A 125,966-nucleotide genomic window follows, 5' to 3' on the forward strand; every position below is an offset into this window, starting at 1 on the left:
CCATATGACTCCTCCTAGGTGTTTATCTTAGAGAAATAAAAATGTATGTTCATGTAAAAACCTGTACACAAATGTTCACAGCAGCTTTATTTGTAATAGCCCGCACTGGAGTCAACCCATTCCAAACTGTGGAATACTACTTGGTAATAAAAATCCACAATAATAAAAAGGAATGAACCTCTGATATATGCAGCAACCTGGGTGGGTCTGAAGGTATTATGTTGAATGAAAAAGCCAGCCTCCAAGGTCACATACAGTACGATTCTAATTATGTAATGATCTTAACGTGATAACAGATGAATGGTTGCTCGAGGCTGGGGGTGGGACAGAGGGTGTGACTCTGAAGGAATCATGAGGGAGTTCCTTTGGGTGACGGAATTATTGTGTATCCTGCTTGGGGTGGTAGATACACCAATCCATGTGTGTGATAACATTTAGAGAACCAGACACCAAAAAAAAAATCAGAGTGAGTGCTTGTGAAAACTGATGAAATCTGAATGAGGTCCATAGTTTTGTTGTACCAGTGTCAATTTCCTGGTTCTCACTGTTCTCTGGTTATGTAAGATGTTACCATTGGGGGAAGCTGGGCAAAGGGGACACAAAAACTTTCCATACTTTTCCTTTTTTTTTTTTTTAAAGATTTTTTAAATTTATTTGACAGAGACACAGCGAGAGAGGGAACACAAGCAGGGGGAGTGGGAGAAGGAGAAGCAGGCTTCCCGCGGAGCAGGCAGCCCAATGTGAGGCTCGATCCCAGGACCCTGGGATCATGACCTAAGCCGAAGGCAGACGCTTAATGACTGAGCCACCCAGGTGCCCCCCCCTTTTTTTAAAGAGAGGCATGGGGGTGGGGGAGGGGCAGAGGAAGAGGGAGAGAGATTCCTAAGCAGGCTCCATGCTCAGCGCAGAGCCCGATGCAGGGCTTGATCTCATGACCCTGAGATCATGACCAGAGCCAAAAAATCAAGAGTTGGACGCTTAACCGACTGAGCCACCCAGGTGCCCCTCCATACTTTTTAAGCAACATCTGTGTGAGTCTAAATTCTTTCAAAATAAAAAATGAAAATATTCTCTCCAATGTGGAGTGTGGAAGCCCAAGGCTGGCACTGAAGGGAATGCGCCTGAAGCCCACCCACAGGCTTTTTTGTACCCACTTACTGAGGGGGAGAGGCTGAAAACACAGTTGGTCTAGGGAATTCATTCATTCATTCATTCGTTCGTTCATTCTGAACACCTTCTCTATGTCAGGCTCTGTCGGGAAACAGCACTAGACCCAGCCAGCCAGGTTCCCTGGCTTAGGTTTCAACGTGGGGCCTGGGCCAGACAGCCAGGTTGAAATGTGGTCCTCCACTCACTAGCTCCACTCACTAGCTTCGTGGCTGGCAGTGAGTTACTTAACCTCCCAGAGACTACCCAAACTCTGCAGTTTAGTTGTAGTTCTCATTTGTAAAACAAGGCTACTAACAATATCCACTTCGTAGGGTGGTCGTGAGGAACACGTGAGCTGATTCAATTACAGGCTCTTTAGTGACATGTTTGGGGGGCTTGCTATGGAGACTGTGGGGGTCACAGCTTCCTTTCTAGGGGAGGCCGACAACAAATACCCAAGGGGAAACACAGATCTCCACCACCTCCACACACACACACACACAAGCAGGGTGGCCTGATGAGACTGGGTAGTCGGAGAGGCTCAGCAGCCTCAGGGATCATGGGAGGTCGCCCCAAAGAGAGGACTCAGACCAGAGAGACTAAGAAACTAAGAGATTCAGAGACACTCATAGAGACTCAGAAACCCAGAGATTCTAAGGCACCCAGAGACCAAGAGATGTCCAGAGACCCAGAGTGACCAAGAGATCCAGAGATGCATAGAGACCCAGAGACTGAGAGAGATCCAGAGAGACAAAGACAGCCAGAGAGAGACAAAAAGACCTAGAACATCAAAGAGACCCACAGACCCAGAGAGGCCAAAAGACTCAGAGATATCAGAGACCCAGAGAGATCCAGAGAGACCTGGAGAGATCCAGAGACACCAAAAAACTCTGAGACACAGAGACACCAAGAGACCCCAAAACACCCAGATACCCAGAAATGCAAAGAGATTGGGCACCTGGGTGGCTCAGTTGGTTAAGCGACTGCCTTCGGCTCAGGTCATGATCCTGGAGTCCCAGGATCGAGTCCCACATCGGGGGCTCCCTGCTCAGCAGGGAGTCTGCTTCTCCCTCTGACCCTCCTCCCCTCTCATGTACTCTCTCTCTCTCATTCTCACTCTCTCAAATAAATAAATAAATCTTTAAAAAAAAAAAGAAATGCAAAGAGATTGAGAGACAGAGAGATCAAGAGATTAAGGGACTCAGAAACCAACAGAGATGGAGGGACACAAAACAGGAGGGGCAGTTCCCAGGAATGAAAATTCACACTGGCACCCAGGGTCAAAGCCTGAGACTGGGAGCAAAGCAGAGACGGCTGCTGGGTGTCCAACCAGTGAAGAGCAGCCAGGTCAGAGGAAGGTCTTCTGAGGTCTGCGGACCTGGGCTCCAAACCTGGCCCTGTGCTCACCACCCACCTGGTCCAGCCACATTAAAATGTCAGCAGGCTGAGGCCCTGAGCCTCAGTTTCCCATCTGAAAAATGTCAGTGAGAACCACAAAACTGACCTTCCAGGGGCAGATGTGTTGGTCACGTAACTTGAGCCCCCTTATGTGGTTACTTTGAGCATAAATGATTCAACTTCTTTCTGGCCTCCATTTCTATTAAATATGTATTTTATTTTATTTTATTTTTATTTTTTATTTATTTTTAACATTTCATTTATTTATTTGACAGAGAAGACACAGCAAGAGAGGGAACACAAGCAGGGGGAATGGGAGAGGGAGAAGCAGGCTTCCCGCTGAGCAGGGAGCCCAAAGCGGGGCTCGATCCCAGGACCCTGGGATCATGACCTGAGCTGAAGGCAGAAGCTTAACAGCTGAGACACCCAGGCGCCCCTTATTTTATTTTTAAAAAAGATTTTATCTATTTATTTGAGAGAGAGCGAGAGCAAGAGATCACAGAGGGAGAGGGAGAAGCAGACTCCCCTCTCAATCTGATGGGTGTTTTGGTGTTTTGATTTTATTTCTTTTAAGTGAGTTTGAACATTTTTTCATATATTTGGAAAAGATTTTCATGTCTTTTATTTGGTGAATTTTCTGTTCAGATCTTTTTCTCATTTTTTATTTTTTTTATTTTTATTATTTTTTTAAAGATTTTATTTATTTATTCATGAGAGACAGGAAGAGAGAGAGAGAGAGAGAAGCAGAGGGAGAAGCAGGCTCCCAAGGAGCGGGGAGCCTGATGCGGGACTCGATCCCAGGACTCCAGGATCATGACCTGAGCTGAAGGCAGACGCTTAACCATCTGAGCCACCCAGGCGCCCTCATTTTTTATTTTTTTAAGATTTTATTTATTTATTTGACAGAGAGAGGCACAGAGAGAGAGGGAACACAAGTGGGGGGAGTGGGAGAGGGAGAAGCAGGCTTCCCGCAGAGCAGGGAGCCCGATGCGGGGCTTGATCCCAGGACCCTGGAACCATGACCTGAGCAAAAGGCAGACACTCAACCAACTGAGCCACCCAGGCGCCCCTAAATACATATTTTAAAAGTCACGCGTCACCACCTCACACTCATTAGGATGGCTACTATCAACAAAACACAAAATAACAAGTGTTGGCAACAATGTGGAGAAGTTAGAACCCTTGTCGGCCGATTGTGGGACTGCAAAATGGTGCCGTCGCTGTGCACGCCTCTCAAAGGAAACAATTTGATGCTTCCTCAAAATTTTTTTTTTAAAGATTTTATTTATTTATTTGAGAGACAGAGAATGAGAGAGAGCATGAGAGGGAAGAGGGTCAGAGGGAGAAGCAGACTCCCCGCCAAGCAGGGAGCCCGATGCGGGACTCGATCCCGGGACTCCAGGATCATGACCTGAGCCGAAGGCAGTCGCTTAACCAACTGAGCCACCCAGGCGTCCCCCTCAAAATATTTTTTTAAAGATTTTATTTATTTATTTATTTGAGAGAGAGAGAGAATGAGAGACAGAGAGCACGAGAGGGAAGAGGGTCAGAGGGAGAAGCAGACTCCCTGCTGAGCAGGGAGCCCGATGTGGGACTCGATCCCGGGACTCCAGGATCATGACCGGAGCTGAAGGCAGTCGCTTAACCAACTGAGCCACCCAGGCGCCCGCTTCCTCAAAATATTAAACATAGAGTTATCTCCTGATCCAGCAATTCCACTTCTCAGTGTATACCTCAAAGCAAGGTCTCGAGATATTTGTACACCTATGTTCATGGCTTACTTATTCACCAGAGCCAGGATAGGGAAATAGCCTAAGTGTCCAAGGATGGATGAATGGATAAGCAAACTGTGGTCTATACGTGGAATGGGATATTATTCAGCCTTAAAAAGGAAGGGAATCCTGACATATGCCAGGGCATGGATGAACCCTGAGGACATGCTAAGCGAAATAAGCCGGTCACAAAGAGACAACTCCTGTGTAATTCCACTTGTAGGAGGTGAATTCACACACAGAAAGCAGCTTGGTGGTTGCCCTGGACTGGGGGAGGGGAAATGGGGGGGTGACTGTTTAATAGGCATAGACACCCAGTTTTGCAAGATGAAGAGTTTCGGAGATGGGTGGTGGTGATGGTTGCACAACAATATGAATGTACTTAAATCTACCCAACGTAAAAATGGCTAAGGTAGTAAATTGTATGGTATGTGTATTTTATCACGATAAAAAAGGGGGGGAAACCCAAGTGTCACCTATTAAAAGTAGAAGGTAATGCAGATGGTGACTGTCCCATAGGACTGTAGAGAGAGTAAATGAACCAGTGAGCACAGCAAGGCTTAAGGTCTGCACCCAGCTAGAGGGGTGGGGAGGTGAGGGGGAGGGGCTTGCTGGTCTTTAGCAAAGGCCTCCTCTCCCACCTTGGAGCCACTGGCTAGGCTCCCCCTGCCACTAAAGGATCTTGGGAGGGGGATGCGGACTCTGGGAAATCTTATGCCAAGACATTCTCCTCTCTGGCTCCTAGGTTTTGAGGTTCCTGGATCTGAAACAGAGACCCAACCAGCGACCCTGTCCCACCAAGACACAATCAGTTTATCGTGCCCAGGCCTCCTTTCCGGCCTGCACCTTGGCTTCACCTTTAAGAAAGAGGTGGGGAGGGGAGCGTGTTGCCATTCCGGCCCTGGGGTCCCGCTGGCCTGCCTTTACTCCTCTTGCAGGTGGTGAAATGTTGGAGAAGCTCTTACCTTGGGGGGCCGCAGCTGGGAGGCGAATGTGGAGACCAAGTTCACTCCAGGTAGAGGTGGGTGGTGATGGCCCAAAGCCCCACCCCCTCCCCAGGAAGGGGCCTGATTGGTGGAGGGCTGCGGGGGCGGAGCAGCGCTAGGGCTTTATAAACGTAGTCCCTGGGCGCGAGGAGTCATAGCTGTAGGTAATCCCCTAGCTCAGGTGAGGCGTTTTGGAGGAGGAGGAGGGTGGGCTGCTTGTGGGAGCCTAGATGGAGGACCCCAGGTTGGCCACAGGGTGGTGGGCGGCAACTTCTGAGCCCCGTGGGTGGCGTCTCTCCCCGTAGCTTGAAAATTTTGAGGTCGCCCCACCTCAGGTACATGTCTAATAACATCTCCCCTCTGGGCCTCAGTTTCCTCTCCGTGAAGAAAGGGGTTGGTGGTCCTTCCAAATATGCCGCTTTGGTGTGGAGTGAGGGGGTATTTGGGAGTTGGGGGGGGCAGAGGAGCAATTAAACTCTTTGGCTTTGGGGGTCAGGCCGGCCCCACCTTTTAAGTAGCTGTGACAAGACTTCCACGCTTCAGCTTCCGTGTTTGCAAAATGGGTATTGGCCTAGACCCACTCCCGGGATGAAGTGAAATAATGCCCTTAAAGAATTTAGCACAGCCCCAGGCACTTAGGAGGCCTTCAGTGGGCCTGTTGATGCTCTGCTTCCTCCCTGGCCAGGCCTGGGGTGCCAGGATGCGGGGGCGGGGGGGGGGCTCATCCTCCAGGAACTCTGCTGCTTTTCTGGCCTCACCCCACACATAAGCCAGTTTCTGTCTGCTCCCAGCACCGCCCCGCCCCCCACCCCAAGTCTCCACCTTCTGGAGGTCCTGTGTCAGGCCAGCCTCATCAACCCCCTCGATTTGGGGGGGGCGAGGGGGTAGGTCCTAAATCCTGAGGCTGCTTTCTCTACAGGCCGTCCCCCCCCCCCCTCCCGCTGTGAGATGAGTGACACTCAAGACTTGGCCACTGTTCCCGTGGTTGCCACCCAGGTGAAGCTGGGGGGCTGGAGCCGTCAAGGTGGGGGGAGTGGGTCTGTCCATCAGCGCCGGCACCAGGAGCTCCAGGCCTTTCTCAGCCTGCTGGGTGAGTTCACTTGGGGGCTGGCATTGAAGCCCCTGCGTGAAGTCGACGGGAGAGGTGGGGTCTCACCTGCCCAGCCGTGTACGCCTCTCAAACCTCTGTCCTTTCCCTTCTCAGGTGACCCCAGTTTGGCAAGGGGAAGGGAGGGGTCCTGGCAGAATGTGGGATCGGTGGAGGCTTGGGCTTTGGAACTCTGATGCCACTCTTGTCTTGTGGGGGCTGGTGGTAACCCCAGTCCACCATCTCCTCTATACTGCAGAGCACAGTTTCCTCCAGGAATTCCTTTCCAAAGATCCCTGTTTCCAGATTTCGGATAAGGTGAGGTGACACGGGGAGTAGAGGCCGGGAGTCACTTGGGGCAGTCTGAATTCGTGGGGCTTGAAGGCTATTTCACTGGGCCTCCCGGTCTGGTGGAGGGAGCACCTCCCTTTTAAATCTTTGCGCCCTGCCCCCCCGCCCCGCCCCGCCCCGCCCCAGGCAATTCTCCTGGGTTTTCTGATTCACACCCCCGCTTCCTTGGGAGCGAGTGGGCCTGGTGCAATTGCCTCTCCCCCGTGCCTCACTGTAATTCTCCCCCTTTCTGTATTTGCAGTATCTTCTGGCCATGGTGCTGGTCTACTTCCGGCGTGCCAACCTGAAGCTCAGCGAGTACACCCACAGCAACTTGTTTCTGGCTCTGTGAGTGGCCAGGGCAGGTGGTAGAGACGCTAGCTGGGAGTTGTGGAATGGGGCAGGCCAGATGCTTATGGCCTCTGCTCTCTGCCCCCCGCCTCCACGGCCAGGTTTCTCGCCAATGACATGGAGGAGGATGTAGAGGACCCCAAATGTGTGATTTTTCTGTGGGCCCTGGGAAAAGATTGGCATCTCCGGGTGTCAGACTTCCTGCATCAAAGGGATAATCTGTGGGCCCGGATGGGCTTCCGGGCCATGGTGAGCCGCGAGTGCTGTGAGGAGGTGAGGCCCCACCATCATCCTGGGGTGGGGGGCACAAGGCTGGACCTCCCGCCCCCATTTACTATGCACTCTACTCACGCCAGGTCATGGCCAAGGAGCGGTCCCACTGGGCCTGGACTCGAGAGCGGCGCCCCCAGCATGGTGGGGCTCAGAGGGGTCCAAAGGCCCGGGTCCCCCTCCCCGGGCCCCCCAGCCTCTCGCCACCTCACTGTTCCCTCTGTGGCTGGCCCCCTTCCCACAGCCACTGCCACCACCAGCCCCGCCCCTTGCCTGTCTTAACCAAGTGCCCTTCCCCAACCCCTGACTGGCATTGCCCTCCCCTCCAAGCTTGTCTCTCAGTGGCTGAAGACTCCTTGGTGGGGGGCTTCCTTATCATCCCGCCCCCTCAACTGCAACTGGAGCCAGGCACCTACAGTCTCCACAGTGAGTTGAGGACAGCAGCTGGGGCTGGGCTTGGGAGGCTAGGAGGCAGGTGTGGGGCCTGACAGAATGAGAAGGAGGGGCACAGGACCTGGGGTCCAGCAGGCCTGGGTACCTGTCCCAGCTCTGCCACCTCCTAGCTGTGTGCACTTGGTAAGATTCCTCTCTGAGCCTCTCTTTGTTCTTTATCCCCAGTCTTCCCGAAGCCCCCACCATGCTCTGGGCACTGACACTTGCAGGGTGAAGAGTAGCCCACCTGCTCACCTGCTGACCCAAGCCCCACTGGCTGCGCCCCCCCCGCCCCCGGCCTTCTGCATTATTGCCATCAGGCTGGCAGAGCTGCCCAGGCCCCCTGTCACCTCCTCCCAAATGTACCCACTCTGACCCTGGCCCCTCTAATAAACTCGTGTCTATAGGACACCGACTATGCTTAGGCCCTGGCCTGGCTCCTTGACCCAGGGTAGGGTTAGGGAGGGAATGGGAGGAGAGGGGGGTCTGCCAAGTTAGGTACCAGTGATGGAGACTCATGAGCACAGGCTCTGTAATAACAATTCCCCTTTCCAATGATGACCAGTCATCCCGAGCCTCAGTTTCCCCTCTATGACTTCACTTATGAATGATGAAATCTACATAGTGTCGATGAGGTTGAATGAGAAGAGGTATTTTTTTTTTTTTAAAGATTTTATTCAAAGACAGCACGAGCAGGGGGAGCAGCAGAGGGAGAGGGAGAACCAGACTCCCCGTAGAGCAAGGAGCCCGAGGTGGGACTCAATCCCAGGACCCTGGGATCATGACCTCAGCTGAAGGCAGATGCTTAACCAACTGAGCCACTCAGGCACCCCTGTTCTGAGGTTTGAGTGCGTTAATCCTAGATGTGTTTAGAACTTTCTCAAGAATGGAGCTCAGATGCAAGCCCTGGGTGTTACCAGTAGAGGGAATGGCTGGCTGGGGAAAGTCTGGAGGGGAGGGTGTGTTTGGGAAGTGGCTGGAACTGAAGCTGGTGAAGTCCATGGAGGGGGGGGGTGGTGTCCGACAAGTGGATCTGCACACCATTCCCCTGCACACTCTCTGAATGGCTCCCAGGAAGCATGGAAGTGAGAAAGCCGGGAGATTGAGGGCATTGGAAGCCAAGACAAGGGCTACAAAGTACTTTTAATTTGTTTTTCAAAGAGATAATATATTCACATGTATGTTTTAAATTTTGAACCAAGGGTCACCTCCTACCCCCAGTTCCCCTCCCTGGAAGCAATAAAACTAATAGCTTATGTCCTTCCAGAGAAAGAATATAAGCATACACAGCCAAATGTGGTGTGATTAAAAAAAAAAAATGTATGGATTTGGTCTTTGTCCCCGTTCCTGGCACAGAGTTACTAAAACCCTTACAATGTTCTGAGTCACAGGAGTGAATTTTGTTATTCACAATGAGCCCCTTTGAGCCACACCTGAGTTCAGGCTAATGAAGTGACTCAGGGTGGAGCCCCTACTTACCCCAGAAAGACCAATCAAGAGCAGAAACTTTCAGCTTCCCCACCACCTCCAGGGAGGAGAGGAGGTCTGGAAATTGGAGCCGTTCTGGATTGGGGGACACAGGTGCTGGGAGGGTGGGCTGCCTAGAGAGGGCACAGAAGCTCTGCACCCCTCCCAGCCCGTCCTTGCCCTAGGCACATCTTTTATTTGGCTGCTTCAGTGTTGTATCTTTTAAAATAAAACTCATAAGTAAAGTACTTTCCCAAGTTCTGTGAGTCATTCTACTAAAGGAGCAAACCTGAGGAAGGGGTTTTGGGCACCCCAGGTCTGAAGATGGTTCCTTAGCCATATATTCCTTTAGACGGCTGTATGGTATTCCTCTTCGTAGATGTACCAAAATGTAGCTTGTTCCTTATCCATTGACATTTAAATTGCTTCCAGAGTTCTGCTATTCCAAACAGTCCTACAGAGAGTCACCAAGACTTTGTAAGGACATCATTATTCAAATGTGAAAAGATATCTGTAGTAGGAATTCCTAGAAGAATTGCCCCAAGGCCACATCCAAATAGTCATTTTTACAATTTTTGCCAAATGTCCCTCTATAGAGGTCATGCCCATACTGAGCCCCACGTCCAGCAGTATATATGAAGGCTGTTTTCCAGAACAATCATCTATCAGTGACATACCAGAATTTTTATCTTTGCCAAACTGCTAAGTGGAAAATGGTCTCTTGGTGAAGTTCTAATTTTCATGTTTTCTTCTTTAGAGTGAGTTCAAGTTCATACAATTAAGAGCTGTTTGTCTTCTTTTCTGTGAACAACCCTATTTGCCTGTTTTCCCCATTTTTGGTTTCTGACTGACATATAAGGGTTTGCGAGAAAAATAGCCCTTCAAGATGTCAATTGTATTTTCTTCAGTTTCTTGCTGACTTTGCTGGGCAGATTTTTTAATGTAGGAAAATAAGCTTTTTTTGTGGCTTCTGGGTTTTGTGTCATAGTTAAAAAGACCTTTTCCACACTGAGATGACTAAAGAATCTTCTCCCTTAGCTCTTGGCTACATTTTTATTTTCATTTTTTACATTCAAATCTTGAGTTCATCTGGAACTTATCATCTGCAAAATTCCTTCCCATTTTTCCTAATGCCTTTTATTTAAAAACTCATCTTTTCTCAACAGATTTGAAATGCTATATTAAATACTAAAATTCCTATGTGCATTTGGATCTACTTCTAGATTTTTCTTTTTCCTTTTTCTTTTTTTTTTACGTAAGCTCCACTCCTAGCATGAAGCCCAATGTGGGGCTTGAACTCACGACTCTAAGATCAAGACCTGAGTTGAGATCAAGAGACGGACGCTTAACTGACTGAGCCACCTAGGTGCCCCCACTTCTAGATTTTTCTAACTTCCAATGATCTATATGTGTCAGTACCCCTCTTTAATTATTACATCTAATTATGGATTTATTATGTTTTAATATCTGGTAGAGTTAGTCTCCACTGATTTCCCTTTGTTTTCAGAAGTTTCCTGGCTACTCTTGCTTGTTTAACTTTCCATATGGACCTCAAATCAGCTTTTCTAGCCTCCCCTGATCAGTTAGAATATTAACTGTGATACATCTATAGATTGCTTTAAGTTGAACTGACATCTTTATAAAGTATCTTTGTATCCAGAGTAAAGTGCCTGTCTCCTGATCTCTGCATCTTTCACGTGGCACCAGTGGCCAGTGACTCCCAAATTTGTACCTCTATGTTCCCTCCTTGGGCCCCTCTGCTTGGAGGAAATGTTCCCAAAGGTCTTGCACTGTCCCCCTGGCTTGGTGAGTCCCCTCTGCCTCTTTAATCCACTCAGGTTGTCAAGCCAGATCAAGGGTTTAGAGTTGCCTTTGATCCCCTACTGTGTTCCAAGAGCCATCTCCAACCCTAATTAAGCCCTGTTCGTGTTGTTGGGCTTTTTTTAAGATTGATTTTTTTAAATAATCTCTATACCCCACACAGGGCTTGAACTTACAACCCCAAGATCAAGAGTCACATGCTCTACCAACTGAGCCAGCCAGGCGCTCCAAATCCTATTTGTTTTTAACAGGTTTATTGAGGTCTGGTTGACATTCAATAAACCACACACATTGAAAATATACATTTTGTTTTGACATGTATACACCCATGAAACCATTACCATAATCAAGATAATGAACATGTCCATCCCCCAAAAGTTTCTTCAAGCCCCTTGGTAATCCTTCCCTCCACGCTTTCCCACCTGCCAGCCCCCCCAACCTCACCCCTAGGTAACCACTGATCTGCTTTCTATCACTAAATTGGCATCCTTTTTCTAGACTTTTCAAATAAGTGGAATTATATAATATGAATTCTTGTCTGGCTTCTTACATTTGTTATAAGTATTCTGAGATTCATCTATTGTTCCTTTTTATTGCTGGATAATATTCTATTATATATGTAAACCATTGTTTGTTTATCCATCCACAATGCACGGACGAAGATTTGATTGGTTCTAGTTTGGGCTGCTATGACTAAAATTGCTATGAATAGCTTTCAGCTCTCTGCTCTGAGGAGGCCCTGGTGCAACTTCTTTGCTAGTCCCGAATCTGGCATCACCTGGCTCTAGCCATCTCCACCCTGCTGCCTAAGTTTGACCCCAAGGAAATAAAAATTGTATACCGGAGGTGCAGGGGTGGGGAGGTCAGTGCCACATCAGCCCTGGCCCCCAAGACTGGCCCCTGGGGTCTGTCTCCCCAGAAGACTGGAGATGACATTGCCAAAAGCAACTGGTGATTACAAGGGACTGAGGATGACAGTGAACAGACAGAACCCGATCGGGGTGGTACCTTCTTTTTTGGGGGGCATAAAATAAATTTTATTTAATTTAGTGAGATACATATAACTCATCAGGCTATGATATTCCTTTGTTCATTGGCTGGGGTGGTACCTTCTGCCTCTGCCCTGATCATCAAAACCCTCAAGGAACCACCAAGAGACAGAGCAGAAAAACATTAAGCACAGTGGAAACATCGCTTTTGGTAAGATTGTCAACACTGCCGGACAGATACCCCACCAATCTTTAACTAGAGCGCTTGGGAACCATTAAAGAGATCATGGGGATTGCCAGTCTGTGGGCTGTGGGGTTGACGGCTGCCTTCCTTGTGGCACCATAAATGACATCAGCAGTGGTGCAGTGGAATGCCCAGCTACAAAGGAAATTTCAAGAAAGGATCATTCGACGACCAAAAAAAAAGCTATGAACACAAGTCTTTGCGTGGACATATACTTTTATTTCTCTTGGGTAAATGCTTAGGAGTCGAATAATGGGTCCTATATGATAGGTTTATGTTTAATATGTAGGTATAAGTTTTTTCTTTTTTTAAGATAGACTTTTTTTTTAAGATTTTATTTATTTATTTGAAACAGAGACAGTGAGCAAGAGAGAGCATGAGCAGGGGGAGGGGGAAAAGCAAGACTTCCCCACTGAGCAGGGAGTCCTACATGGGGCTCGATCCCAGGTCCCTGGGATCATGGACCAAGCCAGAGGCAGTCACTTAACCGACTAAGCCACCCAGGCACCCCAAGATAGACTATTTTTTTAGAGCAGTTTTAGGTTTACAGAAAAATGACTGAGAAAATACAGAGAATTCGCATATACCCCCTCTTCGTCACATTGTTTCTCCTCGTATTAGTATCTTCCAAGAGTGTGGTATATTTGTTGCAGCTGATGAGCCAATATGGATACATTAGTATTATTAACTAGAGTCCATAGTTTACATTAGGATTTACTCTTAATGTTGTATGTTCTATGGGTTTGACAAATGCATAATATCATGTATCTACCATTATAATATCATACACAAATTTCACTGCCCTAGAAATGTCCTGTGTTCCATCTATTCGTCCCTCCCCTCCTCCCGCAAACCCCTGGCAACCACTGATCTTTTTTTTACTATCTCTAGTTTTGCCTTTTACAGAATGTCATATAGTTGGAATTGTATACTATATAGCTTTTTTCTGGCTTATTCTACTGAGCAATAGGTATTTGGGATTCCACCACCTTTCTGTAGCTTGATAGGTCACTTTTATTTATTGCTAAATATATGTTTAAGAAACTGACAAACTGTTTTCCAAAGTAGTGATGGCATTCTGAATTCCCACCAGCAGCGTTTGAGAGTTTCAGCCCTCCACATCCTTGCCAACATGGACAGTCTTTTTCATTTTAGCTATTTTAGTAAATGTGTAGTGATGGTCCTTTGGGTTGTTTTAATTTGCGTTTTCCCAGTGGATGATGAATGTGTTGAGCATTTTTTCATGTCTTATTGGCCATTTATATATCTTCTTGGGTGAGGTGTCTGTTCAAATCTTTCACCCATTTTTACTGGATTATTTTTTAAGTTGTTAAAATTCTTCATATATTCTAAATACACATCCCTCATCAGATATAATTTTTGCTAACTTCCTCCTAGTCTGTGGCTTGTCTTTTCATTTCCATAACAGTGCCTTTCAAAGAACAAAAGTGTTCTATTTTTATGAAGTTCAATTTAATTTTTTCTTTTATTGCTTGTGTTTTTCTGTGTGTGTCATGTTTAAGAAGTCTTTGCCAAACCCAAGATCATTAAGATCTGTCCTGTGCTTTCTTCTGGAAGTTTTATAGTTTTAGAGTTTATATTTAGGTGTCTCACCCAGTCTCAGATGTTGATATGATGTATCCGAAATAGTTATCAGATCAATCTACTTCTCTCTCCCACCTACCATTTCCCTTGTTTGAGCCACCACTCTCCCTGGTCTTTTATCTGCATCCCCTGCTTCCTCTCTTGCCCCCTCCAACCCACTCCCTTGCAGCCTCCTTCATTTGTACAAATCTGAGCAGTCTTGTACCCCAAGTAGAATAAAATGGAAACTCCCATGGGTCACCTAGTCCTGCCATAATTCTCTCTCTCTCTGCTCAAGCAACACTATGCATATTTCAGTTCCTCCACTGTGCCAATGCAGTTCCCCGACCTGGCATTTCCCCTACCGCCTCATGCCTCCCCGTGTCTGATTTATGCCTACTCTAACCCCTGGACTAGACAGGGCTTAGCACCAATTCTTCCCAATTAATTATGGGCGTCATAATTAAAGCGACGCGCACCTCCTTCAGAGGGGGTGAAGCCATGGGTCTTCGCCATCTTATGCTGAGGCCAGCACAGTGCTCTGCACATACAGGAGGTGGTCAGTGCCCATTTGGTGAACAATCGAAAGCACTGGGTAGGAGTGATAGGTTTGTGAAGATGATTCTGGGAACTGTGGGACACGTAGGTTGAGCCACATACTTTTCCGGAGCCTCTTTCTTCTTCCAGGCCCTTATTCCTGGTGACCGAGGTACACGGAACATGTTCTCCCAGTCTCTGGACCTTTGCACAAGCTGGTTGTTTTCTGCCGGGACACCCTCTCCAGCGATTCATTGCCTAGTTAACTTCTACTTGTCCATCAGGACTCAACTTCCTAATCACCAAAACCAAGGGACCAGGAGAGCCTGCTTCCCCAGCAGGGGCTGGTGAGTCTTAGTCATGGGTCTCTGGTGTGCAGAGCCTTTGGCAGAAGGGTTTAGTCAAGATTCGACACATAAATGCTGAATGGTGAAGAGCAAGAGCCCAGGCGTGGGTTCCAGCCCCTGGTGAGTGGGCTCGGCAAGTCACATCCTTAAGCCTCAGTTTTCCTCACCTGTAAAGTGAGATTGAATGAGGTCAGGTTAAATCAGGGGCTCCCACCCTTCTTGGCGTCGTGGGTCCTAAAATCCTAGGAAAGCTATGCACTGTTTCCCCAACAAAATGCCCGTGTATACATCCTAGGCGACCTGCAGCAGCTGCTGGGCCCGGGCCCCCCGGGGTCAGGGAAAAGCCCCGAGCTGGGGGAACGCCGCTGTCCTCCACCCTTGGGCTTCTGGGCTCCCTTGACTTCTTCCAGCGCAGCTCGGGAGGCTGGAGGCAGGATCCGTCGTACTGCAGCCTCTGCCGCCCCCTCCTGGGTCAGGCGGCACAAGGGCGCTCCCAGGTGGGCGGGCCGAGGGTTTGGGGGCGCGGGCAGGCAGGCCCCCCTCTCGCAGGTTCCGGGTTCAAGAAACCCCAGAGCGCAACAGAAAGATGGGTTCCCGCCGTCGCTCGTCTCCGTCCCATTCTCGGCGCACACACCCGGGAAACCGAGGCCGGGAGGGGCAGGGACTCGCCCAAGGTCACGCAGCGAGCCGGGGCCTGGGGGCAGGGGGGACGCGCAGAGCCGCTAAGGCGGGGAGGAGGCGCCCCGAGGCGCTGGGCGGGGGCTGGGGCGGGCGGCGGCGCGGAGCGGGGCTGCGGCGGGGCCCCGGCTGCCGAGTGCCCAGCGGCCGACAGGGGTGCGCCCTCCGCCAGCCCGGCCCCTCCTCCGAGCGGCTGCCGCAGCCTGAGGTAATCTCAGCCCCGCGCTGGGGGGCGCGCAGGGGCGGGGTGGGGGGCGGCGGGAGGCGAGGCGGGCCGAGCGGCCGGGAATACCCTCCGGGGGCGCCGCGTGGAGCGGGGCAGCTCGGCCAGACACGGGGAGCAGCTGTCCCGGGTTAAAAATACCCCCGGCCCGGCCCTCCCCCGCGCTCCCCGCCCCGCCCCCGCGGTGCCCTTCCGTCTGGGCCGCAGCGGCCCCTCCCGGGCCACCACTCTGCCTGTCACTAATTTGTCCTCTCGCCGAGTTGGCCGCGAAGGGAGGGGCGGGGAGACACCGTGAGAGAGATAGTGGGAGAAGGTGCCGCCGAGATAAAGGAGCGGAGAGGAAGCGGGGTAGGAGCCCAAGCCGGAGGAGGAGGAGGAGGAGGAGGAGGGAAGGGGAGAGGAGGGCGGAGGGGCCGCGGGAGGAGGGCGGGGAGGAGCGCTCTTCCTGGTTGGGCCCTGCCCTGAGCCGCCACCCGGGAAGGCAGCCGGCGGGACTGCAGCGATCCCCCAAACACTGCTCCCCCCAGGTAAGGAGCTGGGTGGCCAGGCCAGGATTCCCCGACCCCTGGCCACTGCTCTCGGGCTGAGGGGCTGCTCCTGCCCCGAGCCTTCTGAGTGCCCGGACAGGGGCGGGGGCTCGGCAAGCCGCGAAGCCCAGGCAGCCGGCCCAGCCTGTGTTCACCACAGTCTCTTGGGGCTGGGCTGGGGGAAGGCCGGAGGGGAAGGGACTGAGGCCCGGCAGCCCTGGATCACCCAGCCCGTGTCAGGGGTCTGGGGAGGGGGACCCTGGCTGCCTGGAGTTCTCGGCCTCCAAGCCGGGGAAAGGGGCCGGTGCCTGGGAGCTTGGCTGTTCGGGGAAGGGGTTACTGTGTTGTCTCCAGGCTCTGCCCTGCCCCACCTGCCTGGCCGGCTGAGCACAGGACTGCAGGCCCAGGACAATGGGAGTCTGGGAAGGGAGAGCGTTGCGTAGGGCTGGGGAGGTGGTGGTGGCCAGCACACCTAGGGGCAGAGCAGCCCCCCTCCTGGTTTCTGGGGGTATAGGGAGGTGGCGGAGAGTCTTGAGTTCTGTGAGGGGAACAGTGAGGTGGGGAAAACCCAGGTTTGGAAAGGAAGGGTGATGAGTGGCAGGCAGGAGCCCCAGTTCTAGCCCTGGGAAGGCCTGAATTCTGAGCGCGCTGGTCTGTCCTGCAGGATGGCTGAGGAGATCATCACCCCAGTGTACTGCACGGGGGTGTCTGCTCAAGTGCAGAAGCTGCGGGCCAAGGAGCTGGGCCTTGGCCGCCATGAAAACGCCATCAAGTACATGGGCCAGGACTATGAGCAGCTGCGGGCTCGTTGCCTGCAGAGTGGGGCCCTCTTCCGTGATGAGGCTTTCCCCCCCGTGCCCCAGAGCCTAGGCTACAAGGACCTGGGCCCCAACTCCTCCAAAACCTATGGCATCAAGTGGAAGCGTCCCACGGTGAGAGGGACCCCCCCCTGGGGGGAGGGGAGTCAGTTTACCCCTATCCTGGATGAGGAGTGGGAACAGGACTCCAGGTCCCTGGTGGGGAGTGGGGTCTGGGGTGTCTGGCTTCCAGTTTCTAGGAGGGCTGGCCCAGAGACAGGACTCTGGGTCTCTTGCAGGAGCTGCTCTCAAACCCCCAGTTCATTGTGGATGGAGCCACCCGCACAGACATCTGCCAGGGAGCACTGGGTAGGCCCTTGGTGGTAGTGGGGGAGGGGGTCTGTGTGTTTTTTCCAGAGTAGTTCCCCAGGCCTGTTCTTTCCCGCTCTGCCCTAACCCCTCCCTCCCTCCTGCAAGCTCAGGCAGGCTCTGGCTATCAGTGCTGGGCTGGTTTGCCTAGATTCCTAGGTCTTTTCTCTAAGCTGAGGGACATGACGCCCAGGGAATCCCAGGTTCTCCCCGGCATGGGCACTTGCTCATCCCTGGGAGCAGATTTGCAGAGCAGTCCTGATCTGGGTCCTTCCCATCCCAGGGGACTGTTGGCTCCTGGCTGCCATTGCCTCCCTCACCCTCAATGACACGCTTCTGCATCGAGTGGTTCCACACGGCCAAAGCTTCCAGAATGGCTATGCCGGCATCTTCCATTTCCAGGTGAGGAGCCCCGAATCCACCTAGGACCAGGGCATGGGGGAAAGGAGGGGTAGCAGGCACTGGAGGAGGTGAGGACCAGTGACCTACAGCAGTCTGAAGTTAGGGTGGCTTAAGTCCATACCCTGCGGGGATCAGTCCTTCCTCTAGAAAGAATCTGACCTCTTGATGCCATCTCAGATCTGTCATGTGTGAAACGGCTGGGCAGGCAGGTATTTTGGCTGGCAGTTTTCCTGTGTGGTTGTGCGTATCAGGGAAAAAGTGCTTGGAGGAATAGAAAGATCTCTATTATTTCCTGTGGGACAAGTCCTTTTCCTGCACGGGGTCTCAGTTTCCCGTCTGAAAAATAGATAGTGTTCCACTGGGGAAAACAGAGCAGCACCGGTGGCCATCTCCGCCCCTGGCGCAAGTCTCCCCACCCACGCACCCCCAGCTCCTCCTGTACTTTGGCATCCGCCAGCCTCTCACAGAGCCCTGCAGAAAAGGAAAGGATTAAAACTATTTAAACCGGCTATTCCCTTTTTGCACGTAAGGGCCCATTTCTCAAGTCACACTAAGGAATTTTCAGTGAGCTGATGTTGGGAGAGACACACCCCCAGCAACCCTGGATGAGACCCTCTGGCCCTAGTGGCCCCAGCCCTGCCCCGGGACTCCTGGGTGCTCTCTGCTTCCGCCTGCTCAGGGAGTCCCTTTCCCTGTTCCATCCTGCCCTGGGCCTGTGGGCGGTGCCAAGTGCTGCACCTGTCGGCGCCGGTTTGCAGGGGCGTGGCCTTGCTGCCCCTTCCCCCGCCCCCTTCCCTCACTCCTCTAATCCGTTTCTCCCTGGCCCCTCTTGATCGGCCCGTTTCACAAGCCCCCCCCCCCCACTACTTGGGCCCACCTCCTCCCCTTGCCCCAGTGTTCTGCCCTCCTTCCCACCTCCATTGCACTTGGTCACTTCTGGCCCCGGGCTCCTGACGCCTCTGGCCCTAGGAAACCTGTTTCTCCCTCCATCTCAAGCAAAGCCATGCATGTGAGAAGCACACCCATCTGGTGGTCTAGATGCCACATTTTTGATCCACACTTTATTTACAAATGTATCCCCCCACATCCCCCCTCCAGACACACATCCCGACCTAGAATGACCTAGATTGCGGAGGGGAGGGGGAGGGGTCTGTTTCCATGAAGGCCAAGCCCCCTGGGCTTTCCAACCTCTCCCTACCTGAGGAAGCACCTTGGTCCTTTTCAGAAATATCAATAATGCTGCCCTAAAATCTTTATCTTTGTGATCATGGTTAGTTTTCCCTTGAGGAAGGTCCTGCTGTTCCCTTTTATGGCTAGGGAAACTGCGGCTCCGAGAGGCGACCTCGCTCAGGCTCCTCGATCTAGAGGTCTGTGATCAGGCATCTAGCAAATGGCAGAGCTGAGGCTTGAGCTCGGGCCGGGGACATCCCACAGCAGGGGCTCACTGTGCTCTCGTCCCCTCCAGCTGTGGCAGTTTGGGGAATGGGTGGACGTGGTTGTGGATGACCTGCTGCCCATCAAGGACGGAAAGCTGGTGTTTGTGCACTCTGCCCAAGGCAATGAGTTCTGGAGTGCCCTGCTCGAGAAGGCCTATGCCAAGTGAGTCGGGGCCACGGACCACTGCAGGTGACCCTGGGGCCTGGGGTCTTGGCTTGCTGCCCGAGTGCTGACCCAGGGCTGCCTGCAGGGTGAATGGCAGCTACGAGGCTCTCTCTGGGGGCAGCACTTCAGAGGGTTTCGAGGACTTCACAGGCGGGGTCACCGAGTGGTATGAGCTGCGCAAGGCACCCAGCGACCTCTACCAAATCATCCTCAAGGCCCTGGATCGGGGGTCCCTCCTGGGCTGCTCCATTGACGTGAGTGCACCTGGCCTTGACCTTTCCGCCCCCACCTATAACCTGTCTTTTCCAGCCTAGCCTGGCCTCATCCTGGCCCCAGGCTTGGCTCCAGACCCATCACCTCACCCTACCTCTGGATTCTCACCCAGCCTTGTCCATCACTTCAGTCCCATCTGCCTCCTTCATGGCTGGTGTCATTCCTGTTCCCCAGACTTCAGATCTCAGCTTGGAGGTTGCCCTTCTTGCCCTTCTGCTACCCGGTCCTGTCATCGAATGCTCTGCCCACCCGCTGTCCAGCTCCCCAGCCTCCAGCCTCCAACTTCAGCTCTTCCCTAGCCTCAGCTCCTGCTGGCCCAGCCTCCTTCACCCCCCCTTTGCTGCTCTTCTGTTCTCACCACTTACCCTTGATCTCAGTCTCCTCCCCCTCTATCACTGCATCCTCCGCTCTAACCCCATCCCCACCCTCCACCTTCTTCCCCAGTCCTGGCTGGCTCCAGCCTGTCCTCACCCCCTTCTCCGCTTCACTGCGTCCCTCCACGCGAGGGCCTTGGGGCTCTGGGGGACCTATGTACCACTGTACGTGTGTGCACTTGTGTGTGTGTGCACGGGGTCTGGCCAGCCCCCTACCAGTGGTGGCACTGGTGGAGGGACCCCCCCCCTTCTAGGGGCAGTGTGTGTGGGGGCATCAGGTGGAGTCAGGGTCCCTGCCTCCCACTCCCAGTAGCTGTCGTATGTGCATGGGGAATGTCCGGGACCTACGATGGGGCTCATCTCCTGACTGGGGATGGGGATGCCTACGGTCCCTGGAACCTGGCCCCTCACCACGGCACGTGTGTCTCTGTGCAGATCTCCAGCATTCTGGACATGGAGGCCGTCACCTTCAAGAAGCTGGTGAAGGGCCACGCCTACTCCGTGACAGGAGCCAAGCAGGTACGAGCCCACATGGGGGCCTTCCCCGGAGGGTGGTTCCTGCCTCCTTGCTTGCCTTCGCCTGTCCGGCCTGTGACCAGAGCTGTGGGAGGGGCTGGCTCTTTGACCTCTTCCGGCATCTTATTTGTGTCTTGTGGCCACTAATGCTGAGATGTCTGTCTTCCTCTGCCCTGATTTTCTGTAGTTTGTGTACATAGCTGCCTCCCTCTGTGGTAAATTCCTAGAGAAAAGGCTGTATTTCCCCTGGTGCGGTGCTGGGTGCTGAGCAGGGCCCCTGAGGGGGAAGGGGAAGGAAGGGATGTTTGAAGTGCGTGCCAGAAGCAGGCACTCATGGGAGCTCTGGGGAACAGGTGAATTACCAGGGCCAGAGGGTGAGCCTGATCCGGATGCGGAATCCCTGGGGCGAGGTGGAGTGGACGGGAGCCTGGAGTGACGGGTGAGGGGCCGCGGACACTGGCCGGGGAGGCTGGGGGAGGCTGGTCAGTGCTCTGGTGTCTCTGCCAGGGCTCTGCTCAGGACTGAGCAGGGGGGGGCCCATCTCTACGTTACTGGGTCTGGGGGACTGTCCTGATAACAGCTCAGGCCGGGCATCCTTGGAGCTGGCCCTCGTATGACAGCCTCTGGAACTGGGACCTCGGGCTTGACCATGCGGAGGCCTTCTGACCTGGGCTCAGGAAGGACAGGCCCCAGGGCCTGAGGCCGGCTGGTCAGTTTCTGCCAGCGTCTGGCAGCGCCTTTTCGCCCCCCCTCCCCCCAGCTCCTCGGAGTGGAACAACGTGGACCCTTACGATCGGGAGCAGCTCCGGGTCAAGATGGAGGATGGAGAGTTCTGGTGATCACCGCCCCCCCTCCCCCCACCGTCTAGCCCCTTTTGGAGCTTGCGCCCCAGCTCCCGATCCCCACGAACCCCGCACATGCCCCTTCCCTCTGTGCCCTGGGTGGGGACTGTGGCTCACCCCTGTTCCGGGACCCCAGGATGTCCTTCCGAGACTTCCTGCGTGAGTTCACCCGGCTGGAGATCTGCAACCTGACGCCCGACGCACTCAAGAGTCGGTCCATCCGCAAATGGAACACCACACTCTATGAGGGCACCTGGCGGCGGGGGAGCACCGCAGGCGGCTGCCGAAACTACCCAGGTGACCTGACCTCGCGGCCCGCAGGGCACCCAGGGGTGGCTTCTGGGCCCAGCTGCCTCCTGGCTCTCGGGCCTCGCCCCCTGCGCGTCTCCTCCCTGAGCCTCGGTTTTTCTCATTTGTGAGCTAGCATGGTTGTACTGACCTCTGGGATTTGCTTTGAGGAGTAAAAGGTTGATTGACTGGTCTTTACTCCTCATTCTGGAACCTTCCCTCCTGGCTCGCTGTCTTTCTGCCTGCGCCTCTGCCACCTTTCCCTGGGCTTCTGAATCCATGTGGGTGACTTGGGCCACAGCCTGGGCTCTCGATTCCTCCCCATCCTCACCTGCAGCGACCTTTTCTTCCACCTTAGTTCAGCCACCCACCCTGAAGGCCAACCGGAGCCGGGCCAGACGTTGCAGCCTGACCTCTGCCTTGACGCTTTGGGCTCCCTCATCCTGCGGCCCTTAACCTTGTCTAACCATCTGGCCTGTTAAGCCAGAGTTTGTAGTTTGTAGTATCCTTCATCTCTCATCATGTCTTCTCTTCTCACGAGTTCGAGTCAGCATTGTAATCTTGTCACCGCAGACACTCTGGCTCCTGGCTCCCTCTTCCCCACCCCACCCCCGGCACCCGCAGAATCTGAACTGAACCCTCTCCATCAGCTCCAAAACCACCGAGTGGGGCTGGAGAGAAAAATCACACAGCGGGGGCAGCATTTCCCCTCTAAACTCACAGCCGCACGCCTCAGAGGACCACCTTGTGTGGTCCCCAGCATTTGCCCTGCCGATTAGGAACCATTAGGAACGTTCCCGGCTCCCTCAGACCTGCCTCCGTGCTTACTCCCACCTGTCGACCCGGCCTTGCTCTTCCTGGAGAGTCACGCAGGGCACCTCTTGTATTCGCCCCGCCTGTCTTGGCCGGTGGCCTTCGTCACTGCTTTCTCGACTGTGACAACGACAGAACTGTCCGCACTCACAGGGACCAGCCCCGCCCCTGCCCCGGCTCCTGTGCTCCCACGTGTCTGAAAGCCTTTGGCTCCGCCATCCATCACCTCCGGCTCCTGTGTCGTTGTGGAGACTCCCGTCTCAGAGCAACTCTCTCGTGACCCCACTTCCCCACCCATTGCTCCGCTCCCCTTCATAGCAAAATGTTTCAGCTTACCATACTCCCTGTTTCCTTTCCTGCTTCCAGTTCAGTTTTTTAACCCACCGTTGTCCAGCTTCCATCCTCACCGTGGGACTGGTCCTCTCCTTTTGAAGGCCGCCCGCATCTTTGGCTTTGCCAGATGCCCCCGCTACTCTGTTCTCACGTCCTGCATCCTCCGTGTTCCCAGCATGGCTCACAGCCCTGTTTTGAAGCATTCTTCCCCCTCGTGGGGATCCAGTTTCAGGTTTTGCTCCAATAGATAACAACTGTTTCCCGCATAATTTATTGAGAAATCTGTCCTCTCCTCGCTGCCCTGTGGTGACAGCTCCATCCTGTAGTTCCCATATATGTGTGGGTCTCCTTCCGGGCTCACCATTCCATCCCTTGGTCTTTCCCCATGCTGATAGCACATCAATTTCATTGCTAGAGATTTATAAGAAGGCCTGCTTTGGGGGCAGCGTGAACGCCTTCAAGAGTCTCTTTGCTCTTCTTGCCCTTTGTTTCCCTGTATGAATTTTAGAATCAGCTACTAAGTCCTACAAAGAATCATTTTGAGACTTTAATTTGGAATTGTCCTGAAACTATAGCTCGATTTGGGAAGAACTGACGTCTTTATAGTTTTGAGTCTTCTTGTCTAAGAATGTGGCATATCTATTTATTTTGGTCTTCTTAGTGTCTTTCAAGAAAATTTTATAATTTTCACCTAAAGGACTTATACATCTTTGAGATTAATTACTAGATACTGTATCATTTGTTGCTATTATAAATGGTATCTCTTTTAAAATTGTATCTCCCAAATAATAGTTGCTGATACAGTAACATGCAGGTGACCTTTTAAATTTATTTTGTATCCAGCAAACTTTTTTTTGTTGAGAGAGAGAGAGAGCATGGGGTGAGGGAGTAGAGTTGGAGGGGAAAGAGGGCAGAGGAAGAGAGATAATCTTAAGCAGGCTCCACGCCCAGCGTGGTGCCAGATGTAGGGCTCGATCTCATGACCCTGAGATATGACCTGAGCTGATAGCAAGAATCAGACACTTAACCGACGGAGCCACCCAGGCGCCCTCCAGCAAACTTTTTAAACTATAATTAATATTTTTTAAAGATTTTATTTATTTGAGAGAGACAGAGATAGTGACAGAGATAATGACAGAGATAGCAAGAGAGAGCACAATCTGGGAGGAGAGGGAGAAGCAGGCTCCCCACTGAGCAGGGCTCCATCCCAGAACCCTGAGATCCTGACCTGAGCTGGAGGAGATGCTTCACCAACTGAGCCACCAGACACCCCTGGGCTGGTTTTTCTATGTAAATACCTAAGGTGATACATTTCCCTCCAGGTGCATCTTTGAGTGACACAATTTTGATACATAATGTTTTGAAGACTTGTGATATGATTCACATGCTATAATGTGTACAGTTCGTCGTTTTTAGTATACCTGCAATGTTGGCCAGTCACTACCGCCATCTAATGCCAGAGCCTTTTTACTAGTCCCCAAAGAAACCTCGTATCTCTAAGGAGTCACTCCCTCTCCCCCTCTCTCCCCCTTAGCCCCTGGCAACCCCTAATCTACGTTTTGTCTCTACAGATTTCCCTCTTCTGGGCATTATTATAAATGGGATCATACAATATGTGGCCTTTGGTGCATCACTTCTTTCCCTTATTGTAACACTTTCAAAGTCTGTCCATGCTGTAACACGTACTGGTACTTGATTTCATTTTTGCGGCTGAATAATACTCCATGGTGTGGATAATACCACATTTGGCTTATTCATTCATCAGTTGATGGACATTTAGATTGTTTCTGGGTTTTGGCTATTACAAGTAATACTGCTATGAACATTCATATATCTGTATTTGTGTGAGCAGATGTTCTCTTGGGTCTGTTAGTAGGAGCGAAATTGTTGGGTTGCATGGTAATTCCATGTTTAACCTGTTTTTCAAGATGCCAGCACCCGTCCGTGGTACATTCCCGCCAGTGGTGTCTGAGTTCCAATTTCTCCACATGCTTGTCAACACTTGTTGCCCAGGTTTTTTTTTTTTTAAAAGATTTTATTTATTTATTTGAGAGACAGAATGAGCTAGAGAGAGAGCATGAGAGGGGGGAGGGTCCGAGGGAGAAGCCGACTCACTGCTGAGCAGGGAGCCCGATGCGGGACTCGATCCCGGGGACTCCAGGATCATGACCTGAGCCGAAGGTAGTCGCTTAACCGACTGAGCCACCCAGGCGCCGCCCAGGTTTTTTATTATAGCTGTCCTGGTGGGTATAAAATGGCATCTCACTGACAATTTGCATTTCCCTAATGACGAATGAGGTTGATAAAAGTGTCTTTTCATGTATCCATTGGCCATATATATATTTTTCAGAGTTTCTATGCAAATAGGTTTGACCGTTTTTGTGTATTTAAAGATTCTCTTTATTTATTTGACAGGGAGAGAGAGAGAAAGAGAGAGTGTGCAAAAGCAGGGGGAGCAGCAGAGGGAGAGGGAGAAGCGGGCTCCCCGCTGAGCAGGGAGCCCAACACGAGGCTGGATCCCAGGACCCTGGGATCGTGACCTGAGCCAAAGGCAGACGCTTAACGGACTGGAGCCACCCAGGCGCCCCAAGTTTGCCCATTTTTAGATTGGGTTGTCTGTTAATTGTTGGGTCATAAGTGTTCTTTATACATTCTGGGTATGATTTTATGAGAGTGATGATTTGCATATAACTTCTCCCATTCTGTGGGTTGTCTTCATTTTCTTGATAGTGTCCTTTGAAACACGGAAGTTTTTAATTGTGATGATGCCCAATTTTTCATTTTTTTCTTTTGTTGCTCATGCTTTTGGTGTCATATCTAAGAATCCATTGTCAAATCCAAGACCATGAAGTCTTATCCTTGTGTTTTCTTCAGAGAGTGTTATGGCATTAGCTCTTATATTGGGCAGTCACTACCACCATCTAATGCCAGAGCCTTTTCACTAGTCCCCAAAGAAACCTTGTATTTCTGTAGGTCGTTGATCTGTTTTGAGTTAATTTTTGTAGAGGCATACCTCAGAGTTAGATACTGTGGGCTCATTTCCAGACTACCACAGTAAAGCAAATCCTGCAATAAAGCAGGTCAGATGAATATCTTGGTTTCCTGGTGCATATAAACTTACGTTTACACGTTGCTGTATTTTAGTAAGTGTGCAGTAGCATTATGTCTAAAAAATGTACATACCTTAATTTAAAAATACTTTATTGTTGAAAATGCTAACTGCCATTTCAGCTTTCAGCAAGTTGTAATTTTTTTTTTTTAAGATTTTATTTATTTATTTATTTGACAGAGACATAGCGAGAGAGAGAACACAAGCGGGGGAGTGGGAGAGGGAGAAGCAGGCTTCCCGCGGAGCAGGGAGCCCGATGCGGGGCTCGATCCCAGGACCCTGGGATCATGACGTGAGCCAAAGGCAGACGCCTAACGACTGAGCCACCCAGGCGCCCCGCAAGTTGTAATCTTTTTACTGGTGGAGGGTCTTGCCTCGATGTGGATGCCTGCCGACTGATCAGGGTTGTGGGTTGCTGAAGGCTGGAGTGGCTGTGGGGATTTCTGAAAACAAGACAACAATGAAGTGTGCCTCTTCTTTTCACGAAAATCTTTCTTTGTAGCACGCGATACTGTTTGATGCATTTCACCCACTGCAGAACTTGTATGAACATTGGAGTCAGTCCTCTCAAACCCTGCCGCTGTTTTATCAATGAAGTTTATGTAATATTTTATTATTTTTTAAAAGATAACTCTCTTTTTAAATTTTTAAAAGATTTTTATTTACTTATTTGAGAGAGAGAATGAGAGAGAGAGAGAGCATGAGGGGGGAGGGTCAGAGGGAGAAGCAGACTCCCCGCTGAGCAGGGAGCCTGATGTGGGACTCGATCCCGGGACTCCAGGATCATGACCCGAGCTGAAGGCAGTCGCTTAACCAACTGAGCCACCCAGGTGCCCACTTTATGAATATTTTAAATCCCCTGTTGTCATTCCAACAGTCTTCACAGCATCTTCACCAGGAGTAGATTCCCTCTCAAGAAACCACTTTTCTTTGTGAAGCCATAAGAAGCAGCTCCTCATCCATTAAAGTTTTATCATGAGATTGCAGCAATTCAGTATCATCTGTAGGCCCCTCTTCAAATTCTAGTTCTCTTGCTGTTTCTGCCACATCTGCAGCCACTTCCCCCACGGAAGTCTAGAACCCCTCAAAGTCATCCTTGAGGGTTGCCATTAACTTTTTCCAAACTCCTGTTCATGTTGGTATTTTGACCTCTTCCCCTAAATCACAAGTGTTCTTTTTTTTTTTTTAAGATTTTATTTATTTATTTGACACACAGAGAGATCACAAGTAGGCAGACAGGCAGGCAGAGGGAGAGGGAGAAGCAGGCTCCCTGCTGAGCACGGAGCCCGATGTGGGGCTCGGTCCCACGATGCTGGGATCACGGCCTGAGCCAAAGGCAGACGCCTAACCGACTGAGCCACCCAGGCACACCTAAATCACAAGTGTTCTTAATGGCATCTAGAATGGTGAATCCTTTCTAGGTTTTCTTTTCTTAAAAAATTTTATTTATTTGGGAGAGAGAGCATAAGTTGGGGGGAGGGGCAGGGGAAGAAGCAGACTCCCTGCTGAGCATGGAGCCCGACTTGGGGATTGATCCCAGGACCTCGGGATCACGACCGGAGCTGAACGCAGACGCTTAACCAACTGAGCCACCCAGGCACCCCTCTAGAAGGTTTTCAATTAACTTTGCCAAGCTCCATCAGAGGAATCACTATCTTCCTTACAAAAATGTATTTCTTAGGTAGTAAGACGTGAAAGTTGAACTTACTCCTTGATCCAGGGACTACAGAATGGGTGCTATGTTAGCAGGCGTGAAAACAACATTAATCTCATTGTATGTCTCCAGAATTCTTGGGTGACCAGGTGCATTGTCAAAGAAAAGGCATAATTTGAAAGGAATCTTCTGAGCAGTAGGTCTCAACAGTGGTCTTAAAATGTTCAGTAAACCATGTTGTAAACAGATGTGCTGTCACACAGGCTTTGTTATTCATTTAAAGAGCACAGGGAGGGGGGCCCCTGGGTGGCTCAGTCGGTTAAGCATCTGCCTTCAGCTCGGGTCATGATCCCAGGGTCCTGGGATCGAGCCCCGCATCGGGCTCCCTGCTCGGCGGGAAGCCTGCTTCTCCCTCTGCCTCTGTCATTCCCCTGCTTGTGTTCCCTCTTGCTCTCTCTCTCTCTCTGACAAATAAATAAACAAAAATATTAAAAAAAAAACACAGGGAGGGGCACCTGGCTGGTTAAGTGGGAGGAGCATGTGACTTGATCTCCCTTGGGGTCATGAGTTTGAGCCCCAGGTTGGATGTAGAGATTATGTAAAAAATTTTAAAAATTTAGAGAGCACAGGCAGAGTAGGTTTGGCATAATTCCAAGGAGCCCTAGGATTTCTGGAATAGTAAATGAGCACTGCCTTCAACTTAAAGTTACTAACTGTGTTAGCCCCCTAATGAGAGAGTCAGCCTACCCTTTGACGCCTTGAGACCAGGCATTGACTTTTTCTCTCTAGCTATGAAAGTCCTGGATGGCATCTTCTTCCAAGAGAAGGCTGCTTTGTCTACATTGAAAATCTGTTGTTTAGTATAGCTGCCTGCATTAATGATCTCAGCTCCATCTTCTGGGAACTTGCTGCATCTCCTTCATGAGCACTTCCTGCTTCCCCTGGCACCTTCATGGTATGGAGTTGGCTTCTTTCCTTAAACTTTATGAACCAACCTCTGCTACCTTCAAACTTTTCTTCTGCAGCTTCCTCATCTCATTCAGTCTTCATGGAATTGGACAGAATTGGGATTTTTCTCTGGATTAGGTCTTTGCTTAGGGAATGTTGGGGCTGGTTTGATCTTCTGTCCAGAGCACTAAAACTTATCAGCTATCTCACTTTCTTATCGTGTGTGTTCACTGGAATAGTGCTTTTACTTTATTGTTTTTTAAGATTTTATTTATTTATTTGAGAGAGAGAAAGCGCACAAGCAAGGGGGAGGGACAGCCAGGCGCCCCTGGAATAACACTTTTAGTTATCTTAAAGAAGTTTTCTTTTGCATTCACAACTTGGCTGTTTGATGCGGGAGGCCTAGCCTTCTGCCCTCCTTGGCTTTTGACATGCCTTTCTCATTAAGCTTAATCATTTCTAGCTTTTGATTTAAAGTGAGAGACATGGGACTCTTTCATTTGAACATTCAGAGGCCATTGTAGGGTTATTCGTTGGTTTCATTTCAATATTGTTGTGTCTCCAGGAATAGGGAGCCCCAGAAGAGGGAGAAAGATGGGGGAACAGCCGGTGGGTGGAACGGAACACACAGCATTTATCTAAGTTTGCTGTCTTATGTGGGTGCAATTTGTGGTGCCCCCCAAACAAGCACAATAGTAACATAAAAGATCACTGATCACCGTAGCACCATATATGATATGAGATAGGTGCCCAACTTAATTCTTTTGCATGTGGAAATCAGTTGTTTCAGCATGATCGATTGAAAAAACTATTCTTATCCCCATTGAATTGTCTTGGTACCCGTGTCAAAAATCAATTGGCCATCGATGTGTGTGAGTTTATTTTTGGACCCAGTTCTTTTAGTTTATATATCCCGCTTTTTTTTTAAGATTTTATGTATTCATTCATTCATTCATTCATTCATTCATTCAGAAAGTGCGACGGAGGGGGAGAGGGAGAGAGAATCCCGAGCAGATTCCATGCTGAGTGTAGAGCCCAGTGCAGGGCTCGATCTCACAACCCTGAGGTCAGGACCTGAGCTGAAATCAAGAGTTGGACGCTTAACCGACTGAGCTGCCCATGTGCCCCTATATATATATATAATATATCTGTACCACACTGTTGTAATTAGTGTAGCTTTGTAGTAAGTTTCGAAATCCGGAAGTGCGAGTCTTATAACTTCTACGTTTTTTTCATAACCGTTTTGATTTCTGGGCCCCTTATAATTCCGTATGAGTCTGAGGATAATGCTTTTCCACCTCTGTGAAAAAGGATGTTGGAATTTTGATAAAGATCTCATTGAATCTGCAGATCACTTCTGGTAGTGTTGACATTTTAATAATACTGTTTTCTGATCCATGAACTTGGGGTATCTTTTCATTGTTTCATGTCTTTAATTTCTTTCAGCAATGCTTTGCCATTTTCAGTGTTCAAGTCTTTCAACTCCTTTGTTAAATTTATACCTAGATATTTTATTCTTTTGGATACTATTGTAAAGGAATTGTTTTCCTAATTTCCTTTTTCAATTGTTCATTGCTGGTGTATGGAAACACAACTGATTTTTGTGTCTTGAGCTTATAACCTACAGCTTTGCTGACTTTGATATTAGTTCTAGTAACTTTTTGTGGATTCTTCATGTTTCTCTATACACAGGATCATGTTATTTGCAAATATAGTTTTCTTCTTCCTTTTCAGTTTGAATACCTTTTTTTCCCCTTGACTAATTGCTCTAGCTAGAACTTCCCATACCATGGTTATATAGCAGTGGTGTAAGCAGGTATCTTGGTCCTGATCTTAGGGTGAAAGCTTCAGTCTCCACTACTGAGTGTGGTATTAACTGGCTTTTCCCATAAACACTCTTTGTCATGTTGAGGACATTCCATTTTATTCTTAGTGTTTGTTTGTTTGTTTTAAAGATTTCATTTATTTGACAGAGAAACAGCAAAAGAGGGGACACAGCAGGGGGAGTGGGAGAGGGGGAAGCAGATTTCCTGCTAAGCAAGGAGCCTGAAGCGGGGCTCTATCCCAGGACCCCGTGATCATGATCTGAGCCAAAGGCAGACGCTTAATGACTGAACCACCCAGGTATCCCTATTCTTAGTGTTCTGAATGTTTTTATCATGAATGTGTATTGGACTTCATGAAATGCCTTTTCTGCATCAATTAAGATGATCATGTAAGTTTTCCCCCTTTTTCTATTAATGTGTAGTGTATTAACATTGATTTTCTTATGTTGAACTATCCTTCATTCATTCTTGAGATAAATCCTATTTCATGGGGTCTAAGCCTTTTAAAATACTGTTGAATTTGATTTGCTGGTATTTTGTTGAGGATTTTTACTTTGATATTTGTAAGTGATGTCCTGTGATTTTTTTGTGTGACGTCTTTATCTGGCTTTGGTATCAAGGTAGTGTCATATAGACTGAGTTAGTTTATCAAAAAGAAATGATAATGTAAATGAGAAATCATGTAGAATAACAATTAAAACACTTTGTGCCTATATTAGAAAAGAAAGATCTGAGATCAATAACCTCATCTTCTACCTTAAGAATCTAGTGAAAGTGCAAATTAAACCCAAAGCAAGCAGAAGAAAGGAAATAATAAAGATGATAGGCCAAAGAAATGAAATAGAGAATAGAGAAACAATAGAGAAAAATCAATGAGACCAACAGTCAGTCCTTTGAAAAGCTCAGCAAAATTAGCAAATCTTTAGCCAAACTAAACAAGAGAAAAGAAGACTCAGATAACTAACATCAGGACTTAAAGAGAGAACATCACTACCGACCCAACAGAAACGAATGGATTATAAGGAAATACTGTGAAGAGTTGTGTGCCAACAAATCAGCTAACCTAGATGAAATGGACAAATTCCTAGAAAGAAACAAGCTACCAACATTGACTTAAGAAAAATAGAAAATCTGAATATACCTGTAACAATTAAGAGACTGAGTCTATAACCAAACCTCCCAGCTATAAGCTGCTAATTATTGTTTTATTGTTGATTTCTAACTTAATTTCCTTGTAGTCAGAAAACACAATCTATATGAGATCATAGCTTTGAAGTAAACAGAAGCTGGTTCTGCGGCCCAGCATGTGGTGAATTTTCCTCAGTGTTCCCACATTCTTGCAAAGACTGGTAAATACTTCCTGTTTTACATTTAAGGAAGATGAGTCACTAATCAAAGAAGTGACGGAGCTGGGATTTGAATCCAGGTTTGCAGCCCTGCAGTCTGTTCTCTTGACCATTACACAATTCTGAATGTTAGGGGGAATGTTTTATAATTGTCCACTATATCAAACTTGATATTTCATCTGCTTAATCTGTCAATTACTGGAAGAGGGAGGATAAAATCACACACTCTCCTGATGGTTTTGCCAGTTTCTCCCTTTATATCTATCAATTGTATTTCTTTGCATATTTTGCATTATGATATTAGGTGCATCAAGCTTAAATTGTTATAAGTTGCTAGTGAATTGAACCTGTTTTTTTATTTTTGTTGTTATTTAATGGCTACCGTCTATGGTAATAATAATTCTACTTTTAGGTCTGTTTCAGTCGATGTCACTATAGAAACTCCAGTTTTCTTTTGGTTAGTAATTTAGTGGTATGTTTTGTTATACTCTCTCTCTCTTTTTTTTTTTAAGGTTTTATTTGAGAGAGAGAGAGCACACATGAGCAGGGGGAGGGGCAGAGGGAGAGGGGAAGCAGACTCTGCTTAGCAGGGAGCCCGATGCGGGGCTTGATCCCAGGACCCTGAGATCATGACCTGAGCTGAAGGCAGACGCTTAACTGACTGAGCCACCCTCGTTATACTCTTTGATGTCTAGTCTTTCTATAACTCAATGTTTTAGTTATCTCTTGTAAACAGGCTATAGCTGGCTTTTTAATCCATTTGAAAAATTTTTCCTTTAATTAGAAAGTTTAATCCATTTACATTTGCAGTGATTACTAATGCCTTTGTATTTATTTCAGCAGACTTACTGCACATTTTCCACTTGTCCCTCCTGTTATGCCTTATTTTGCATCGAGTTCTTTAACCTTTTCCTCTACTAGCTTTTCAGTCTGTGATTTTGGAAGATATAAGTGCTTTAATTAATACATTCTGAAGTTAGTTGATCAACGCAAAGACCTTAGACTATTTAACTTGGATCACCCCCTCCCTTTGTTTACTATGCTGTTTTTGGCTAGTATTTTAATTCTAAAAACTTTTCTTCCTGCTGTCAATTAAATATCATCATCATTATCACTATTTGATATAGCCCAGATTCACTGGATTATCCACATAATGGTATTTTTGCTCACCATTTTCACAGCTTTCATCTGAGATCATTTTCCATCTCCCTGAAACACATGCTTTTATATTTCTTCTTCACCTTCACCTCTTCCTTCTCCCTCTCCTATAAACTTTCACACTATCTCTGTAAAATGCCTTTATAGTGTGCTCATTCTTGAGAATTCTCTGGACAGAAAATTCTAGACTGCATTACTTTCAGCCCATTGAAGGGGTTACTCTTTCATTGAAAGTTACTCTTTATTCTGAATCTGTTATTGCTCTGTGAGTCAGGACTCTTGTCTCCCATGCCCCCTGCGATGCTTTGTCTTTTCTGTTTGCTTTTGTTTTCTAAAGATTTATTTATTCATGAGAGACACAGAGAGGCAGAGGCAGAGGCAGAGGGAGAAGCAGGCTCAGGAGCCTGATGTGGGACTCGATCCTAGGACCCTGGGATCATGACCTGAGCTGAAGGCAGACTCTTAACCGACTGAGCCACCCAGGTGCCCTGTCTCTTCTGTTTTAAGATTGTTTATCTTTGATATTCTGTCATTTCACCGTGATGTATTGAGGTGTGGATTTCTTTTCATTCCGCTTTGGATTCATTGGGCTTTCTCTGTCTGAAAATTGATGTATTTAGACAATTCTAGAAAATTTTTAGTCATGGTTGTCTAGAATAGCAGCTCCTTCTTATACTCTTCATTTTCTCCTTTTAGAATTCCAATATAATGTTAGCTGGAACTCCACACTCAGTTGTCTGTGTCTCTTAACATCGCTTCAGTTTTCCATCTAATTTCCCCGGGTTGCATTCTGGATAGTTCCTTCAGATCCATTCTTAATTCACTAATGGTCTTTTTTGCTACATCAAATCTGTTGGCTAATCCTTCTGACAAGTACTTAATTTTGTTAAAAATTTATGTCTAGAAGTTCTAATGGCTCTCTTTCAAATCTGTTCATTCTTCCTCATGTATTCAAGCTTTTCATTTATTTCTTTAAATAGAATAAGACTAGTCTTTTATATTCTGTGATTATTTCAATATCTGAAGACTTGGTGGGTTGGTTTTTGTCCACTCTGGCTACTGGTTTTCACTCCTCATGCCTTCTTTCCTTGTGAGATTTTTGACCCATTTGGCCTACAAGTTCATCGGTGGGAGTTCTTTGAGTCCTTGGGTGAAGTTAGGTTCCTCCAGTGTTTCTGTCCGTCACGTGGGATGCTGCCAACCCAGGACTCTTTCAAAAATAAATTCTCTCCTTAAGGTTTCTTTGACCTTACAGGTAGCATGAATTGAAACTGTAAGCTTGGGGCGCCTGGGTGGTTCAGTCGGTTAGGCAGCTGCCTTCAGCTCAGGTCACGATCCAGGCTTCTGTGATTGAGCCCCGCTCAGTCGGGGCCCTTGTTCAGCGGGGAACCTGCTTCTGTTGCTGCCTGCCACTCTGCCTGCTTGTGCTCTCTCTCTCTCTCTCTCTGACAAATAAATTAAAAAAAGAGAGAGAGAAAGAAAGCTCACTTGAAGGCTTGTGGCTATAAATTCTCCGGAAGATTTTTTTTTTCCTTCTTCCCAATGGGGTTTATTTTTCTTTCACACTTAACGCTGTTGGCCTTCCTCATAGGGGCCCCAGTTTTATCACAAGGATCTCCTATTAGATTTTATGTCCCATCCCAGTACCCAGGACTCAGGGTCTCCAGGAATCAATAGAAGTCCTTTGGCATTATTTACCTTGCAGGCTCCTAGTGTCCTTTTTTTTTTTTTTTTTTTGTAAGATTTTATTTATTTATTTGAGAGAGAAAGCATGAGCGGGGGGGAGAAGACAAGCAGACCTCCCCGCTGAGTGGGGAGCCCCACGCAGGGCTTGATCCCAGGACCCTGAGACCATGACGCAAACTGAAGTCAGACACTCAACCGACTGAGCCACCCGGGGCCCCCACCTAAGTTTCCATTTTTTAAAAAGGGCTTTATTGAGATGTAATTCACATACAGTACAATTCACCTACTTAAAGTACAAAATTCAGTGTGGCTTTTCATATATTGTGCGTCTCTCACCACATCAATTTTAGAACATTCTTATTACCCCCAAAAGAAACCACACACCCTGTAGCTGTCACTCCTGAGCCCCTCTTCCTCCTCATTCCCACATAACTGCCAACCTACTATCAGTCTCTGTGGATTTGCCTGGTTGTATATTTATCCATGTTAGAGAACCTAGCAGTGCTCCGTTCCTTTTTGTTGCTGAATAATATTCCATTGTTTGGTTACACCACATTTGTTTTTTTTAATCTATCCCTCGGTTGATGGACAGTTGGGTTATTTCTCCCATTTGGATATTATAAATAACGCTACTAAGAATACTCACATACAAGTTTTTGTGTGGCCATATGTTTTTGCTTATCTTGGGTATATACCTAGGAGTGGAACTGCAGGCTCATATGGTAATTCAGTGTTTAACCATTTGAGGAACTGCCAGGCTATTTTCCCCAAAGTGGCTGCCCCATTTTACTTTCCCACCAGTAGTATCTGAGGTTCTGATTTCTCTACATGCTGGCTAGCACTTGAGAGTATCTTGTCATTTTGGTTAGTGTCACCTTGTGTGGGGGAAGGATGAGAATGCTGTGGCTTATTTGTTTCTCTAAAAAGCAGTTTCGCGTATTGTATCCAGCACCTGGTTGTTTTAGGGGGTTGTGAGCAGCTGAACCACCAAACTCCCAGAAATGTCTTTGTCACCCTTGGCAGTTCTGAGACCTCCCATCAGACCCTGCTTTCTCTTTTTTCTTTCCTAAGTCATTGTCCACACAGCAGTTTTAGCTACCTTAGCAAATCTGAATCCATTCATGCCCCTCCTGGTGCAAGCCTGTGGGGGGGGGGGTTGGGGGGGTAGGTCCTTTTGCCCTTCGGTTAAAACCACACTCCTTACCACCCACCCTGCTCCCAACCCTTTGTCCCCTTTCTGGATCCCCGGTGCTCGCTGGAGCCAGATGCTGCATCAGACCCTGGCTGTCCCCTCATGTGTGGGGCTCTTGGTTCTCTCCTGCTGCCCAGGGTCTTCCCAGGGCTTCTCCTTCCCATCTCTCTTAAATGTCACCTCCTCAAAAATGCCTGCCCTGACCAGCTCCAGCTTGCTTTTTCTTTGTGACTGTTCTGTTAATTACACTGACTTGCTCCTACTTTGCCTCCCCTCCTGGAATGTGAGCTCATGAGGGTAGGGACCGTGTGTGTCCCCACTGCACGGCTGTCACCTGGCACACAGTGGAGCTTAGCAATATTTGTTGGATGAATGAATGAACAGACACATGGAGGAGGGGAAGCCTGGAGAGGGGGCAGGGGCCACCCTGCGCCGTTCCTCCTCTGATTCCTGCCGACCACCCGTCTCCTACAGCCACCTTCTGGGTCAATCCCCAGTTCAAGATCCGGCTGGAGGAGACAGATGATGCCGACGACGACTACGGGGGTCGTGAGTCAGGCTGCAGCTTCGTGCTAGCCCTCATGCAGAAGCACCGCCGCCGTGAGCGCCGCTTTGGCCGCGACATGGAGACCATTGGCTTCGCGGTCTACGAGGTGAGCCATGAGCCATGAGCCATGAGCCGGGGCATCTCAGAACCGGCGGGGAAAGCCGGCCTCCCGGTGCACTGTACGCGATCCCCGGCAGGGGGCGCCGGAGGACACTGCCTCCGTAACCCCGAGGCAGGCAAGGACGCTGTCCCTTGAAGGCACCTGCTGAGGCCGTTCTTCGGCAGAGGGATCTGGCTTAGTGGACAACTGGGAGGTAGCTTCTAGGGGACAGACTTGGGCTCAGCTTCAGAAAGAAGTAAGGCAAGTGCGCTGTCCTGGAGTAGTGAGCTCCCTGTCTTAGAAGTATGTAAGCAGAGGCTGGCCTAGGAGGGCCCTGCTTCACTCCTTGTGTTCAAGACAGAAACTTCTGGACCTTTCTGGTGGGGGCAAAGAATGGCCACAGTCTTGGCCCAGGCCCAGAGCTCCTGGCTGCAGACTGGTGTAGACTTCTGATGTCCCTGGACTTTGGGACATCGCAGGTGGCCACCCTGGGGGCTGTCCTGGGTGCTCTGTTTCAGAGCCAAGGCCCAGGGTGCTCTGAGGATGAAGAGGACCCTGCCTGGGGCCCCTTTCCTGAGGTCCTGAGGTCCTGAGGTCCCTTTCTGGTGGGAAGACACGTCTGGGTCACCAGTGGCCCCGAGCCCTCCCTCCTGGCCTCTTCATCCCATCATTCTTAAGAACTCAGGGCCTCTGTCCAGCACACGCTGCCCCCCCCTCTTCTGGGCCAAGCACACATCTCTTAACTCCTCCATCTCTCTGGCAGGTCCCTCCGGAGGTAGGTGTGACACCGGCATCACCTGGATTTACATACTCCTGAACACAGAGGGCCCTACGGTGCCCAGAGGGGAGCAAGATGGCAGCAAGCCCGCACATGGAGAGTTAAGAAGTCACTTCATTTTATTGCTCACCAACTGTCCTTCCCCCCCCCCCCCCCGGGGCAGGGGGCAAACACTACTGTCCGGGGGGCCAGGGCAAGTAATAAGTGAGGGAGCTGAATTTGAACCCTGGCCCTCAGAGTTCTCCTCCCCTCAGACGCACACCTGAGGCTCTTCCTGTCTTGCTGTTTCCACTGAGTAGTGCTGGCTGGGGCTGCCTGGGGCTGGCTGAATATTACGCCACCGTTGAGCAAGCTGCCTAAGCCTCCGTGTCAGTGTCTGTTAAATGGGCACGAAAGCGCGATCTCACAGGGCTATCGTGAGCTTTAAATGAGGGGCCCCGTGGAAAGTACCCTGCGCTGTGTGACTTGGGGCATAATCGTGGGCATGTTATTTCAGTGGTGTCCTAGTATCTCCATCCACCTGCAGAGTGTCTCCTCACCTCCGCCCCGTGCGGTAGGCAGGGTTGTCGCCTTCACTTGACCCGAGGAAACTGAGACGGAACGATTTGTCAGGGTCGGGGTCGGTGGGCAGCTCCTGGGGGCGGGGGGCGAGCGGCCAGCTGCAGTCCCCGCTCCCCCCTTGCCTCCCACCAGCTGGTGGGCCAGCCGGCAGTGCACCTGAAGCGGGACTTCTTCCTGGCTAACTCGTCGCGGGCACGCTCGGAGCAGTTCATCAACCTGCGCGAGGTCAGCACCCGCTTCCGCCTGCCGCCTGGGGAGTACGTGGTGGTGCCCTCCACCTTCGAGCCCAACAAGGAGGGGGACTTCGTGCTGCGCTTCTTCTCAGAGAAGAGCGCCGGGACCCAGTGAGTAGAAGGCCCCTTGCCAAGTGCCTGCTCCGCACCTGCCACGGGTCCCCCTGCACCCACCCCGACTGGCTCCCCTCTCTCCCCACCTCTGCAGGGAGCTGGACGACCAGATCCAAGCCAATCTCCCTGATGAGGTGCGTGCCCTGCCCCTCCCCTGCCCCCCCCCCACCCCGTGCCTTCCTCCTCTGCCTCACCCTGGGTGTATCATGGGGATCTGGGTGTATCATGGGGACCTGGGTGTCCTGGCTCCTGGGAGGAGCCATACGAGGAATCCTAATCCCTTATCTGCCCAGCACTTGACAGTTTGCAAAGGACTTTGAGATAAGAGTGGTGTGAGGTCCCTGAGGTCGTCTCTGCCGGGTCTGTGCTGAGCTCTTGGTCACCCCGTTTCCTCCACAACAACCCTGTCAGGGTGCCGTCACCATCTCCCCCTTCAGCGAGAAACTCAAGTTCAGGGAGGTTAAGGAATTTGCCCAGGGCTCACCCCCATCATGGAGCTGAACTGCACCCTCCCCAGGCCACAGAGCCCTGGGCAGGAGGAGAGTGGGGTCTAGATTCCCACTTTCCAGGTGAGAAGAGTGAGGCTCAGGCAGGTGCATGGTGATGAGCCTCGCCCCAGCGGCTGCTCATGCAGGCCCGTGACCTCTCCCGGGAGCAGTGCAGGTCCGGCTGGAGCACCCCTGACCAGCTCTCCCCCTTCTCTCCATCCAGCAAGTGCTCTCAGAAGAGGAGATTGATGAGAACTTCAAGGCTCTCTTCAGGCAACTGGCAGGGGAGGTAGGCTGGGTGTGCTGGAGCAGGGGGCTCTGGGGCACCAGGGGACAGCCTTCCCCCAGGGCGGGTGCCATCCTCCCTCTTCCCCCCCAGGACATGGAGATCAGCGTCAAGGAGCTGCAGACCATCCTCAACAGGATCATCAGCAAACGTGAGCGTTCCAGCAGCTCTCCACCCTTTGCCCTCACTTCCTCCAAACCACAGAATCTAGGCTTCTGCTCCCACGTTGAGCCAAGCCCTTGGTCTTCGTGGGTGGGTGAAGCCCTGCTCACCCCCTGTTGAACCCTGCTCACCCCCAGTTTCCTCTCAGACTGCTTCCATCATCTTGCCGGTCCCTGTTCTCTATGCCCAAAGTTCTGGGACCCGATGTGGTTAGAAGCTGAGCTGCAGGCAAGCACCGTAGTACGAAGGGGCAGGCCCCGCTTCCTCCAGAAGATACACCCCAGGGCCGGGCTGAGTGGCTTCAAGCAGAACGAGGCTGGCTTCACTCCCCAGTGTGCACAGCCAAGAGCAGCCACCCCCCAACCTTCCTTTTGCCCCCACCTCTGAGCTCCTTCCACGCTGCTCCCCTCAGTCCAGAGCCCTCTCCTCTTGCCCCGCTTTGGGGCCTGCGGCAAACCGCAGCCCCTCCGTGGCGGCCTTGGCCTCACGTTTCTACTGCGTTTGTCCCACTTCTGTTTGGCACTGACTTCCTTTCATTCAGGGCTCTTCCGTGGCAGGGACACGGCTGCTAGGACACCGGCTTGATTGCTTAACTACTTTAAACTGTGCTCACAGTAAAAATGATCTGACACACCCACCGTGCTAGACTTTACACACCAGATGCCGGGAATCATGCTTCCCTGGTGCCTGGGGCCCCAGCACAGGGCAGGCCCCGGGAGCTCGCTGGTAGGGGTGTCAGAACTGATTTTCTTGTAGACAAGGACCTGCGCACCAAGGGTTTCAGCCTGGAGTCGTGCCGCAGCATGGTGAACCTCATGGATGTATCCTTTGCTTGTGTTTCCTGAGGCTGCTTTGGTTTGGGGTGGGGGGCATGGTGGGGGAAGGACACCCCGTGACCTCTCCCGGGAGCAGTGCAGAGAAAGGGACAAAACTCTGTCTAGTGTGGATGGACAGTTCTTTTCCTGGGCAACTTCCCATTGATTGGGAGGGGGAAACTGAGGCACGGGCTCTGTGTTGAATGGGAATTAGAGCAGGGCCTAGGTCCTTGAGTGACCTTAAGGCTGGTGCTTTTTGCACCCCTCTGAGCCCGACCCACCTGGCTGTGCAGGCTCCTGCCCCTTCCCCTTTCCCCTCATCTTGAGGTCAGTCTCCGTTTCTGCCCGGTTGCTCCTCACCCTGTGCCTGGTTTAAGCTTCTTTTTTTATTTTTTATTTATTTATTTTTAAGATTTTATTTATTTGAGAGAGAGAGAGCGAGCACAAGCGGGGTGAGGGTCAGAGGGAAAAGCAGACTCCCCGCCGAGCAGGGAGCCGGATACGGGACTCGATCCCGGGACTCTGGGATCCTGACCCGAGCCGAAAGCAGATGCTTAACCAATGGAGCCACCACGGTGCTCCTGGTTTAAGTTTCTTAACAGTAGTGCCGCAGCGGGACGGCAACGGGAAGCTGGGCCTGGTAGAGTTCAACATCCTGTGGAACCGCATCCGGAATTACCTGGTAGGTGGTCCCTGGTCCCTGTCAGCGCTCTCCCTCCGCTGCGGCCTCGGTCCCAGGAGGGGCTGGCTGCGTGGTCCCTCTGTCCTGGGTCTGCCTCTCCAGATCCCAGCCCCTGGCCCACCTTTCAGGTCTTTCCCCTGCACCCTCAGCAAGCCCCCGCCCAGGGGGTGGGGGTGGGGGACCGGAAGGGCTGGGTGCCCCCCTTGGCCTGGCCCTCACTCTCTGCTCCCCACTCCAGTCCATCTTCCGGAAGTTTGACTTGGACAAGTCAGGCAGCATGAGTGCCTACGAGATGCGGATGGCCATCGAGTCTGCAGGTAAGGCCAGAGGGCCGGAGGCTGATGGCCCCAGGCTGATTTCCCGTCAACGACCCAGGGCGGCAGCCCACCACCCTGCCCTTGTCCTTGGGGTGGTGACGGTGATGGGGTATGGCAGTAACAGCTGTCTTCTGCCTTCTTCCCGTGATGACTGAACTAAGTGCTTTATCAGCATTTCCTCTTGCCCTCGCTGCAGCCTAACTGGGAAAGGGTCTCTTACTATCTCCGCTGTACACAGAGGAAAGTAGGGCTCAGAGAGGGAAAGCCACTAGCCTGCGGCCGGAGACAGGTGGAGCTGGGATTCAGAGCCTGCAGTGAGAGAGGTGCATGTCAGGATGAGACCAGGGCTTTTCGCACAAATAAAACTGGGCCCCTGGGCCCTCCCCAGCCAGCTGATTCCCTGGGGCCATCGGACCCTGCTTGCCCAGCCCCTCCCAGCACTGGGCCCTGCTCAGGAGGTCTTCAGGCCTCAGAGCTGCAGGGCTCACCCTGTTCCCCCCACCCCCCGCCCCCGAGTCTCCCTCCCTGGCCCCTTGGGCCAGGCCACGCCTCCCTGGCCCTAACCCACTCTCCTGGGCCAGGCTTCAAGCTCAACAAGAAGCTGTATGAGCTCATTATCACCCGCTACTCCGAGCCAGACCTGGCTGTGGACTTCGACAACTTTGTGTGCTGCCTCGTGCGGCTGGAGACCATGTTCCGTGAGTGTCCCATCTGGCTCCTGTCTCCAGTTCTGTCTCCCGTCAGCTGGTGGGGGGAACGACAGGGAGACATGGAACACACGTGTCATGGCGTGTGCCAGAACGGCGAAGGTCTCTGCACTTGGGACCCTGAAGGCTGAGTGCCAGGAGTCTGGGGGAGCGGGGACCTGGCAGCAGGGGCGGGCTCAGGCAGCAGGAAGAGCTATTTCCCTGGCAGCGACAGGTGAGGACTTGGGGTGCTGTGGGGATGGGGGGGAAGGGCAGGGGCAAGGTGGGTCCTGGCCCTGCATGAGTGTCCCACTGAGTTCTCAGCGCCAAAACATCTTCTTTGGAATGTAGGGTTTTTCAAAACTCTGGACACAGATCTGGATGGTGTCGTGACCTTTGACCTGTTTAAGGTGGGAACTTGCCTTGGCTGTGGCAGGGGAGGGTGTTTAGGGGTGGTGGCGCTTTCTCACCTGCCTGCGGCAGGAGCCTATGGCCTCAGACCCAGCCCCAAAGGCCAGGCCTCCTGAGTCCAGGCAGGATGGGGTGGGGTCGTCGGGGTCGGCTGGGTCCTGGGAAGGGAGCAGGAAGGGAGGGCCAGGCTCCCCCCGGAGGTCTCTGTGGGAGCCAGCACCCTGGTCTCCCAGGGGTATAGGAGGTAAGAAAGTGCCCTCCTTCCCCCAGAGGGTTTCCTCCCGCCTGCCCTCAGTGGGTGAAGCGCCGGTGGCTTCTGGGCTGGGAGGCTGGACATAGCACTTCTGCTGTCCCCGGCTGACCCGTGTCTCTGCCCCCTTCTGCAGTGGCTACAGCTGACCATGTTTGCATGAGGCAGGGGCTCAGGCCCCCCCCCCCGCTGTGTTCCTCTCCCTCATCTGCCCAGCCATGCCTTCCCGCCATGCGCAGCAGGCCACACCAGCTGCAAGTGCCTTCCTCGGACCAGGAGGCAGCCTCGGCCTCCCGTTTCCTCACCTCCCAGCTGCCACAGTTCATCTGCTCTGCGGAGAGCTGTGTGGCCTTCCCTGCCTCCACCAGCCGTGGGCTCGGATGGACTCCCCCGCCCCTCCCGTCGTCAAACGAGGAGGGCAGCTTTCGCTGTTCCTGCCTCAGGATGGGGCTCCCGGGGGGAGCTGACAGCCCCAGGCCTCCTGGCATCTCCCCATGTGTCCTCTGCCCTTGCTCCAGAGACCACCCACCTAGCCTAGCCACCTGGCCCCACCTGCAGACTGTAAAACATAACCACTAACTCGGCACGGTCTGCACTCCAGATGTGCAGGGCCCTTCCCAGCAGAGGCCTCCTCCTGAGGCTGGGACTGCCTGTTCCTTCCTGTGCAGAAGCCAGTGCACCTCGCCTCCATGGCCTGCCCGCCACACCCACCCCCAGCCCTGCCCCACCTGCCAACCAGGAGTCGCCTGGACTGAGAGGTAGTCAGGTGCTCCCTCCCTCGCTCCCTCCTTTTTTATATTGGTGATTTTAAAGGGGACTCTTCAGGGACTGGCGTACCAGTAACGGGAGGCACCTGGGTGTGGGGTGGGGGTGCGGTCTCACGTTTCCATACCGAGAAACCCCAACCAATAAAGGAAAAGGCCCCACACCTGTCTCTGGAGTGTATTTCTGCCCAAAGCTGCTGCTCAGGAAGGCATCAGCAAGCCTTGACCTGCAGGGACAGCCCGGGGCCTCACACCACCCCTGCTCTGCCCTCCGGCTCCTTCCCTGATGCCCCGGGGACTCTCACCCCTGCTGGAGTCCTGGGTATCTAGGAAGTTGGGGAGGATGGGGCCCCAGCTGCAGGGACAAGGCCATACTGCCGAGGACCCACTGACCCCGCTGGTCCTAAATGCCCTCCTCACGGCCCCGGAGGCCTGACCCCTGCCCTCCCTGTACACTCTGACCCGGGAGGCGCCGGCTGAACCCCGAACTCCTACTGAGCACAAACCTGACCCCCCAGGAAGCTCCCAGAACATGAGCGCCTCCTTCACCTAGACACCTGCAGCTTCTGTAAGCTGCTCCAGCCCCCTGGGCTCCTGGCTTTTCTCACCAGAGATAAGAGTGGGTTGAGGTGGGGGTAGAAGAGCTAGAACGATGGGAAGAGGAGGGGGATGGGTGAGCCACAAACTTGGACAGCCTCTGCAGGGCGGAGGCTGAGGGAGCCAAGGTTGGGGGTGGGGGCTGAAGAGAGAGCCCGAGCGGCAGCCTTCCCATACTCGGCTCTCCGCAGGGCCTGGACCCCCTGTCCCGAGCCTGCATTTTGCCCTCAGGCGTCCTAGACCAGGTCCTGGGCCCTGGCGTCCTGTTACTAAGGAGAGTGCCCATCCCTTCCTGGGAGTCTGGGCTGCAGTGCGAGAGGGCCAGGTGGAGGGCTGGGAGGCAGGTGCGTGAGTGGGCCCCACCCTCGCAGTTCTCTGTATTGGGCTTTTGTTTGATGAGCAGGTTGGAATAATGGTCTGGATGATCTGGCGGCCCCACCCTCTCACAGACACCCCCCCCCCGTCCCCCCCATCTCCCCCCATCCCCCCCTCCCCCGGCTGAGGCTGAGTGCCTGGGACGGAGGCAGGGAGACCTGGGCTTCCCCTTGGCTGCCCTGCTTGAGCATCTTTAAAGGACTCCACCCCACCCCACCCCAGTTTTTCCTGCGCAGCTTCTGACTTCTTGGTTGGGGCACAGGGACTGGGTCCCCTGTGCTGAGGCTGGATCGGGCTCTCGAAGATGCCTCACGATGGCCTCCCAAATAAAGGGGAGGGTGATGATGGCGTCGCAGTGACTGGGGGGGTCCTGGTGGTGCAGGCAGGGGTCGGGCGGCTGGGCCTGCAGAACTGGGTGGTGTGCTGCGAGGTGGCGCTCTGGGACCCTGGTTTTCTAACTGGGAGGGGAGATGGAGCGAAATGAAGAGCAAGGCCCTGGAGGGAGGGGGAGCCCTGCAGGCAGGGGGACGCCCGAGGCCTCCTGTGAGGTGTAACCGGACCCCTCCAACCTGCCGGATGCAGGGCGTCTGCGGTCCTGACCCCGGGGCCCCATCCTTCACATAAGCCCGCAGCAGGCTGGGCTGTGGGCCATGGCCTTCACGGACCTGCTGGACAGCCTGGGTGGTGTGGGCCGCTTCCAGCTCGTCTGCACGGCCCTGCTGCTGCTGCCCTGTACCCTGCTGGCCTGTCACAACTTCCGGCAGAACTTCACGGCCGCCGTGCCCAGCCACCACTGCCGGGGCCCTGTCAACCACACCATGGCCGCCACCGACCACTCGGGGGCCTGGCTGAGGGCCACCATACCCCTGGACCAGCTTGGGGACCCCGAGCCATGCTGCCGCTTCACGGAGCCTCACTGGGCCCTCCTGAGCCCCAACACGTCTGTCCACGGAGCGGCCGCGGAGGGCTGCAAGGACGGCTGGGTCTATGACCGCAGTGTTTTCCCGTCCACCATCGTGATGGAGGTCAGCGGGGCGGGGCGGGGCGGGGGGACTGGGGCGGTGTCGGGTGGGGGGTGCTGCCCGGGGCCGAGGCCGGAGCGTGCTTCTCTCCCCCCTGCAGTGGGATCTGGTGTGTGAGGCCCGCCCCCTCCGCGACCTAGCTCAGTCCCTCTACATGGCCGGGGTGCTGGTGGGCGCCGCCGTGTTCGGCAGCCTCGCGCACAGGTGAGCCTTAGGGGAGGGGGGTCCCAGCCACCTGAGCCTCTTCATTCATCTTACTTTATTGACGTTGATTTCTATAGAGATAATTCATTCGCAGGGTTCACCATTCCAGAAGGTGTGGAAGAGTCTGCAGGGAAGCGTCCCTTTCCCACTCCTGCTCCACTGCCCAGGGATTTCTAGAGGGCGGCCTGGTTTCTGTGTCTCTTACCAGAGATTTTATGATTTTATGTCATCCAAGCCAACAGGGACATATGCTCTGTCCCACTTCTGTCTTACCAATGCTGGCGCACCCCACGCGTGCTTCTGGACCTGGCTTTTACTTGCCTTCGAGGCCTCTGCATGTTCCTTTAGAAAGAGCTTTCTGGTCCTCCCTACCGTCCCTGCTGAATTCTACTGTATGAGCGACCAGAACTAAGCAGAACGACCCCCGAGGAGAGCCGGCAGCCCTTCTAGAGAGACCCCGGGAAACCCAACATGGCGCTAGGCTCCAGTGGAGACGTCTCCACACCTCCTCTGCCCTATTTCCCCTGCCTTCCAGCTCGTCCTCTCCTTCTCCCTGCCCTCCCCTTCCCCTCCCTGCCAGTTCTGGGGGGCCCTCCGGCACCCTGGAGTGTGGACTGCCCCCCTACCCCGTACTACATGCCTCAGACCCCTCATGGGCAGCTCTGCCATGACCCTGGTCATACTGTGTCACAACACAGCCTGGCCTTCCTGTGGACGAGCCTATCTCTTAACCATGGTGTCGAGTTTGTCACCAGCCCCCAGTGCGGGACGGTTTCCTAGAGGTGATCGAGGCATGTTTGTGTCAGAGAATGAATGAGTGAACAAATGAGTGGATCCGGGATGGACAGTGTGTGGCCCCCTTCCTGGCCTGCTGCCCTCCCAGCCACGCTAGGGCTCTGGCCCTGGACCCTCCCAAATGGGGCAGTGCCAAGGCCAGACTGGGTTAACTCTACTACCCTGAACCCTGACCTTCGACCCCTTTATGGTGTGGCAAGCCCCCGCCCCACCCTGACCTCCCCAGCATGACCAGTTCAAATGAGGACTTGAGGTCGGGGTCCCGCTCCCACTGGCCCGTGGGTCCTGGTGTGAGGCCTCCATCCAGCTGGAAGTTCACTCAGGGGACCCTCTGACCGCAAGCCCCGAAGATTAGGAGCTGGGTTGGGGGGCCAGAAATACTCCTCAAGTGAAGGAACAAAAGAGAAAAGACATTTCTTCGGGTCCAGTTTTCCCTCCCTGACCCACCTCGGCTGCCAGGGCCTGCGTCCCAGCGGATATGCCTTGTTCTGTTACGGGGGACTGGCCTGGGGGGCAGCTTCCTCTCGCCCTCCCTCGGCAACCCCCACAAGGGATGCAGCCTCTGCCTCCAGAAGCTAACCCTGTGCCCGGTGCCCGGCTCAGGCTGGGCCGCAAGGGCCCCCTGGTCTGGTCGTACCTGCAGTTGGCAGTTTCGGGGCGGCCACAGCCTACTTTGGCTCCTTCGGTGCCTACTGCATCTTCCCGGTTCCTGCTGGGCATGACCTTCTCCGGCATCATCCTCAACTCCCTCTCCCTGGGTGAGTCCAGCCGAGGAGGGGCCTGGAGGGGAGGAGGGCTCGCGGAAGTGGGGATGGCGCCCTATTAGTGGATGTCCCGCCTGTTGTGTTGTTGTGCTGGGATTCTCGTCCAGTGACTTCTACTCAGAGTCCCCACCCCAGGGTTCTTGGGCGACCCGGGCTCTCAGCCATGGCCCTGCCGGCAATGAGCCGTGGACCCTGGGTTGGGATGTGCCCATCTGTACCCTGAGAGGGTTGGGTTATTTCCTGTGTGCGATGGTCCACAATAACCACTTAGTAAGCACCTACTGTATGCCACGCCCAGTGTGGGCTCAAGTGTGGGGACACAGAAGGGAGCTGAGACACAGTGGTCCCCGAGGCTGCAGGTAGTCCTAAGATTATGTGGCTCCAAAAAGGAGCAGGGCTCACCCGGGCAGCAAAGGTGGTGACTCCTTAGCACCATGGTGGAGACCTGGCCCCTTCGAAGCCAGGTGGGAATGTCCCCCACTCCCAAAGTGACAGGGTCAGTCCTCACTTCAGGCTAGTTTCAGGCAGCTGCCGGAAGCTCCAGCATGGAGCACTGTTAGGGAGTAGAAAGCTCACGGTGTGCCACCTGCTTGTGCTAACGGCTTAGTTTGCACCCAGGACACTACCGGGCTCAGGGAGGGTCTGAGGGATCCAGAGACTGCTGCCAAAGACGGAACGGGTCTTTCTTTTCAGGGACTGGGGGGGGACATCTTAGGGCTAGAGAACCAGGCTGTATCAGGCTGGCACACCTGACATCCCCCTCCCTGAGCCAGGACACTGAAGCTTGTTGATCTCACACACAATCCCGGCAAATCCCAGCCCCCTCGCCTCAGCCTCCAGGCTGGGCGTCCAGCTGCAGCTTGTGGGATCGGAAGGCAGGAACAGACATGCACGGTCCATCTCGTGCTAGAGTTACCTCTATGACACTCACACCCCTACATACACACATACACTCCTACCTACGAATACCCCTGCACACACCTACTACTAGAACTACTACTATGTACCAGATGCGGTTCTGAGCACTAGAGATGGAGCAATGCACAAAGCAGATCTCTGCTCCCATGGAGCCTGTGCTCTTGTGGGGGAGGAAAGACAGCCACACAAATAGCGGATCATATAGTATGTTGGACGGGGATAAATGCTGCCGAGGAAACTAAAGTCCAGAAAGGGGATAAGCAAGCAGGGAGTGGGGGGTGCGGAGTGGCCGGAGGAAGTCCTCACCCAGCAGAGCTTGCGGGAGGGAGGGAGTGCGCCCCGCGGCTATCTGGAGGAAGAACATTCCAGGCAAAGGCCCTGATGGGGTGTGTGTTTCTAGTGGGCTCAAGAGGAAGGGGTTCTTTTTTTTTTCTTAAGATTTTATTTATTTATTTGACGGTGTGGGGGTGAGGGCACAAACAGGGGAGAGGCAGAGGGAGAAGCAGGCTCCCCGCTGAGCAGGGAGCCCGATGCAAGACTCCATCCCAGGACCCTGGGATCATGACCTGAGCCGAAGGCAGACGCTTAACCGACTGAGCCACCCGGGTGTCCTAAGGAGGGGGTTCTTGTGGCTGGAGCGGAGCACAGGGTGGGAAGTGGGGAGGGGAGTGGTGACAGATGAGTTGGGGGTGCAGATCCTTAGGCCCTGTGACCACTTACAGACTTTGGCTTTGACTCTGAGCAAGACAGGAGCTACCAGAGGATCCCAAGCTGAGGAGAGGCCTGATCTGATCTGACTTAGCATTTGCCAGGGTCCCTGTGGAGGCCAGTTCCACGGCTCCTGCGGTCACCAGCCAGCCGCAGACTGGTTCGGGCCGAGGGTAGCAGGAAGAGGCAGGAAGGGCTCAACTGGGTTCTGTTGGTAGAAGCAGCAGGATTTGCTGATGGACTGGACACACGAGCTGGCTGCTCATGGGAAAGAAGTGTCCTCGTTAAAGGGCTACAGTTGCCTTGTAAGAGTGTGCATGATTTGTTCATCAGTCCCTCAAGCATGGACAGCTAGGTTGTTTCCAAGTTTTGCTATTTACAAAAAAAATCATGTAATTAAGAGCCATTATATTTCCTTTCCTACCAACCATTTACATCTTTTGCCCGTTTTTTTTTTTTTTTTTTTGTGGGTTTTTTCTTTTCTTTTCTTTTCTTTTCTTTTTTTTTTTGCCTTTTGGTCATTTTCCTATAGATATGTAAGCATCCTTCCAATATTAGGGAAATTCACCCTTTCTCTATAATTTGAGTTGCAAATTTTTTGTTTGACTGTTTTTGCTGACATCATGACTTGACTTACGGTGTTTGCTTTTTTTGTTGTTGTTAAAGCCAGTCAAGGTGTTCGTTCTTATATGCAGACACTCTAATTTTTATAAAGTCAAGTTTGTTGATTTTCCCTTTTATTGCTTCTGAGTTTTGTGGCATTCTTAGAAAAGACTTTCCTGACTCTAAGATTGAAAAAAAAAAAAGTTGCCATGATTTTTTTTCTAACGTTCTTGTGGTTTTATTGGTTATATTTAGTTCTTTGGTGCACCTGTGGCTCAGGAAATCTCTGGAAAAATTTCAAGCGGTCACAGAGTCGCCATGAAAGGCACAGGTGGATTAGACAACCATGGAGGCTGTGAGTCCTGCTGATCCTTTCCTGAGTCTGTCTGCAGTCGTGGAGTGGATGCCCACCCGGGGCCGGACCGTGGCGGGGATCTTGCTGGGGTACTCCTTCACCCGGGGTCAGCTCATTTTGGCCGGAGTGGCATACGTGATCCGCCCCTGGCGGTGGCTGCAGTTTGCTATCTCTGTTCCTTTCCTCATCTTCTTCCTCTATTCTTGGTACGTCCCGACAGAGAGGGGGGTAGGTGGGTGCACCCGTGTGACCGAGCCCCACCCGTGACAATCTGGGGCTATGCAGTGACTGGGACTTGCTGGACGTGGTGGGGACTCGAAAGAGGGGCGATGCTTGTGGGGACCATGGCTCACGGGTACTGCCCATGGCTGTCGGGAAGCTCCCATAAAATCCCTTACATTAGTGTAGGGCTCCAGAACGTTCAAGTGGTTTTGCCTCATCAGTTCCCTTGCAACTCACAACAGGAGGGGAACTGAGGCACAGACCAGGGGGGGCCCATGTTATTCAAGCCACACAGCAGGGTCAGAACCAGATTCAACACTGGATCTGTGAACGTTTCTAAGTGCCCTTCAGTGGTTGGCTGTCTGCTGTGCTTTGGGAAAGGGAAGCTGGCGTGTCCCCTGGTCTTCCCGAGTCTGCGGGCAGCAGGAAAGGGAAGGAAAGTGTACTTGGGTTTGGAGAATGGAAGGAGCTCTACTCACCCCTGCCATCCTTCATCCTTCTTTCGGTCCCAGGTGGCTGCCAGAGGCATCCCGCTGGCTCCTCCTCCATGGCAAGTCGCACCTAGCTGTGGAGAACCTGCAGAAGGTGGCCATTATGAATAGGAGAACGGAGGAAGGGGAGAGGCTTGTGACCAAAGAGGTAGGCCGCATGAGTGGAAGAAAAGGGAGGGACCATTTTAATCTGGCTGGTGGCCTCAAGATGTGCCGGGACTCGGTAGCTTGCCAGGAGTCACCCACCACCCAGGGGAGGAGGCTGGGAATAAACAGAGGGAAGAGTTCCAGTGAAGCGAAAAGGTGAATGGCTGTGTGATCTGAGAGCGATAACTTAACGGCTTTGTTCATCAGTCCACCCATCTATTCCGTGGGGAAATAACCCCATTCACACTGACGCCTCGCCGAAATTGAAATAAAATAAGAAAATAAAATGAAAATATTAAAGTAGAAGTCATAAAACGAAATTATCAAAGAACCAATAATAAAAGTACCCTTAACGATAAATACCAGCATAAGATAATTACCATTTGTAAGTAGTTACCATTTATTATAAATAAGTACGGTTTCTCAAGCCCCGTGTTGGCACTCTGCTAAGGGCTTTATGTACATAATCTCATTGAATGTGTTACTTTTGGGGGCGCCTGGGTGGCTCAGTCATTGGGCGTCTGCCTTTGGCTCAGGTCATGATCCCGGGGTCCTGGGATGGAGCCCCGCATCGGGCTCCCTGCTCCGCGGGAAGCCTGCTTCTCCCTCTCCCTCTGCTGCTCCCCCTGCTTGCGTTCCCTCTCTCGCTGTGTCTCTCTCTGTCAAATGAATAAATAAAATCTTTAAAAAAAAAAATCCTTAAAAAAAATGGTACTTTTGTGGTTGAGGAAACTGAAGTTTGAATGGGCCCGGTCATTTGCCTAAGAACACACAGTGGGAAGTGGCAGAACCACTCAGAACCCCTGCCCAAGCCTATCTCAGAGTCTCTACCAGGGATGAGGTGTGAGGGTCCCTCGGGAACCACAGGCGTCAATTTCAGCCTAATCAGCAGGCAGCTCAGGAGCCTTGGGACTCACATTGGAGCCTCTGCTTCACCCGAAGCTCTGGAAACAATCTGTTGAGAGCCATCAGTCCCAGCCTGCAGAGACTAGAACAAGCCACCTTGCCGGGGACCTCAACCTTGACCTTCCTCTCCACAGATGAAGGGACTCCTCGCAGGAAAATAGGGTCCCAGATCCTTCCCTTCTGCTGATCAAACTTCCCTTGTCCAGGTGGTGAGCTCCTACATCCAGAGTGAGATTGCAAATATGCGCACCTCCAACTCCATCTTGGACCTCTTCCGAACCCCGGCCATCCGAAGGGTCACATGCTGTCTCATGGTGGTCTGGTAGGTGATGTGCTTGCGCCCAAGTCTTTGACCTGAGGCAGGGACACACCTTTTATCCCCACTTCCAAACTCTATTCTCAAATACTCTTTTTTTTTTTTAAAGTTCAATGACTTTTATTTTACTTTATTTTATTTTTTTAAAGATTTTTATTTATTTATGGAGAGAGAGAGAGAGAGAATGGTAGAGAGAGAACATGAGAGGGAAGAAAGTCAGAGGGAGAAGCAGACTCCCCGCTGAGCAGGGAGCCCGATGCGGGACTCGATCCCGGGACTCCAGGATCATGACCTGAGCCGAAGGCAGTCGCTCAACCGACTGAGCCACTCAGGCACCCTGTTCTCAGATACTCTTAATGCATTGAGCAGGTGAGCCTTGTGAATTCAATTTTATTCCCTACTCTTTCTCTAGGGTCCTTTGGCCCTCTGCTTGGCGCTGAGATGTAGTCATAGATGAGACATCTGTGCTGACCTAGAGACCCCACATCTGGACAGTGGGTCTCAACTTGGCTGTTGGGGGGGCGTCCATTGGAATCACCCACGCAGCTTTTCCAAAATGCACCTTGTCGCATCCTGATGGGCCCTTGGGGCTCTCCAGGACACTCTGGGAAGTGTCCCATTCTGGAGAAACACTTGTGGGTCGGAAAGGGACAGACAAGGAAACAATGTCTATGAGGTATGGCAAGTGTCCTTATAGCAGTTCTCCTGATTGGGGCTGCTGAGGGCTTCATGCAGGAGACAGCATCTACGTGGATTTTACAAAAATGGTTGTGGCGTTTGCCAGGGGACCAGGAAGGGATTCGTAGCAGCTCACACAGATAAACACGAAGTGTAAAATGGGTAAAACCACAAGGGCAATCCATTCCCATTAGCACAGACTGGCAGCGGGCAAATCCTAAGGTAAGGAACTGATTTAGAAAGGGGGTAGGGGGCCATTTTAATTGCACTTGACGGGATGTCCTAGATATGTAAATAGAAAGGGTTGGTATTTGTGAAGTAGAGAACACAGGCTATGAGTGATCTGTTCTCTGAAGGAGACCCAGCCCTTTTGTTTCGTGGTTACCGGCCAGGCTGTGGTGGGAGACCAGACTACCTGGGTGACCTTGAACAAGTCAGCCAGCCTCCTGGTGCCCCAATTTCCGGCTTATGTATCTACCCCTAAGGTCCTTTTGAGAACTAAATGTTTAGACATGTAACCCCCCACCTGGCCAGGGTAAGTGCTCGGGTAGAGTCTGTTCTCTGATTTAAGTTCAGAGCTGTAACTGTTCCCTGAGCCCTGGAAATGTGGGGTTGTCCACCACTCTGGACCTTTAGAGGGCTTCTGCCCTGGGCAGCCAGAGAGCTCCTCAGAACCCAAGTCAGGGAGGTGATGCTCTACCCCCAGCACCCTGCTGGCCCACCCCTACTTCGCAGTCCTCTTCCCACTGGGAAGAAACATCATGAATTAAAAATTCCAGGGTTGAAAGTCCCCTCCTGGATCCTTCTAGAAAAAATAAGCTCAGGCCCATTTCTGTTCAAAGGAAGTAATTCAGGCAGCTAGTGACTGGGTCACCCACATGGAGTTTCTGCCAGCAGGTGGGGAGATTTGGGAGGAAGAGGAAGGGTGAGCAACTGGTGGACTTTCACAAGCTTCTGTTGTAAATGCCTTCCGCGAACTTGGATTTTTTTTTCTCTACTGGTTTGTTGGTTTGTTTGTTTTTTTCCTAAATTACAAAAGCACTGCATACTCACTGGGAAAAAAACAATGTTTTTTCAAAAAACCCAGAAACATATAGGCAGGATATTGTATTGGTTGTGAGGCAGGACTCAACTGTACTTTAATTTAAAAAAAAACAAGACAAGGGGCGCCTGGGTGGCTCAGTCGTTAAGCGTCTGCTTTCGGCTCAGGTCATGATCCCAGGACCCTGGGATCGAGCCCGCATCGGGCTCCCTGCTCGGCAGGAAATCTGCTTCTCCCTCTCCCACTCCCCTGCTTGTGTTCCCTCTCTCGCTGTCTCTCTCTCTTTCTATCAAATAGAAAATATCTATCAAATAGAAATAAAATCTTTAAAAATAAATAAAAAGTTAAAAATAAAAAAATAAAAAAACAAGACAAAATAAAAGGCAGGACTCTGGAACCCGACTGCTTGAATTTGAGTCCCAGCTCTGCCACAGCTCTGTCTGCATGATCTTGGGTGAGTTACCTAACCTCTCTGTGCCTCAGTTTCCCCATCTGTAACATTGGTATGCTAGTACCTACCACATAGGGCGGTTGTGAAGATTAGAAGCATTCATGTACGTGAAGCCGATAGAACGGTGTCTGACACTTGGTAAACTCAAGATGCGTACCTGTTATCACTGGATGAGAGGAAAGCGGGTGCTCCTTCTCCCACTCTGCTCCCCTCCACCCCCCAGCAGCAAGTCCTGCCAAGCATGAGTCTGTATCCTTCCAGACCTTTGCACACACAAGACACGCACATGTATTCTTACAAAAATGGGTTAATACCATACATATCTGCTACTTGCTTCTAATAACTTAACCATATTTGTAAATATCTTTACAGTGTTACATGAATCCAGACCTGTCTAGGGTCAATAAGAATTACTGTATCACCTTTCTAGAAGTGTCTTCTCTTTTTCTCCATCTCCCCTGACTCACATAGCTGGGGGTAGGTGGGAGGGATGGTAGGCGTTTCTCAGTAGGTGCTAAGGGGGCAGAGAGGCCGGGGTCTTGCTCGGAGAGAGCCCCCTGCCAAATTCCATTTTTCCATCTCCCCTCCCCAAGATGTTCCAGAGCCTATGTCAGCATATGGTCTCGCAGGGAAACAAAACCAGGCCAACCTGCTGGGGTTCATGAGGGCCAGTCCCATGCTTTTGTTGTTACGTGGGTAAATGACACATAACAGAGATTTCAACATCATACTTATTCCTTCTGAAGGCTGAGTAATTACCCGCAACCACCACATGCTGTTTATCCATCCACCCATCCATCCATCCACTGGTCGCAGCTTGGGGTTGCTTCCATCTTTCCGCTCTTGTGAATAACGCTGCTATGAACACGGATGTACACATATCTCTTTGAGACGCTGCCTCAGGGACATTTTAAATTTCTCTGGAGACCCCGCCCCCCCGGTGTGGGAACTCCAGACCTTTGCCGTCAGATTGACCGTAAACCCCCCTTGGCAGAAGCAGACATCTTCAGGTGTAGATTTCTCAGTAAACGTTGAGAGACGCTGTGAGGGTCCAATGGGGTCTTCGCCTGGTTGGAAGCCTCTCGTTTTCTCCTTCCAGCTCTTAGCTGTGAAGCTCAGACCAGCCACTGAAGGTGGAGGTGGAGGGGCTGGAGCAGTGCAGGTAGGGGAAAACGGGAAAACACTCACACTCCAGAGCCCATGGACTTGACTCAGGGAGCAGGTGGTTAAGCAGGGACATGGAGGGAGGAGCCTGGGCTCTGAGACCCAAGTCAGAGACTTGGATTTGGTGAAGGGGAAAGGGGGGCGGGTTAAATTCAGGGGATTTAACCCCCTGAGAATGGCGTCCTGTGTCATTCATCTCGTGTACCGTCCCCTGGGTCCAGAACAGTGAACCCTGGGCCAGAACAGGACTATTCTGCTGCCTCTTCCAGGTTCTCCAACTCCATGGCTTACTATGGGCTGGCCATGGACCTGCAGAAGTCTGGACTCAGCGTATACCTGGTGCAGGTCCTGTTCGGAGTCATAGACATCCCGGCCATGCTGGTGGCCACCACCATCATGATACGTGGGCCGCCAGGCCACCGTGGCCTCCTTCCTGATCCTGGCTGGGCTCATGGTGATCGTGAACATGTTTGTGCCAGAAGGTGAGCCATGTGCTTCTGCCATGACCGCCCAGGAGCCTCTGGGGTCTGGGGTCTGGTGGGCAATGACTACAGCAAGGGAACAGGCTGAGGGATGTTCTTCTGGATCTGGAGAGGAAGTGACTGTCCATTAGCAGAGTTTTTACTAAGCACTCAGCGCCATGGTGGAGAATTGGCAAAGACGTGAGCCTTTGCCCCCAAAGCACTCACCATCTTGTCAGGGAGATCAGATTGATGACCTTTGAAATTCTCAATGCCCAGGGGCTCCAGGCCAATGCCAGCAGTGTCAAGGAATGGGACCCAACTGTAGGTATTTAAAGAAGAGTCCAGTGATTCCAGCAAGAAGCCAGGGTTGAGTTTCAGAGTCCTAGAGCTTGTGTGAAGCCAAGGGCCCATGCCTTGGGCAGCTTGTCTGATTTCTCGGTGCTTTATCGCCTTCCTGTAAAATGGATAGATTACTTCTATTGGTATTTTGACATATTTTCTTCCAGTCTTTTTTCCTTTTTGTAGATTTTGTATTTGACATAATTGAGATAATATTATAATATGTACATATAGATATATATAAATGGGATTATATATGTATATATGTGTTATTTATATATATAAGATATATCCTATTTCACTATATGTTATAACATAATTATGCTCTTTCATGTTATTTATTTATTTTTATTGTTATTATTTTTAAAGATTTTTGTTCATTCACTTGAGTGAGAGAGAATGGGAATGCATAGTGGGGGAGGGGCAGAGAGGGAGGAAGAAAGAGACTCCCTGCTGAGTGGGGTCGACTCCAGGGCCCTGAGATCATGACCTGAGCTGAAGTTAGATGCTCAACCAACTGAGCTACCCATAATCCCCTATTTATTATTATTTTTTAAGTAGGCTCCAGGCCCAGCATGGAGTCCAACATGGGACTTGAACTCATGACCCTGAGATCAAGACCTGAGTTGAGACCTGAGTTGTGATGCTTAATGGCCTGTGCCACCCAGGCACCCCAATATGCTTGTTCATGTTCATACAAATGTTCCATGACCCTAATTTTGTATTACTATGTAACAATTCATCCAGATTGGTGTCTCACAACTCTTGCTGCACGTTGGAATCTCCTAGGGACCTTTAAAGAAATACCCAAACTTGAGGCTATCCCCAAGAGGCTTTAGTATAATGGAGAGGCGGTAGAGCCCAGATGTGGGTGTTTTATAAATCTCCCCTCCTGGATCCAGTGTGCAGTCAGAGGACGTACCATAATTTCCCTGACGATTGCTTCGACGTTGGGCATGTGCACTGGGGTTTTACTATTCATAACCAGTAGCAGGACAAACTTAATGATGGTAACCAGCAAACACTGAGTGAGCACTGAGCCCTTTGCACTCATGACGTCATGGAACCTTATGACAACCCTGCAAAGCAGATTGCTGGTGTTTTCCTCATTTTACAGTTGAGGACAGGGAGGCTCAGAGAGGTTAAGTGACAGTGACCGAGCGGGGATTTGCATCCAGGCCTAACTCCAAATTTGTCCTGCCTCGGGAACGGGAAAAGGAGGCAGAAGTGAGAGAAGTGCAGTGCAGGCGTTCTGGGGCCTAAGTGGGAACATGAGGTCATGGGAATCCCAAGCCCCTCCACCCAGTGCTCTGCCTCCCCCCTCCCTTTTCGGGCTCTGAGCCTCAGCCTCTGCCTCTTCCCCAGATCCCATCCCCTCCTGAGCACCCCTGCTCCCACCGCTACCCCTCTGCCTCCCTGATCCCCCCTGGGGCTCTGAGCTCCCCCTAACCCCCGGCTCTGCCTACCCCACTGCAGATATGCAGACCCTGCGCACGGCCCAGGCGGCGCTAGGCAAAGGCTGCTTGGCCAGCTCCTTCATCTGTCTGTACCTGTTCACCGGAGAGCTGTACCCCACAGAGATTAGGTGGGTGCATGGGGGGATGCAGAGCAGCACCTGCCCCAACCTGGGAGGCCCTGGAGCTCCAGGATGGCACCTGCTGAGCTTGCTGAAGCAGGACCCCTTCTCCTTTCTGTCTGCCCCCTGACACCCAGGGCCTGGCACTCCCAGCCCTCTAGGCAGCCTGGGCCGTGGCCACTGACCAGTCCGCACTTTTTAGGCAGATGGTGATGGGCTTTGCCTCGGTCAGTGCCCGCTTTGGGGGTCTGGTTGCGCCCCTGGTCACCACACTCGGGGAGTTCAGCGCCATCCTGCCCCCCATGGGCTTTGGGACCACTTCGATCCTGGCTGGGCTGGCTGTCTGCTTCCTGGCTGAGACCCGCAATGCACCCCTGGTGGAGACCATCGAGGCCATGGAGAGGAGGTAAGGAGCCTCTGGTCATGGGGGGGGGGCGGGGATGGGGGGCGGGAATGGGGGGATGGCCAAACAAGCTGCAGGTGAAATAACTCAGGGTCTTCCCTCTGCTCTTCCAATGTCATGGCTCGTGGGTGGGAGCTGCGTTGGGAAGACCAGCCTTGCCTACCCACCTTTGTCTAAGAGGCTTGGCTTTCATCAAGGACAGACCCAACAATGAATGGTGAAATAGAATGAAGAATAAACTGGAGACCAGGCAAAACAGGAACATGAGCTGAGGTCAAGCCTGGCAGAGAAGTGGGGATAACGGTTTGTGGGGAGGAGAGGTGCCATATTCTGAAGCAAAGACAAGCGCATGTGGCTGCCATGGTGGCCTTCAAATCTGGGCCAGAGCTTCCTGGCAACAGAAAGGGAGATCCTGTTAATGACTTTCATCATATTGTCTGAGAGAAAAGGGGCTACCAGTTCTCTGGGGAAAGTGAAACTTTCCTCAACAATTAGCACTAGAAGAAATTTCTCTCATGGATCTCCTTAGGGAGGTCACTGAGTAAGGTGATGTCCTTGATGATGTTTCTAAAAGTGCCAGGTGGACTTGCTGCATTTCTCAGCAACAGTGGGGTCACCAAAGACCCTTGGTTGTGGGGAATGGGGCCGGGGAAGGGAACAGGGCCCAAGTCTGTAGCTTTCTCTGTGTCCAGCTTGATTCCACAGCTGGAACCATCTCTCCAGAGACCTTTGAGGTAGACTGTGTTTGAAATCCTTAAAATAATCCCCTGTGAGCATCCTACATCTAACCTGAGCCATGGACTAAGGTTGGACTCACATAGATCAAGGACATATCCTTTGGCAAGTCCTGTCAATTCTGCCTCCAAAATATATTTAGAATCTGTCCCTCTCTGTCACCCCTGTGACCATCCCCCTCCAAGTCTGGACAGCTCTAAAAGCCTCGTATCTTCCCCTGTCCCTTCCACTTTATTCTTTTTTTTTAGACAATATATTTATTTATTTATTTTATTTTTTTAAAGATTTTATTTATTTATTTGAGAGAGAGAGAGAATGAGAGATACAGAGCACGAGAAGGAAGAGGGTCAGAGAAGGAAGCAGACTCCCCGCTGAGCGGGGAGCCCGATGCGGGACTCGATCCTGGGACTCCAGGATCATGACCTGAGCTGAAGGCAGTCACTTAACCAACTGAGCCACCCAGGCGCCCTCCACTTTATTCTTTATATGGCAACTAGTGTGAAAGCCTTGCCATGTAAAGAATCACATCACTCCTCTTTGTAACCCTTCCCTGGCACCCTTCTACGTTGAAGATAAAATATGAAATCTCACAAGGCTCCCAGGATCTGGCCCCTGCAAACACCAAGGTTGCTCTCTCTCTGGAATGTTCCTCTCTTTGCTCTCTGCCTGTTTAATTCCCATTCATGCCACAGGTATAGGTCTAGACACCCCAGATGCTGGGTTAGTATTTGTCAATAACCCAATCCAGAGCCTGTTTGCAGGTGCTCTGAGATGTTGCCTCAGGGACCCAAGTACATGAAGAGATAACTGGAGGAGTGGCCTCCCCCCCCAATATGACTGTAATGGTTCTGGCCCGGGCATTTTTATTTATTTATTTTTTTAAAGATTTTGTTTATTTTTTTGACAGAGAGATAGCGAGAGAGGGAACACAAGCAGGGGGAGTGGGAGAGGGAGAAGCAGGCTTCCTGCCGAGCAGGGAGCCCGATGTGGGGCTCGATCCCTGGTCCCTGGGATCATGACCTGAGCCAAAGGCAGATGCTTGATGACTGAGCCACCCAGGCGCCCCTGGCCTGGGCATTTTTAAAGTCACATTTTGCTTACCCTAGCTATAGAGAAACCCAGTAATGCCAAATGAAATTCGAGTTTTGGGTAACAGAGCTTCGTTTGATCCTGCCAGGAACATTTATTATAAATCTACTTTATGTTGTTACAGATGTGAACCAATTACATGATGGAGGCCATTTACTAAAACTAATTTAATTTAATTTAATTTAATTTATTGAGAGAGAGAGAGTGCATGGGTTGAGGGAGAGAGAGAATCTCAAGCAGACTCCATGCCCAGCACGGAGCCAGACACGGGGCTCGATCCCACAACTTGGAGATCATGACCTGAGCCGAAATCAAGAGTCCAATGCTTAACCGACTGAGCCACCCAGGCGCCCCTAAAATTAATTTTATTTTTAAAATTGTTGAGGGGCACCTGGGTGGCTCAGTCGGTTAAGTGTCTGCCTTCAGCCAGGTCGTGATCCCAGGGTCCTGGGATCAAGTCCCACATCAGGCTCCCTACTCAACAGGGAGCCTGCTTCTCCCTCTGCCTGCCACTCCCCTGCTGTGCTCTCTCTCTCTCTCTGTCAAATAAGTAAATAAAATCTTTAAGATAAAATAAAATAAAATAGTTGGGAACAAGCCATTCTTTCTCACAACAGTTTGCTGATTGGATCTGACCTAGCTGGTCCTGTCAGGAGTCCATTCATCCCGGGGAATGTGGAAGAGCTTGCACACCTTGGGAAACTAACCAATATCCAAAATGCAGGAAGCTTTCTGAAGCTGCACAATGTTGCAGAGTAGTCCCAGATTTTGCATTGCTTTTATCCTTTATTTTGTAATTATGTATGTATGAGGGGTCTGCCTCCGTGTCTGTGTGTTGAGTGTGGTCTGGGGCAATCTCAAACTTACGCTCTTTGTCTGAACCCTGGGAGAAAAAGTTGTTGAGACATCTCTGCCAAATACTCTAATGTGTAATTCTCTCCAACAAGGATGTTCTGTTACACAACCTCAGTAGAACCATCACAGTTAGAAAGCTAATATTGATATATGATTTCCATTTAATCCTCTGGCCTCATTCAAGTTCTGCCAGTCTTTCCCACCCCCACCCCTGCCCCACCACTAACATCCCATAAAGCAAGAGGATCCGGTTCAGAATCGCAAGTGGTATTTAGATGTTGCATTTCGTTCAGGCTGGACTAGATCCTCGAGTGTTCTCAGACTCTTTTGACTCCAACAGTTATACAGGGTTTTATAATAGGAAGGACAGGTATGAGTCCACAAAGCACATTTATATAAGGCTTTCAGGAGATGAAGGATGCAATACAGTTAGGAGGAAGAAAATGCAGGCAACCATCAGGAAGGCCCAGGGCACCCAGGTGCACCGCCTGGGGGTCCTCTCTGCCCTCTCTTTGGTCTCTCTCACAGGCTGTCAGCATGAAAAGGAGATACCTCAATCTCGGGGAAGCCTAGGCACATGTCTGCCGAGGGGTTTTTTGGTATCCCGTTGGTCACAGCTAAAATCGGTTTATAGAGCCAGGTAAACCAATTGCAGACCATAAATCCATAATTTTCAACAAACAATATTGGACAAGCTGGGAGAGGCTGTCTCCAGAGGGAGGGTCACACTTTGACAGCCCATGAAAAATTACTGGCTAGTCCATTTCATCCTTGCTGTGGTTGATGGGCAGTGTCTTGACTCCAGATGTCTTTGAAGATGAACACGGAGCTGCCACAGACTAGCTGTGAGGTAACAATGACCTTGACTGTTTGAAGATGGAGACCGGTTACTCTGTAGATTTCTCCCTGGTTTGCGGTTTTCTGATGTTACAGGTTGTAGCTCACGCATCTCTGGCACCGTTATCACAAATGTGAGACCTGATTCTGCTCGTTGTATCCCATCAGCTGGTGCACGATTTTGGTTTGTCCTGTGATTAGTGGTATTCCCCTTGATCCCTTAATTAAGGAGGTACCTGCCAGGCCCTCTGCACTGTGAAGTTAATTCTTTTCCCCTTTGTAATTAACAAGCATTTTGTGGTGAAGTACTTTAAACTATGTAAGTATTCCATTCCTGATCAAACTTTCAATTTATTATATATGGATTTGTATCATTATGGATTTATAAATCCTTATTTTTCAATGTATTCTACCCTGTTTATTTTGATGCTCAATTTGTCCTAAATTTGGGCAGTATGAACCTTTTGACTTCTGTGTTCTTTCAAAATTCTTTAAGCATGTCCTTGTTTCCTGGATAGCCTAGGAAATGAGTTTCCCCGTAACTGTCTTGGCAGCAACCATTTCTCTGAGTGTCTTAGCTCATTTTAGTAGAGAAGGGTATTTAGAAGCCAAGATCCTTGGCACGCCTGTGTGCCTCGGTCGATTAAGCATCTGCCTCTTGATTTTGGCTCAGGTCATGGTCTCAAGGTTGTGAGATCAGACCCACATTGGGCTCAGCGGAGGGTCTGCTTGAGATTCTCTCTCTCCCTCTGCCCCTCCCCCACCTCTCTCTCTCTAAAGTAAATAAATAAATCTTAAAAAAAAAAAAAAAGCCAAGATCCAGGTGTGAGGGGCTCATTATTATGGGTTTTTTCTGCTCTCAAGCCTCTCAGCGAACAGAGGTAGGGAATATATGAATATACATATGGGTACAGAGACCCATACATCTTTTTTTCTATAGCTGTAGATCATACTGAAAACCATGAGTCACATCATTACCTCCAACACCACCCACCACCAGGTTTATATCAGTTTGCTCCCTTTTCGTATTTAACTCCCTTCTCTGACAATGAGAAGTCTGCCTTCCCTCAGCCCTAACATAGAGCCTTAACAATCCCCCAGCATGTAACTCATCCCTCTCCTTCACGGACCCCTCCACACCCCACCTAGGCTCCAAAACCCCATCCCAGGACAGCCCTCCATGTGGACACCTACCTTGCTCTGCCCCACATAGTGGCTTTAAGATCGAATCGTTCAGGAAGAGAAGGGAAGAAAAGTTTTCCGTATGTTTTTGATGACACAGGTTGTCATTCTCATAAACAGATAAAGGACAACCCCGCGACCTCCCCACTCCTCCAACCTCACACCCCTCCGGGTTCCCCCTTGAGATTATAGCAAGTGTAACCATGCCAAAAGGTAGACTAGCCACACTCAAAGCCTGTTTACCTCTCAAATAAACTTTTGCATAAGAAACTTAAACTTGTGACCTATTAAGGAGGAAACGGTCATGATGCTTTTTTAGCAAAGAGAATGGGCTAACATCTTGGGAAACAAAACCTGCTCTTGGGGAGGCACCAGGAGCTTGTCCAGATGGAGCCCACCATGAGTGAGCTGCTAAACGTAGTGGACAGTGGTCACGGAGCTGTGGCAGAGCTCTGGAGGCCAGGGATTTTACCTGGTGTTCAAATTAGCCTTTTCGAAATCTAGTCTGCGTATTAAATCTAATTTATGTATTATTATTCATTGAGTTCCTATGATGGGTCAGACACAGGGCTAAGTATGGGGTGCAGAAGGAACAAGACAGATGTGATCTCTGCCCTCCTGGAGGTTACAGAGGAAGAGAGGCACAGAGAGAACAAAGACGCAGAAATAAATATGCAATTAAGAGAGACTAACTGAGTGACTGAGGATGCCTCTAGACTTAAAGAAGAAGGAGAAGGAATTAGCCAGGCTGAGAAGGGGACAAGTGTGTCCCTGGAAAAGAGAACAGCTTATGCAAGGCCCCCTGAAGTCCCAGGGAGCTGGGAGGAGCTGAGTGATGGCCAGGTGTGAACCTGAAAGATGAGCCTGGAGAGAGGCAGGGGCAGCCCTCCAGACCACTCTGAGAACTTAGGCTTTTAAGTTAATAGAGAAACCACTGCAGGACTTGGAGGAAGGGACTGATGTGGTCTGATTTTTAAAGACCCTTTCTGTCTCCTTTGCATTAGTAAATCTCAGCCTAAATGCGGCCTTGGGTCTAGGAATTTAGAGCAGTTGCTTTAGAACAGTTTCTCAACCATTTTTCATTATCAATTATCACCCCTCCCACCGCCACTGCGGGGACCTTTCTAGATATACGTTTTTTTCCCTAATCACACCTCCACCCTGCCAATAACAATTGTATCTGTTCACGTACTGTAGCCCTTTGGATGGCCACAAACCACTGTAATATCTCAGATTTTTCATCCCCCCCCACTCCAAGAACCAGTTTTCGTCCCCTGAGGGCCATATCACCTCTGTGAAGAATGAGTATTCTTCAGCAATGATTACCTGTTCCAACAGCCATGGGATCTCCTGCAGTTAAGATTTTTAGAGGCCCTGAGGGGCTTATAATCAGATACACATTTAATATGCCCCTGCATGATTCTTGAGTGTTCTTATCCATGGGCTTCGTCAATAACCTGTCTGGGGTTCTTCTCGACAATTCCCTTCTAACCAAATATGAGACAGAAAAGACTCAACTGGCTTTGGTTTGGTAGGCAGTGGTGATGTTGGGGAACGGGAGGCAAGAAACGGCCTCTGTCATGAGTCAGTCAAGTGGAGTTTTCAATATCCGAACAATAAGAATTCAAGAACTGCTCAGCTCATTTCATTTTTCTCCATTTCTAATCTCATATAATTATGAGTGCTAGTCCCAGGCCTTGGGTATCAAGGATTAAGATGAGAAGAAAATGGCTCTTTCCAAGGTTCATGTTACCCATCTCCAAGATGGCCACAAGCCAAGAGGGATTAGGGGTAACACACCTACCACCGGTTCCTAGGTTACATAAAGATATAAGGGAACTTCCTCGTATTTATTTCACAGGCTGACAAAAATCCAGTTATTAGTAAGTTATTTGTATGTAAATTGCTCCCATCCTTCGTTAATCACAAGACCAGATAATGTTTCTCCAGAATAGTCTGGGGTGTGGGGCCAGGTCAGCCTCCATGACCCAGTTTGGCTCATGCCCCAGTTTGTTGGGGCAACATAGCAAAAGAAGAATTGACTAACCCTCTCAAAAAATCCTTTCCTGTAAGAATATAACATTCACAGAGGAAATGCCGATAGAAAATAAACAGCGGAAAGGTATTCACGTCAGTCATAATCAAAGAAATGTAAATTAAAACAGAAAAGAGGTCATTTTTAAATATCCAATAAGGAAAACATTTAAAACATAGTAGTAGTCAATGACGAAATATAGACAGGAAGGAGGAAACTCCTGCAACTTTCTGGAAGTTTCTTTGGCATTACTGATCATGAGATGGAAAAATTTTCATATTCTTCTAAGTAGCAACAACATTTCCATATCTGCCCTAAGCAAATAAGCTGAAATGTGGACAAAGTTTATTTACAAGGCTATTCATCATCATGCTTAATATGCCTGGAAAAAAATGTAAACTCTCCAAATCTTCAACAATTTGAATAAATTATGATTTTTTAAAATGTTTTATTTATTCATGAGAGTCAGAAAGAGAGAGAGAGAGAGAGAGAGAGGCAGAGGAAGAGGAAGAGGGAGAAGCAGCCTCCCCGCCTAGCAGGGAGCCTGATGCGGGACTCGATCCCAGAACCCTGGGATCATGACCTGAGCCGAAGGCAGACGCTTAACCAACTGAGCCACCCAGGCGCCCCTTGAATAAATTATGATTACTGTGCAATAGTAAAAAGCTATGTTGATGAAGACTTTTAAGGGCATGGGTAATGTTTGTACTATACTGTTAAATAGTGTATTAAAATTAATTACGGTATTTCCTAATTACGTCAAGAAATGGAGACTTGAGGGGTGCCTGGCCAGCTCAGTCGGTGGACCATGCAACTCTTGATCTTGAAGTCATGAGTTCAAGCCCCACGTTGGGTGTGGAGATTACTAAAATAAATAAATAAACTAAAAAAAAAAGAAAGAAAGACTTGAAAGAGAGAAAGAAATATGTTAAGATGGTGACAGTGGTTGCCTCATAGTTAGGAGTGACATTTTTTTCCTGGCTACTTTACATTTTAAAAATTATCTCCAGGGATGCCTGACTGATCAGTCAGAAGAACATGCGACTCGATCTCGGGGTCCTGAGTTCGAGGCCCTTACTGGATAGAGATTAGTTAAATAAATAAAACTTAAAATTTTTTTTTTAATATAAAAATTATCTCCAAATTGTCTATATTGAGCAGGCTCTCTTTGGTAACCAAGGGGGAGAGGCATAAATGAAAGCAATTATAAGAATTCAATTAGGGGGTGCCTGGGTGGCTCAGTCGTTGAGCGTCTGCCTTCGGCTCAGGTCAAGATCCTCAGGGTCCTGGGATCGAGCCCCACATTGGGCTCCCTGCTCCGTGGGAAGCCTGCTTCTCCCTCTCCCACTCCCCCTGCTTGTGTTCCCTCTCTTGCTGTGTCCCTCTCTGTCAAGTAAATAAATAAATAAATAAAATCTTAAAAAAAAATGATAATTCAATTAGGTAATTTCCCAGACACAGGGGAGACCCTCTCAAGGCCCAGAAACTAGGGAAGTGTCTGGGAAGATGCTGGTCCTCCTAAAAGCCTGCCAAGATGGCGGAAAGACCCAGATGAGAGGCAGCAGGGCCTGGACAAAGTTGCCAGGTTCCCACCGGTGACCTTCCATGGAGTTCCCCCCACTGGGAGTGGGGGCTTAGAGAGGTGAGGGGTGGGGGATGGGGTTCAGCCTTTCAGCAAGAGGTCTGGCACTCCACTAAGGCCAAAGCCCAAGCCATTGGTCAGCTGGGACCTCCTGCCGCCCTCTCACCCATGGTGAACCCCAGTTGCATGGCTGACCCCAGGACGTTTTTAATGCTTATTGTATTATATTTCAGACATTAAAAAAAGAAGACCATGGATTTCAGGTCACCCAACATGCTGCCTCTGGTCATCTTTGCTCATATGATGAATTTTAAAAATGGTGTTGAGCAAGCCTAACCATTGTAGTGGTTGAATCCGGAGGATGTCTGCCTCTGGGTTTTTAGGAATCATCTTTGGAAGGGATGAGGAATCCGTGGCCGGGGGCTGGGGAGGAACAGGGAGGCGTAGCCCCTACCCCTCAGGCACACAACAAGCAAAACCAAGAAGCTGAATGGACCCAAGGGACAGAGTCAGAAAGACTAGACAAGGCTTCAAGTGCAGAAAAAAGAGACATGGAGGACAGTAGAGCAAGAAGAAAGAAATGTCTCTTTGTGATTTTGTGAAGAAATAATCACACACAATAATGGCTTAAACTGTTGGACTAAAAGGTCAGAAATAAGAGTTACAAGGTAAGGATGAAAACTCTGAAAAAACATTTGGAACATTGGAAAAGGTTCTCAAACCGGAGCCAGTGAAAAGTAGACCAGAGAAACGGACAAGAGGTGTAAATGATGAAAACGAGAAAAAAATGAAAACTAACATAATTACATAGAACAAACCACTCTTGGTCTGCACAATTCCAGGATAAAATAAAAGAGACCAGAACACAAATTATTTCAAAGATAGAGGGATACAAGCGAAAAAGGCAAAACTGCCCCTGTTCAAAGGACAGAAAGCCCCACGGGGCAGCCCTCACGCTGTTTGGGAGGCTCTTCCAGATGACTTCCCTGCCATCCCCCAGCCCCTGACTCTCCTCCCTGCTCCAGCCTGGCTGATTCTCTACCTGGGGCAGAGCGAGAAGGGCCCCGGCAGTGCCCAGTCCCCCGGGGTCTCTGCAGGTGCCCCTGGTCCACAGCGGAGCCAGGCCCAGCCCCAGCAAGTTCAGTGAACCTGGTGCCCCATTCACCAGCTGGGTGACCTTGGGTGCGTGTCTGGCCTCAGGTCCTCACTGGAAAACTTTCTGACCTTGCAGTCTTTCCCTGGGGTGCCCCCACGAGAACTAGAAGAAGGGCCACTGTGGCTTCTACCACCCTTGGGGGCTTTGGGCTAGTAGAGACATGTGTTGAATGCTGTGCACACACCACCTCCTTCTCACCATGTCCTTTCTGCCTTTCTGTCTTATTTTTCCATTTGCCTTTTCATTTCAACAGAGTCAAAGGAGGTCTTTGCAAGAAGGATGCAGAAGAGAAGAGGGAAGAAATTTCTCTCCAGCAGCTGGGAGCTTCTGCCCTCAAAGAAACAATGTAAGCTGCCACAAGCCTGGTGCTTGCTGGCAGCACCTCATCTGGTATCCAGACACCCCTGAGACTTTTCCTGACACTGATGGGGGTGAGGTTGGCCAAGGGCCGTGGTGGCTCTGGGGGTCCATGCCAAAGAGCTGCTCACAAGCCAGGTCTGTGGTTACTGGAAGGAAACTGGCCACCAGCAGCCAATTGGCATCACAAACATGGACAAAGTCAAGAGGAACCAGGGACCCTCCATGTCCAGGGACCAAAGGAGGAACTGTTTTCCTTTCCCATCCCCAAACCTGTCCCCTTAAAACCTCTGTTCATTCTTGTTCTACCTCTAAACATTGTGTCTTTGCAAGGTTAAAGTGGCTGACATTTGGGCCCCTTGGTTTTCCCTGGGACAGCCCCACCCAGCTCGTCCTTGAGAACTCATTCTGCTCCACACCTTTGGCATTTACTCTCTCTTGCCATATATACAATTAAAGTTCTCTTCCCCTGGTTGTGTATGACTTACTTTCTCAACTAGCAAATGCGGCATTTGCACATGGCACATGCTTATTGAGTAGTTGGTGAATATGTGATGAGCCAGACTCAGGCACTGGACAGAGACCTCTACCCCTCACCAGCATTCCTGGCAATACCACCTTGCAGAAACAGGATGTGGTGTGGTTCTCCAAACGTCTCACAGAGAGACGAATTCCTGGTATTCTCTGACCTCAGATCCATTTCCAGTCCAGATGTTGGAGAGGTGCCTGCAGCCCTGGCCTTGCCCTTCACTGTAATTCAGATTGGATCCATGAGGGATTCAAATCCTGGCTCTCCGAGTAGTCTTGAGCACATTTCCCTGTCTGATCCCTTCTTCCTGGAATTGCCAGAGAATCCATGAGATCAGGGCTCCACCCCTAAAGCTCAAGAAAAAAGCACAATCTGGGGAAAAAGTAAGAATATCACAGTTTGGGCAGGAACCACTGCAACATGTCCTTTCGCCAATGTCATCTTTCAGCAGCTTACCCCTTGGAACAGAGCTTGAATGCGAATCCTCCAAAAAGCTGTCCCAAGGCATGAGCCTTGATGCACTAAATCCTCAGTCCCTCCCATAGATTTAACCGCTCATTTGGCGATCCTTTATGTGTTTCCTTTCTTGTTTGAGTTGTTCTCAACCCACAGCTCTCAGCAGAGCGGTAAATTTGAAAGGCATCCTTTAAGATTCACCTTGGGAGTCACCTCCTCCAGGCAGCAGCATTCCCTGACCTTCCCTGCCTGCCTCTGGGCTCTCGTGAGTCCCTCCTCACATTCTCCCTGCTGTGTTGTGATGGGTTCATTACATGCTGATCTATCGTAGTGGCTCCTTGAAGACAGTCAGGTAGGTCATCTTTGTGTGTACCTACCACGGTCCACCTCACAGTAGGTACTCAGTTCATGTTGCTGGAGTGGATGAAATAGTCATGAGGATTAAAAAAAAAAAAAGAAAAAGGGACCTGTCACTGCTGAAGTCTGAGGGAGGAGGCAGAAAAACAAAACGGAAGACCTGGGTAGAAAAACAAGATTTTGTACATGTTTTATTAAAAAAATAGAATTTGGGGGCACCTGGGTAGCTCAGTCGGTTAAGTGTCTGCCTTGGGCTCGGGTCGTGATCCCAGGGTCCCGGGCTCGAGTCCTGCATCGGGCTCCCTGCTCAGGGGGGAGCCTGCTTCTCCCTCTCCCTCTGCCTGCCGCTCCCCCTGCTTTGGCATTTACTCTCTCTTGCCGTATATACAATTAAAGAGCTCCTCCCCAGAGCTCTTCCTCCCGTGCTCTCTCTCTCTCTGACAAATAAAGAAAATCCTTAAAAAAAATAAACTTTTGAGAGAATACAACATGCCAGGGAGATTACTGAGGTTATTATAGACAATGTCCGGACCACACTTCAGAGCCATGGTCCCCAGGACCCAAAACAATCAAAATCAAATGAGTCAAAGACCCCTTTGAAGGAGTCACCTTTTTAAGCCAAGCCACTCGCTCAATGTAATTATGTAATTGTACGTAATTATGTACAATTGAGTTTATGTAATTGGGTTTCAACTTCCCCAGAAGTGTTAATCCAGGTGTAGCAGGTGGTTTTGGCCACAACACAGACAGCTTGCTCGACTAAAAGATAGTAAAGGGTTATCCTATTATCAGGAACAATTTAGACCAGAGAAGCTAAGGATTTTTTGTTGGGCAGCTATTGTTTTTTAGCAGCAAATTCTGCAGTATTTTCAAGAGTTAAGAAGACGTTCCTGATTATAGCCTCATTTACATTTACTCCCCAACCGGGGAAGTAGGGCCCTGCCAAGGGAAGCGTAAATGAATCATAAAGGCCTCCTGGTAATTCCTGCTTGATTTTGGACTGGAAAGGTAACATCCACGAGGCCAGTAAATATTGAAAGGGCTATAGACCACACAGGGAGTTTTATTCTGATTACTTTTGCCTTGTGTCCCTTTCTTTGCATACGGCCTCGGCAGAGTCCCCAAGTTTGGCACTATTAACCAGCAACAGCGAAATGGACCAGAGGGTGTCTGGCATCATGGATAGGTCAGAGTTTTTGATGACAAATCCAGCAGTCTGAAATATTACCCCCCTTAGTAATGGCCTGGGAGATACAGATGATGGTATTATCTTTCCAAGCCAATGCCAGAGTAAATGGAAGAAAAGAAGAAAGGATTTCATGTTTAGTTAAAGTTTGAAGTTTTGACTCAGCATCTTGGGTAGAAGCACTCAACATCAATGTCAGCTGCTTCTCCTCCTGGTCAATTTGGTTTGGAGGTCTCCCGGTCTGCACAGGACCCTATGGACCTGGGAGAGTCCCTTTGAAAGAGGTTCAAGGGCAGTTCTTGTTCTTAACGATTCCAAATCAGAAGGGTGGGAGAAAATTAGAAACATTTTGGGGAGTCATAGTCAGATATTTGAGGAAACCAGAAGAATTCAGGATTGAGGCCAGTTTACAGGTATGTCCCCAAACCTCAAAGACAATGAACAGGATCAGAATCTAATATCTATAAAAAGGTGCAAACATAATTTTTCTATCTACGGTCATCCCCGCCCTCCCCCCCCTTTTTTTTTTTTTTACCAAAGATGGTCACAGTAAAACTAATTTATTTGCATTAAACTTGGACTGATTATTTACATAAGTGTAGCAAGAATAGTGATTGACCACATAAGCTCTTTTTCACACAGCTTTGCTGGAACTTTTTATAAGGAATCTCAGATTGAACTCTTAAAAGCCTGAGGCCAGGAAGCCAAGCCAAGGTTAAAGCAGTTCCTTAAAATCGTCTGGTCATATCTGAGCCTTGCATATCTCTCTCAAATATGGCATTCCAATCAAAGCTTTGGTAATGTAGCCAGTATCTCCAACTGTGTCCTGTTGCAAGGAGAATAGATTCTTATGGAACTTCTGCACATAACTGATTACATTGCCATAAAAAGAATACTCAAGAGTTTCTGTCGGGATCAGGTAGGTAAAAATTAATTAATGAAAATTAATGTTTCATCTTTGTTTACAAAGGTATGCCTTACCAAATTGCTATAAACCATAGTAAGAGAAAAGAGAACAAAGTTTTCTTAAATCTGGAAAAACAAAATGTTAAGGAACCAGCCATGTTTCAAACAAAAAGTCATAAAAATTATAATCATCCTCGTCAGTTCATTTGGTCCCACGTTATTAATTCTTGCTCTGCTTGAATCCAGTTTTCCATTAGTTCTGGAAATTCTTACTCAGTTGAGTTTTATGACCTTAAAGTTATTTTATCTTTTTTATTAACATATAATGTATTATTTGTTTCAGGGGTACAGGTCTGTGATTCATCAGTCTTACACAATTCACAGCACGCACCATAGCACATACCCTCCCCAATGTCCATCACCCAGCCACCCCATCCCTCCCACCCCCCTCCACTCCAGCGACCCTCACTTTGTTTCTTGAGATTAAGAGTCTCCTATGGTTTGTCTCCCTCTCCAGTTTCGTCTTGTTTCATTTTTCCCTCCCTTCCCCTATGATCCTCTGTCTTGTTTCTAAAATTCCTCATATCAGTGAGATCATATGATAATTGTCTTTCTCTGATTGACTTATTTCACTTAGCGTAATACCCTCTAGTTCCATCCACATCGTTGCAAATGGCAAGATTTCATTCTTTTTGATGGCTGCATAATATTCCATTATATATATATATATATATATATATATATATATATATATATATATATATACCACATCTTCTTTATCCATTCAACTGTTGATGGACATCTTGGCTCTTTCCACAGTTTGGCTATTGTGGACATTGCTGCTATAAACATTGGGGTGCACGTGCCCCTTCAGATCCCTACATTTGTATCTTTGGGGTAAATACGCAGTAGTGCAATTGTTGGGTCATAGCGTAGCTCTATTTTCAACTTTGTGAGGAACCTCTATACTGTTTTCCAGAGTGGTTGCACCAGCTTGCGTTCCCAACAGTATAGGTGGGTTCCCCTTTCTCCGAATCCTCGCCAACATCTTTCGTTTCCTGACTTGTTAATTTTAACCATTCTGACTGGTGTGAGGTGGTATCTCATTGAGGTTTTCATTTGGATTTCCTGATGCCGAGTGATGTGGAGCACTTTTTCATGTGTCTGTTGGCCATTTGGATGTCTTCTTTGCAGAAGTGGCTGTTCATGTCTTCTGCCCATTTCTTGACTGGATTATTTGTTCTTTGGGTGTTGAGTTTGATAAGTTCTTTATAGATTTTGGATACTAGCCCTTTATCTGATATGTCACTTGCAAATATCTTCTCCCATTCTGTTGGTTGTCTTTTGGTTTTGTGGACTGTTTCTTTTGCTATGCAAAAGCTTTTTATCTTGATGAAGTCCCAATAGTTCATTTTTGCCCTTGCTTCCCTTGCCTTCGATGATGGTTCTAGGAAGAAGTTGCTGTGGCTGAGGTTGAAGAGGTTGCTGCCTGTGTTCTCCTCTAGGATTTTGATGGATTCCTGTCTCACATTTAGGTCTTTCATCCATTTTGAGTCTATTTTTGTGTGTGGTGTAAGGAAATGGCCCAGTTTCATTCTTCTGCATGTGGCTGTTCAATTTTCCCAACACCATTTGGTGAAGAGACTGTCTTTTTTCTTTAAAATTTTTATTGTTATGTTAATCACCATACATCACATCATTAGTTTTTGATGTAGTGTTCCATGATTCATTGTTTGTGCATAACACCCAGTGCTCCATGCAGAACGTGCCTTCTTTAATACCCATCACCAGGCTAACCCATCCCCCCAGCCCCTGCCCCTCTAGAACCCTCAGTTTGTTTTTCAGAGTCCATCGTCTCTCATGGTTCATCTCCCCATCCAGTTTCCCCCCCTTCATTCTTCCCCTCCTGCTATCTTTTTTTTTCCTTAACATATATTGCATTATTTGTTTCAGAGGTACAGATCTGTGATTCAACAGTCTTGCACAATTCACAGCACTCACCATAGCACATACCCTCCCCAATGTCTATCACCTAGCCACCCCATCCCTCCCACCCCACCCCCACTCCAGCAACCCTCAGTTTGTTTCCTGAGATTAAGAATTCCTCATATCAGTGAGGTCATATGATACATGTCTTTCTCTGATTGACCCATTTCACTCAGCATAACACCTTCCAGTTCCATCCATGTCGTTGCAAATGGCAAGATCTCATTCCTTTTGATGGCTGCATAATATTCCTGTGTGTGTGTGTGTGTGTGTGTGTGTGTGTGTGTGTGTGTGTGTGTGTGTGTGTGTATACCACATCTTCTTTATCCATTCAACTGTTGATGGACATCTTGGCTCTTTCCACAGTTTGGCTATTGTGGACATTGCTGCTGTAAACATCGGGGTGCATGTACCCCTTCGTATCCCTACATTTGTATCTTTGGGATAAATACCCAGTAGTGCAATTGCTGGATCGTATGGTAGCTCTATTTTCAACTTTTTGAGGAACCTCTATACTGTATTCCAGAGTGGCTGCACCAGCTTGCATTCCCACCAGCAGTGTAGGAATGTTCCCCTTTCTCTGCATCCCTGCCAACATCTGTTATTTCCCAACTTGTTAATTTTAGCCATTCTGACTGGTGTGAGGTGGTATCTCATTGAGGTTTTGATTTGGATTTCCCTGATGCCGAGCGATGTTGAGCACTTTTTCATGTGTCTGTTGGCCATTTGGATGTCTTCTTTGGAAAAATGTCTGTTCATGTCTTCTGCCCATTTCTTGATTGGATTATTTGTTCTTTGGGTGTTGAGTTTGATAAGTTCTTTATAGATTTTGGATACTAGCTCTTTATCTGATATGTCATTTGCAAATATCTTCTCCCATTCTGTCGGTTGTCTCTTGGTTTTGTGGACTGTTTCTTTTGCTGTGCAAAAGCTTTTTATCTTGATGAGATCCCAATAGTTCATTTTTGCCCTTGCTTCCCTTGCCTTTGGCGATGTTTCTAGGAAGAAGTTGCTGTGGTTGAGGTCGAAGAGGTTGCTGCCTGTGTTCTCCTTTAGGATTTTGATGGACTCCTGTCTCACATTTAGGTCTTTCAACCATTTGAGTCTATTTTTGTGTGTGGCGTAAGGAAATGGTCCAGTTTCATTCTTCTGCATGTGGCTGTTCAATTTTCCCAACACCATTTGTTGAAGAGACTGTCTTTTTTCCATTGGGAGACTGTTTTTCCATTGGACATTCTTTCCTGCTTTGTCGAGGATTAGTTGACCATAAAGTTGAGGGTCCATTTCTGGGCTCTCTATTCTGTTCCACTGATCTATGTGTCTGTTTTTGTGCCAGTACCATACTGTCTTGATTACAGCTTAATGACAAAGATTTTTAAATGCCCATTGTTAAAGATCTGCTGAGAGTTCATTATTATGGAATTGACAAGAAAGTCTGGCTATTTCTGTGACACTCAATATTTTATTTTATTTTTAAGGATTTATTTATTTGAGGGGCGTCTGGGTGGCTCAGTCAGTTAAGCAGCTGCCTTCAGCTCAGGTCATGATCCCAGAGTCCTGGGATCGAACCCCACATTGGGCTCCCTGCTCAGCAGAGAGCCTGCTTCTCCCTCTCCTGCCTGCTGCTCCTCCTGCTTGTGCTCTCTTTCGCACTATCTCTCTCTGTGTGTCAAATAAATAAATAAAATCTTTAAAAAAAAGATTTATTTATTTGGTGGGGGGAGAGTGCTAGTGGGGGGAGGGGCAGAGGGAGAGGGAGAGAGAGAATCTCAAGCAGACTCCCCGCCAAGCACGGAGCCCAGCATGGGGCTTGATCTCATGACCCTGAGATCATGACCTGAGCCAAAATCAATAGTTGGCTGCTTAACCGACTGAGCCACCCAGGGGCGCCTTAGTATAGCTTCTTACTTGACAATGCTTCCTATGTAATTTAACACATCAAATTAGCCTGATTAGTTTCACATCTCCCTTCTTATAAAAAGAGAAAACAAACCTTTTGAGATGTTCTAAGGACCTCTGAAAAATCCCCAAGTTAGTTTGAGATCAAACAGATTTCACTGGGGCGCCTGGGTGCCCTGATCTCAGCTCAGGTTTTGATCTCAGCGTTGTGAGTTCAAGCCCCATGTTGAGCTCCAGGCTGGGCGTGGAGCCTACTTTAAAAAAAAAAGAAAAGAAAAGAAGACTTCGTTTAAGAATTTGATTTTGGGGTGCCTGGGTGGCTCAGTTGGTTGGGCGACTGCCTTCGGCTCAGGTCATGATCCTGGAGTCCCGGGATCGAGTTCCGCATCAGGCTCCCTGCTCAGCGGGGAGTCTGCTTCTCCCTCTGACCCTCTTCCCTCTCGTGCTCTCTATCTCTCATTCTCTCTCTCTCAAATAAATAGGTAGAATCTTTAAAAAAAAAAAAGAATTTGATTTTGGGGAAGTTTGTCAAAAATATCAAAAGGTTTTGAGGCGCCTGGGTGGCTCAGTTGGTTAGGTGTCCAACTGTTGATTTAGATTCAGGTCAAGATCTCAGGGTCCTGGGATCAAGCCCTGCATCGGGCTCCGTGCTCAGCGAGGAGTCTCTCTCTTTGCCCCTGCCCCTGCTCGTGCTCTCTCTCTCAAATAAATAAATAAAACCTTTAAAAAAAAATCAAAGGTTAAGAAAACCTGGTGGGCCTGGCTGGCTCAGTCAGAAGAGCATGTGACTCTTAATCTTGGGGTTGTGAGTTCAAGCCCCACATTGGGTGTAGAAATTACTTAAATAAACTTAAAAAAAAAAAAAAAGAAAATGTGTCCTTTCAGTAGATGAAAGAAAAAATTAAGGTTTAGTTTCACATAAGTATGCTATTGATGTTAAAGCTTTTTTTTAACCTTTAAATTCATTTAGTTTGACCAGACTAACATTCCTTTCCCAAGATTCCTTTCCACAAAACTTCTGCAACTTTGTTTCTTACATTCATATTTGTCCTGTGTTTTTCCTCTTTAGACAACCAGCCTCAGATTGGGACAAAATTATTTTCTTTTCCCTCAACACAAAAACATGCCTCCATTCCTCATACCTTCTCTTACCGAAAACACACCTTTTACTTTCTTTGTATGTGGAATATTTACCTTATTATTTCTACTAGCTTACGTATTAGAATTTTTAACCTTTAAAAGAAAAAAGCAAACCAAAGATAAAGAAGCAAACAATTGTGAAATATTGCTCTAGCATTCTATAAATTGGCCACTTAATGAATACCTTTAGATTCTAGACTAAGTCAGTGGTGCCTGGGTAGTTCAGTCAACTGAGTGTCCAACTCTTGGTTTTGGCTCCAGTCACGATCTCAGGGTGGTGGGATGGAGCCAGGCTCCATAATCAGTGTGGAGTCGGCTGGAGATTCTCTTTCTCTCCTTCTGCCCCTCCCCCCAGCGCGTGCACTTGCGCATGCTCTCTCCCTCTAAAAATAAATAAAATCTTAAAAAAAAAAAGATTCTAGATAGTCAGCCATTGTCTCGAGGTATTTTTCCTGCTGACAAGTTTTGTAAGCAATAATATGAAATTACCAGGCCTTTAGAAGCTTAGGTGGAATAAAAATACTATATCCGATGCTGATAACTCTAGAGACATGCCTGCCTTAATTAAATCAACAAACTTAAACTAGCTTTAATACCAAATATTTCCCCATATCACATGACCCTGAAATTCATCAGGATTAAGTTTCTTTTTTAAAAAAAATATTGATTTATTTCTTTGAGAGAGAGCGCGTGCACATCTGGCAGGGAGGAGCAGAGGGAGAGAGAATCTCAAGTGGACTCCCCTCTGAGCTTGGTCTGGATCCCACGACCCTGAGATCACAACCAAGAGTTGGTTGAGCCTAGAGCAAAAACCAAGAGTTGGATGCCCCAGCGACTGCACCACCCAGGCACCCCATCTGGAGTAAGTTTCTATTATACTTCTGGGAATTTAATTTATATAAGCACTTAATTTTCTTTAAGCCAGTTAAGGGGAGCTCTTTAACAAATTAATTTTGACAATACCATCTGGAGGTAGAAAATGCCACAAATCTACAACACACACACATATATAGACACACATGAACATACAACAGACACTGAAAGGCCTCAGAGCTTCCACTCTCAGATTTCCACCACAAGACACGCATTTGTGGAGAAGACACTTAAAGTTGTTATTGTTTTCTATTTGCTTAAATTTTTTTTATAAAGATTTTTATTTATTTATTTGAGAGAGAGAGAATGAGAGATAGCACGAGAGGGAAGAGGGTCAGAGGGAGAAGCAGACTCCCTGTCGAGCAGGGAGCCCGATGTGGGACTCGATCCCAGGACTCCAGGATCATGACCTGAGCTGAAGGCAGTCGCTTAACCAACTGAGCCACCCAGGCACCCTGCTTAAATTTTGAATAACGTTTCCTTCTTCTGTTTTTCTTCTGGTAAGAATTACTTCACTGAAGTTGATATTTTACTTTATTTTTAAATTTTTAATTTTATTTATTTTTAAGTAAGCTCTACACCCAACATGGGGCTTGAACTCAGACCCCAAGATCAAGAGTCACACGCTCCACCGACGGAGCCAGGTGCCCCTGACATTGGTATTTTAAAGAGATGACCTAGAAAAAAGTTCCTGGAGAAGACCAGGTAGCGCACTTACATCTCAGAGGAACAAGGACAAGCCTTTGGAGATAAATAGGGGAGGTTTAGGGATTAGTAAAAAAGAGTGGCAGACTTTGAATAGTTTCTGGAGCTGCACCTGTGGTTCTGTAAAGACTCAAGTTGTAGAACAAGGACAGCTGTTCTTAATTCCTCAGGGACTTGGATTGCCACCTAAAAGATATCAAAAGACCGACACATCCATCTATGTTGCAAAGTTTTTCTGTTCCTTTGGGTACATTTAGCACAGGGGTGAAGGCCAAAAAAAAAAAAAAAAAAAAAAGTTCTTATCAGGCTCTGAATATCAGCCACCAACCTGGCCAACTTCTAACCACAGAGCTCCATAAAAATTCTTTTAAATATTTTGTCAATTTCAGCTAGGACAAACAGCAAATATTTCTGGAGGTATTAGACAAGCCCGTGAGCCCAAGAGCCATCCTCAGGGAGGGTGCAAAAGATATTATCTTCACAAGATCCAGAGTCACTCACAGAGATCAATAACCATTGGCTTGGATTTGGAAAGGAAAGGACAACGTGGCTCTGGTTCTCAGATTGGCCTTTGATCTAGGAGGGCCAGATACCTGGAGGATCATCTGTAGACTTGAGTGGTCTTATTTCAAAAGGCACCTGCTTAACAATCTCTCCCTAGGGGAAGGGCAATTCAGACAGGATTGAAGAGGGCTCGAAGGAGGACTGAGGGGGGCAGTAGGCTTACTTCAGCCTTATAGTCTTTTGTCGTAGGTAATTTTTATATCTTTAATTTTTCATTAGCCTTTTACCATAAATCTTAGACTTCAAAAAAAAAATCTTAGCCTTTTGGGGTTTTTTTTGCATGCCAAGTAAAATAGGTATACCGCTCTGCTTGTTTAATTTGAAAACCCTTACTTTCAAGTGCACTTTTTAAATGAACAAGCTTACCTACTGGAACATTCCCCGTAATGACCATTGTAATTTCCGGTTGTTTTTATTTATTTATTTATTTTAAATTTTTTTTTAAAGATTTTATTTATTTGAGAGGGAGAGAGAGAGAAAACAAGAGCATAAGAGCAGGGGGAAGGAGAAGCCAATTCCCCCCTGAGCAGGGATCCCGATGCAGGGCTCGATCCCGGGACTCCATGGGACTCATGACATGAGCAGAAGGCAGGTGCTTAACCAACTGAGCCACCCAGGTGCCCCTAAAACTTTTTAAATTTAAATTAAATTTAGCTTACCTATAGTGTATTATTAGTTTCAGGGGTAAAATTTAGTGATTCATCAGTTGCATATAACACCCAGTGCTCATCACGTCAAGTGTCCTCCTTAATGCCCATCCCCCAATTACCCCATTTCCCCCCCACCAACCCCTCCTTCCAGCAACCCTCAGTTTGTTTTCTACCGTTAAGAGTCTCTTACAGTTTGCCTCCCTCTCTGTTTTTATCTTATTTTATTTTTCCTTCCCTTCTCCTATGTTCATCTGTTTTTTTTTTTAAGATTTTATTTATTTATTTGAGAGAGAGAGAGAATGAGAGATAGAAAGCACAAGAGGGAAGAGGGTCAGAGGGAGAAGCAGAGTCCCTGCTGAGCAGGAAGCCCGATGTGGGACTCGATCCCGGGACTCCAGGATCATGACCTGAGCCGAAGGCAGTCGCTTAACCAACTGAGCCACCCAGGCGCCCCTGTTCATCTGTTTTTTCTTAAATTCCACAGATGAGTGAAATTATATAGTATTTGTCTTTCTCTAACTGACTTATTTTGCTTAGCATAACACCCTCTAGTTCCATCCATGTCATTGCAAATGGCAAGATCTCATTCTTTTTGATGGCTTGGTAATAATATCCCATTATATATATATCCCACATCTGCTTTATCCATGCATCTGTCGATGGACATCTGGGCTCTTTCCATAGTTTGGCCATTGTGGCCATTGCTGTGATGGTATGATTTTGCCATGTTTGCAGCTGTCTGCAATTTCAGAGACCACAGTTCTTAAATATAAAACCACCAGCTGTGCTGGGAAGGGGTATGCTCCACTCTTTGGAATTCAAAGATCCTATTATATTATTATTATTTATTTATTTTTCGGCTAAGGCTTTGGGTATCTTGGAGCCAAACTAATACCCAAAAAGGGTGTGCCACTGTGGGTCAGGAACTGTGTGATGTTTCACAGTGTACCTTGGTGCCCGGAAATTTTCCTGAGGTTGGTATGTGACCTCGTGTCAATCTAACCTCTTCCATGACCAGCTTTATCCTAACATGGAGTCTTTGGGTTAGGCAGCAAGTGTTCTAGCAGTTTTTAAATGCTTTAAATGAAAATAAATAAATAAATGCTTTAAATGCCCACCAATTTCGGTGGACTTTTTTGACTTCAGTTCTCATGAGCAACTAGCCTTTATCTATATAAGACAAGACAAAGAAACATGTGCACTTTAATAGATCAGCAGTAACCAAGACATGTTACTATGTCCTGGCCCAGCAAATGGCCTATGCACAGCTCCAACAATTCCCTTGGAACCAGGGACTGGGGAAAGAATTGAAGCAGCAGACCCCAACAGTTGGGGACTGGGGACTGCCCCTAACAGTTCCCACGTGGTTTTTCAGAAAGAATTAAGGGCTGGGGGTTTTCCCCTCAAAAATCTGGGAATTGCAGTCTAAAAGGTCAGAGGCTTGGCTCTGGGCAGAACCACATGCCAGCTCAGCTGGGCTCCCAACCGAATCGTCTGCCAGCTCAGGCTGACCTGTCCTGTATCAGAAGGCCAATTAGACCAGGAGCTCAGAACCAAGAGGAACTTACCCATGGCTTCAGAAACAGCAAGAAGGTAACTCAAAAAAGAAGTTTTAGGGTACCACACCTATGTTTCTCGTTGTCCCCAAACCGCTGTCAGAAGTTTGGCTTTGGGGGTGCCAGGATGGCTCAGTCGGTAGCATCCTGTGTTCAAGCCCCATGCTGTGTATGGAGCCCACTTAAAAAAAAAGAAAAAAGAGTTTGGCTTTGGATCCTGTCACTACTGCCAAGTTATATTTGAAGATCTAATTGGCTTTATTCAATGATTCATGACTTGGGCAGCGTCCCACCTAGCAAATAGAAAGGAGCTCCAAGGGGCGCCTGGGTGGCTCAGTCATTAAGCATCTGCCTTTGGCTCAGGTCATGATCCCAGGGTCCTGGGATCGAGCCCCGCATCGGGCTCCCTGCTCCGCGGGAAGGCTGCTTCTCCCTCTCCCACTCCCCCTGCTTGTGTTCCCTCTGTCACTGTGTGTCTCTCTCTCTGTCAAAAAAAAAAAAAGAAGAAGAAAGGAGCTCCAAGGAGCTGTACAAAATGGAAAGCTTTTTTTTTTTAAGATTTTATTTATTTATTTGAGAGAGAGAATGAGAGATAGAGAGCATGAGGGGGGCGGTCAGAAGGAGAAGCAGACTCCCCGCTGAGCAGGGAGCCCGATGCTGGGCTCGATCCCGGGACTCCAGGATCATGACCTGAGCCAAAGGCAGTCGCCTAACCAACTGAGCCACCCAGGCGCCCCCAAAATGGAAAGCTTTTTAAGGCAAAAGGCAAAAAACTTTTTTTAGGCAGTAACATGGAAGTCACAGATAAAAGAAAGGATTATTACAATCACCTTCCTTTGGGGGGAAGGACAGGGGTCTATCTAGCAGGTGACCTCTCTGGTGCGGATCAGGAAATGCTACGCTAATTGGTGTAAAATTCCAGTCATAGGAGAGGCTGAAACAGCAATTTGGTTAGGTAATAAGTCTTGGTTTGCTGATGTGGGGCTTAGCACAAGTGACTCTATTTGGGGAAAGTTCTTTGTTTAACAATTTTAAAAACAAATCTGTTATAAACACCTGTAATTTGTATTTTTGAAGAAAATTTAAAATCGCGATTCTCAATCTTGGAATCTCTTGCATGCTTTTGAAAAATACCAGTGCTAGGTCGGGCCCACTCCCAGGGACGCTGATGTCATTATTTGGGGTTGGAATGACTGGTCTAGAAATAGTTTTCCTAACCAGCAAAAAAATGTACAGAACTTAACCCAGTTGCTAGGGTTAATTATGGCCATACTCTGAACACCGAGTTGGTGGAGTAGTTACCGTGAATTGGGCAGGACAAAGGTAATACATAATGTTTAAGTGAACAAACCAGATTTCCTCTAACAAACATCCTGACAAGGAAGTTTCTGATGAAAAGTAAGAATAATCGTGAGGTTACAGATCATAGTCCATGGGATACAACCAAAAACCAAAAATACTGGCCAGAAACTAAGTGAAGACAAGTTCTTGATGATGATACAAGAGTGAACTGTTTAAACAGGATTCCATTTGCCTGCAGTCCCCTATGATCACCTCTACTGTAACTGACAAATAGCCTCCAGACTTCTCTGCCTTTACCTCCAAAGGCACTGACCAGCCAGGGCACTAGATTTTTCAGAGCCTTGGATGACAGTCTTCTGGGCATCTCTTAAGTTGTGGCTGCAGAGAGATGGTTTGCGAGGTGCCCAGGATCTGAGCATCAAGGATTGCCTGGGCAGGGCAAGATCAGGAAAGTTCAGGTGAGGGCAGATCAGCTAAGGTAAGGGCTGGTGGGGTCCTGGCCAAGGCTGCTGACAATCGTACCTGGAAGAAGAACTCGGCTCCCTGCGCAGAGCTGTGAGCTGTGGTGCTCGCCCCAGAAAGCAGCCACCACAATGCAGCTGGTTACATTTTCACTGACCCGGGGGGAGACAGCCTGGTGCCTGGCAGCTGGAAGACTGGAAGATGTCACCAGGTTCACAACCCCCTCTCCATGACTCACACGCAACCTGAGCGGGATCAACATGCTGATCTGGCCTGGGCTGCCAGGCAGCAGGTGCCACCAAAAAATGGACTTTAAAAGAGACACTGGAAAAGACAACAGGTTGTCCGGGGTTCAGCGCCCAGTGCAGCAACACCCTGCCAGTCTGAGCTCTAAATTCAGTGGTCCCCCTCAAAGAGTTCCCTAGCTTTAATTGAGTGCTTGATTATGAAGTTGGGGAGGGGTGAGGAGGTCCAGACCGGCTCTAAGAGGCCAAACCACATAATGAACCTGCCACCCTCTACTTTCCCCTTCGCATGCCCAGCCCTGGGCACCCGGGCTACTAGCATTTGCAAGGAGCACAAAAAGGGGGTGGGGATGGGGGACTCTCACCTTGTGTTTCTTTTGCAGCTTATGCTCCCTGGTTTGGGCAATCAATAGTGTTGATATTGATGCTAACGATCATGAACAAGAGGTGGAGACTCCTAAGGTGACCCGGCATGGCCCACAAGGCAGGCGGTGGGAGATGATTTAGGATGGTACAGGGGACATAAGGAGGAAACCACTGAGCCCCCTGGGGACAAGCCTACGCAAATGGTGCGGGTAGGACATGGAGAAGACTGGAAAAGGGCGAAGTGATTGTTGAGGGACCAGGCATGGGGGTGGCAGGGCTGTGGGAGGACAGGAACACTTTACCCCTGGGAGGTCAGAGTACAGAAAGGGACACTAATCTCTTTCTCTCGGCTCTTGTTCATGGGGCATCTGGCCAGTTTAACCCAGCCATTTACTGCCACCCTCAACTCGACCACTGACTGATAAAGAGTCTTTTGTGGGGGAGCCAGGGGAGGGGCAGAGGGAGAGGGAATCTTAAGGAGGCTCCACGCCCAGGATGGAGCCCGACGCAGGGCTCAATCTCACGACCCTGAGATCATGACCTGAGCCGAAATCAAGATTGGACGCTCAACCAACCCAGCCACCCAGGTGCCCCTAATAAAGAGTCTTAATCAGACACCTGCCAACAACTACTGAATCCAAGAGGGAGCAGCCGCCACTCAAGAGGACAGAACAAGATGAACTTTCTGGACATGGCTTGGTCTCTTTGGTTCCCTCTTGTTATCGTTTGATGGGTTTTTATGTTTCTCAGAGACTGGTTGCTCTAAACTCTCCAGCACAGTGGCAATGGGCAATCACATTGCCCTGCACTTCCTGCAGGCTGGTCAAGGTGAGGTGTATGGCTGCCAGCCTCTCTTGCTGCGTTATTTATTCAACGACCTGTTTGCTGTCTTGGCTGGGGTCTGGGCTGTGTAGGCCTGGGCAGCCCACAGAGGGGCAGCTGTGCCTACTCTAGTCTGAGGGTTTCTAAGACGAAGAAAGTGGAGTTGGTCCATGGTAACCCACAGAATGGGAGAAAATATTTGCAGTTCATATATCTGAGGAGGAATGGATATCCAGAATATAGAGAGGACACCTAAAACTCCCCAAGACAACACGATTAAAAAATGGGCAAAGGACTTGAAAAGACATTTTCCAAAGACAGACAAATGACCAATAAATAAGCACATGAAAAGATGCTCAACATCACTGATCATTAGGGAAATGCATATGGAAACTACAAGGAGACACACCCGACATGCATTCAATGGCTACTATCAACAAAACAAAATACCAGGTGTGGGCAAGGATGTGGAGAAATCGCAACATTTTCACACCATTGGTGGGAAAGTAAAATGGCGTGGCCACCGTGGAAAGCAGTATGACGGTTCCTCCAAACATGAAAAGTGGAATTACATAATGATCCAACAATTCCACTTCTGGGTATATACCCCAAAGAACTGAAAGCAGGACATCCAAGAGATATTTGTACATCCACGGTTATTGGCAACATTAATCACAAGAACTAAAATGTGGAAGCAAACCACATGTCCACTGATGGATGAATGGATAAACAAAATGTGGTATAGACAGACAAAGGAATATTATTCAGCCTTAAAAGGAAGGAAATTCTGAACATACTACAGCATGGATGAACCACAAGGACATTATGCTAAGTGAAATAAGCCAGTCACAAAAAAAACCAAATCTGCATCACTCCATTTATATGAGGTGCTTAGAGTGGTCAAAATCATAGAGACAGGAAGTAGAAGGGTGGTTGCCAGGGCCTGGGGAGTGGGGGACGGGGAGTTAGTGTTTCATGGGGACAGAGTTTCAGTTCGACAAGATGAAGAGTTGTAGAGGTAAATGGTAGTGATGTTTGCACAGCATTGTGAGTGTATTTAATACCACTGAACTGTGCATTTAAACATGGTTAAGATGGCAAATTTTATGTGTATTTTATCATAATTTTTAAATCACAATTTTTAAAAATTGAAAAAACACTTGGTTCAAGCCCCTGTCAGTGCAATTAATTTTGGTGTCCGATGGGGTGGCCTCAGCTGCAAGGAAAAGGTTGGGGGTGGAGTTTTGGGGGAATGCTTGGCCATGGCACCCTGGTGACGCTGAACATGTCCACACAGGCCACCAGGCAGAGGCTTGAACCACAGCTTGTCTGATTCTGGGCAAGAAGCTATGGTCCTCCGGGACACCGGAGGGTAGGAGAACTGTGGGAGCCACCATGAGGCCATCTGCCCCTCACCCACCTATGTACCCAGAAGCATCATGAGACTTCCTTGTCACCTCCGTGTTCGGATGTGGCCTGAGGCCTCTGACCACCCCCCTCAGGAGAGAGCTGCAGGATATAAAAGCACTCAGCTGTGGGGCACCCCACAACTCACCTTGCAGTCCCCAGACCCCTTTGGTCTCAAGGTTGTCCTTTTTGGTACATAGGACAAGAGCTTCAGGGAGCTGACACCTTTGGCTTATTCGCCTTCTCGCTGTCTTTGTAAGTAATAAGCCTTAAATCTGAAAGTGGCTCGTTGTGTCTTTACCAGCCAAATTAGTCAGGCCTCAACCGTGGCCTGGTACTGTCTTGAATACGAGTTTGCCCGTGGCCTACGCTTTCGCCTCTCATCTTAACCAAGGCTGACTCAGAGAATTTATCACCTTTTTTTAAAGATTTTATTTGTTTATTTATTTATTCGAGACAGAGAGAGAGCACAAGCAAGGGGAGTGGCAGGAAGGAGAGAGAGAATCAGGCTCCCCGCGGAGCAGGGAGCCCAATGTGGGCCTCAGTCCCAGGACCCAGAGATCATGACCCGAGCTGAAGGCAGACACTTAACCGAGTGAGCCTCCTGGGCGCCCAAGAATTTATCACTTTTTGTTGCCACGCACACAGCTGTAAAGATGCTCATAGGCCTGGGAAGGATAACCAGTCTGCAGGTCTTCGGTAAATATTGACAACGGACTTATGCAATTAAGACACAGGGAACTTATCTGGAAGGCTTCTATTTAAATGGTCACATGAAGTTTATTCCTTGAAGAAATATTCTTATGTAGGAACACCTTATTTCCTCATGGAGAGCAAATAAGATGTAATGATACTATGGTTCTGGGCAAATGCCCAGACGCTCTTTCCCAAGAACCCACTAGAAGGAGGCTAGAGAGTCTATAAAATAGCCCGCAAGTAGGTGTGTGGAAACGTTTCAGTCAACAGCTATAGTGGAAAGAACACCATGGGATTCTCCGACTTGCTCCACACCATCGGCGGCATGGGGAACTTCCAAATCCTCCAAACTGTTCTCATGATGTTCCCTGCCATCCTGATCGCCTGTCACAGCTTCCTGCAGAACTTCACTGCCACGACCCCAGAGCATCACTGCCGGCCAACCAACTGGACCAATGGGTCTCATGTCCCAGAAGGTGTCGGGGACGGGGACTTGCTGCAAGTCTTCATCCCACTGGACAAGGACCAGAAGCCTGAGCGGTGCCTGAGGTTCTCTGAGCCCCACTGGCAGATCTTAAACCTCAATGGCACCTCCTCTTTGAGCTTGGACACCGAGGCCTGCCTGGATGGGTGGGTGTATGACCAGACTGTTGGCTCCTCAATTGTTTCTGAGGTGAGGTAAAGTTACAGCTGAACGCTGGGTCTTCAGATGATTTTGTTTGTTTGTTTTATTTTAATGGAGACGTAACTTACTCCATTAAATGCTCAAAATTTAAATGTGCAGCTGGATAAATTTTACATATGTAAACACCAGGTCAAGATACAGGTTATTTCTAAGGACCCCAGAAGGTTCCCTTGTAATCTTCTGCATCACTACTACCCCCCTCCCCAACCTCCAGTATAACCACCAATCAGACTTCTATCACCATCTCTTGGTATTGCTTATGCTTGAATTTCATATGAATGGAATCAAAGAGTATGTGTTCTTTAGTGTGTTGGGATTTTTTTTTCATTCAATATAGATTTTTAAGAGTCATCCATGTTGATATATGCTTTGGGAGTTGGTTCTTTCTCAGTTCCCCAGAGCATTCCGTTGCATGAATATGCCACAGAGTGTATGTCCATTCTTTTTTTTTAAGTAATTTTTAAAAAATATTTTATTTATTTGAGAGAGAGAGAGAGAGCACAAGCAGGGAGGAGGAGTAGAGGGAGAGGGAGAAGGAGACTCCCCACTGAGCAGGGAGCCCATTGCAAGACTCGATCCCAGGACCCTGGGATCATGACCTGAGCCAAAGGCAGACGTTTAGACGACTGAGCCACCCCGGTGCCCAGTATATGTCCATACTACCGCTGAAATGCACCTGTGCTGTTTCCAGTTTGGGGCTATTATGAGTATCATAGTCATGCGCATTCTTGTACATGTATTGGGGTGGACACGGGTATTCGTTTCTGCTGGATGTATGCCCAGGGGTGGGATTATAGGATCATAGAGTGGCCCCAGATTCTGCCAAACAGTCTTCTCTGTGTATGAGATGTTCAGACATGTCTGAGTACTCCATCCCACTGCCCCGCTCGCCAGCATTTGGTCCAATGATTTTATTTTGCCTTCACTTAGCTATTTGCAAAGCAGTCAGAAAATCGAAATGACATCCATTTTCTTGTGTTTTTTTTTAAGATTTTTAAAAAAGATTTTATTTATTTATTTGACAGAGAGCAAGAGATCACAAGCAGGGGGAGCGGCAGAGGGAGAGGGAGAGGGAGAAGCAGGCTCCCTGCTAAGCAGAGCCCGATGCAGGGCTTGATTCCAGGACCCTAGGATCATGACCTGAGCTGAAGATAGATGCTTAACTGACTGAGCCACCCAGGTGCCCCTGTTTTCTTGTTTTCCCCCAAATTTCTCAGACCACTGAATGAAATGAGAACAAAAAGAAGGAAAAAATGAAGCATTTCAAGTAAACTGGGTCTAGATTCGTGTTGGTTGTCTTTCTTTTAGGGTAGAGGTTTCCTAAGACTCAGGACCATGTGTTTTATAAAACATCTGGGATAATGTGCTTGACATTGATATAGAGGTTTGTGCCATTTAAAATAAAAGGGCCAGTGCTCAGGATGGCAGCGTTTTGTGCTTAAGGGCAAGCTGTGGGACCGTATTAGTGTGTAAGAGGTGACGAGGCAGCTCTTAATATTCTGTGGAAGCCACATGGTGAGGATGCATGAGCCACCTGCTGACACTTCTGTCTCTTTTCCTCCAGTGGGACCTGGTGTGCGAGCACAAGTCACTGAAGTCCATTGCTCAGTCCATATACATGACGGGACAGCTGGTTGGAGCTACTGCTTTTGGCATCTTCTCTGACAGGTGAGGGGAGGAGGCCCGAGGAAGTCTCCAGAAGCTTCCTACGAGGCTAGAGTTCATGCTATCCCCACAGTCCTCAAAGGCTCAGGACCCCACTTGGGAAGACCCCCCCCCATGTCCTTCTCCCTGCCAGACAGCCAGGGCCGCAACTGAGACCTCAAAAGGAGGGGCCAGGGTAGAGCGCTCACCCCTCCCTGCCCGGGTCCTGGACACCCCACTTTTCTAGAAGACAGTCCCTGGTCATGCATCCGATGTGGCTGAGGTGATGGTGCCTCCCTTTTTTGTTCTGCAACGAATTGCAATCATGAATCTCAAATTACTTTCTGCCTGGGGATGAATTTTGAGTCACGTGGCAGAACGCCTTCGTCATATGAATGGTGATGACGCTCGTCCGTGGTCTCATTTCTGCCAACCATGATTTCCCCGCAGGGTTGCCTCCGCAGGTCGCTTCCCCAGGAAGAAGGAGGCCCTGTGATGGTCATTATTGTTGTGAACGGCTAATTCTACTGAGCACTCTCCCACATCCTCCCAGTAGCCCTGGGTAGCTGCTCCCATTTCACAGATGAAATGAGGCTTAGCACCACTGGTCCTACAGAAAACTGATTCCAGCATGGACATTTAGTGCTTATTCTTGGAAGTGACGATGATGTTCCCGTGAGGAAAAAGCTCTGTGCTCGATGCCACATCTAGACAGATAATCCTGGTTAAAGCTAAACAAGCCAAGGCACATTTCTGAGAAAGCCAGCCCTGGGTACAGTGTCTTCTAGTCTTTTACCTCTCTTGGTTTTTGCCAGCCTATAGGCTGCATCCCTCCGGTGCAGCAGAAAGAGCATTTCAAGTGGACATCAGCAGAGCTGGGCTCTGCTCCTCTATGAAACCATAGACAATTCACTTAGCTCTTGGGATCATTTCTGTACAATTGAGGGACTCTCCCAGTCACCCAGTGGCCCCAGTCTTCCCTGTCTCCCCTGGCTGGGCTCCAGGAATACTCAGCCTCGGACCCCTGTGTTGGGATGCCCAGCCTTGAGCTCTGGGCAGGAGGAACTGGTGATGCAAAGGCCTTGCTCATCGGAAAGGAGGCTATCTGGAGGGCCCCAGACTCTGTCCTCACCCCCACCCAACCCAGAGGTGAAAGGAGGGAACTAAGTCATCTCCATGGGGCCGGCAGGGAGCTCTTGCTTTAAATGCCAGTCCCCCAGTAACAAGGGGCCTGCAGCCTGGCCAAATAGTATCTTGTATTCAGATAGCTGAGAGCCACGGGGCATCCGAGGTAGAGCTCCAGTCTACCTCCAGGCACCCACCTCTGGAAAGAGCCCTGGTAGGGAATGGGTAGGAATGACCTCCAGAGTGTGTAAACCCTACCTCTTCTCCACTGTTTTCCTGATCCCTTTTGAGACATCCCCTTGACTACTCCCCCCCCTTCCCCCCTACATCCCCCACTCTCCCCTCCTCTCCAGTATACCAGCAAACCCTGTTGGCTCTGTCATCAACATAGACCAGGACCCACCCCCTCCTCTCGCCGTCCCCTTGGCTACCACTCGTTCATCTTGCACCTGGCTGGCTGAAACAGCCTTCGAAGGAGCCTCCCTGCTTCTTCCTATCCTTGACCTTGCCTTCTGTTACTCTCAAATCGACGGGAAGAGCCATCTTGTTGATACAGAACAGATCCTGGCCCTCCTCTGCTCAACCTTCCACCAGCTCTCCAGTTCCTAGCCAGTGAAGCCTAATGGGCACATGGCATGCTGGCCCTACCTGGGCTGGCCCCAGATCCACTGCCGTGAACCCAGCCCCACCCCCCCTTCTTCCTCCTGCCCTTGCACTGGCTGTTGCCCCCACCAGGGGCATTATGCCCAGGACACCTCTTCAGGTCACTTCTCACAGCCTCGAAGTACAGTGATGTGGATTTCTCACCGGCTGTGGGTGTGGGGCAAGTCATTTCAGCTTGAGCCTCTGTTTTCTCATCTGTAAAATGGGGATAATGATGCTATTGACCTGAGATGACCTGGGAGGAGCCCCAGCACACCTCAGTGCTATGTCTGTGGTGGTACGTTGTGTCACCTGCCCAGAGGACCTTCTCTGGCCACCTTATTTACAACTGCAGCCCCTCTGACATTCCGTGTCCCCCTGCTCTGCTCTGGTTTGTTCTGTAGCCTCTGACAGTCTATGTATTTTACCCATTTATCTTACTTATTGTCTGATTTCTCCCTGACCACAGCTCTCGTACAGTGCCCCAGGCCAGGGCTGTGGGTACAGGTAGGGGGGTCCCGTGGGAAAGGGCAAGTGAGCTCCTGGTGGAGTCCTCAGCCCTTGGCACCTGCCTGGCACACAGGGGTCTAAGAGAAGGTAGAAGAGAATGAGTGTGGGGACAAGGGTCCTTTGGAACATTCGAGCCATTGCTCACACTCCCTCCCCCATGGGACAGGGACTAGAAGCCATACTCAGATGCCCGTTATAGCCCCATTCAGAGACAGCTATACTTTTTTTTTTAAAGATTTTATTTATTTATTTGAGAGAGAGAGAAAGCACATGAGGGGGGGAGGGTCAGAGGGAGAAGCAGACTCCCTGCCGAGCAGGGAGCCCGATGCGGGACTCGATCCAGGGACTCCAGGATCATGACCTGAGCCGAAGGCAGTCGCTTAGCCAACTGAGCCACCCAGGCGCCCCGGAGACAGCTATACTTTAACAAGGAACAGAGCCAAGAGGCAAAGAATTGAGCGTCCTCCCACAGGGGAATTCTAGGCCTTGGCAACTCGTGTGGGGAGGGGCCGGGGCAAGGAGGGAGTCCCTTCCCAAGGCCTTTTTCTTCGATTGGGAGGGTGTTAAGAGGAGGTCAGGGATACCTTCCTAGGACCCTTGATCACATTGTGAACGCGGCTTCCCAAGCCCTTGTCTAAGGATGCAGTGAAGTGGGGGGCTGACAGGTGGAGGGGAGCAGACTGGAGCGAAAGCAGAGGCAGAGTGGCCTCTAGTCGTCTTTGCAGCCGGACCCCGGGCTCAGCCTGGCCGCCCCATCTGTCCCGGTTGCAGGTGTGGGCGCAAGACGGCGCTGCAGAGCGGGACCCTGCTGATGATCATCATGGGCACCAGCGCCGCTTTTGCGCCCAGCTTCCCCGCCTACTGCGTGCTCCGCTTCCTCAGTGGGGTGGCAATGACCGGCATCATTATCACCAGCCTCTGCCTCGGTGAGTACCCCTGCGGAGCCCTGGGGTCCCTGTCACTGGCCAACCCAGGCTGACCTCTCTCCCTGGCCCTGTGGAGCTCATTACCAGCAATGCCGAACTTGTCATTCCCAGCCATGGAGTGGACCCCGACGCAGAAGCGGACGCTGGTCAATATCTACACCATGTATATGATCACGCTGGGCCAGGTGGTCCTCACGGGCCTGGCCTACCTCATCCAGCAGTGGCGCTGGCTACAGGGCACCGTTTCTGTCGCCTACGTGATTATTCTTCTCTACTCTTGGTACGTCGTCTCCCAGACGTACTGTGCAGAGTTGCCTTGTCTGGTCTGTCTTCCTGGGAAGTGTTTGCTGACCTCAGAGCTTACTTTGGCTTGGGTCTGCTGAGATCTGACCTCCTTAAGGAGAGAAGAGAGGACCCTTGGTATACGATGAGGTGTCATTTGATTTTTTCTCCATATTGTCCTTGGTGAATAGTCCCGCACCATTTGGGGTTCTAAGTGGCTGCACACTTGACCCATACCCAATTCAGTCCTGAGTGACTGCAAGGCCCCTTAGAAGCCCCAGGCTCCCATGAAATGCCTCATGGAGTCAGACTTGAAGATGTTTGGCCACTCCACTCAGCCAATGAGATGAGGTTTACCATACAAATCCAGAGCCACAATGAAAGTAAGAACTCTCAGAAAAATGACACTGAAAATCCATACTAGTGCCATGAGAGATTTTGAGAGTGTAGCATGAAATGAGAAATGCAGGTAACAGAATACGTGTACAACTTGGAGATCGTTTTGCAAAAGCAAACACATGCTTACGTCTGTATCTTGCAATCTGATGAAAAGGAAAATGGGGGAAACAACCACCAGCCCATTCACAGTTGCTCTCCTTATTCCTCCCGTTTTGCTTTTTTGGATTTTCCCTTGGATCTCCTTGTTTTCAAGTGGGCCAGCCCTTGACATATGGTGATTGGGACAGTGAGCCCAGTGCCTGCGTGGGTACTGTGGGTGGAGATCCCTTGGCACCTCCAGCTGGTCAGGGTCAGGGGTGGGCAGGAGGCTCTGCCTTGTCTGATCATGCCTCCAGATCATTCCCTCCCTCACCCCATTCCCTCTCACTACTAGGGGACTGCCAGAATCGGCTTGCTGGCTCATCACTCACAACAAACCTGACAAGGCTGTGAAAAATCTGCAGACTGTGGCAAGATTAAATGGCAGAAAGGAGCAGGGAAGGAAACTCACTCCAGAGGTATGCACAAAGGGAACCCACACACTACCTGAACCCTTCCTCCTGACCTGGTGGTAATTCTCAGTGAGGGCTTAAGTTGGCTGCCAAGGGTGAACAAAGAGTTAAGTTTCTACATCCAGAAGTAGTAGCTGCCACCATCAGATAGCCAGAGGACCTGTGGGAAACGTGTCCTGTTACACCCTTTCTCAGAAGCTACCACAGGGTACATTCCACCAAAACAAGAATGTCAACCAGGGAATCCAGGAAATAGAAGATCCAAAATAGGAGAAAGGTAGAGAAGAAGGGAAAGAGTTGTACAGAAAACCTAGAGAACAATCAGTCTGTACTGAAGCAAAAGAATAGCCATATACTGGAGGCCTTTCATGAAGAAAAAAAAAATGATGCTGAGAGATTGCTTGTTATACTTTATCTTAACAAGAGTTTTATGGTTCTATCAAAGAATTTGGGCATAAATTAGTGCCAAGTACTTAAGAAATCAAGAGTATAAGCAAGCAAATACACCAAAGAGGCAATTATTAACTCCAGGAAAATAAAAAACTCACGTCACAGAAAGAAATATAATCAAGAGTACACTACATGGTTCAACTCTGAAGGAGACTTACATTGGGAGAATTACAGAAGGGAAGTTATCGGTCAGCAGTGGTAGAGTAAGAGGGTTAAATCCTCATTCTTTCTTAGTATAAATCAATCTAAAGTTGGAAAATCAAGCCATAGCAGTATAGCATTTTATCTGCAAATAGGAGATAAATATGAGAAGAAACACCCAGAAGAGTGGAAGGCAGTTGCTTCTGGAGAGTAGGAATTGGGAGTGGTACTAGAGAAAGGAGAGGCAGGGACCTTTCTAACTATGAACGTGAAGAAACAAAATAACAATGGCTAAGATCCCAGACTCGGGGCCATTCACCTGGGTTTGACTCCTAGCTCTCTCCTTATAGCTCTGTGATCTTGGGCAAGTTATTTAACCTTCTGAGCTTCAGTTTCCTCATCTGTAAAAAGGATAATAGAATCTCCCTTACATTCAATAAGTTAGTTCACGTCAAGTACTTAGACCCCCATCTGACAAATAACAAGCGTTCAATAAACGATGGTCATTGTTGACCATCAGGAAAGGCTAGTTAAAAGAAAAGGAGAAGTTGCTCCAAAAGAGAAGACACACCCAAAATTTGAAGTCCTCTATTTCTTCTTGGAGGTGTGTGTGAAGGAATTGGCCAATGTGGGAGGAATCAAGTAACTCTATGGCATCAGAAAGTGGAAGGACTAAGGGCCAGAGCCCTTTCTTCCGGCATCCCCAAAAGACCCTGGTCTTTTCCTACCAGGTTGTAAGGATCCACGTGCAGGAGGACACAGCTGCTGTGAAGGAGTCCCCATTCTTCCTAGATCTCTTCCGCACTCCGGGACTCTGCAGGATCACTTGCTGTATCGCCCTGGGATGGTGAGTGGAGCCCCAGAGAGTGACCCCCGAGTCATTCACCTGCCACCTGTTCCTGAGTTGTCATTCCCTGGTGCCCCACTGGCTTGAGACAGAGATGCAGGCAACCCATCATGGCTAAGCAATCTGAGAAGATGGGAAAACCTGGCAAAGTCTGGAACTTGAGAGGATTTGGTTTTAGAATAGGATCCCATCCCATCCATGGCCAAAATGTTGGATAGACTCCTTCCATTGGAAAGAAAGGCAAACCATGGGCCACCTCTAGGGTATGAAATAAACTACCGGCACTTTCTCTCTTCCAGGTTTTCCACGGGCTTTTCCTTCTATGGGCTGGGTTTAGATGTGCAGAGATTTGGGTTCAACATCTACTGGACACAAGTGCTGTTTACAGTGGTGGATATCCCCACGAAGCTGATGACAGGCCTGAGTATGGCCTACTTTGGCCGCCGAATCACCACCGTCTCCCTGCTGCTGGTGGCCGGTTGCACAATCCTTGTCACTGCATTTCTTCCTCAAGGTGAGGTTTTCTTCTGGGTCTCATGAAAATTCTCTTCTGATATGATGGACAACATGGTATGGTTTGATGATTCAGAGCAGACTAGAGAACCAGATGAACCTGTTTTCAAGTGGTCTCCTGTGATCATGAACAAGTTGACCCACTTACCCTCTGCTGACCCTCACAGTTATTTAGGAAGAATAATTAAGAGGCCCTTATTGGGGGTTGACAGCATGCCAAGCACTGTGCTAGCACTTCACATGTATCAACTCATCTGACTGTCACGAGGACTCCATGAAGTGCTTTTATAACTGAAGCATAAATAAAGCACAGAGAGGTGAAGTGACTTGTCCAAGGTCACACAGCTAAGAGGTGTTAACATTGGAGAAAACAACATGATGGCTTCATGGGTGTTTTTGTTATATCAATCTCTATAGTTTTCCATATGTTTGAAATAATATTTTAAAGAATAATAAAAGATCATGTGTAAAAGTTCTTATCCCAGTGCCTGGCTCATAGTAAACACCGAATAAATTTTAGTTATCATCATATAAGTAAGTTTATAAAGGTATAAATTCAGCCTTCTGAGATCTAGTAGCAAGGGATACTAATTTGAGATGGTTGTAGGAATCACAGAAATCTAGAATCCTGCAAGTGGGAGGTGTGTTGAAGACTGCCTCATCTATCATTTTACTGATGAGAACACTGTGTCCATGGGACAGTCACTTCTCCGACTCCCCAGGACAGGGCTAATCTCAGCATCCCTCACTCCCCAACTCCCCCTTCCTCAACTGAAAATATCAACTTTGGTTGTTAGTTACTTCACAGCTATTTCTTGAGCACCTGCCTACCCTGGGCTCAGACCAGACCCAGGCTCATGGAGCCTAGAGGCCTTCAGGGAGACAGACAGTAACCAATCGCTTTGTATCAATTGCTGTTGGGATCAGTGCCCCAGGGAGTCAGGAAATATACAGCGGGCTTGATACAGTGAATAGCGTTGGCCAAAGTAGCATTTGAGTTGAGATCTGAAGAAGAATGAGAAATAATAGGTGAATAATGGGGAGGGGAGCACGCTGAGGAGCGAGAACTGCGAGTGCAAAGGCCCTGAGGCAGGGAGGTGCTTGACACATTGAGATGTCAGAACAGGTGATTGCATTGACATTTAATTAATTTCCTTTTGTCTACACCCCACCCACCGCCTTCTCTCAGACATGAATACCTTTCAGATGGTCCTCTGTTTACTTGGAAAAGGGAGCCTGGCTGGCTGTTTTAGTTGTCTCTACCTATACACCATGGAGCTCTTCCCAACAGAAGTCAGGTAAGAAGATGGATCAGAGTCTCTGGGACCAAGAGGGCAGCCTCTGTCCCTCAGGACTGGGCCACTAAGGAAACCAGCCTCCATTTGGAAATAGTTTTGTGGTGTCACATCTCAAAGGAGTAGGTTCATGTCACTATTTTATCGTGATTTTGGTTATCATAGGACATTGCTCTTGGAGTAGTGACTGGAGCTTGACAGGCACTCCATAAATGGTCTCATTTCTATAGCTTCAGAAAAGTGTAAATATGCTAGATAGCGGTAGCAAATCGAGGAGTTGAGGACGTCGAGTACTGGAACAGTGCCTAGCACAAAACACGTGCTCGGTTTAAGTATTAGCTGTCAGTTTTTCCGTCATTGTTATGGTTCCCAATAAGCATCCTGCAGGGCCACATCTGAGATGAATGTTCCCTTCCTCATGATGTGCCCCCACATGACCCATACCAAGATCTGGCCCTTCGCCACACAGCCTTCTTATCCCTCGTGCACTGGTGCTGAGACTCAGCGCCTGGTTCATTCATTCATTCATTCACCAAATCCTATTAGACTTGTCGCAGGTGCTTGAATTAGGGCAGTGCGCATGCAGGCTCCCAAACCCTTCCTATGGTCTCTCTCACCACAGGCAGATAGGGATGAGTGCCGGAATCTTCAGCACACGCCTGGGCTCCCTCTTGTCCCCCATGGTCTATATCCTAGGCAACCATAGCCCACTGCTACAGCCTGTGATATTTGGCCTGGTCCCTATCGTGGCGGCTGTAGCAGGCTCCTTCCTGATGGAGACGAATAACCAGCCATTGCTGAACACCATCCAGGAGACAGAGAAGAGGTAGGAGACTCCCTGCTCCCTCTCTCCAGCATTTCAGAAAGTCCTTGTAGATTGTGGGGACGGAGCAGTGGGAATGGGTCTGCTGGGGTTCTTGCTGCCCTGGCAGGAGTGGGGCACCCCCTGGGCCCATTTCAGGACTCTGGGGCAGCTCCCACCGCCCCTGCCCCTCCATCTGTATATATAATAATGGCTTCGGGTGTATTAAACTTGGTGGTGACTGTCCAGGAGCCTGATGAAGCATTTGGAGGTAAATCATGCAGGAGGCCATATACAATGCTGCCAAATTCTTCTTTTATTAAATACATCATCACTTTGTATGTGGAGGGGACCTGTCGCATGGCTAAAGTCCCTCCTCTCACCTAACCTATGGCTGCAAAACCACATGGTGGTGACCAAGGAGGTCAGTCTGTTCCTCCAGATGAAGTTCAGCCATGCTTTCTATTTTAGAATGAAGGTGGTCATTCTACCCACTGAATCGACCCACTGAACACTTCTTTGCAAGTGGGTTCCTGGTCTGTGGCTTGGCTGATCTGGGCTGGGCTTGGGTGTGTCTGCAGGTTGGTGGGGCTCTGCTCCAGATGGGCTGGGCTGGTCTGGGGGCAACTCCCTGGGGAGTTTCATCCTCCTTCTGGGACCAGCAGGCCCCTCCTTCTCAGGGCAGTGACAGAGACCCAAGAGCCCTTCCATCCACGAAGCTCTCACTTTTCCACTCAGAGCTTATTCTATGCTTCTCCTTGCCCAGAATAAAGATGGCTCAAGACAAGCAAAGAAACATCAGTGAAAATATCACCAAGAATGGATTGGCCGCACTTCTTCCAGAAAAGACGAAAGTAGAATGCACAGTGTGATTTCTTTGGACCCACACCTATATTCTGAATGGCCCTGGATCTCTTCACAACTTTCTCACATTTTGAAATGTGACGGATCTTGCCAAGGAAATGCTGTGGCACCTCACTTGACGTCTAATGGAAAAAGCAATGATAGTGCTGTGATCTGGAAATATTATAAGGCAGATGAGTCATTCGACTGATAGGCCAACTGAGAAAAGACATGTATTGGACAATCAGGGACATTTGAATAGGAAGAATGAGCTTTAAATAAATATTAAGGGATCTGTTGATTTTGTGAAGTTGGCAGTGGCATTAGGTTATATAAGCCAATGTCCCTTTTTAAAAAAGATGTTAAGCTGAAGTATTTAGGAATGAAATGAAACATTGGGAATTTGCTTTAAAATACTAGAAAAGTGCACAGAATGAGTGCCAGGCTTGAAGCAGGGGGTTCGTTGTACTTCCTACCTTTGGATGTGTTTGGAAATTTTTATGATAGAAGTATTTTTCAAGTCCAGCAGCTTTTTTCTATGGTTAATGTAAAATGATGACTTGATGGCTAAAAACATCTCCCAGGCTGCTTCCCCAAGGGTTTTGTCTCCTCTGTGGTGCTCTTGTCAGACCATGTAGCCCTTAGTAGCCACAGGTCAAGGCCACGTCCTGCACTACCTGTGGACAACCCAACCAGCACTGACATGCAGCCCCGGGCCAGCTGCAGCCATCTGCCCAGATCACAGGGTGGATGCCTGAGACTACAAAAGGCCAAAAACCGAGCAGAGCTTCCAATGGCAAGTGGTGGATAGGTGTGTCCAAGATATCAATCCGAGCGCAATTGACATAACACCCCTCGCTAGTTATTGATATTGCTCCTAAGTTTGGTAATGGCCACTTTGATATATAAGGACATATGCTTGAGACCATGACCAGAAAGCCCCCACAGGGCTACTGTATGAAGAAGAGCCTCCTGAATTTCTGAAAAGCCACAGAATCCCTTTGTTACCACTGAGGTTCTCTGTTCAGCGTGGACATGTAAATGTATATATTTTTTCTACACCTAAATTTCTCTAACATAGAAGACATATCGAATTGTTGCTGTGTTCAAGTTTTGTTACTAGCATCTGATCTAACAATGTTAAATAGAATACAATAAATTTCGTTGTTTCTCAACTGCTGATTCATGTTTTGCTATTTGTTTGTTTATTGTTTGCCTATTTATCAGCTTTAGGTATTAGCAATTAACCAATTTCTGATTCTTGTTTGAATTATGATTATGAATTATAATTATATATGGTTTGTTTTTAGAAATAAAAATCCCTTTTTTGAAAACAGATAATTGAACATAATTGAATTAAAGTAGTACATCAAAGTGGAATATAAACCATGACTGCTTCAGAAAATCTAAGTTTAAAAAGATTTTGGGAGGAGCAAGATGGCGGAGGAGTAGGAGACCTAAATTTCGTCTGGTCTCAGGAATTCAGGTGAATAGGGATCAAACCATTCTGAACACCTACGACCTCAAGAGGAGGTCGAAGAAAAGGATAGCTGCAACTCTCTGAACAGAAAAGGGACCACTTTCTGGAAAGTAGGACGTGCGGAGAAGTGAATCCGAGGCGATATTTAGGAAGATAGACCACGGTGGGGAGGGAGCCTCCCATCATCTGGCTACCGGTGAGTGCTAGAGCCGCGGAGCACAAAATCGGAACTGTTAGAGAAGTCGGCTCCGCTGAGGGACGTCGCTCCAGTGGCTGAGCGGGGGGTGGAACCCTCGTGGGACAGTGTGGTCTCAGGACCCTCGGGGTCACAGAAAGACCGGGGGAGCCTGAGTGCGGCAGAGCTCCCAGGGATCGGAGCGGGGAAGCCGGCTGCAGAGACGGAGCCGAGGCGCGGGCTCTCAGCTCGGAGTGGCCATAAACTGTGATCCGCGGCCCAGTCGGGCCACTGCTCCTCCAGCAGGGACCCAACAAGCGGCAGAGCCGGGGAGACTCCCCTTCCTCCCCCGGGAGGAGCGGCGCAGGAGCACACCGCAGGGATCTGCTGGGTTTGGAGACTCCACGCGGGGTCGGGTGCCAGAGATAGAAACGCTCGGTCACAGGCCAGGTGAGCACAGAGTGCGGCCGGAGACCGGGGACAAGGGAGTGACTGGCTGCTTTTCTCCAGGGGCGCACTGAGGAGTGGGGCCCCGAGTTCTCGGCTCCTCCAGGGCAGAGACTGGGAAGCCGCCATTTTCCCTCTCATCCTCCAAAGCTGTACCGAGAGCTTGCAGGGAACAAAAGCTCCCGAGAGCAAACCCGAGCAGATTACTTAGCCAGGACCGGCAAAGACATTTGGGAACCACGACAACAGGCCCCTCCCCCGGAAGATCAGCAAGAACAGCCAGTCAAGACCAAGTTTACCGATCAATGAGAACGACAAAACCCCAGCGCTAGGGGAATAGAATTCATGGCTTTTTTCCCATGATCCTTTAGTCTTTCAAAATTAATTTTTTTAATTTTCTTTTTTTCTTTTTCTATTTTCTTTGAATTTTTCTTTTTCCCTTTTTCAACCAACATCTTATCAATCCCTTTTTTAAAGTCTTTTTTTTTTTCATTTTTAGAGTCATATTCTATCCCTTCATTGTAGTTAACCTCATTTTTTGTATATATACAAGTTGTTCTCTCTTTAAAATTTTGGGATACAGTTTCTTCTAACAGACCAAAATATACCCTAAATCTCTAGTGTATGGCTTTGTTCTAGTCTCCTGCCTGATCACATTCTCTCCCTTTCTTTTTTTTTTTAATTCTCCTCTTTCTTTTTTCAACCAACTTCTTATCAATTCCTTTTATAAAATCTTTTATAATTTTCATCTTTACAGTCATATTCCATCCCTTCATCGTATTTACCCTTATTTTTGTACCTATATAAGCTTTTCTTTCTTTAAAATTTTGGGAGGCAGTTTCTTCTAACAGACCAAAATACACCCAAAATCTGGTGTGTGGCAGTGATCTATTTGCCAGCCTGATCATATTTGATCATATTCTTTTTTTTCTTTCTTTCTTTCTTTCCCTTTCTTTTCCCCCCAGTTTTGGGTCTCTTCTGATTTGTTTACTGTATATTTTTCTGGGGTCATTGTTACCCTGTTAGCATTTTGTTCTCTCATTTATCTATTCTCCTCTGGACAAAATGACAAGATGGAAAAACTCACCTCAAAAAAAAGAACAAGAGGCAGTACCGACTGCCAGGGACCCAATCAATATGGACATTAGTAAGATGTCAGAACTAGAGTTCGGAATGATGATTATAAAGATACTAGCTGGGCTTGAAAAAAGCATGGAAGATACTACAGAAACCCTTTCTGGAGAAATGAAAGAACTAAAATCTAACCAAGTTGAAATAAAAAAGGCTATTAATGAGGTGCAATCAAAAACGGAGGCTCTAGGGGCGCCTGGGTGGCTCAGTCGGTTAAGCACCTGCCTTCAGCTCAGGTCATGATCCCAGGGTCCTGGGATCGAGCCCCACATCGGGCTCCCTGCTCAGCAGGAAGCCTGCTTCTCCCTCTCCCACTCCCCCTGCTTGTGTTCACTCTCTCACTGTGTCTTTCTCTGTCAAATAAATAAATAAAATCTTTAAAAAAAAACAAAAACAAAAACGGAGGCTCTAACTGCTAGGATAAATGAGGCAAAAGACAGAATTAGTGATATAGAAGACCAAATGATGGAGAATAAAGAAGCTGAGGAAAAGAGAGATAAACAACTACTGGATCACGAGGGCAGAATTCAAGAGATAAGTGATACCACAAGAAGAAACAATAGTAGAATAATTGTGATCCCAGAAGAAGAAAGAAAGAGAGGGGCAGAAGGTATATTGGAGCAAATTATAGCAGAGAACTTCCCTAATTTGGAGAAGGAAAGAGGCATCAAAATCTAGTAGGCACAGAGAACCCCCCTCAAAATCAATAAAAATAGGTCAACACCCTGACATCTAATAGTAAAACTTACAAGTCTCAGAGACAAAGAGAAAATCCTGAGAGCAGCTTGGGACAAGAGGTCTATAACCTACAATGGTAGAAACATTAGATTGGCAGCAGACCATCTTATCCACAGAGACCTGGCAGGCCAGAAAGGACTGGCATGATATATTCAGAGCACTAAATGAGAAAAATATGCAGCCAAGAATGCTATATCCAGCTAGGCTGTCATTGAAAACAGAAGTAGAGATAAAAAGCTTCCAGGACAAATAAAAACTAAAAGAATTTGCAAACACTAAACCAGCCCTACAAGAAATACTGAAAGGGGTCCTCTAAGCAAAGAAAGAGTCTAAAAGTAACATAGACCAGAAAGGAATAGAGACAATATACAGTAACAGTCACCTTACAGGAAATACAATGGCACTAAATTAATATCTTTCAATAGTTACCCTGAATGTAAATGAGCTAAATGCCCCAATCAAAAGACACAGGGTATCAGATTGGATTAAAAAAACAAGACCCATCAATATGTTGTCTGCAAGAAACTCATTTTAGACCCAAAGACACCTCCAGATTGAAAGTGAGGGTGCGGAAAACCATTTACCATGCTAATGGACACCAAAAGAAAGCTGGGGTGGCAATCCTTATATCAGACAAATTAGATTTTAAAGCAAAGACTATAATAAGAAATGAGGAAGGACATTATATCATACTTAAAGGTTCTATGCAACAAGAAGATCTAACAATTGTAAATATCTATGCCCCTAACATGGAAGCAGCCAATTATATAAGCCAATTAATAACAAAATCAAAGAAACACATCGACAACAATACAGTAATAGTAGGGGACTTTAACACCCCCCCTCACTTAAATGGACAGATCATCTAAGCAGAAGATCAACAAGGAAATAAGGGCTTTATTTTTTTTTAAAGATTTTATTTATTTATTTGACAGAGAGAGACACAGCCAGAGAGAGAACACAAGCAGGGGGAGCAGGAGAGGGAGAAGCAGGCTTCCTGCAGAGCAGGGAGCCAGATGCGGGGCTATCCCAGGACCACGGGATCATGACCTGAGCTGAAGACAGACACTTAACCATCTGAGCCACCCCAACACCCTAGAAATAAAGGCTTTAAATGACACACTGGACCAAATGGACTTCACAGATATATTCAGAACATTCCATCCCAAGGCAACAGAATACACATTCTTCTCTAGTGCCCATGGAACATACTCCAGAATAGATCACATCCTAGGTCACAAATCGGGTCTCAACCAGTACCAAAAGATTGGGATCATTCCCTGCATATTTTCGGACCACATTGCTTTGAAACTAGAACTCAATCACAAGAGGAAAGTTGGAAAGAACTCAAATACATGGAGGCTAAAGAGCATCCTACTAAAGAATGAATGGGTCAGAAATTAAAGGAGAATTTAAAAAATTCATGGAAACAAATGAAAATGAAAACACAACTGTTCAAAATCTTTGGGATGCAGCAAAGGCGGTCCTAAGAGGAAAGTATATAGCAATACAAGCCTTTCTTAAGAAACAAGAAAGGTCTCTTGGGGCACCTGGGTGGCTCAGTCATTAATCGTCTGCCTTCAGCTCAGGTCATGATCCCCGGGTCCTGGGATCGAGCCCCACATCGGGCTCCCCGCTCGGCGGGAAGCCTGCTTCTCCCTCTCCCACTCCCCCTGCTTGTGTTCCCTCTCTCGCTGTGTCTCTCTCTGTCAAATAAATAAATAAAATCTTAAAAAAAAAAAAAACAAGAAACAAGAAAGTTCTCAAATACACAACCTAACCCTACACCTAAAGGAGCTGGAGAAAGAACAGTAAATAAAGCCTAAACCCAGCAGGAGAAGAGAAATAATAAAGATCAGAGCAGAAATCAATGAAATAGAAACCAAAAGAAGAGTAGAACTGAGCAATGAAACTAGGAGATGGTTCTTTGAAAGAATTAATAAGATTGATAAACCCCTGCCCAGACTTATCAAAAAGAAAAGAGAAATGACCCAAATAAATAAAATCATGAATGAAAGAGGAGCGATCACAACCAACACCAAGGAAATACAAACAATTATAAGAACATATTATGAGCAACTCTCTGCCAGCAAATTAGATAATATGGAAGAAATAGAGATGTATCATCTACCAAAACTGAACCAGGAAGAAATAGAAAACCTGAACAGACCCATAACCACTAAGGAAATTGAAGCAGTAATCAAAAATCTCCCAACAAACAAGAGCCCAGGACCAGATGTCTTCCCAGGAGGAATTCTACCAAACATTTAAAGAAGAATTAATACCTATTCTTCTGAAACTGTTCCAAAAAAAGAAATGGAAGGAAAACTTCCAAACCCATTTTATGAGGCCAGCATTACCTTGATCCCAAAATCAGACAAAGACCCCATCAAAAAGGAGAATTACAGACCAATATCCCTGATGAACATGGATGCAAAAATTCTCACCAAAATACTAGCCAATAGGATCCAACAGTACATTAAAAGGATTATTCACCACGACCAAGTGGGATTTATTCCTGGGCTGCAAAGTAGGTTCAACATCCACAAATCAAATCAATGTGATACAATACATTAATAAAAGAAAGAACAAGAACCATATGATCCTCTCAATAGATGCAGGAAAAGCATTTGACAAAGTACAGCATCCTCTCTTTCTTCAGAGTATAGGGATAGAGGGTACATACCTCAATATCATAAAAGCCGTCTATGAAAAACCCACAGCAAATATCATTCTCAATGGGGAAAAACTGAGAGCTTTTCCCCTAAGGTCAGGAACGGCAGGGATGTCCACTATCACTGCTGCTATTCAACATAGTACTAGAAGTCCTAGCCACAGCAATCAGACACCAAAAAGAAATAAAATGCATCTGAATCGGCAAAGAAGAAGTCAAACTCTCACTCTTGGCAGATGTATGATATATACAATGGAATATTATGCAGCCATCAAAAAATGAAATCTTGCCATTTGCAACAACGTGGATGGAACTAGAGGGTATTATGCTAAACGAAATAAGTCAATCAGAGAAAGACAAGTATCATATGACCTCACTGATATGAAGAATTCCTAATCTCAGGAAACAAACTGAGGGTTGCTGGAGTGGAGGGGGGGTGGGAGGGATGGGGTGGCTGGGTGATAGACACTGGGGAGGTTATGTGCTATGGTGAGCGTTGTGAATTGTGTAAGACTGATGAATCACAGATCTATACCTCTGAAACAAATAATACATTATATGTTTAAAAAAAAAGATAGTAGGAAGGGAAAAATGAAGGGGGGGACATTGGAGGGGGAGGCGAACCATAAGAGACTATGGCCTCTGAGAAACAAACTGAGGGTTCTAGAGGGGCGGGGCCTGGGGGGGATGGGTTAGCCTGGTGTTGAGTATTAAGGAGGGCACATACTGCATGGAGCACTGGGTGTTATATGCAAACAATGAATCATGGAACACGACATCAAAAACTAATGATGTAATGTATGGTGACTAACATAACATAATAAAATTTAAAAAAAAAGATTTTGATCGGGGCACCTGGCTGCCTCAGTCAGTGGAGCCAGTGGCTCCTTTTTTTTTTTTTTTTTAGGGTTTATTTATTTATTTGAGAGAGAGCGTGCATGTGTGTGCACGACACACACACACACACACACACTCACAGTGGGGAGGGGTAGAGGGAGAGGGAGAGAGAGAATCTCAAGCAGATTCCCTGCTGAGCATGAGCCCAGTGCAGGGCTCGATCTCACAACCCTGAGATCATGACTGACTGATCATGTCAAGAGCTGGACACCCAACCAACTGAGCCATCCAGGTGCCCCATGAGTGACTCTTGTTCTCAGGGTTGTAGGTTTAAGCCCCACATTGGGTGCAGAGATTACTTAAAAATAAAATCTTTAAAAATAAATTAATTAAATATTTTGATCATACCTGAGCTCAAGAATGACAAATCATCGGGGCGCCTGGGTGGCTCAGTTGGTTAAGCAACTGCCTTCGGCTCAGGTCATGATCCTGGAGTCCCAGGATTGAGTCCCACATCGGGCTCCCTGCTCAGTGGGGAGTCTGCTTCTCCCTCTGACCCTCTCTCCTCTCATGTTCTCTCTCTCATTCTCTCTCTCTCAGATAAATAAATAAAATCTTTAAAAAAAAAAGAATGACAAATCATCTATGAATATGATTTCACATATCATATGAATTTTTCAGAATTTTAATGATTAACTTTAGTATTTCCTATTTTGCTTGTTCATTGCCTTAAAAATCAGTATGTTTGTTTTATTTTTATTGTATTAATTAATTAATTAATTTTTGGTCGGCAGCAAAGCAAGGTTTATTGAGCGATACCAAAATGATAGTACAAAGCTCCCAAGGAGGGAAGGGACCCGAAGGGGTTGCCCCCGGAGTTTCTAAGTCTAGGGGTTTTTACGGGCTTGTTGGAGGGCTGTTTTCATCTGATGAACCCTCCCTGCGCCAGTCATCCAATCAGGTTTTTGTCACCTATCTATCATATGGGAAAGGGTGGAGGGCTCCTTCCAGGGCAGCGTAAAAGCCTTTTAAGGGTAGTTTCGTCTTGGGGGCGGGGCGTGGGGCTTGTCCCCACCTGCCTGCCTTCCAATTATCCTTCATTATACCCCCTCTGAAGAGGTAACCCTAACTGCTGTTAGGGAAAAAGGGTGACGACTGATTGTAGCTACGTCCTGCTGGTCAGGGGTGTTAGATGGGGCAGTCAGGGTTCCTCTCGTCCCGATCTACCAAGGGGTTCCCTGCAGGTGTCTGGTTTGACCTCCATGTGAAGCTCCATCTGAACCACCAACATTTGGAGTCCGATGACCTTTATTCTGGAAGATATAAAGTGGATTAGGGAATTTAGGAGGCAAGGCCCAAAGCACAATGCAAGACCAGTACAGCCAGGGGTCCGGTGAGCGATAAAGCCTGTTTTCGTGAACTCCCCACATACAGTGAGGAGAGGGCAGGCAAAAGGAAAAAGACTTACCTGTGTCTTGTTGCTTCAAGACTAGTTTGAGGTCCTCTCTGGGTTCACAGAAGGATTTCAGGTATCCAGCCTTCAACTTGAGGCACTTTGCTGTTGGAGTTGTTAAATCACTGTATGTGGGTTTTCCCAGACCAGTTCTAACAAGCACTTGGTCCCCAGGGTGAAATGGGAGAGGTTGGTTATTTTGGGGCTGGGAGTTGGGAAGCTCCTTGCAAGAGGGAGGAAATGATTTATTAAATCAAAGGCTTCCTTGTCTATCAGCAGGTCATTTACAAGGAAAGGTCTCCCATATAAGGCAATAGGGAGCAGAGACACCCAATTTTTACTTGTTTCTTGTGCTACTTCATTTTTCCAAGTATTGAGGTCTTCAGGCACAGTGTGATAGATAAAGCCCCAAACCTTGGATGCTCCCTCTGTTATCACTCCGCAGGGCCTGGGGGAGTCCAAACCGAGGGATCTTCTGAGGCTTTTTTGGTTCTACAGGGGAAGGCCTTAACCCAGTGGGTGAGGGTGTCTACCCAAACCAGGAGGTAACTGTCGCTTTACCAATCTTCCCCAGGGTAACTTCCTACTCTCTGTATGCCTCTGGGGACTTGTGAATGGGAGAACTGGTTATTCTTCATGTTTTTCCTGTTCCAGAGTTAGTTCTGTAGCTTCAGGAATCAAGAGAGCTGGCAGCCACCGCTGCCCCTAAGGCGTGCTGGCCAGCCACGAGCCACCAGATCCAACTCTTTGCTTAAATAGCCCACTCGCTGTTGAGCTGGCCCCCGGGCCTGGGCTAAGATACTCAAGTCCATTCCCTTTCTGTCACATCCCCCATGGTAGAAAGACTTAGGCTGGGGCACCGAGCAAGGCTCTCTTGAGATTTTTAAAAGCTTTTTCTGATTCTGGATCCCACATTAGTAGATGGTACCAGCTGTCTGGGTGCCTTGATCAACCTAGAGAGGGGGCCTGCTCTTTCTCCATGACAGTGTCCTATTATGCCCCAAAAACCTTTCCAACAAGGGAAGTTGTGGGGTCCTTAAGGTGTATGGGGACGGGCACTGCTGTTAAGTCCCAACCCACTTTGGCCTGAGTTGCCCAGACCCGGGAATTAACATCTATCTCTATTACGGGGAGGCAATTGCTAGTCTGCCCAGGGGCTATCACTATGAGAGTTAATATCTCTACCTAAGAGAAGTGTGGGGCTCCCAGGCCTTAAGAAAGAGTGAGAGAGACAGCTCTTCCTGCCCCTGGGTCCCGTCTTTTTGCACCGAAGGCATCTCAAGAATTCTTTCTTGGCTGTCAGCTCGAACCCTAACATCTTTCCTACATCACTATAACAGAACAGCATATGGGGATTTCACCAGCTGGACCTCAAGACCTGACACTTACTGCTCGCCTGCTTGTACTCACTAACCTTTGTCTTACATTTTTCCTTAAACTCTTCTTTCCAGCTTACCTCAACTCAGGCAAATGAACCCGAAAACACCCCTCAGCTAATAGGTGATGTGGGAAACAAAGGCAGAAGAAAAATTATTGGATTTCCTTACTACCTACAGCCTATTGACAAGTCCTTGAAACAGGCAGAAGAACAGACATTCCTCTAAGGACTCAACTGCCTCGATGTTAATACTTTGCTAAGGGCAAAAGGCAATCCTAGCCGACATCCCCCCTCCCCCGCCCCGCCCGGCCCGCCCCAGGATCCTGTAAAGTCTACTTTAACATATAAGAATTCCTTTAGAAATTTCCTTTATCTCTAAACTCCCCAAAATACATGTTAGCAATCACCACCCCCCCCAAGCTTATGACTCACCAATATACATCTGAAGGGTCTCATGACTAAGGTTTTATTAGACAGTAATAAATGATATTTCCCAACAATAGCTAGCCCCCTCAAAGTCCTGGAAACCTTGCTTCCAAAATTCCTTAGAGACTTAACACTGTCCCTAACCCCCTCCCAACTTGAAAGTATATAATGCGCCACTTCTCCAACTCCACTGCTGCTCTTTCTGCCCACAGGTCCCGTCCCTGTGCTTTAATAAAATCACCTATTTGCACCAAAAAAAAAAAAAAAAAAAAAAAAGGAAAAAAGGAAAGAGTGAGAGAAAATTAGATCTCCCTGGGTGCATCCCAGAAGGCAAGAAAAAAATTTGTCTAATGGGTCACCCAGTGACGCCCGTAAGGACAACACTGCAGTTGAACAGTTGGCCCAGGGCAGAGAATAGTACAGAAAAGGTGGCTCCAGTATCAAAAAAGAAATTGACTGGTTTTCCTTGTTTTCCAAAATTACCTGAGGCTCTGGGTTCCCTATGGTGAGCTGTTTTCGAGGAGCCACCATGGGGAGCCCCGGGCCCCATCAGTCCCAATCAGGGGCACAGGTCACCTGAGCCCTTGCAGATTGAGGTCCCCCTCCACAGGTGGGACAAGGGTTACAGGGCCTTGGTTTTTGTCACTGGGGGCATTCTCACTTCTAATGTCCCAGGCGGCCACAGAGATGGCCTTTGGTGTCAGAATCTTGGGAGACCGACCTGGCAACAGCATGCAAGGCCACAACCAAAGCCTCAGACTTCCTCTTTAGCTTCTCTTCCTCACTCTCCTCTTGGTCTCAACTGTAAAAGACCCACTGGCAGCTCGTTAGAGCCATTCTAGGGTCCCCTCGGGGCCAGCAGCCAACTTTTGCAGTTTTTTCTGAATATCTGGAGCTGACTGGGTCTTTAAGAATGATCTCAGCCTCTGGAGAACCAGGAGAGATAGCTGTGTATTTAATGAGAGCCTCTCACAATCTAAGAAAATTGTTGCATTTTCTTCCTGAGTTTGGGTTGACAGTTAATTTAATCAACAGACCCAGAAATCCTTCACCAGAGGCTTTGAAAGCCACCTCCTTAACAATTGCCCATGAAAACCTTGAGACAGACAAGATTAACCATTTTTTTTTAACCAACAGACCCAGATATCCTTTAAAAGCACAAACCTATATCCGGTAATCAATGTTTAGCACTTCATCCTATTTGGAAAAGACCTAGATGTAATCCCATTTATCATCCAAGCAAAACTTTCTTAACAATTACCCATGAAAACCTTGAGACAGACAAGATTAACCGCCATTTTAATGCGAGCTTTTTTGACCTTCAGCAAACCTAGATAGAATAATTTCTGGTGCTAAACCTCATCAGCTCTGACAGATGAGTAGACGCCATGTTTTTTTCCACCAAAGTGGAAATATGCAGTCCATGTCAGGCCAGAGAAGACAGGGAATTTCTTTGAAATAAACAGAGTTTTGGCAACTGCTTGGGAATATTCCTTAAAGTCTCCATCCTGAGGTAGACTAACCACAGTTGGCTCCAATTACAGCCATTAACCTGGGAAATGAATGAGGGGGGAAACCCCCAGGGACTGCTCAATCCCTCTATGATGCAGGCTTGGAAGGGATGGCAATACCAATTTCCAAGGGGATCGTTAGGCTCCTAATTGGGGTCTTGAGAGGATCCCCAATTGGGGTCTTGAGGAGGTACAGCTGGGGCTCCAGTTGGAAACTGAAGCCACCCATGGGCTCACACATCTCTCTTTTTTTTTTTAAGATTTTATTTATTCATTTGACAGAGAGAGACACAGCGAGCGAGGGAACGCAAGCAGGGGGAGTGGGAGAGGGAGAAGCAGGCTTCCCACTGAGCGGGGAGCCCAATGTGGGACTCGATCCCAGGACCCCGGGATCATGACCCGAGCCGAAGGCAGACGCTTAACGACTGAGCCACCCAGGCGCCCGGGCTCACACATCTCTTGATCCCCGTATCTTTCAGTGGTGGCCAGAATCCCACATTTTTCTGCTTCAGAGAAGGTCTGATTTAACAGAAGCATTACATCCAAGTTTGGAAAACTTTGAGGTCCCCCTTCATCTCAGGTCTTGTAGAGGCACCTCCCCTTGGTCTCCGTTGGAGCACTACCTGTTCTTGCAGAGGGTAAAGCCCTTGAGCGCCAGCAGGGGTTCCAAGATAGGGTGGGACAGGTATGGGGACCTGATATTGTTATGGAACCTGTACTGGATCTCCCGATGGAAGAACCAATCGGCACCCGGAGATCTTGGAGGATTGGAGGTTTATTTAATGCCGGTGGGCTCAGGGGAGAGTGGTCTTCAAAGGTCTGAGCCCCGAGCACAAACAAAGGGGGCAATTAAACACATCTACTTCCGCATACTTGGCACTTTTGGCGCGTGTGCGAAGCAGGGCAGGGAGAAGAACACGGAAGAGCCCCGGGGCAAGGACTGGGACTCTCTCGCTGGCTCAGTCAGCCATCTTAGGACACAGATTTTCCTTATCAATCTTAAGAAGGATGGAGCCAGGAGTGGAGATTCCCCTGCGGACTCCACTTGCCTATCAACTTCTGATGTGGATGTGATGTTTCTTTGTTCCTCCCTGTCCCCCACCCTGGTGGGGGGGGAGGGTCCTGAAAGAGAGCACCCAGGAGGCTGGGATCGATCCTGCATTGCTGAGATCATAACAAAAGAAAATGAGCCACCTTTTTCCCAGTTAAAAACCAGGAAGGCAAAGTCCCTAGGTGGCCATGTCTCATCATCCAATTTGTATTGTAGCCATGCCCCAGAACAAAAGAAAATGGGTTGCCTTCGTCCAGTTAAAACCAGGAAGACATCCAAGTAAACGATATTGAGCAATTTATGGGTCTGATACTCTTCCTATAGCCTACAATGCCAGGAAGGGACTCTAAAGGAGTAGGGTGTTGGTCAGGGAATTGCCCATCCACAAGAAGAGAGGAAAAGGCATCCCTTACCTCAATTTCTTAAAGTTGATCAGGGAGACTTGGGAAGAGAGGAAAAGGCATTCCCCACCTCAGTTCCTCCTCATCTTTTCCTGATGTGTGGCCCTAGCTACTCACATGACTGACAGCCAGAGCCCCTGTCCTCTCTGAGAGGGGCTGGGAAGGAGTTGCTCTTACCCAGGCTTGGCCTACCTCCAGAGATTGACCCCGGTTTCCCCACCCTTAAGACTTTCTTAGAAGTCAGTGGATACTCTAGACTTTTCTTAGTAGAACTATTCTGTCTGGCATAGCCACATGGAGGGACAAGATGGGGCACCCAGGGAGGAGAAATCCACCTGGCATAAGCCCTGATGGAACCGAAAAGTTGGGAGATCACTTAGATCTTGGTTCTTTTGCCCTGCTTGGCCATTCCTTCACATAAGTGGTGTAGCCAGTTCAAAGGGTGTCCCAGTAATGCCCAGAATCAGAGAAGTCAGAAAGAGGAGACTGTTCCTTACCGTAACAGGAAACTGTGAGTGAGGTCCCTCGGAGGCCACCCAAACGACTCACAAGAGAATGTCCAGGGGACCGTCCTGGGCTTTCCTACTCATTCTCCTAGGGGAGGAGTCAGACGAGAAAAAAGTAGTAGAGGGGTTCTCTCTGGATGCCCAGATGGGCAAGTAAGGAACCAGGTCCCTTCGAGAGCATTTTCGGGTGTCCAAAGGGTAGTCTTGGTCAGGCCCCTCAATTGCTGCTTGGTTTTCCCTAGGTCCCTCACATCCAGTGAGCTGCCCCAAAAGGAGTTCTGGGTCTTCACCAAACTGACACTCCCAACTTCTGTTGGGGGATCAGTCGGAAAGGAGCCCAGAGAGCCTGTCACCCAAGGCTTAAGAATGGCAGCCACGCTAATCACTCTTACATTGGTGAGAGGTGCCCATTGTTTCAACTAACGAAAGGGAGAGAGGGAGAGAGAGAGAGACTTGCTGCCCACTACTCATGGTTAGCTGTCCTTAAAGATGGTGGAGATTCCGGACAAGCCCCCATAAATGTTAACAGGATTTTTTTCTCCATTGTTGCCCGTGGTTCTTGGTCATGTCACTTTGAAGAATGAAGAGGTAGCCCAGACAGAGTGGTGGGCAGCAAAGCAAGGTTTACTGAGCGATAACAAGGTGATAGTACAAAGTTCCTGAGGAGGGAGGGGACCCAAGAGGCTTGCCCTGCTGTTTGTTTTAAATAAATTTTAAGAAATGTAGATTACTTTTATTTTATTTATTCATTTGTTCATTTGTTTATTTATTTTGGAGAGGGACAGAGAAAGAGAGAGGCAGGGGGAGGGGCAGAGGGAAAGGGAGAGAGAGATCCATGCCCAGTGTAGAGCCTGATGACGCGGGGCTCCATCTCATGACCTGAGCTGAAATCAAGAGTCGGATGCTTAACTGACTGAGCCACCCAGACGCCCAAGAAATGTAGATGACTTTCATTTTTTAAAAGATTTTATTTATTTATTAGAGAGAGAGAGAGAAAGAAACAGCATGAGAGGGGAGAGGGTCAGAGGGAGAAGCAGGCTCCCCGCTGGGCCGGGAGCCCGATGCGGGACTCCATCCCAGGACTCTGGGATCATGACCTGAGCCGAAGGCAGTAGCTTAACCAACTGAGCCACCCGGTGCCCTGTAGATGACTTTTAAAAAGCATATTGCAATTTTGATTTTCTGAAGTTATGGAAGTCTAGTATCCCCTTAAAGAGGTTTTACAGAGTTAATTTTTATAGATGTTGCTTTTCCTACCATAATGAATAACTTCAATTAAAATCAGAAGTTCATCAGATTTCTAAGAGAAATAGTTTTTAAAAAGTTTAAATGAGGGGTGCCACCCAGGCACTTTCAAGGGTCAGCCACTCCATAGCATGTACCAGCTGCCTTCAGCTCAGGTCATGATCTCAGGGTCCTAGGATCAAGCCCCATGTCAGGCTTTCTGCTCTCTGTGGGGAGTCTGCTTCTCCCTCTGCCTCTGCCTGCCACTCCCCTTGCTCGTGCTCTCTCTCTCTCTCTCTCTGTCAAATAAATAAATAAAATCTTTTAAAAAAAAAGTTTAAATGACTAGGACACCTGGGTGGCTCAGTGGGTTAAGCGTTCGACTCTTGGTTTTGGCTCAGGTCATGATCTCATGGTTTGTGAGATGGAGCCCCAAGTTGGGCTCCACATGAGAATCTGCTTCAAGATTCTCTTTCTTTGCCCCCTCCCCATTTGCTGTCTCTCTCTCTCTCAAAATAAATAAATAAATCTTTAAATAATAAAAATAAAAAAAATAAAATGTTTAAATGACTAATGAGGTGATATGAAGGGGATTCACCCCAAGTCGGGTTTGCACATCCTGCTAATTCTGCTCTTCCCCAGTCAGAATGTCTTAAATGCCTGGAAAAGTTATAGGATGAAGCAATAGGGCCAGCAAACCAGGTTGGCTCCTTGTCCCCAAACCCTCATTGCTATGAAGAAGTCTGATCAAATTCAAAATCCATTAATATCCTAAGGAATCTCAACATTACAGTTATTAATGACAGAAGATGCAGAACTATTGGATTTAAAAGAGAATACCATGGAAGAAAACCATCTGAAGTGGTAGAATTATCCAAATTCTGATCAATGGCAAGAAAGGAAGATCCACCAAGAAAAAAAAAAAAGCACTAGTCTTCTGTCATTGGCTACCAGTTACCTGTACGAATGAAATTTTGCATTGATGGAAATTGAAGGATTCTTGGATTCAAATGAACTATCATTAAAAACAAGAATTGGGCACAACCATTTCAAGCATAAAACCTGATGTGAAAAGGTTAGGTTATAAAGCAAACTCCACTCTCTCATTAAAATGTTTTAAAAGTTTATAGACAGAAAGGCATAAAATGAAAAAAAAAAAAAAAAGATCTTCTCTGTCCATTTCTCTCCCCCAAAGTGAGTACTGTTAATAGTTCCTTATGATTTCTCAGTGGAGTTTTGAGTTAAGTGATGAGCACAGATTTGCATTTTAGGGAAGTTTGTCTGTCACTCCCCGGGAGGGTCAGATGTGTCAGTGTGCGAAGGGGATGAATCCATGGCTCACCCACCTCCGTCACCAACATTTACCATTGCTAATGTTTCTCACCCTGCAGGTCCCAGGTAAGCATCCCTGGTCCCAGGAAGCCCCCTCTACCATAGTCCCTCCAGACTAAGCTACATACTCTCAGAATGAAACCATGGCCCCTTGCACACTTTAGCATCATTGTCCCTCTTATTCAACACCTGCCTTTCCACCAGATTGTAAACTCCATTAGGGAAAAGAACATGGCTGTCTAGTTCTCCCCAGCACAAAGCTTGGTACCTTGCATAGAACAATCCCTCAATAAATATTTATTGAATGAACAGTTAATGATTGTTTTGGAAAACTCAGACAATGCAGAAAAGTCTAGAGAAGAAAACAGAAATCATCTGTGATCTCATTACTTACATATGTTGACAACATTTTGTATATATCCTTCCGGGTACCATTTCTATCCAGGTGTCCTTAGAAGGGCGCTGATGGCTGTGACAACAGAGTCAGGCAAAGACAGGAAAAACACTCAGAACCCCACTGGGGTCATTTCTATGTCTGTCAGTGTTGTGGTCCTCTCTTGTGGGAAGAATGAGAAGGGGACTCAGAATTAACACAAACAGTGACTGAATTAGAGGGACCAACCGGGTAGTAGACAGTATTCACACTTACAATAGAACTTAGGCTTTTCATGTCTATAAATTAAAAATGTTAGCTTTATAGAATTACTTAAGACCTTGTGAAGATCTTGTTTTTTATGCAAATAAAATTCTTAAATGTGTAAAGTACTTAAAACGAAAGAAATTTAATGGACAAGTCAAAACCATAATGACACTAAATTCTGCCTCTACAGATTTGCCTATTTGGGATATTTCATATGAATGAAATCATATAATATGTGGTCATTTGTGTCTGGTTTCCTTCACTTAGCATAATGCTTTCAAGGGTCAGCCACTCCATAGCATGTACCAGCGCTTCATTCCTTTTTATGCCCAAATAATATTCCATGGTATGATGGATCTACCAACCTGTTTATCCATTCATCAACCCTTGGTCATTTGAGTTGTTTCCACTGTGGGGCTATTGTGACTTGTGTTGCTATGAACGTCGGTGTACAAGTAGTTGTTTGAATACCTGTTTTCAATTCTTTGGGTTGCATATCTACATGAGGAATTATTGGGTCATATGGTAATTTTTGAGGGATGGCCAGACTGTTTTCCACAGAGATGGCACCATTTTACATTCCCACCGGCAAGGCAATGTCTGAGGGCTCCAATTTCTCCACATCCTTGCCAATACTTGTTATTTTCCTTTTTTTTTTTTTTGGTTAGAGTTATCCCAGTGGGTGTAAAGTGTCATCCCACTGTGGGTTTGGTTTTTTTTTTTAAGATTTTATTTATTTCTTTGACCGAGAGAGACACAGTGACAGAGGAAACACAAGCAGGGGGAGTGGGAGAGGGAGAAGCAGGCTTTCTGCCGAGCAGGGAGCCCGATGTGAGGCTCGATCCCAGGACCCTGGGGTCATGACCTGAGCCGAAGGCAGACGCTTAACCAACTGAGCCACCCAGGCGCCCCGAGATTTTTTTTTAAGATTTTATTTATTTTTGACAGAGAGAGAGCAGGGGAAGCAGGGGAAGCAGCAGGTGGAGGGAGAGGGAGCAGCAGGCTCTGCACTGAGCAGGGAGCCCAATGTGAGGCTCCGATCCCAGGATCCTGGGATCATGACCTGAGCTGAAGGCAGAGGCTTAACGACTGAGCCACCCAGGCGCCTCCCACTGTGGTTTTGATTGGCGTTTTGCTAATGACTAATCTGTTGAGCATCGGTTGCAAGCCTTTTGGTTACTTTTGATTCATTTGCAGAGTTCTGAAAAAGTTGATTTTTACATCTTTTCTAAGTGTTCACATTGTTTATGGGGGGCGGAGATTTGCGGAGGTCCTCACTCCACCAACGTCCAGGGTGTGCAACCTGTCTCCACACTCGGGAGGATCCCACATTTGGTTTGATGCTCTGCTGTCACCATCTTAAGATCCTTAATCATTTTTTTTTAAAGATTTTATTTATTTATTTGAGAGAGAGAGAATGAGAGAGAGAGAGAGAGCCCATGAGAGGGGGGAGGGTCAGAGGGAGAAGCAGACTCCCTGCCGAGCAGGGAGCTGGATGCAGGACTTGATCCTGGGACTCCAGGATCATGACCTGAGCTGAAGGCAGTCGCTTAACCAACTGAGCCACCCAGGCACCCGAGATCCTTAATCATTGTTGAACAAGGAGCCCTGCATTTTCATTTCGTGCTGGGTGCTTCAAATTATGTGGCTGATCCCATCCACATAACGCCAGGCCTTTTCCATGGAAGGTGTTATTCTGTGAGCAAGAGACAGAACAGGCAAGAGAAGGGACGCGGGGAGAAACTGAATGGGGCGCTGCCACGGTCCTGGCTGACTTCCCAATGGACGACACTCATCACATTACCATCATCATCCCGTTCTAGGGTCATTTCTACAAGAGACAGAGTCTAACAGCATCATCAGACAAGGACGAAATAAGCTTGAGATCTCATCGGCTCATAGATTCTCTAATTCTTATTGTTCCACAACCTGTCTCCACGCCGAGAAAAGTGTCTGGCAGCAGGAGCAGTGGGATGCTCCACGGCCCTCCCTCTGGTTCCCAGCACCGTGCTTTGCCTGCCCTAGAAGATTCAAAGTTGTTTGGAGTTATGGTGTCTGCATCCGGACTGGGGCTTTAGCCCGTGCTGTCCAATGTGGTTGCTATCAGCCACAGGTGGTTGCTGAGATTGAAACCAAAACTAATTAAAATTAAGTAAAATTTAAAATTAATTTCCTCAGTTTCACTAGCCACAATTCAAGTGCTCAGTAACCATATGCGGATACTATAGGGGACAGCATAGATCTAGAACATTTCCACCATCGCGCTGCTCCAGATAATTCCTCTCCAGCTGTCTCTGAGCATGTGACAGGTGTTGGGAGTCCAATGGCTGAAGAGGCCCTGAGCTTGAAGTCTCCTTCATTTGCAAACAGGCACCTTTCCTAATAGGTGCTGATTACTTTAAAAAAAAAATTTATTTAGGGGCACCTGGGTGGCTCAGTCGGTTAAGTGTCTTCCTTCCGCTCAGGTCATGGCCCCAGGGTCCTGGGATTGAGCCCTGCATCGGGCTCCCCGCTCGGCAGGAAGTCTGCTTCTCCCTCTCCCACTCCCCCTGCTTGTGTTCCCTCTCTCGCTGTCTCTCTCTCTGTCAAATAAATACATAAAAGATTTTTTTAATTTAAAAAATTAAAAATAAGAAGATTTATTTATTTATTGGGGGGAGGAGCAGAGAAAAAGAATCTTCAAGCAGACTCCCTCCTGAGCACGGAGCCCATGGCGGGGTTCGATATAATGACCCATGAGATCTAGATCTGAGCCAAAATCAAGAGTCAGACACGCTCAACCAACTGATCCACCCAGGCGCCCCAGGGTGCTGATTACTTTCTTTTTTTTTTTAATAATTTTTATTGTTATGTTAATCACCACACATCATTAGTTTTTGATGTAGTGTTCCATGATTCATTGTTTGTGCATAACACCCAGTGCTCCACGCAGAATGTGCCCTCTTTAATACCCATCACCAGGCTAACCCATCCCCCCACCCCTCTCCCCTCTAGAACCCTCAGTTTGTTTTTCAGAGTCCATCGTCTCTAATGGTTCATCTCCCCCTCCGACTTACTCCCCTTCATTCTTCCCCTCCTGCTATCTTCTTTTTTTATTTCTTAACATATATTGCATTATTTGTTTCAGAAGTACAGATCCGTGATTCATCAGTCTTGTAAGCTGATTACTTTCAATAGACAAGGTAATATATGAAGAATATGACTTTTCTGGGTCATTTCCTACTACTACTAAATAGAAATTTCCAGAGCACTTCTGTGCAAGAGAGGACGCCTAAAGAAAATACCCCCCAAAATATCTTAAATAATCCTACCATTGTTATTGGCTCCCAGGCCCTAGGGTCATTTCTTTTTTTAGCACTCACTCAAGGGCAACCCAAGGTCACTTGTCATATAATCCTCACTGGGTCTCCTGGTTCCTGAGCCAGGGCTGTCGCTAGCATACCCTCCGCCTCTCATAGAGCAGCAGCTGGTCTCAGAAAGATTTAGTAAGGATTATAATATAGACCCACTGAGCAGAAATGGAGCAGCTGAGAAGCCCAAATCAAGAAAAGGGCAGCCAACCTCACAGTCCTGGCCCAGTGCAGGCTTCAAGCAAAGGGACCCTCGGGCATTAGCTGAGAATGACTGAACACCAACTTCAAGCCAATGTCCAGGGTGTGCAAACTGTCCCCACACTCAGGAGGGTCCCACATTTGGTTTAATGCTTTGCTATCACCATCTTGAGATCCTTGATCATTTTTGAACAAGGAGCCCTGTATTTTCATTTCGTGGTGGGTGCTTCAAATTATGTAGCTGATCCCATCCACATAACGCCAGGCCTTTTCCATGGAAGGTGTTAATCTGTGAGCAAGAGACAGAACAGGCAAGAGAAGGGACACGGGGAGAAACTGAATGGGGCGCTGAGCAAGGAACGGGAGCAAGCATGGTGGGCAGGGAGTTGCAGAGCCGCTGGGGGGTGAGGGGGCTGGAGTTTAGGCATTAAAGGGGTAAATGCTTGCTTGCTGCAAAAATGTGACTCTTCAGAGAAAACTCTGAAGACATATGACAAGGGTTTCTGTGTCATAACCTTGCTTTACCATAATGTGGACAGTTTATTCTCTTCCCCAACTTTTGCCTAACTTCATGTAAAGGGGTAGAAACTAAGAATTGACAAGACTCCCTAACGTCCATTAGAAGCAAAATTTTCAATGTTTGAAAGTAAATTCAATCAGCAAACTTGCAATGATCATTTTTCGTTCAATATGCCAAACAAGATACTGTTACTTATCAGCAAGCCATTCAATATATTTTTGATGTTTAGGGGCACTCTGGGTGGCTCAGTCGGTTAAGCATCTGCCTTCAGCTCAGATCATGATCTCAGGGTCCTGGGATCACCTGCTTGACTCCCTGCTCAGCGGGGAGTCTGCTTCTCCCTCTGCCCCTCCCCCTGCTCATGCGTGCTCTCCTTCTCTCTCAAATAAATAAATAAAAATCTTAAATATATATATATAGAGAGAGAGAGAGATGTTTAAAAAAGCGACCAAGTGACATTAGAACATAAAGGGAGACTTAAATCTTACACACAGAAGTGGAAATAGCTAAATGTCATCTTTTATCTGAAAAGGGCTCAAAATTCTAGACTGTTTTTGGTCTGTTTAGGAAAGGAGATATAACTATTGAAATACATTAGTCAGAAGAAAAGAAGATAAAAAATTGTGAGAGAACAGATTGCCAGAGTTAGGGTGATAATTATAAAAAATAGGATGTCAGAGTAAGCTCATTGTAACCACGGGGACAAATTGAATATCTGCTGTTTAGCAAAATAGAATGATGTACAACAACTGCAGCTTTAATTCCACGTAAGTGGATCTGAAAATGCACTCTGGCTTTGTGGCCACCTGCTAGCCATCTGCATACATTCAGGGTATTTGCTTTGTTCAGTAATAAAAAAAATCAGCTAATCCTAAAAAATAAAACAAAAAATGTGCATCCTTGATAGCTATGTCTTCCGGGCCCACCTGACACACCATCTCGTCTTCCTGAAAATGTATGCTATTCCCAGGACAAGCCAGAAGAATATTTCGAATATTTGAATTTATTAAACTTGCTGGTCCGTTCAGGCTGAGAAAGCTAGAGTGTCTGAGCCAACAGCACCCCACTGACTGGACCTTAGGGTGAAGCACCTCAGATGGGGAACAGCACCCCACCTTGGCCACCATCCCCACCCACTCACCAGTCTTGAAGGAGACCAGCCGGGGAGAAGTAGCTCTTCTTTGAAGGGGGGCAGGGGAGAACATGGTGAAAACAGTCACCTCGGGTTGCCTGGGTGGCTCAGTGGGTTAAGCATCTGCCTTGGGCTCATGTCATGATCCCAGGGTCCTGGGATCGAGCCCCACATCGGGCTCCTTGCTCAGCGGGGAGCCTGCTTCTCCCTCTGCCTACCACTCCCCCTGCTTGTGAGCTCTCTCTCTCTCTGACAAAAAAATAAAATCTTAAAAAAAAAAAAAAACAGTCCCCTCGAGTTGCCCTTCAAGTGAGCATTTGCTACAGAGAGAAGCAGAGTTCATCTTGCATGTTCACATGATCCTTGGAGGCCCAGGCCAGCTCCTACAACATCACCCGCAAGGACAAGAGAAACAGTCCAAACTGGGGGTCCAGCTCAGTCTAGCCCTGGTTCTGAAAGGACAGTTAACATCGTGCCCGACAGAAGAACGTCTGGTGGGTGAGAGGGTCACCCACCCTGAAAGCCGGGCTGGGACAACCTGGGGCAGTTATCTGAGAAGAAGAGAACAGCTGATGTCATCCCCACCTTTTCATGTTCATACACAATACTCCCCAAATACCCAAGGCCCCTTTTCTTCTGAAATTGCTACAGCAGAGCATGCTTGATTCAATTAAAACGTGCAAGTGGGCTGACCATAAACCCAGGGCCACCTAGCCCATACACGACCCTTGAGTGAACTTGGAAAAGGTTCTCCCCTCCGGGCAGAGGCAGCTTCCTGAGCACCCAGCTTGGTGAATGAAGGGTGCCCTTGCACATGCTGGAAAGAGTCCCAACCCCCACCCCATCCTGGGGAGATACGGCTTCACAGCACAATGCACAGCTTGGCCAGCAAAACGCGGGCTCAGTTTCACCAGCCCATCCCCACGCATTTGGGAGCAAGGCACCCTTGCTCAGTAAACAGCCTGCACAGCTGCACTCACTGGCTCTGCTTGATCACTAAACATTAAGCTGCTCTACAATAGGAGGAAAGCAATTCACCTGGCCTGATTCTTATCATGTGCAATTTACTGACAATTCTGAAAACATCACAGCAATAACTACTTTTTTTTAAAGAGAAGGCCTGTTGACTCAAGAGAAACTCAGGAAATTTTCAGGTTATATAAAAGGAAGTGAAAAAACTTATATAAAACTCAGAAAGACATTTAGGTCTTTGCCCAACAGCAGAGGAATAGTCGGAAGTGAGTTCAGTTTTTGGCCACATGACCTTGGGCAAGTCATTTAGCCTCAGTCTCTGCATCTGGAAAATGGAAATAAAAATGTGTGCCTCCAAGCACCTGGTAGCTCAGTTGGTTAAGCATCCGACTCGATTTTGGCTCAGGTCATGATCTCAGGGTCATGAGATCAAACCTTGTGTGGGGCTCTGCTTGAGATTCTCTCTCCCTCTCCCTCTGCCCCACCCCCTCCTCTCTAAATAAATAAATAAATAAATGAATAAATAAATAAATTATCTTTATTAAAAATAGTGTACCTCACAGGGATATTCTAAAGATTACAGAAAGTAATGTTCATTCAGCTAATACTAACACTCCTTACGTGCCAGGCACTGAAACACAACTATGAGTTTACAGACAGGGTCCCTACCATTTAGTATGGGGTCAAAAATAACATAAAATTTCCATTAGGATAAGAGTTATGAGAGGGTATGATGGGGCAGGAGGTGGGGGGGAAAATGACCTGGTCAGGTGGGTTGGGGATAGTTCCTAGTCTGTGATCTGAAAAAGAGTGGAGGCTACCAAGCAATGAGAGGGGTGAAGACAGACCCAATCAGAGGGGAAGGGCATGTGCAAGAGTCTTGTGGCGGGAAGAAGCTTGGCTCCATCAGGGAAGCAAGGCCACTGGGGCTAAAACACAGAAATCAGGGAGAACAGTAATATCAGAGGAGGCTGGAGAGAGGTAGGTGGGGCCAAACTGGGCAGAGTCTTGAGGCCGCGATAAGGATATGGCTCTTCATCCTGTGAGCAATGGGAAGTGAAGGTTGGATCTTACGCAAGATGGGGCAAGAGGGGAGAGGAGGCAAGTGTGACAGAACTGAATTGTTTTTTTGAAACAAATCACGCTGGCTATGGAGTAGAAAATGGATCGGAAGGGAGCCAGAGCGGTGTGGAAATCAACTGGTAGGTCGTTGCAGTCATCCAGGTGAGACAGGGTGGCTCCTGGATTCAGATGGTGGTGATGGGGAGGGGAAAAGGGGTTTCACAGGGGAAGAAGAGGGAAACAGACTAGATAGGCAATGTGGTGGGAGGGGCTGAGAGCTTCATCCAGGCGACCCCCAGACTTGGGACATATGGTTCTAGATGGACATTGGTGTCATTCACTAGGACAGGCAATGCCAGAAGAGGACCACATTGTAGCGGGAGGTCCTAATTTAGTTTAGGGAATACTGAATTTAAGATGTTTCTTCTCCAGCAGAGGCCACAAGAAAGCAGTTGTGCCTGCACCTCTGACCTCAAAGGAAAAACCCACTACAATCCACTACAGGTAAAAATCCACGAATCATCTGTGTAGAGGGGGCACCTGAAGCCATAGTTGTGGATGCGGCCACCTAACACCACTTGGATCATTTGTAAACTTAAAAAAATTGTTTACCTGATTGTGTATTCTTGTTCTGTATCCAAGTCAGCAAATAAATATTTAATTTTTGTTTTGTTTTATTTATTTATTTAAAGTAATCTCTACATCCAACGTGGGACTCACAATGCTGAGATCAAGAGCCGCATGCTCTTCTGACTGAGCCAGCCGGGTGCCTCCAACAGATAAATATTTTAAACTTTTTATGCTGTTCCTGAAGATTTTATGTCTCTGAAAGTATGGCAAGAAGTCATCTGGCCACAGAAGCCATGCGTTCAAGAGAAGCTTTCACTCAGAGAAATCTCTGGAAACCTGAATGTATTAGTTATACATAGATGTGTAACAAATTATTCCAAAATTTAGCAGCTCAGAACAACAAATGTCTTATCTCACAGTTTCTGCAGGTGAGGAATTCAGGAGCCACTGAGCCAGCTGCTCCTGGGTCCGGGTTCCACATGAGGTTGCAGTCAGGAGGTTGGCTGGGGCCACCATCACCTGAAGGCTGCACTGGGACTGAAGGAGCTGCTTCCATTCACAGGTGGCGGTAGGAAGCCTCAATCTTTGCCACAAAGACCTGTCCATAGAGCTGCTTGAGCGTCCCCACAACATGGCACCTGGCTTCCCCAGAGCAAGTGATCTGAGAGAGGTTGGAACCACAACTTTTTATGTGCTAATTTCAGCTGTCACACATGGGCTTTTCCACCACATTCTATTCACAAAAAAATGAGGCACTAAGTCCAGGCCATGCATGACAGGAGGGGAATTAGGCTTCACCTTTGGAAGGGAGGAGTATCAACGAATTTGTGGACATTTTTTTAAACCTCTTGTGGAAATCACATAGTTTAGTTCTTTGACATGAAACAGCTCCTTCCTCTAGGCTTCTCCATGGCCTTCTCCATTCAGAGGGAGTGGCATTGGACCCACGTCTGCTGATTTCCCCAGCTTTTATACCCACCTGTTCCTAAGCCTAGAGCTTTCATTGCATCCTTCTGAGAACACAAAGGGTGAAGTTCAAGTTGAGAAGTAACACCGATGAGGACCTGGCTGTCTACACTGGTTCTCATGGCTTCCTTTATCTTCATCCTCCAGATTCTGGTCCTCAGCCTGCCCATCTGGGAACAATATGCCATCACATCCTCAGAGAGGACCAGGCTCTGGTGATGTAGTCCCCACTGAACTCATTTTTGAGAGACTAGTTTATAAACACCTAGACTAGTTTTTTAAACCAGGATACTGATGTGCTTGTGGCTGCCCCCAGAATCCTCGGGCATGAGGAATGCAGGTCCATTCAGAGCTATACTGAACACTCTGGGCAGCTTGAAGGGGCGAGTTGCACACAAATACCCAAGGGCTCTTTCCTTGGGAAACAGGACAAAGGAGTAGAGGTGAAGGCCTTTGGAGAACCCATGGTGTCCGTGCCTGGCTTCCTCCAGCCACACTGAGGACCTCAACACACAAGCTCAGTCCTGCCTGGTTCTGGACCAATCTGGACCAAGGCAAGTAGAATATTTCTACCCCTTCAGGGTCTGGGACTCAGCTAGTTGTAGGAATCCTGGTATCTAAGATGCCAGCTTGGACAGTCTCTGGGTCCCAGGGCTGTATTAGTTAGAGTACACATCCAAAATAACAAGGGTTTTTATACTGGCTCCGAGCCCAGCATGGAGCCCAATGTGGGGCTTGAATTCATGACCCTGAGATTGGAGGCTTAACCGACTGAGCCACCCAGGTGCCCTAACGGTGGCTTTTAAAAAATCAATTTCTCTCTCCTGTCACAGGCCAGACATAAGCCATCCAGGCTGGGAGGAAGGTGTCTCCACAGCATCAGAGACCTAAGAGTATTCTTTTGCTAGCTCTGTCATCCTTTGGGCATTTCCTTTGTCCTCACAATCCAAGATTTCTGTCATCATGTCCCATTCCAGCCATTGGGAGGTGAGGGCCTGCTGCTTCTTTCCCTTAAGGACGCAACCCAGAGGGTACGCATTTCTCTGTGATTCACATCCTACTGGCCAGAACCTGGCAGATGGCCACACCTGGCTGCAAGGGAGGCTAGGGGATGTAGGCTTGATTCTGGGTAGCCACTGGCCCAGCTAAAAAGCTGGTGTGTCTTGGTATAAGAAAGGAAATACATGTATAGGGCAACCCAACCAGCAGTTTCCACCATCAGAATATTGTCTACTCCTTGCCACGATCACAATAAGGATAATTTACGTTTATCAAGGGCATTCCAGGCACCAGGCACTGTGCAAGGGTCTGACCAGTATTATAGCCCAGTGTGTACTACAAGCCTGTTAGTATTCCTGCTTACACAGGAGTAAACCGAGATTCAGAAATATCAGCAACTCTTTCCAGTTCACTCAACAAGGCAAGTCAAAGCCTGCATTTAGACCACCCAGCTAATTCCACGTCGAAACCGTGATCTAGAGCAGCGCCGTCTGCTAGAAACAGAATGCAAGTCACATATGTAATTTTAAATATTCTAGTGGCCACATTTTTTAGAAGTTTCAAAAAATTAATTTATGGTATACATTATAATAAAAGATATTTTATTTAACCCAATTATTCCAAAAATTATCATTTCAACATGTAATCAATATAAAACATTATTAATGAGGGGCACCTGGGTGGCTCAGTTTGTTGAGTGTCTGCCTTTGGCTTGGGTCATGATCCCAGGGTCCTGGGATAGAGCCCTGCATCAGGCTCCCTGCTCAGTGGAGAGTCTGCTCCTCCCTCTGCCCCTCTCCCCTGCTCATGTGTGCCCTTGCTCTCTCTCTCTTTCAAATAAATAAATAAGATCTTTAAATAATAATAGGGCACCTGGGTGGCTCAGTTGGTTAAGCGACTGCCTTCGGCTCAGGTCATGATCCCGGAGTCCTGAGATCGAGTCCCACATCAGGCTCCCGGCTCAGTGGGGACCCTGCCTCTCCCTCTGACCCTCTCCCCTCTCATGCTGTTTCTCTCTCTCTCTCTCAAATAAATAAATAAATAAAATCTTTAAAAATAAATAATAATAATATTATTATTATTAATGAGATCATTTGCGTTCTTCTGTGGGTCTCTACCCAACACTCTAGTGCCTAGATCCTTCACATGTATCAACTCATTTCATTGTCACAGCTGACCTTGGGTCCAATAGTCCTTCTGCATGGTTTTCTTCCTTTTTTTTTTTTTTAAAGATTATTTATTTGAGAGAGAGAGAAAGAGTGCGAGCAAGTTGGGGGAGAGGCTGAGGGAGAGAATCTCAAACAGACTCCCCGCTGAGCACGGAGCCCAACGCGGGGCTCGATCTCATCATCCTGAGATCACAACCTGAGCCGAAATCAAGAGTCAGACACTCAACAGACTGAGCCATCCAGGCACCCCCTGCAGGGTTTTATGCTCATTTGACAAACTAGCAAACTGAAGTGCAGAGGTCAGGTAACCTTCCCAAGGTCACAAAGGGCTCAAAGTCAACTTGAGTGGACAGAGTATAAATCTGCACCCAGTCTAGGTTGGGATCTCTACTGGCTGTGGGACCCTAAGCAAATCCCTGCAACCTCTCTCCTTGTTTCCTTTGTTCATTGAGTAAGCAGTGAGTTGAGAGCCTGCCATGTGTCAGGCACCAGGATCTAAAAACACACACGTCATCTCCCTATGGAGCCCACAGTAAAATGCGCTGGAGAGATACCGACTAACCCAAGACTGACAGAA

The 125,966-nt window shown here is 48.3% G+C and overlaps 4 protein-coding genes across 7 annotated transcripts; all 4 read left to right on the forward strand.

Moving 5' to 3' along the window:
- Positions 1-6,253: 6,253 nt before the first annotated feature.
- SPDYC (speedy/RINGO cell cycle regulator family member C) lies at positions 6,254-8,150 on the forward strand. The gene is made up of 7 exons (XM_035723145.1): positions 6,254-6,395; positions 6,652-6,710; positions 6,985-7,070; positions 7,175-7,346; positions 7,430-7,769; positions 7,907-7,919; positions 8,006-8,150. The coding sequence occupies exons 1-7, from the start codon at positions 6,254-6,256 to the stop codon at positions 8,148-8,150; spliced, it is 957 nt and encodes a 318-aa protein (XP_035579038.1).
- A 7,168-nt stretch (positions 8,151-15,318) lies between these two features.
- On the forward strand, positions 15,319-43,070 carry CAPN1 (calpain 1). 4 transcript variants are annotated; one of them, XM_027580363.1, is made up of 22 exons: positions 15,319-15,438; positions 16,857-17,124; positions 17,289-17,358; positions 17,642-17,760; positions 19,226-19,359; positions 19,448-19,616; positions 20,445-20,528; positions 20,879-20,964; positions 21,286-21,360; positions 21,504-21,664; positions 36,195-36,373; positions 37,131-37,142; positions 37,839-38,050; positions 38,148-38,187; positions 38,765-38,830; positions 38,921-38,978; positions 39,746-39,810; positions 40,418-40,486; positions 40,725-40,803; positions 41,385-41,501; positions 41,841-41,899; positions 42,287-43,070. In XM_027580363.1, exons 2-22 carry the CDS (start codon positions 16,858-16,860, stop codon positions 42,311-42,313), a joined length of 2,148 nt encoding a protein of 715 aa, XP_027436164.1. In that variant the 5' UTR covers positions 15,319-15,438; position 16,857; the 3' UTR covers positions 42,314-43,070. The 4 variants fall into 4 exon arrangements, with proteins under 4 accessions (XP_027436164.1, XP_027436163.1, XP_027436162.1 ...); XM_027580362.1 differs by lacking the exon at positions 15,319-15,438 and adding an exon at positions 15,513-15,650; XM_027580361.2 differs by lacking the exon at positions 15,319-15,438 and adding an exon at positions 15,725-16,013.
- A 1,466-nt stretch (positions 43,071-44,536) lies between these two features.
- LOC113915352 (solute carrier family 22 member 20-like) lies at positions 44,537-67,408 on the forward strand. Its single transcript, XM_027581208.1, is given in 13 exon segments — positions 44,537-44,911; positions 45,009-45,112; positions 46,511-46,557; positions 46,560-46,609; positions 46,611-46,665; positions 49,293-49,461; positions 49,990-50,116; positions 51,228-51,343; positions 54,942-55,070; positions 55,072-55,154; positions 56,952-57,060; positions 57,254-57,457; positions 67,179-67,408. Coding segments are annotated over 13 exon segments (1,665 nt in total). The 3' UTR covers positions 67,276-67,408.
- Positions 67,409-85,714: 18,306 nt separating this feature from the next.
- LOC113914441 (solute carrier family 22 member 20-like) lies at positions 85,715-97,073 on the forward strand. Its single transcript, XM_027579664.1, has 11 exons — positions 85,715-86,062; positions 87,639-87,742; positions 89,197-89,430; positions 90,755-90,921; positions 91,033-91,201; positions 92,036-92,159; positions 93,476-93,591; positions 93,891-94,105; positions 95,294-95,402; positions 96,022-96,225; positions 96,968-97,073. Exons 1-11 carry the CDS (start codon positions 85,715-85,717, stop codon positions 97,071-97,073), a joined length of 1,896 nt encoding a protein of 631 aa, XP_027435465.1.
- The last annotated feature ends 28,893 nt before the right edge of the window (positions 97,074-125,966 follow it).

Source organism: Zalophus californianus, chromosome 11 (genome assembly GCF_009762305.2).
Source record: "Zalophus californianus isolate mZalCal1 chromosome 11, mZalCal1.pri.v2, whole genome shotgun sequence".
Lineage (NCBI taxonomy): Eukaryota > Metazoa > Chordata > Mammalia > Carnivora > Otariidae > Zalophus > Zalophus californianus.

What these genes read in the sequence shown, in the direction of transcription:
- SPDYC (XM_035723145.1), top strand. Translation starts at nt 6,254, where the DNA reads ATGAGTGACACTCAAGACTTGGCCACTGTTCCCGTGGTTGCCACCCAG. An exon ending in GTTTCCAGATTTCGGATAAG is followed by an intron (nt 6,711 to 6,984) that starts GTGAGGTGACAC and finishes CTGTATTTGCAG; the next exon opens with TATCTTCTGGCCATGGTGCT. An exon ending in GCCGCGAGTGCTGTGAGGAG is followed by an intron (nt 7,347 to 7,429) that starts GTGAGGCCCCAC and finishes TACTCACGCCAG; the next exon opens with GTCATGGCCAAGGAGCGGTC.
- CAPN1 (XM_027580363.1), top strand. Translation starts at nt 16,858, where the DNA reads ATGGCTGAGGAGATCATCACCCCAGTGTACTGCACGGGGGTGTCTGCT. An exon ending in ACGGGAGCCTGGAGTGACGG is followed by an intron (nt 20,965 to 21,285) that starts GTGAGGGGCCGC and finishes CCCTCCCCCCAG; the next exon opens with CTCCTCGGAGTGGAACAACG. An exon ending in CGGCTGCCGAAACTACCCAG is followed by an intron (nt 21,665 to 36,194) that starts GTGACCTGACCT and finishes CGTCTCCTACAG; the next exon opens with CCACCTTCTGGGTCAATCCC.
- LOC113914441 (XM_027579664.1), top strand. Translation starts at nt 85,715, where the DNA reads ATGGGGAACTTCCAAATCCTCCAAACTGTTCTCATGATGTTCCCTGCC. An exon ending in TTTGGCATCTTCTCTGACAG is followed by an intron (nt 87,743 to 89,196) that starts GTGAGGGGAGGA and finishes CCTCCTCTCCAG; the next exon opens with TATACCAGCAAACCCTGTTG. An exon ending in TATCACCAGCCTCTGCCTCG is followed by an intron (nt 90,922 to 91,032) that starts GTGAGTACCCCT and finishes TGTCATTCCCAG; the next exon opens with CCATGGAGTGGACCCCGACG.